This window comes from Camelus ferus, chromosome 16 (genome assembly GCF_009834535.1).
Source record: "Camelus ferus isolate YT-003-E chromosome 16, BCGSAC_Cfer_1.0, whole genome shotgun sequence".
NCBI lineage: Eukaryota > Metazoa > Chordata > Mammalia > Artiodactyla > Camelidae > Camelus > Camelus ferus.
The window spans coordinates 46,241,501-46,377,473 of NC_045711.1; the positions used below are offsets into that span (position 1 = coordinate 46,241,501).

The window sequence follows — 135,973 nt, forward strand, 5'->3', positions numbered from 1 at the left end:
AGGAGTTCTCTGACCTTTGACTTTATCAGAAACACTGGCTCCCATTTTACAGGTGGCAAAACCAAAGAAGTGAAGTGACTTGGTCCAAGAGCACACTACAAAATACCAGATGGCAGTCACAAGATCATTCCCTCATTTGTTCAAAGAAGGTCATAACCATGCCTGTTTTACAGGATTGTAGGAAGCTCAGCTGGAATAGAAGGGAAGGCTGTTTGCAAGCCTTAAATGGCCAGACATTGGACCCTGCGGTGGTAGCAGTAACACTGGTGTCTGGTGTGAGGCTGTGAGAAGCTTTCTTTCCTTAGACATTTGCATCTGGTCCCTAAACAGGACTGGGTATAGGCACTGGACACAGAGGATGAACAGACACAATCTTTGCCTTAGAAGAATTGACCCTGGAGGTAGAAGACAGCCAAGTACCCAGATAAACACACCTTAAGATGGCTTTCATGAAGTATACAGCCCTACTGGGGCAGCGCCCCCCTCCTGGTGTATTGGTGTATTGAGTTTGTTTGTTCTATTTTGTTTTAACATTTCTGCCATCATTAGCAACTCCTTTAAGGGAAACGTGCACAGTTCAGAACCTGCCACCCTTCACCCAGCTTGAGTGCCACACCTAAGGGAGAAGTCAAGTGGGTGACTCCCTGGGCCCCTTCTCTTGGGATATCTTGGTCACTTTGTGTGACTTTTCCCAAAGACCTCAGGAACAAGTTTGCTGGCTTCAGCCTGCAGTGGGAACACAGCAAGTGGTCATATTTGGGGTGTTTGGTTTTTTTTTTTTTTTAACCTTGTATTTGAATAATGCTCTAAATGTTTTCAATTCATTTTTCAAATAAATTTACGTTTATTCATGCATGTATATTGTTCAGATACACAGGCATGTGGTACACAATTCAAAAGGTACAAAAGAGAATATAGTAAAAGGTAAGTCTTCCTCCCTCCCCTGCCCCCAAGCCTTGAGTTCTCCTCCCCAGAATAACCACTCTTGTTATTTTCTTATATCCTTCCAGAAATCAAATATTCTCTTTTTAGGAGTATTTTAAAAGCCATGTTTGTCAAGAAAATGCTCTACAGATCACGGGAGTCAGAATCACCAGAGTGTCTGCTCCCCACGTTGCAATCGTTAGAATTGCTTTGAAGAATTTGACAGCTCCTCATCCTGTGGCGGCAAAGATATTTCCATATCTTCCCATGTCTAGATGAGGAGATTGTGGCCAAACCTGGTCAATTTCATGCCAGATCTAGAACCAACGTTTCCAACACCTTCAGCTACACCATTGTTTTACAGACTCGTGCGTGTGTGCGTGCGTGCGTGCGTATGTGTGTATGTGTGATTAGTAGCAAATCCTTTTGCAAAAGGAAAAGGTACCTGGAAAAAGGTATGTACAATAAAGAAAAGCAGAGCCTCTCCTCCTGTTACAGTGTGTGGGGAGAGGCGGGACTCCGAGAGCCTCCTCTGCCTTCCAACAGCCCCGGCAGCACCTCCTTGGGACCCAGGGGTTGAAAGACCACAATCTCATTTTAGGTGACATCCAAGAGGTGACAGGAACTCTGTATTTGGATGGTTAAATCCAAGGTGGGAGAAGGGAAGCAGATGTTCCAGCTCAGCTCTCTCTATGTGAACCCTGGATATACCTTGTACCTGATGAACTCTACTGGGCATCCCTCAAGCCCAGGAAGGGCAGTTGTATGGAGAAGGCTGCTTGGAGCACCCACGTCCCCAAGAAGAGAGGTGGCTTCCTTTGAGCATTGACATCCTGATCAATTCAAGCATATTTATGGAGACGTCCGATGTGCCCAGCGCAATAACCTCCAAGCAGTTTAAAACTAGTCCCTGCCCTCTCATTACTTTCAATATAGCCGGAGAGAGGAGACATAAATAGAAGTGATGACATCAGGCAGGTGTGTGCTGGGTGAGGAGTAAAGGCAGGTGAGCCGGCAGGTACGTTGTCTCTGGATTCGGGGGAGGGAGAGGGGCCTGGGATGGAGAGGCAGGAAGGACAGCAGGGAAGCTGGCCGGCTATCCCTCCCGACACCAGCAGGCAGGGCAGGCAGGGTCGAAGAAGCAGCATATCAGGACCCGAACCCTTAACTTGAGCTGAATTAAGCTAACTGACTTGAGGGACATGGGTTAGAGTTTAGGTTTTCACAGCAAAGGATGCTTCAAATCTGCTTCTCCGTAAATAACAGCTCTATCCTTCCAGTCCCCCCACCCTCTACCGCCACTCCATTCCCTCACACACACTGGCCTCCTGCTCCTTGTCCCCTGTGCTGGAAGGCTCTTCCCCAAACATCAGCACAGCTGGATCCCTCCCTGCGCCCCACATCTTATCAGCCGGGCTTTCTCCAACTGCCCTGGATTAAACACCACCCCTTCCCCACTCTCAATACGCCTCCCTGCTTTATTCTCCAGAGCATATATCTAGCATGTATCGATGTCTGGCATTCTTTATATTTACTTATTTGTTGCCTCTGTATTCGATGTGAGCTCCATGAGGGCAAAAATGGTCTGTGCTCCCTCCCCCCACCCGTACCCGGAACAGCACCAGACGCATAGTAGGTGGGCAGTAAGCATTTGCTGAATGAATGCGTGCACGAGTGACTTCCCCTTAAGGATTCTCCATAAACTCCTCCCTAGGATGGAGAGGGGTGCTCAGGGTGGCTGGAGCTGTGATTTCAGGGGCAGCGGCAGGCACCAGCTCTGTCCTGGGGCAATTTGATGGTGCCACGAGCAGTTTTTGTAACAGTGAATCACATATCTCACTAGAAGGTGCAGGTGCCAAGTTGCAGCAGCTCCTCACGGTGAATGATGAGGACGCTGAGGGAGGAGGAAGACCGGGTCTTGGGAAGGGACTGCCACAGGGCTTGGGAGGAGCAGGGGGAGGGCGTGCCTCCCTGTTCCCTCCCGGTGCTTGGTCACCTCAGACACTGAGCGGGGGACGGAGAGAGAGGAGGCAGTCATGTGTGATGGGAGTGTCCTGAGACTGCTAGCCAGGTGTCCCCTTCTGTCCCCGGACTCAGTGCCCTTAACCTGCCCTCGGCTGCCCAGATGAATCAGCAAGTTCCAGCCCCTGTGGTTTGTTGCCGCACTTCCTCTGGGCGGACTGGAGGATCTTGCATGACATTAAATAACACACCTGGGAGGGAGGCTCAGAAAGCCAGCAGGGGCTTGGGGACAAGGATCATCCATGACCACGCCTGAGTCTCTGTATGAAGACCCCAGCCCAAAAAACCGCTGGTGCTGGCAACTTGGGGGTGGGAAGGGGTCCCCAGCCGCAGCTGAAAATCAGCACCTTGGGTACAAACAACTAAAGAAACACAGTTTTAACGCAGCAAATCCTCACAGAAAATGCATGTGACTGTGCCTGGCTTTCAGCCACCACTTACAGGAAAACTGAATCTCTACTGGTGATAAACCAAGGGGCAATTCCTCATTTTCAAGAAGGATGTTCCTTGGGGATGTTGTGCATAAGTGAGCTCCCCAAGTGAGGTGGAAATCATTGCCTTTATGAATATTCAGCTTCCACGTAAGAATCATTTGAAGGCAGGTGGGGATAGCTCAGTGGTAGAGCGCATGCTTAGCGTGTGCGAGGTCCTGGGTTCAATCCCCGGTACCTCCATTAAAAAAAATTATAAATAAATAAATAAACTTTATCTCCTCCCCCACCAAAAAAAATTATTTGAAATGTGGCACTTTCAACTTATAATCTGCCTCTGAAGACATGAATATTTTTCGATGTATATATTCTCAGATTCTCAGAGGACCCTATGAGACCCCCATTTTACAGATGAGAAAACAGAGGTCTGGAGCATATATGGCGGTTCAGCCAGGTTTGGGGACTTGAAGATCTTTCCAGCTCAGCAAGCTGTTCCCCTGTGATTCCTGCAACACCTCTGGGAGGATGATGCGGATCAGGAGACTGTTCCATACGATAGAAGAGAAAACCAAAACCCAATGGGTAAAGTAAATGCTCCAACCAGATTCCCAACTCTGAGCCCAAGCTTTGGAATCGGACAAGGTTTACCATCCACTAGTTTCACTTAGCACATGCTTGAGCTCTATGGGCCTCAGTTTCCTCATCTATAAAATGGGGGTGATGATACCTACATCACGCAGAGCCATGAGGGTGAACCGAACTGATGCGTGGTTATCGCTGAGAGCAGTGCCTGACACAGAGCTGCTATTATTATGCCTGCCATGCGTGTTATTTTTACAGCGTCTCACACTTCTTATGTGAAATAGCCACAGGGACATGTGGCAGAGTCTCCTCCAGGGGCAAGCAAGATGGCACCACCCCCTCCTTCACCCCTGACTTTCCCTCCCCTCACACCCTCCTCCCTTCCAGAAGGTCACACCGGGTTGATTCTCTCCCAACCCCCAGGAGCCTCCCTGCCTCCGTCTGGCCCCACCTCGCAGCTGCCAGGCTGCCTTGGCCAAGGATGAATGGCCTCGCCTAGGGCCCCGTGGTCACCCCGCCTCTGCCTGCAGCAGGGCCCGGAGCCCGGACGTGCCTGGCAGACTGCCAGTGCTTCCTTGGTAGGATGCCCCACCGTTCCCTCCGGGTCCCTCTATTCTGGGAGCTGTAATTTAGACAGCCTTCCCCGCCCCAATTGCTATCTGTAGCAGCAGTCACCGTTCCCTCGGCCCTGCCCACCCCCACTAGGCTGCCTTTTCATAAACAGCTCCCAGGCTGCCCTGTTATCTTGGGCGCCGTGGCTCTGGGGAGGAGGCCCTGCCACCCTGGAGATACAAATGACCCCTCAATCCTTGGGGGGCAGCCGGCCCAGTGTGGGCAGAGGAGGGATGTAACCCTGACCCACGAGAGACCAATATAGCAGCCCTCAGAACCTGACCCGGGGTGGGTGGGGTGCAGGAAAGAAGAGAGCCTGTCATTATGCCCCCAACGCCCTGGGGACTGGGTCGGCTTGGGCTGTGGTCTCCCCAAAGGCCCTTCCCTGCCTCAGCTTGGCAGGCTTAGCCACAAGGCCATGAAAAGGGGGACGGGGAGGAGGGCAGTCAACAGCAGCAACAAAAGTGATGTTTCCAAAATGCAAATGTGATGGTGTCAATCTCTAGCTCCAAATCTTCAGTGGCTCTCCGTGACCCTTAGGGATGAGGTTCACAAGACCCTTTACCCCCTGCCCTTTCTACCACCTCTCTCACCTCAGGACCTTTGCACAAGCTCTTCCTCTGTCTGGATACAGTTCTCTTCATTTAACAACTACCCATACTGCAGGTCTCGGCTTAGAAATCACTTCTCATGGAGGCTTCCCATGACATCACCACACATACACATTTCCTTTGTCCTCCCCTTGGACTGGAGTGGGGTCCCCCCCGCATTCACCTGAAGCACCGGGCCCTTACCTATGCGCCTGCCGCTCTCCCTTGCTGACTGCATGTGCTCCCAGGGCAGCAACTCTCATGCCAGGATCATTTCCCTCGCACCTAGCCCAGTCCCGGCACACAGCAGGTGTTCAAGAAAAGTTTGTTGAAAGAACACTTGAATGAATAAACAGACAGCTCCTCTGCCCCTCCAGGATGAGTGGTCTCTTGCGGGGTGGGCATGGAGATTTGCTACTTTGGGCCCTTCATTTTTCCAGAAAGCTCCGACTTCAGTGTTCTGTCCCTTTGTCCTCTAAGTAAAATTTCAGGCTTGCTGCACTGCCTGCCCATCTTGATCTGGAAAATATGGTTGCTATGGCCGTGGGCCTGATGGTGGGGAGCCCCAAGGGGCTCTGAGGATGCACACTGCGGGACAAGGCAGGCATCCCTGGGTTGAGGGAGGGAAGGCACCGAAAGAGGGAGTCCCCAGGCCATGGGCCACTTCCAAGCAACAACTCTGTTACTAGGAGCCAAGACGGCTACGCAGGCCAAATGGCAGTTTGGGTTTTTTTGCTTCCTCCAAGGACAGATAGTGCAAAGAGTAACCAACAACTACAGCAATGAGGCTGGAGTTCGATGATTCTACCTGTTATCCCCATAAATTATTGGGGGATCTCTGAAATTTGAGTCTTTCTGCATCCAAATTGCATTTCCTCCATCATTTCTCTCATCCTTCATGAAATGTCACTTAAATATTTTCCAGAGCGCCTGTCTGTTTTGTGCTCGAGGTAGCTCTGATTTATGTTCTCTATGGCTGTGTGACAAAGGACCTGAACATTTTAGCAACTTAAAACTAGCTTTTATCCAGAAATAGAAAGAAAAATGTCATATGATATCACTTATATGTGGAATCTAAAAAAAAAAAAAAAGGGACACAAATGAACTTATCTACAAAACAGAAACAGACTCACAGACATAGAGAACAAACTTATGGTTACCGGTGGTAAAGAAGGTGGGAAGAGATGAATAGGAAATTCAAAAATTGCACCTCTTGGTGAGTGATGGAAATGTTAGCTAACTTGATTGTGGTAGTGGTTTCATTGGTGTATATATACATCTATCAAAATTCATTAAATCATACATTTGAAATATAAATGGTTTACTGTACAGGAACCATATTACAATAAAGGTGTTAAAAAAAAACCCTTAGCATTTATCTCACATAGTTTCTGTGAGTCAGGAGTCCTCACAAAGTTGCAGTCATCTCAAAGCCTGACCAGGCGCTGAGGGTCTGTGTCCAAACTGACTCCTGTGGTTGCTGACAGGCCTCAGGTCTACACTGGCTGCTGGCCTGAGGCGTCAGTTCCTGGCCCTGTGGGCCTCCCTGTAGGCCTGTCCATCACCTGGCAAATTGCTGCCCTCCAGAGCAAGGGTTTCAAAAAGAGGAAGAGCAGGAGAGTCAGCGAGTGCCCAGGAGGGAAGCTGCAGTCTTTTAACCTGCAATGGAAGAGATGTCCCTTTGCTTCTGCCCAAGACCACTGGTCACTCAGGCCAACCCTGGCCGTGGCCACCAAGAGGCAAGCACCACTGAGGCCATCTTGGAGGCTGGCTATCAATCTCCAACATATACCTGGCACAGAGAAGATGCTCAAGAAATGGTTGTAGAATGAAAGAATGAAGGTAGGAATGGTTTCAACAGAAATCAATTTTTGTGGGGAATTAATAGTCCTGATCGTTGTAGGAAAATGGGGCGCGAGAGGATGGTCGTGTTCCAGGTCTCAGGTGAGTCCCTGGGATGTGCCCTGTCAAGTGAGGGTCCTTGGCTTAGAGCAGGAAAACATTCAAGAGTGAACCAGAGTAAAGTGAAAGTAGCTTTATTTGGGGAGATACACACTCCGCAGACAGAGTGTGGACCATCTCAAAAGGCAAGAGGCCTGGGGGGGGTGGGTGGTGGGTAGTCCTTATGGGCTCAGTAATTTCATATGCTAACAAGAGGGAGGATTATCCCAACTATTTTGGAGGTGGGGCGGGGATTTCCTGGAATTGGGTCCCGTCCACTTTTTGGCCTTTTACGCCAGCCTGGGAACTGTCATGGAGCCTGTGGGTATGTCATTTGGCATGCTTGCATATTACAGTGGGCCTATAATGAGGCTCAAGGTCTACTGGAAGCCAAATCTTCTGCCATCTTGGGCCGAGTTGGTTCTACCCAGTTTATATCCCATCTTCATTTGCTGTGTCTTTCTTTTAATGGTTGTGACCTGCTCCCTTCTCTCCTGTCTCAGGACCACTGCCCCATCCCTGAAAGAGCTGAACCACATTCAGCTTCCCTCAACCTCCTCTGTCCCTACAAGGCCCTCTTATAATTCAACTCCACCTCTTCCCAGCCGTGTGACCTCGGGCAAACTCCTAAACCCACAGACCTGTCATGGGTATTAAAACAGATAAGGGCGCACGCATCACAGTATTTGTCCCACACAGCTCTCAGTCAATGTAGCCATCATGGGCAGGATTGTGTGTTACTAATACCAGAAGGAAAAATGAAAGTGTCTCCCTGGAGTCAGGAGCAGTCTTAGAGCTGGGTGTGGCATGTGTGTATGTGTGGTTCTGTATGTTTACTCCTCCAAGAGAAGTGGCTGAGAGGAGCTGTCCAGGGTCTCAGTGCCTGGGATGGGACATGTGGTCCAGATACCAGATTTATCACTTGGGCCAGAGATGTGCTGTGACCTTAGTCACTCAAACAAGCAGGACTGACAGATGAACACGTGGGCTGCTGTCCATTTACACTGAGTAGCATGTGTTACACCAGTGGTTCTAAATATTTTCTCAGGGAGGGAAGAGGAGGGCAAGTGGGTCATGAAACTGTTTGAAAGTTTACACAAAAAATAAACATTTGTACCTAAACACAAATATATATATATATATATATAAAATAAACTCAAGCCATTCACCGATGGACCACAGATTCAGAATTCTAGTACTGGATGTAGTCTTCCTGAAAGCAAGATGACCTTGTGTCTCCTGAGCAAAGGAATGAATATGTGAATGAATTAAAAAAAATAACCAAAAAACTCAACTGTGAAAAAGGCCAGAATCTTGGCATTTTTTGCTGGTTAGCAGCACATTGTCTCCCCTGGCGTCATTGTCTCAGGAAGACTGGCTGGCTGTAGAAGACCTGCCTTATCCTTACTGTGTGACCTTGGACTTGTCACCTAACCTCTCTCAGCTTCATTTTCCACATCAGGAAAATAATGTGAATTACAGAGGGTGTTTTGTATGCTCCACAGCCTACTAACAACACAAGGAATTCTTATTTGTAGTTGGACTCTTATTCTGGTGGGTACATCTAGATTTAGGCAAAAGGAACCCAAGGGGAAAAAAATATGTTTCTACCAACCTGCCCGCAAGGCCTCCAGCTCCCATCAGCACAGACCTGCCTTGGGAATGGGGAGATTCCTGGGTGGGGCAGTTTGCTCAGAGGAAGGTGTAAAAACATGCTGAGCTTCCAGCTCTGTCCTCTGTTAGCATATCCACAAATCAGATGGCCAGATGGCCGGGTTGCAACACAGTTGAGGCTGGGACAGCTTGCTTTGGTCTCATTCCAGGCCTAAGGGCACACCCTACACCAGTAGATTAGATGAGACTCCTGAAGTCATTCCAGCAACAAATATTTATTGAGAAACTTCTTCAGATCCAGGCCTGTGCTAGGTGCTGGGGATACCAGGGGAGCAAGCCTACTCTGGTCCTTATTCTCTTGGAGCTGACAGTCTGATGGGAAGCAGATATTCATCAATCATCTGCGAGAAGGACAGGGTGCTCCAGAGATGTGTAATGGGAGGTCTCAATGTCAGGTGGGAGGGGGTGTTGTGGGTATAAAAAATTTCCTTTCAGAAGTGACATATGAGCTGAGCCCTGAACTCCTTTTAGATAAGAGCTGAGCCCTGAACTCAGAGACAGGCCCTGGATGAGTTGGGAAGAAGCTACAGCAAGTGCAAAGGGCCTGTGGTGGCACATTGGAAAGTCTGAAATAAAGCCAGTGTGGTTTGAGCACATGTGTGAGGGGGGGAGGAATGCAAGAAGTAACCATGGACACGAGGCAGGCAGAGACTAAATCGCCCCGTTCTCTTTCATGTGACATTGGCAAAGACTTGAAGGGACTGGAGTGGCAGATTTCAAGACTCTGAAAGCTGTTTCACAGAAGGAGGGTGCCTTAGAAGCCGAATGAGAGGAAATACCCCAGCAAGTGAGATGTGAGTCAGACAGCAAGGCCGTGCTGGCCCAGAGGGAACCCTGGGGGATGACTTTCTCTACTTCCCGTGTTGTAGGTGTCGGCCAGGTGGCAGAAGTGGTGTTTGCTCATTCACTTCCCTATCCTGTTCCCTCTGTCACATTACTCCCCATTCTTGCTGCTAAATGGACAGCTCAGTCAGGGTGAGTCTGTTACATGAAGATGGGGCTGGGACAGGGGAAGGCAGGGAGGGAAATGTTACCCAAAAACCAGGGTTCTCCTCTTGGTGGGTGTCGAGCTAAAAGACAAAACCAAGCCAAAGAGCAGGAGAAGGAAGAATTTATTATTTGCAGCAAGTAAGAACACCAGGGATTTCCCCCAAAGCAGTGTCTCTCTGACCAGCAAAACTGGGGAAGTCTTAAGCTAAAGGTGTATGCATATTCATGAAGGGGCCTGAGCAGAGGAGAATTCAGCACAGAATGGAGCAAAGATTGACAGAGTCTAAGCTTTAGTGGACTGAAATCAGGAGGTTCAGAAAAGGTTTTCAACATCATCATCCCTCAGGTTCCACCAGTCTGAGGTCTCAGCGTGTAGCTTCCATCCTCCACCTGGGTGGGGGCCTTAGTTCCTGCAGAAGAACTCAAAGATTTGTATCAGATTGTTAGGTACTTCCCTTGAGGAAGAGCTAGTTCTGTTTCACTGCTGAACAATTGTTTCTTGACTGCTTTTCCTTTGTTCCTGCCCTTAAAATCATTCATTACTGAAAACTGTTCAAGGGCAAGCCTTGTGGCCAGGCTTAGATCCCAAAATGGCTTAGGCCAAAAATGATGAGAAAGCCATGCCTGGTTCTCTTTCTTCAGGGACCGTCTACCTATTTGCTTACAGAAAGCGGCAAGGGTGAGGAGGGTGTTTTGGTGTGTCTGGGCTGCTCAGGGAAGGGGGGAAAGAGAGGGGGAAAGCCAGCAGCAGCCAAGACCAGGAGTAGGGTCAGGGAAGGAGAGTGGCCAGGACAGGGCATCTCTGGGGCCCCACCCCTGGATTCTGAGTCTCTTCTCTTTCCTGGAGGCACCTCTGGTCCCAGCTGCCTTACCTGCTGAAGGACGGGACGGGATGGCCCTGGCAGTCACAGGTAGGGTACATCTGGTTGTTCTCTGACATCCTTTTGGGAAGACCTGTTTCCTTGTCTGGGGTTTCTTTCTAAATTATAACTCCTTGAGGGTAGGGTCTACATCTTGTTCAATGTCATATATCCCATTGTCTAATGCAGTTAGTATTTGTTGAATGAATGAAAGCACAGACCCATGAATACTGAATTGTAGTAATGATCTGAAGAGCAGAGACCGTCCATAGCTACGGATGGATGGGACCCAGCTCTGAAGATCTGAGCCTTGATCTACATTACTGCCAGAATTCTTCTAAGGACCGGGGTTTGTGGGTAGGGCAGCCTATTTGCAGCCTCTTCGGATCAAAGGGCAACTCAAAATGCAGAAACTTTTTAAATTAAAAAAAAATTTGTTTTATTTTTGGGGGAGTAATCATTTAATGTATTTATTTATTTTAATGGCGGTACAGGGGATTCAACTCAGGACCTCACACCTGCTAAACATGTGTTCTACCACTGAGCTGTACCCTCCTCCCGCCAAGCTTCAGAAACTTTTAAGACAGGTCATGTGATGTTCTGGTTAAGAATGGAGCTCTAGTGGGGAGGGTATAGCTCAAGTGGTAGAGTGTAAGCTTAGCCTGCTCCAGGTTCTGGGTTCAATCCCCAGTACCTCCATTTAAAAAACAATTAAATAAATAAAACTAATTACCTCCCTTGCCAAAAAAAAAAAAAAAAAAAAAAAAAAGAATGGAGCTCCGTAGCTGACTGCCTAGGTTCAAGTCCTACTTTTGCCACTTCCTAGCTGTGTGACATACCACTCTGTGCCTCATTTTTCTCATCTGTAAAATGGGGGAACAAATGGATCATAGGCTTGATGTGGGAATGAAGAAAGCTGACAACACTGCTTGGCACACAGTAAGTGCTCCATCAATGTTAGTGATTGTTGTCCAGGATGGAGATGAGAGACATGGAAAGGGATTTATTCTTTCCCCCAGGACAACACCTTAGACCCAAAGCGCCTACCACGGATCTGGCAGAGCTGCCTGAATAGGGTCACCCCTGGTGGCCTCTTCTGCTCAGTCCACCTGCATCAGTCGCCAGATCACCAAGGGCCCTCTGCCTTCTGCAGACGGAGAAGTGCCGACTGTACAACTGGGCTGACCGCCACTTGCTCCACGGCGTCATTGGGCAAGGCGCTTTCCTAATGTCCGCAAGCTTCTGCTTTCTTATTCGTTTTTTTTCCCTTTAATGGATGCACTGGAGATTGAACCTTGTGCATGCCAAGCACTCGCTCTACCACTGAGCTGTACCCTCCACCCTTGCTTTCATATGTGTAAAAATGGAAATACTAAAACCATCTGCCAGGGTTGCTGTGGGGATTAGGTGCCCTGCACCCAGAAGGGCCGGAATGCAATTGCCTCTCCAGTTATCTGCCCCTCCCTCTGGCCCAGGCCCCTCCCAGGCTCTACCACTGAGACCTGGGGCAGGAGTTACATCCTCTCTGTGAAGATCAGCTGGAGAGTTCCATCCCTGGCAGCCTGCATCAGGCTTCACCAGGGACTCCTGTCCCTGTCACCTCAGATGACTCCTGTCCCTGCAAGCTCTCTACCAGATGGACTGACCTGAGTCCTAAGGCGAACCCCATAGGAGCGGAGTAAGTCCTGCGGTCCGAGGATACCGGGTGGAGGCCTCAAACTGCTAGGGATGGGGATGGGGCAATGTGGGACGTGGGATTCCCATTCCATTTCTGTCCTTATCTTTAGACACAAGCTCATCATCCTACTTGCTTACTCACAGGCACAAAAAGGGGGAAAGTTGAAAGGGAGATAGGTTGGTATCCTGAAAATTTTAGTGCAGGGAGAACCAGGAGTTTCCACATTTATTCCACGAAGGTGCTTTGCATGGAATCCCCGTGAGCTGTGGGGTTCTCAGCACTGGAAGGCAGAGTCTGCAGGAGGAACTCACTGGTCGGGTGGGGGGAGGCTACAGAAAGTTCTCTGTCCATCCCACCCCGAGCCCCAGCAGTGAATCTGGAAACAAGGTTAAAAGGGCTGCTAACCACATCAAAGGGATTTAAATCTGGTGCCTCCTGAGAGCTTGTGACCCTGGACAAATCATTTGATCTCAATTTCCCTGTTGTAAAATGGTAATAATACCACACTGACCAGTTGGTGTGAAAATTTAATGAGGGAACATAAATGGAGCACTACTGTTGAGTGAGGTGAACACAGCAGGGAACTTGTTTTATCCAACAACCAACATCTAAGGCCAACTGTGTGCCAGGGTCTATAGGCTAGGGACAAGGGGGACACTGATAAAGAAGACAAGCATGATCTCCGCCCTCACATTGCCCACAGAAGTGGGATGGCAGACACTGAATGAAAGGGATGGTGTGGGGTGATGATTAAGGCAAACAGCTTGGAAGCCCAGCTCTACCATTCACCGGTGGGGTGACTCTGCACTAGCTCAGCTCTTTGCTTTGATTTCCCAAAAGTAAACTAAGCCACGCACCCACTTCACAGAGTGGTGAGGATTACGCGAATTGACACATGGAAAAATGTTACCTGGCAACTGGGTTTTCCTCTTGGTGAGTGTCAAACGGCACAACCAAGCCCAAAGAGTGGGAGAAGAAAGGATTTGTTACTCGTAGCAGCAAAGGAGAACACCAGGCATCTTTCCCAAAGCAGTGTAGTGTCTCTCCCATCAGCAAATCTGGGGAAGTTTTAAGGTAAGGGTGCATGCATTCTCTTGAAAAGGCTTGGGCTGGTGTATGCATATTCATAAAGGGGCTTGAGCAGAGGAGGATTCAACATAGAATTGGCGCAAAGGTCCACAGAGTTCAAGCTTTAGTCCATTGAAGTCAGAAAAGATCATCCTCATCATCATTCCATCCTCCACCTGGGTGGGGGGACTTAATTCCTGCAGAACTCAGATTCGAGACAGATTGCTATGTATATCCCTTGAGGAGGAACTAGGGCTCTGTTATATCGCTGAACTATTTTTTCTTGACTGCTTTTCCTTGGTTCCTGCATTCCCTCGCTTTCCTTGAGATCATTAATTATAACTGAGACCTGTTCAGGGACAGCATTGTGGCACGGCTTAGACCACAAAATGGTTTAGGCCAAAAATGGCCTCTCTTATGTCAAGAAAGTCATTCCTGATTCTCTTTCTCTGGGGACCCCCCTATCCTATCTGCTTACATTTACAGCCCCTACAGCTGTAAGCACACAGGTGATCAGTATAGTAAAAGGAGCGGCAGGATGTGTAACAGGGCAAGAGATGATGTTCAGGCTGAGCCTGCCCAGCAGTTGGGGTGGACATAGTCCCAAGGAGGAAAGGGCCTGGTGCAGGAGAGCAGAAAGAAAGAGTGAGGAGTGAAGAGAGGGGTGTGACTGAAGCAGAACCAGCAAACCAGTTTAAGAAGTTAGGGCATAGGGAGTTACTGGCAAGGATTTTTAAGGATCAGGTTTGCAACTTTAAAACATTCATTCCCCTTTGTATCTATGGAAACATGGCACACGTTTGTCCATTCATTAATATACCCCTTGCCCCTGGCACAGAGATTAGGGTACTCCCTGGCAGACCCTCGCTCCCTCTCTGTTTTCCAGCCCCACTGGCTTCCAGATCTCTTAGGGCCTTTGCGTTTGGTGGCTCTCTTCCAGGAGTGAAGCCAGGGGAGATTAGGGAGCACTGAAGTTAGACCCAGGCCTGGGGGTACCCACCTCCTCCCCATCCACACAGCCCCTCTGTGACCCCAGAGTCAAGTGTGCCTCTTTTGATTTCGGCAAATAATTTCTCCTGCTGTAAACACTCAACTGTAAATGCGGCGATATAGTACAGTGCCTGGTTGGTAGTATGTTCTCAGTCAATACAAGTTTCTTTCCTCTTAAAACAATCTTCTTACCATCGGGGTGGGAGGACATTAAGAGTGGGGTGGGTGTGGCTAGGAACGATTCAGGGAGGAGAAAGTAGGCTTTTAATTTTCTTGCAAAGGGACAAAGAGTTTGGTCCCCAACTCAGTGTTTACGGGGTAGGCGCGTGAGAGGGTGCCTTTCCCGGCAATCCCCTGTACTCTGTAACCCGGGTAAGGGTTCCAAGTAGATGGACGCAATGACTCCGCCTGGAGGGCAGAGGGCACCTAGCTACGCGCACGTGGGAGAGGAACTGCTTTTCTTGGGCTGGATCGACTGATGCCTACCTCCGGGCTTAGGAACGCAGAACGGAATGAGGTGGGGAAGTGGGGGATACATTTCTGCAAATCTCAGGGATCAGAGCTCCCGAGGCTGCGGTGGAGAAAGTCCACAGCCCGGGCACCTCTAGGTGTATGGGCGGGACTTACGTAGAGTCCCGCAGCCGCGCTCATGAGGGTCCCCCCCACCTAAGCGCATCTGAAGGGATGCACTCCGTCTCCACCCTTCTAACCTTTCCTCCTGTGCCGATTCCCACCTTCGCTGGCTTTCGGGGATCCTCCGGGGCAGCCGAGAGGCGTGGCCCGCCGGCGGCCCGCCCCTTTGATGTCCTCCGGCACCGCTGTGATTGGACAGCCGCTTATGACGTGCGGGGACTGCGGTGGGCCCGGGTGCTGCGGCAGCCGCAGCGCCGGCCGCGGCTCCGGCTCTGGCTCCCGGGTATTTAAAGGGGACGCAGCGGCGGCCTGGGGGGGATGGGGGGCAGGTGGAGAGGACGGCCCAGACGCACATCATCCAGGGCCCCTTGGGACTGGAGTGACTCGTGAGCAGGAGCCCAGAAAGCCGGGGGTGGATAAGACATCGCGTCCCCTCCAATCCTCGTAAGCACCCCTTGCTCCATCCCGCTTCCAAATACTCAGCCAGCCCCTTTCCCCACTCTTTACACATCAAACTCTGCCGGGACAGACCTTTGCCGCCGCCGTTCCCCACGTGAGTCCTGGGATCCCCGAGGTAGGGGAGGTCTGGGGTCCTAGTGTGGGGTGGGGGCTGCATGGAGTCTGAGAGCACTCCTTCATGCGTCTATCAGTGTGGGAGTCCCTGTAGCGGAGTAATTTGTCCCCCTTTTACGCCAGGAATCGGGTGTCCGGGTATCGCTCCGTCCCGGACTTGGTCAAGGCGAAGGAATCTGGGCTCACTTGCTCCCTGCCACCCACGAGTCCCCCCTGGCTCCCGAGCTGCGCGCCCCACCTTCCCTCCGCCCCGCACTGGAGCGAAGCACCCGCCAGCTGGGGGTGTGCCAGAGTGCCTGCTTTCCAGCCACCTCTAAAAATATCTCTCCCCCCCACTCCACCAGCAGCTGCCACCTCTTTGCCCATTGAGGATCCCCTCGCAGTTTGTCCACCCAGGCAGGACAAGCCCAGAGGTGGCTCCCGGTCCCAGCTTCCTCACTGGCACCAGGGCTTCACTGGCACCAGGGCTTCAGTCAGGGCCCAAGGGATTCCCCAGGGCAATAGGGTAAGTTCTGGCTGCAGTTTTCCCAAGAGGCAGCAGAGACCCCTGTGCTCCTGATTCTGATGCTGTGTGACCTCCCAGGATATTAGTTTGACCTCTCTGAGCCTCTGTATTACCTATTTACTGCTGGTGGTGGTGAGGAAGGAAGAGATCATGGTAAAGTTGGGAGTGCTGTCTGGAGAGGGAGAGAATTTCAGTCTAGTGGTGGAATCTGATTTCTAGTGATTGATACAAAGAAACCTGGTCTTGGGCAGAGGACTTGTTACTGTAGGTCTTTGCTCCCCTGCCCCTCATCCCTAACTCGCACATTTTCTGGGGAAAACTGTCCTCAAACTGTCCTGTGGACTCCACCCATCAAGAGGGGAATTTCAAACTTAGGGCCTATGCAAAAGACAGGACTGTTTCCCTTCCCTATCCCCAGGGGCCCTCCCACTCCATCCCCATAGATGTAATACAACAGCATTGTGTAAAAGGTGCCGGGTGTGGGGCTGGGAGAGGCAGTCACTGCTTAGGTGGCACTGAAATCTGGGCCCCCTGCCCACACGATGAAACCCTTCTCTCCTCTCTGCTCTAGCCTGGGAGAAGCTCAGAGGTCTTGTCCCCTTTTCCTCTGAGGGACTCTTTCTGGTGTCCACAAAAGGATTTGATCACTCAGGACAAAGCTGCCAGAGGTGAGTAATGTCACAGAAGCCAGACTCCAGTGGAACCTAGGGTCTCTCTGACTACTGTGGGGTAGTGTCAAAGTCTGGCTTTCTCAGTTTCGAAGAGAAACCCAGAATGCCTGGTTTTCTGCTCTGGGGATTAAAAGAAACAAGGACAACTCACCAAACAATAAATGTTTAACTGATTTCCCTAAATACTGTTAGTAGATGCAAAAAATAAAAAAATCACTGTGTTTTGCTATGAGAAGTTTCATGATTAAAAACCAGTAGACTATTCTACCAAATTTTTAAAAAGAAAAGAGAAAGAACCAAGGGTGAAGCAGTGAAAGTTGACCTCTGGATGGTTCCTGGAGACCCTCTTTTATCTTTGTATCTGCCCTGCACGTGTCTATCCATATTTGCTTTTACAAGGGGAGTGGCATCCCCTGACCTTTTCTCTTTGGACTCACCTGGCCCTGAGGGGACAGTGTGGTAACAGCCAGGATTATGGAAGGCTGAAACTCCTTCCAGATGGGGCCTGGGGACAGCCCTCCCACCTCTCTTCTCCCAAATATGCCCTTCCTTCACCTCATTCACTTCCTTCCTCTTCCCTCCCATCTTCTTGACCTGTGTCTCCCCTCCCTCCCTCCATCTTTTTGCCCACTGCCCCATTCAGCTTTGACCACTGCTCTCAATTCCTAGATTACAAGTTCTTAAGAAAAAGGCTGAGACCCACATCCCATCTCTAGTGAAAGGGTTTAATGCATGTGTGGTTAGGGAGTGGGGAGGGATGGGGTACCTCAAAACAGAGGGTGGCAGAGCCCCTCCCTCTGACTGCTGCCCTGCTCCTGGGATGTCCTAGTCTCTGGTTGAGGGCAACAGCTTCTTGCTGTCCTGGGATGGTATAGGGAAAGTGTCACCTTGGTAAAGTCAGAAGGGTACCCAGTGTCACCCACTGTCACCACCAGGGGGCAGCAGACAGACAGACCTTTGCTCCTTTCCCTGTCTCGGTCTCCAGGCTCTCAAGTAACTTTCCAGGTCTGTCCCAGATGCAACTAGTTGCTCATTTAACCCCACGGTGGAGGGGAGGCACTGGGAGTTGTCGGTCTGTAGCTGCACTGGTGAAGCCACCACAAAGCCAAACCCTGTCCCCAAAGCCACACAGCAAAGTCCCACAGAAATGTCAACCTGTTCCTGACTGACTGCCAGCCTCTGAAAGCACCAGGGAGGCTGTCCCAGACCAGCTGTGGTGCCCACGGGTCCCTGCTGCCCACTTGCTTTGGACTCTGGCAGAAACCCCAGTGCCGTACGCCTTGTCATCTGCCCCTTCCCTTTTGAGGGCAGAGGGCAAGCAAGGCTGTGGCCAGGTGTTCACACCAGGCTCTGCCCCATGGAAACAGCATGGCCTTGGGCAAGTTATTTAAGCTCTGAGCTCTTCTCATCTGCTGGATTCATGAGACTGTTATGAACTGTGAGAGAATGAATGAGTGAAGGTGATTTGTAAACTATGATGTACCATTCACAAGAAAGGGGCAATGACCATACTGGAGTAAAAAGTATTGGTCTCAGACTCAGAGATCTGGTTTTGAGATCTGTCTCTGCCACATACAGTGGGTGACCTTTGGGCAAGTTGGTTAACCTTTCTGGGTCTCCAATAATATCATCTGTAACCTCTAGCATCATGGGGGATTGCTTTTATTTTTTATTCCCTTTGTTTTTATTTATTTATTTTTATGAGTTTTTTTTGGGGGGTGGGTGGGCGATTAGGTTTATTGATTGACTGATTGATGGAGGTACTGAGGATTGAACCCAGGACCTTGTGCATGCTAAGCACATGCTCTACCACTGAGCTACACCCCCGCCTCCCATGGGGGATTTTTAAGAGGATGCTTAACAAGGGCTTTGTGATCCCTAAGTGCTACGCCTATTTGAGGCACTGTTTTTACTGAGTCCTGGGAGAGGATCTTGGATAGGACCAAATGGGCATTAGTGGTGGAAACAATCAGCTGACTGGGCACCCTCAAATGGACCTTTTGTGGTTGTCAGGAGCTCTGGAGGACGGCTGAAGGCCAACAGTCCCTACAGGTGGTGCCCAGGGTGATGTACTGACAATGAACGGGTGTTTTCCAGTTGCTGGCCTCCGATGCCTGTCTAGGGTAAGTGGGTCCCTCCAGGGGTCTCTTAGGATGAGGCCTCAACCCCCATGTTCCCATCATGGGGTGGGAGGAGCCCTATCCGGCCCCTTTTAGGCCTGCCTCACCTCTCCTGGGCCTCCACTAATCCCTGGAAGCTTCCATCCCAGGGGTAGGGCCCTGCTGCTTTATATCCTCAACTCCAGGGATCCTGGGCCACTGAGACTCCCAGATAGATGTTGGTAAGACCAGAGGGTGACTCTAGGGATGATGCTGAAGGGACAGTTCTATTAGAGAGACAGACAGCCAGGTTCAAATCTCAGCTTTGAAATTAGGAAAGGAGCTCAGACTTGTTTCACAGGGTGTGCCAGGCCATAAACATCACAGGAGAGGGGGTTAGGAAGAAACTAGAAAGAGGAGTGGTTCCAGCACAACTAATTGGGGTGGGAGGCTGGGAGGGAGAAAGGCGGTGCAGTGGCTACTCTGCAGCTATACATAATCCGCTCACCGCCGCTCTGTCACATAAAGCTGCTGGCAAGCAAAGGTGGCAGGGACAGGCTGCAGAGGGCCTCTGCTCTTCTCATTTGCTTGCCTTTGTGCTGCACACTTCTCCTGTTGTCCCCCATCCTCTTCCTTGTCAACAGGACTAGCCCGGGGTCTCCACTTCCTGGGGCTCCCCACCCCCACTCCCCACCCTACTCTTCCTGTCCCATCCAGCTCCATGCTCCCTCCCCCAGCGTGACTTCCTCCTAGTTCCCTTCCTCTCCACTCCTGCCTCCGTACCCCCAGCCATGTCCCCACTACCTGCTCCCTCCTCTGCCTTTTCAGCCACTGCTGCTCTCTTTCCCTTACCTGTCTCCCAGGTATGTCGCGGCCTGGCTCGGGAGGCTCCTCCTTCCCCAAGCCCCACCGCTTCTGCTGCTGCCCACTTGCTTCGGACTCTGGCAGAAACCCCACCCGCTGACAAGTTCCTCCCAGGGAATTGGCAAGTGATTAGTGATGAGTTGTTAGCACAGGGCCCTAAAACTCCCTGCAGAAGCTGTGTCCCCTGCCTAGGGCCATCTGGCTGGAAGCAGCTCCCAGAGAGCCTGCCCGGGTCTTGTGTGGTCATTCCGCCTACCTGGTTCTTCCAGGAGCTAAAATCCAGTTCTCTGATCAGCGCAGAAGCCCAGGCACTTAACTCTCTAGACCTGGCCCTTAGCTTCTATCCAGGCCTGAGGACCTGGCACTGATTGTCCACATGCCTGGGATGGTGCCAACAAGTCCTCCTGGGAGCCTGGCTCCTATATTGCCCACCATGGTCCCACAAACTCTCGGCTCTGCATGGCCGAGAAAGGGGAATGAGGAGGCTGCTCCAGTTGGGTAAATGGGTGGTTTCCCTTGACTGTTAGGGAAGAAGGGAGTAGAGAGTCCCCTCCGTTTATCCATAAGAACAAGTGGAGTCACTGGAAGAGCCCGGAATGGTCTAGGGACCCCCAAAGGAGTTACCCCTTGGAAGCTGTTCTTCCCTCTCTCAAGTTGTTAAGCCCCCATGGCCCCCGATGAGAGTAGCAGAAATAACTGGGCTCAGGAGGGGGAAGGTCCCCTGAGGGTAAATCCCAGGGCAGTTAACCAAGAGGTGCCAAGCGGGTGGGCAGGGAAGGCTGGGAGTGGGGACGGCGACGTTGCTTACCCAGCTTAACCAGCTTCGGGTCCTCCTCAGGTCTTGGATGTGCCAGCGCCTCTGGCTGTGGCCCGCTAACCAGCCTCTCCCGGGCCGGCTCCCGCCGCGCCCCCTCTCGCTTGCTCCCTCCTCCTCCTCCTGCTCCTCTCTCCCCCGCTCCCAGGACAGCGGGATGGCCGCGCAGAGCGCGCCGCGCTTCCTGCTGACCTTCGACTTTGACGAGACCATCGTGGACGAGAACAGCGACGACTCGATCGTGCGCGCTGCGCCAGGCCAGCGGCTGCCGGAGAGCCTGCGAGCCACCTACCGCGAGGGCTTCTACAACGAGTACATGCAGCGCGTCTTCCAGTACCTGGGCGAGCAGGGCGTGCGGCCGCGGGACCTGCGCGCCATCTACGAGGCCATCCCCCTGTCGCCGGGCATGGGCGAGCTGCTGCAGTTTGTGGCCAAGCAGGGCGCCTGCTTCGAGGTTATTCTTATCTCAGACGCCAACACCTTCGGCGTGGAGAGCGCGCTGCGCGCCGCCGGCCACCACGGCCTGTTTCGCCGCATCTTCAGCAACCCGTCGGGGCCCGATGCGCGGGGGCTGCTGACGCTGCGGCCCTTCCACACGCACAGCTGTGCGCGCTGCCCCGCCAACATGTGCAAGCACAAGGTGCTCAGCGACTACCTGCGCGAGCGGGCCCGCGACGGCGTGCACTTCGAGCGCCTGTTCTATGTGGGCGACGGCGCCAACGACTTCTGCCCCACGGGGCTGCTGGCGGGCGGAGATGTGGCCTTCCCGCGCCGCGGCTACCCCATGCACCGCCTTATCCAGGAGGCGCAGAAGGCCGAGCCCAGCTCCTTCCGCGCCGCCGTGGTGCCCTGGGAAACGGCCATTGACGTGCGCCTCCATCTGCAACAGGTGCTGAAGACGTGCTGAGGACGCGGCCTGCAGGGGCTCCCGGGCGGGGAAGGGGGGCGAGGGGGCTGGGGATCCGGAAAGACAAACCTAGTTTTATTATTCCCTTTCCCTTTCGCTTTGGTATGTCCCTCCGGGAATTTCCGGAATTCCGGGCTCGTCCCTTTGGGGGCTGGGGGAGGGAGTCCAGAGCCGTCCCCATCTATGCAGTTAACCCAGCTCAGCTTCCTCCCCTACTTCCACTGCAATAACGTTCTGGAGTCTGGCGCCACTGGGGTGGTGAGCATACCTGGGCAGGCAGCAGTGTTTCCAAAACCCCTGTCCTCCGAAATGGGAGGAAGGGGGTCCGCTGGCAGATGAGAGAAGGAACATCTCCCACTGCCTTAACTGCTGCCTTAGGTTGCATGACCTCCCTCCCCCAGTTTTCTGTCAAGCGGATCCAGGTCCCAAAATTCCCGCAGTTGCACCGGACTTCCGCGGAGAGAGACGGCTTTCTCAGACAACGATCCCAGGCCTAGATCTTGCTTCACCTACCACGACCCCACACTACACACCTTTTCTTCTTGCCTCCCTTCTCCTGACCATCCCGCCAGCATCCCCACAGGAAAAAAAGCCAGAGGGAACAGTCGCCTCCTCGTGGTGGGACGAGGTAGCACACTGTCCTGCTCGGGTCCAGCCAGCCAGGGACCTCGCAGCTCGCGCAACAGTGTCTCCTCGCACCCCAGCCTCGTCTATGCAGCAAGAGACCAGGGACTTAACCAAAGTCGCCCCGTCGGCTGGGCCCTCTGAGCCCCTCTCCTCCCGTATGGAACAGAAAGCCATGATGTTTTAAAGCAGAGCCAGCGAAACCCAAGCCCCTCCTCCCTCTCTGGTATTTCAGAGCTATAAAGGAGGTGAAGGGGAAGAGGTGCCTGAGATATCTCGCGCCGCAGTCTGAGGGATGAAAGATGAGAGTGAAGTGCTCTCTGCTCTCAGAGCCCCATGTAAGTGAGTGAGTTAGAGTCTCCACTCTTGGAGTAGTGCCCAGCTTGGAGAACCAAGACAACACAACACAAGCAACAGGCAAAAGAACAGTGCAGCCCATGGTCGTAGGGCAGGGGTCTAGGGTAGAGGGCTCAAAAAGCACCGAGGAGAAGGGAGAGATACGGCCGCGGGGGCCAAGCAGAGGGGACTCAATAATTAGCGGGAGCCTTAGCCAAGCTAAGGGTGTCTTTCATTCCCTCTGACTCCCAGCCCTGCCGGGCAATCATAAGGTCAGAGTTTTATTCAAAGTTGGCACTTGCAGCTGGAAACCCTATCCTGCATGGTGCAGGGCTCCTCTGGATAAGATCACCAAGCTTCTTGGCTTCTGGTTCTTTCCTGTCTGCAGCAGGCCCTGGGTATCTCCTCTCTCCTCAGGACCCCTTCCCACTGCAATGGAGGGGGCAGGGGCAGACACAGCTCATAGCCTAGGAGGTGCTCAGGCCTACTCCAGCCTTGGCCGTGGAGCTGGCTTTGGTGTGGGGCTCAGGAGGCTCAAGGGAGTGCCTGGGTCAGCATCCCAGAGCACTCAGGCCGTCAGCAGCTGGGTGCCACATAGTTCCCAGGGAAGAATCCAGACCCCTCTGAGCTGACGCCCTCACACCAGCCATCAGAGTAGCGGCGGGTGATGCAGATAATGGTGCCTTCAGAGAAAGAGAGTTGGTTGTCCTTCTGGCGGGTGTATGGGTATAGTGTCACCACTGCAGGGCGGGAGGAGAGGGTGCCATGAGATGTGCTGCCTGCCCCATCATGGTGATGCAGGGGCCCACACTAGGGAGTAACTAGGAGGGTGGGGCAGGAGATACCTTCTCCAAAGTCCCCGGGACTCCTCCCCATCTGAGGTGTTCAGTATCAGGCCAGCTGCTTCTCTTTGTTGGGGGAAATAATAAGTTCACTTTTGCAGATGGAGGGGAAGCTGTTTCTGGGCTAGCGGACTGGGGTGGGGGCGGCGGGACACTGACCCCAGGATCGGGTGCCCTTCAGCCCCAGGAGTCAAGTACCTTTCTCCAAGTATGTATCAGGGACCCAGCTTGGCTCCTCGGGCCCAAAGCCTGGTGGGGGCGGAGGTGGCAGACCCAAGTCATCTACATCCAGGGGCGGCGGAGGGGGCAGATCCAGGGGCAGAGGCAGTTCCGGGTCTGGGAGGGGAAGCAGAAGGGCTGCAAGCATGACACAGGCAACCCCCTCCACTCACCCCAAGAACCTTCACTGTTCAAAGGCAGGGCCCCAGGATCTACCCATTCTACATAACCTGCCTCCTGCCCTCATTCATCCTGGTCCTCCCACAATGCCTCTAGCAAGTAGTAGGTGCTCAGTAAATACTGAGCAACATAAACAGTGTAGGGTGGTCATACAGCTTGGTGAGCCTTGGGCAAGTCACTTAATTTAACCTCTCAGCCTCAGCTTCTTCTGTTAAATGGGAGCGTGAAATTCCTCTTAGGGTTAAGTTTAAGTGAGAAAATGGATGCTAAACTTCACCCCGGCGCCTGCTGTAAAGCAGGCGCTAAATTATGTTCGTTCGCTTCCTCCACGGCTTTCTCATGACTTCTACCTGGGACAAAGCATTCACTGAGGTAGGCTCGACTGGACCCAGGTGAGGTGGGGAGGAGTTTCAAGAGGGGAGAAAACGACCCCAAAGTTGAGCTAGGAGGAGAGGGAGGGGCTGCTTACCTGGCGGAGGCAGGGACAGTTCCTCCAGCGGAGGGGGCGGCAGGAAGACCTCGGCGGCAGCAGGTGGAGGCGGTGGAGGTGGGGGTACTGCCTGCCCCTTGGTCGTGGAGACCCCACTGACACCTTCGGCGCTGCTGCAGACCAGAGAAAAGGGGGCTCGGCTAGGTTGGGGGTCACCTTCCCTGGCTCAGCGCCCCAACTGGCTCCGCCCGTTCAATCCCAAGCCCCGCCCCTGTGATCTTGAGTCCTCTCTACCTCCGTAGTCACGGTGAAAACCGGCAGGAGGCCCCTCTACAACCCTACCCACCCCCCCACCGCCCCCCAGCTTGGACCTGGGGGCTCACCCAGCCGAGGCCAGGGAGGAGATAGAGGACGCGGCGGAGAGTTTGTCGTCGGGCACCACCGGGAGCTCTGGGATCCGGGGTGCTCTCCTGGGGGTGGAGAGGAGGGATGTAGTCAAGGGGGAAGGAAGGCTTCCGGCGAGCTGGGGCTGGCGCCGAGGGGAGGTGGCAGCTGGCGGAGGAGGAAGTTTGGCGCTCGGCTTGAAGCGAGGATGGGGGCGTAGAGTTTTGGGATGGAGCGGGGCAGATTACGATAGCGGTGAGACCTCACCCCAGGGTGGCCGAGGAAGGTGTGGCAGGCGCCTTGATGCTCTTTCGAGACAGGGTCCCGGTCCGCGACAGCTGGGTGCTCAGATCCTGCCAGAGAAACAGGGGGTGGGGCTGACATCCATGGGGCCCCCGGTAGCCCCCCTCATCCCGGAGAGCAAGTGGGGGCAGGGCGAACTAGAACTCGAAGGGAGAGGGCGGACGGGCACAGCAAGTTCTCACTTCCACTTCCCAGGCCCCCTCTCCCACCCCACCCCCTCTTGCTTTCCTGCGCCCTGGGCCTCAAGTCTGCCCCAGGCCCAGACAGACACGGTCTGATGGCCACTTCCTCTGCTTTGGCTCAGCGACTGAGCCTCACCTCCTGCCAAAGCACACTCAGCTCCCAGCTCGGTGGTCCCTAACTGAGAAACCTCAACCCCAGCGCAGGACTGAGGAGGTAGAGGTGGACTTAGAAACGTCCCACCTGTCATCTTCACAGGCCTGTGGAACTAGTTTTGGGGGAGCTGCGGCCAGAGAGAAGCAGAACACGTAGCGTGTGCAAGGACCATGTGCAAACCCCCGCGAGCGAGAGAGCACCTCTGTTACCGACAGGGTTTCCCCAGGAGTGGGTGGCGGGGAGTGATGTCCTCTGCTGTACTTCACTAGGGACAGGACAGAAGGGACATGAGCTGAAGCATAAAGAATATAATTTGGACAATAGGAAGAACTCACTGATGAGGAGGGCTGGTGACTGAAGGAGGGAGTGCACTTCCTCTCTCTGGGGGGGATGGTACATTAGGATATGAAAGGGTCATTTAGATACAGGGGAGCTTCTAATCTAATCTGGAACGATGGGGTGTGGGGACCAGGGATGGACAAAATGGGATTAGGGGTATGTGCACTGTCTCTTCTCTCAGAAGGCTGTGAAGGAAATGCCAGTCATCCACCATGTCTCCCTTTGAGTGGCTGCATCCTCACCCCTTCCCACCCAACAGCAGCTCTGGGGTGACTGTTCAGTGCAGTGACCTCAAACCTCCAGACAGAGGAAGTTGCTGTTCTCATGCAGCTGCGGAGCCATTCTCATGCACACCCTGACACCCTCCCTCCCCTTCTCCCCCTCACGCCCTCACAGCTGGCACCCACAGTGGGGAGGGGTGGGTGTGCCCACATGTCACTCTCAGCAGATCATGTGAGTACAGAGTAAAGATCGGTTATGAAGCGGGGTGGGTCATGAAGAATTTTTAAGGAAGAGCGGGGTCAGGGAGGGGAGGCCCCTTCCTGGAAGGAGGCCTTGGGGAAGAGGGGAGCCTCTTAGGGTGATGGCTTCAGGGAGTGAGGAAGGAAAGGGGCTGCAGGTTGGGATAAGAACATGGCTGTGGACGAGAATTGGGTGCCTAGAGAAAAGGGAGCCACAAGGCAGAAGCTGGGGGCTGTGGAGAAAGAGGAGGGGCCGCTGTCTTTACCTTGATCCCATGGCCGATGTCATCCAGGCAGCCAAAGTTGAGGGGTCTCCGGTAGTAGGGTGTGAGCGGAGGGAGGCTGGTGGGGGCGATGATTTTCTGGCTGGGGGGCAGCCGCTTGACAGTGGCTAAGGTGCCAATCTCCCTTCGGGCCACCTTCTCCATATGCATGTTCACCATCTGCATGACAGGGTTAGAGGTGACAGTGGGGCAGCCTCTGCACAGCGCAGCCCCTTAAGACCTTGGGGTGAGGAGAGGGACTGGGGGAGGCAGTGAAGTCCAGAGAAGGAGTGAGGGGAGTTTTGTCCCCAAGGCCACACAGGGAGAAGAGGTTGCCAGGGGAGGATGGAGCCACTTTGGAGCAACTTCCTGGTGGAAGAGAACAGGGGTTATTATTAGCTGAGCAGGAACCAGAGGAAAAGAGAAAACTCAGCATCCCTGGGGATGCTGGGAGGAGACTGGGCTGGCTCAAGAGCAGAGGGGAATAACGTAGAGGTGGCTGAGAATTGTGGCTGGATCGGCTCTCCCTTTGGGGGCACAATATATAGGGCACAATATATGAGTGAATTAACTTCCTCTTGGAATGTACTGTGCAGAAACTTACAAGCGCTGAGAGCGTGGGAACTCCAGTCTGCTGGGGTGAAAGGAAAAGACACACCCACAGTGAACATGTGGGTGATGCACAAGCCAGGCCGACGCGTAACTGAATCTGTGCGTGTGGTTTGTGGGGTAATTCCTTGGCCAAGGATCCAGGAAGGAAGGAGGAGGGTGTGTACACTAGATGGGTGGGGGGCGCTGTGCTGTAGTGGCAATGCTCCCAGGGCTGAGGATGACCTTGCCGAGCAAGCACTCTGGGTCTGGGATACTTACTAGGTCACTGCCTGTGTTTACATGGGAACAGGGTCCCTTTGCCTCCTTGCTGTCCTATGTAGCCGCTGTGATGAGCAGAGCCTACTGTGTTGGGTAGAATTCAGAGAAAGAAGAGTTCTGCCCTCCGAGGGTTCCTCGTCCGATGGGGCAGCCAGGCCCACCACGGAGACATAACCACAGAGACAAGGAGGCTCCAAAAGCTTGGGGAGTGCCAACTTTCTGTGATAGAGCTTGAGCATACTGACAGGGAGGAAGGTGGGAAAGGACTTTTGCTGGAGAAGATGTCCTGGGTGGGGCTGAATGCGAATTGGGGGCTGATGGAAGCAGCCTTCCCACAGCTCTTACCTGGCCCAGCGTGCTCACCCGTGCTTCCACCTGCCGCAGGGCGGCCGCCTGAAGGTCCAACATGCGCAGAGTGTGTCCAGCCAGGTTGCCCACCTGGTAGGCCACGCTGGCTAGGGCCTGGGTGGTGAAGGCCATGGTCTCCTCCAGTGCCTTCCGCTTGTCTGTGGCCTGAAATACACGGAGCCCAGGCCTGAGGCCAGCATGTCCCACTGTCTGGATGGGATGGGCTAGGGTATGGAGAAGTTGGGGACCAAATTAGCAGAAAGCAGCAACCCTTAGATGTTTGAGGTGGTTTCTGTAAGGATGAGGTTGTAGAAAGAGGGACCCAGGGGGCATCAGGAAAGTGAATCTGCAGCCCTGGGGACTGGGTGCAAGGGGAGGAAAAGATACACGTCTCAAATAGTCAAGCTGACAATTTAGCTCTACCATGGTCCTGAGGAGTTTCTGCTGGGGTAAAAAGTGACCAGTAGAAAGGAATGAGGAAGTCAGTGCTGGCTGGAGAAAATATTCTCAGACTTGAAAATCAAACATCCCAGACCTTCTAAGCAGAATCTCCCGGGAGCGAGGCCAAAGAATCTGTGCCTCTAAAAGCTCCCCAGGTGACTCCTGTGCTCCTTGCTTAGCTCCAGGCTACAAGTCGGTGTTTGGGAACCAACAATCTGGTCCATTTTATAGATAAGAAACTGAGGCCCAGGAGGAGTGACTTCATTCATTCCTTCCCTCCAATAGCTTCCCAACACACTAAGAATAAACTAAACTTCCAACCATGGCCTATCTAGAGCCCCACGAGGCTGGCTCCAGCTTTCCTCACCACCTTCCTCCCCTCCCACTCTCCCTCTCACTCGCGCCCCTCAAGCCACATTGGCCATTGTGTCTCTATTCCTGATCAAGCTAAGATTGTTTCTACCTCAGGGCCTTTGCACTTGCTGTACTTCTTTCTAGACTCCTTAAATCTCAGCTCTTCTCAACCGTTGCTCACCACCCTAAGATTTCCCCCAGTCTACTGTATTGACCCACTATCAGATTTACTCTGTTCTTTTTTCTTCATAGCACTTAACACTATCAGAAATTGTTTATCTATGTACTTTATTACCTATTTCCCCACCCACACACACGCACTCACGCGGACATGAAAATGTAAATGCTGTGAGGGCAATGAGCTTGTCTGTTATCCTGTATCCTAGCCTGGGGTAGTGCCCAACACACAGGCAGTACTTAATAAATATGCCTTCATGAGTTAATTAGCGGATTGAATGCAAGCAAACCCAAACACTTGCTGGGTATCTTCCTACCGCATGCCAGGCACTGTGCCAGGCACTGGTCAGGGCCACACTTCCAGTCAGTGGTAGCGGGGTGGGCAGGGAGTGGCTGAAGACAGAGAGGCTTTTTTTTTTTTTTTTTTTTCAGTCCCAAATCAGACCTTGGGGGCTGGCACAAAACTTCTCCGGTCATTTGGTTCCCCAGGCTGCTTCCTCCTCTCAGGGTGGGACATGGAGTTGCTGTGCTCTGGTCTGTGCTTTCTCCAGGGGAAGGAGGCCAATCCACAGGGCAAGGCTGGGGAGAGGCCAGTGGACTGACTGACAAGGCTGCACACTGGGGTCTCCTTACTAAGGACCCTGAGGGGATCCTCAGGGCCTGTAGCCTGAGCCAGGCTGGAGCCAATGGGCAGATGGAGAACCTCGTGGCAGCCCCTCCAGTACTTCTCCCCTGGGGTACTCCTCCCAGCCTTTCTGTTCCAACAGTTGGAAAGAGCTGCTCATTTACATCCAATTTACATCAGCATATGTAACCAAGTGCCTTGAAAAGTTAAAGAAACCAACCCAGGAGGTTAAAACCAGAAAGGATAGCAGGTCTTATACTAGTTTAAGACCTTCCTTTCATAGGTGAGGCCCAGAAGGGAGCAGCGACTACTCTTTTGGTCTCCACCCAGATTTCTGAACTGGCCTCTTCTGTACTGTCCCCTCCCTGGACTGGCATGTGGAATTCATCATTGGGTTTTTCCTGTCAGTCCAAACAGGAAAAATGTCTGCTTGGGCCCAGCTCTGGGAGGCCAGAGCCTGGATGCCTGCTGACCCCTGGCTTTGGTCTTGACCTGAAGTCAGGTCTGGCGGGACAACGGTCAGGCATCCATCTTCATGGCTGACTGCTTATTCATCATGCAAATTACCCTGTCTGTAAACTCGATGGACCCTGACCGAGAACACTGCCGTTGACCCCAGCCTGCCCTCCCCCATTCCCCATAGGTTTCCTGACACCTGGTTGAGGGGGGGAGGGAGGTCGTGGGAACTAGGCCTTGTTTAATGCCAGTTCTGAGAAGTCATCCAAACCCTTCCTAGGCATTTGCTCCCCAGACAAAGATCCTCAGAGAAGCCAGGAAAGGTAACTGGTTGTGTGGTCTGGTAGTTGGTGTGCTCCATGAAGGAAGCAGACGTCTGGGGATTTCGACTTGGATCAGGGCTTCAGATGCTCTGGGTGTTTTTGCAAGGGCTGCTAGAACTGACTTTTAATATCTATATGTGTCTTTCAACCTTCTGATGAATGATGATGATGATGGTGGTGGTGGTAACAGCTGCCGTTTGTCCTGCCCTAAGGCACAGGCACCAGGCTAAATGTTTTAATACATCATTACCTTTAACCCCTGTGACCACTGTAAAGGAAGGGATAAAAATCAGAGGGACAACTTGCCACAGGTCCAGGAGTTGTCAATCGGACTCAGGTCTTTGTCACCCCCCAAATCCTGTGTGCACACTGCGTGTGTGTAAATGAGAACCCATCAGGAAGTGCTTCGAGATATGCAGAAGTTACTGAAGGCATGGGAAGGGTGACCTCCATCCTAGCCCATGAGAGCGTGCCTTTCAGCGCTTGGAGAATGGAGCTGGTTTACCAGCTCATCTGCAAATATCTCGCATTAATCACTCAGCATCTACACCCCGAGTAGCATTTTCAACTAGAGGTGTCGGGGTGAGCTCTGGAGTCAGAGTTAACTTTCATGCCCCACTAACTTGGAGACTTCAGGAAAGTGAGTTAACCTTTCTGAACTCAGCCTCCTGGTTGTGAAGAGGGAGTGGTTCTCACCTCACAGACCGGGCTGAGGACTGAAGGAGGCAGTGAGGGCAAGTAAAGGTGCAGAGCATCTGGCTTTTTTTTTTTTTTTTTTACTTAAAAAAATGTTTAATACAGTTTTTAAAGTTTACTTTCCATTTACAGGGTGCAGAGCGTCTTAACTGTTGTTACCATTGACTCTCTTTAATCTGCCATTTTCCCATAAGCCCTTGCTCCTTTTATTTATTTATTTATTTTTCAACACTCCTGCTGAGCTGGGAGGTCCCAGTGCAAATAAACTCTCTTAAAATCATGCAGCATGTCAGGGAGGGGAAGGCAGAGAGGAGAGGGCTTTGCTTCAGAAGTCAGGAGGCCTGGGCTGATGTCACCTCTACCGTAGCTGACCTGTGTGACCTTGACAAGTTGACAAGTCACTTTGCCTCCCTGAATTGCTGTTTTTTCATCTATAAAATAGGAATAATGATACTCTTCTCACAAGGTGGTTATGAGGGTTCATGAAGTAACAGAGGTGCTCGATTATTGTCAAGTTTCCTTTGCCCCTTTTCCATTCATCCAGGCATCTACTTGTGGCCCTGGGACACCCCCACAATTTAGAGAACTGTTCTAAAATGCCACCATGCTTGTCTTTTGCTGGTAGCCTGCTCCCAGCAGTCATATTGTCCATGCCTCTGCCTCTGTCTCTGCCTCTGAGTCAGACCCCGTCTCATTAACCCAGCCTAGTCTGATATCTCCCTGCTCTCCTCAGATACCAGGGAAAGAACTTTCCCTGTGCATCTGAAGTTCACGGCAATGTTTGGGAAGTTCCTCTGAAGTCTCACCTAGTGCCAGCCTGAACGTGGAATGATGGTACCAACCTGTGTATGAGGATAAGTCTTTGGGCCTCTGGACTGAACAAGAGAAGGGAGACGAACCAAGGGTGAGGCCTGTAGCAGGATGCCTGCCTGGGCATCTCTGAGGCTCTGGGAGAGAGACGGGGTACCTTGGGGGCTTGGGGAGCCTTAAAGTTTGGGGGACCTGGATGAAGCCAACCTGGGGTGGGAGGATATCTCAACCAAGGCCCAGACCAAGCACCTGTCAGGATGGGCTCCGGGCCCCTGGAGCGGCCGGGGTGCTGGGGACGCGCCCGCTGCGCCTACCTGCACGTAGTTGTCCTCGCAGTAGTCGGCCACTCGCAGCAGGGCGCTGTGGTTGCCCCGCAGAGCCTCCCGGCCCGTGGGGATCTCAAACTCCTGCAGCTGCTGCAGCTCCGCCATCGCCCCCCGGCCTCTGACTGGGTCCCCGGGGAGCCTGCTGGTTTGGCGCCTCACCCTGCCCTTGATTGGTCGCTCCGCTTCCCTCCCTCTCACTGCTTTTGGTTTCCTCTGCGTGAGAGTCCCAAGCCCGCTTGCGAGGGGCAGGCATGCTCTATCCGGGACAAGAGGAAGTTAGCCCCCACTCTCTGGGCCTGTGCCTGTCTGCCCCCTGCCCAGACGAAGGGGGAAGCCAGGGGCCCCTTTTGGGGGCCCAGCCCCCCAATCCCTCCCAGCAGAGGAAGCCAAGGTCGGGGCGGCTGTGATGGCTCCCTGGGCCTGGAGAGGAAACCGCGGTGGGGGCTGGGATGGGAGACTGAGGAGGAAGGGGGCTGGCCTGCTCTGGGGGGTGGAGATGGATTTTCCACTCATGGAAGGGGAGGAAAGGGCAGAGGGTGGGGGCTTCCTTGGGAAGCTTGGGGATGAGTCACCAAGAGACAGGGGACTGGAGGGTGGAGAGGATATGGAGACCGGTCATGTCAGGAGGCTGGAGGGTGGCAGTGCAGCAACAATGGCAAACAGCTGATGTGGCAGCGAGGGGAATCAGGCTGGACATCGGGACGATACAACCAGAGGTCCCCTGAGAAGTGTTATCAATTCTCTGAAGGGTTACCTGTGATGAAGATCTGGCACACACGCTCTGTGCCTGCTGGAGGCAGGACAGGATGAAATTGACCAAGTGTAGCGTGAGGGACTCAGATTAGACAACAGGAAGGACGTGGCTTTCAGAAGCAACGGGTTTAAATTCCAGATTAACTGGTCGGTCTTAGGAGGCAGTGGTGGACAGAGCGCTGAGTCAGCCTCGGGAGGTATGTTCTCCATTTCCTACATTCACGGGGGAATTGGACTCGATGACCTCCAGGGTCCTGTCCTGATCTTAAATTCTTAGAGCTCACAGTGAGTGGGACTTGGATCCTGGAGAAGCACTTAGGATGGGCTCTGGGCTTCCCCCCCCTCCCACTGGGGTGTCTGTCATTGTAGAGGAAGAAAAAAAGGAGGCTCCCTTGCTGACCACAAGTGGTCCCTTAATATCTGCTCCTCGAGGGCGTCCCTTGTCATTGGACAGGCGTCAGTCTGAGCAGGAGCTCAGTGACTGGTAAATGGCATAGCCTTTGGGTGGACCTGGGAGGAGAACGAGAGAGAGATCAGGATATGGGCTCAGGGATGGCTGAGAGAGACCCACAAGCAGGGCTTAGAGGAAGTAATGGAAGCAAAAGAGCCTGGACACAGGTGTTAGAGATGGCCCTGGCCCCATGTGCTGGCTGGCAGAGCAGCCCAAGTGAGTCCATTTTTATTGAATAAGTGAGTGAGGATTGAGCTGGGAGAACCTGCTGAGGGGTTCCAATGGGGGTCACAAAGGCTTCTCAGGTGAGGGAAATGCGGAGCTGGTCTAGGACTTGCCTCATGGGGAAGAAGAGCCTCAGAGCAGACTCAGGGGTAGAGGAGGAGAGGGCCTGGCTGAGAAGATGGAAGAGGGAGGGGAGCACATAGGTCTGGAGGGTGAGAACTGGGGAAATGGGCTCTAGGCCAGAGAGGTCACTGAGGAAGTGGGGCTGGGACCAGGGGCAGGGTGCCTGCAGTGGCTGGCAATCTTGGAGGCTCAGGCCACTGGATGAGCTTAGAACCTTGAGCCTATGATCAGCTTAAGCATCAGAGATTTGGGCTTCCAGACCATCTGCTTTATCCAAAGATTTTCAGCTCATGAGGAGCTAGGAGGCTCAAACTCCATCTTGTCTGCATCGGGGACAAGTGACTTGAAGTGCACGCTCTTCCTTGGCAGGTGAGAGGGGCTGAAGTTGCACTGGGCTGGGATCTAGTATTAGCATTATTGAGGTTAGGCACCAGGGAGGCCTTCCTGATAACCCTGTAGTGATGGTGATGATGATGATGATAAATGTATTAAGTGCTCATTATGTGCCAGGCAGTGTATGAAAATACTTTATATGTATTATTTTCTTAGTCCTCACTTAATCACATAAGGTAGGGACCATTATTAAACCCATTTTGCAGATGGGGAAACTAAGGCTTAAGTAGGATGAGCGGCTTGCCTAAGGAAACAGCAGAGTGGGGATCAGAGTTGGAGTCTGGCAGACTCTTCTCTTAACCACTAGGGTATTCTCTACCCTGACAGGACCTGGAGTTTCCTGAAAACTTGTATCTGTATCATTAGATGGAATAATAACTTTGCTTCCCAAATCTTCCTCCCGTCTCTCCCTTCTCCAGGCTCTGATTCCTGTTTCCTCCATAGACAGGTCCTTATCCAAGGGCAAAGATTGTGCCTCCCCCATCAGACTGGGAATGTCCTCTCCTCCTGAGCCTAGATTCATGATGGGGAGTGGGTGGGGAGGATGCAGTGAATATATGGTGAGCGATGAGGGGCCTGAACTGAGGGGCACAGCAGGGAAGGGGGTAGAAGTTGAGGTGTGGAGAGGGCAGAGGAGGGAGCCGGAGGAGCCCAGGGGATTTGCCATCCTGGCTATGGAATCCTTTCCAGGACCAGGTCTCTCCAGGGCAGGATGGCCCAGGAGCTCAGTGAGAAGGAGATCTTGAAGATGGAGGTGGAGCAGCTGAAGAAGGAAGTGAAGAACCCTCGAGCTCTGGTGAGCCTCCTCTTCCCTTCCCTGCTCCCTCTTCTGCATCCCTTCCTGGTCCTCATGGAGCCGGGATGCGAAGGAGGAAGTGATGGACCGCAGGGTGGTGGGACTTCTCCAGGGCAGTAGAAAGAGCAGGAGGTGCCTCTGGAACAAGCTGAGTGTGGAAGGAGGCTGAGCTGACCCTACGGAGGTGTGAAGGAGAGAGCCTCGGAGCCGGGAGGGCTCAATGTGTCCAGCCCTGTCTCTTGGCTGGGCCTGGCCAAACAGGTCAGAGTTAGGCTTTGTGGTTCTGGTCAAGGAACTCACATCAGTCTCACATTGCCCGTCCCTTTCATCTTTCTCCCACCATCCTCCAACCCCACCCAGCCCAGAAGTTGGTTTTCTTAGGACTGACCCAATCACGAACCCTGAGCAACAGACAAGGGCTAGAACCATATCTGCTTTCTTGCAGATTTCCAAAACGGGAAAGGAAATCAAGGATTACGTGGAGGCGGAAGCAGGAAACGACCCTCTTCTCAAAGGCATCCCTGAGGACAAGAATCCCTTCAAGGAGAAAGGCGGTTGTATGATTAGCTGATGACGCTGACGCCTCTCATCCCGAATGCTTGCCCCTCTCAGCCCCGTTCCTCACCCAGGCCCCAGGACCCTGGGATGCCCAGGGAACCAGTGGATGTTCACCTTCTTAGTCCCAGAATGAGTAAAGATGCCTGGCTGCAGACATTGTGAATCCATTCCCTGGTCCCGCTTTGAACTCTTTCCTCCCATTACCTCCGCCACCCACTGGGTCACAGCTGACCCCACTTGGAAACACTCCAGGAGAGCTTCTCTGGTTCAGTGTTGGCATCGTGTAGGGTCTGAAAAGACTGCAATTCCCTGAGAACCTAGAGGCCAGTCCTTTGGAAAGAGTTGCTCCTCCCTAGAACCCCTCCCTCTCCTCCCTCCACTCTCTTCCCAGGAATTAGCATTCCCATTCTGAGTAGTTGGGTTGAGGACTGGAGTTGGGGAGTCCTCTTTCCCCACCTCATGTGAGAGTCCTCCTGGTCATTTAGATCACCCCAGATGGCCTGATGACAAAAAGAATTTGTAAAGTCATGATGTCATGATTTCTTTAATATTACTGAGTGTCTGTTGCATGCTGGGCTGGGATAGAAGAGTGAGCAGAACTCACGTGGCTCCTATTTTCATGGAATTTGGCAGAGAAACATGAGGCAGAGTTTGCAATTAAATCAGGAAGTGCCACTGTGGGGAAAGGGACATCCAGGGTGGTGGAGGAACACATGGCAGCCAGACATTCACTGCAATGAACAAGGTCAAAGTGAACTATTGCAGGCCACTGCTGGGGGCAGAGCAGGGAGCAGGGACAGACCCCGTAAAACCTGGGACTGGAGAGGAAGGTGGGGTCAAGTCTTAAAGGACCTTGCTATGAGCTCAGGTAAGAACTTCCTCTTTCACCCTCATTACACTAGGAAGCCTGTGAAGGTATTTTAGCAGCAGAAGGTCAGGCTTTGATGAACACAAGGGAGGCTGGATCCTGCTAAGGGAACAATGATGGAAAAGACTAACTCTTGGGAATTTTTAGCAAGATTACTGTCTAAAGGAGCCACAAATGGACCTGCTGATAGAGAGGCGGGGTTGGAGATGATCAGAAGGGTCTTGTTGGCAATATCAAACAACCTGATCTGCTGGGAATGAGCTGGTAATGTTTGCGTTTGAATTGGTTTTTGACAAGAATGAAAGGGGAAAGTGTGGAGGCAGAGAGACAGTGAAGGAGGTGATTGTGAGATCCAAGGAGAGGGAGATTAGGGCAGTGGCTGTAAGTCTACAGGGGGAGGTGGGGTGAAGAGTTCTTTGGGAAATCAAGTTTTCAGATCTTGACATCTCATTGAGTGATGGGGAGGGTCAGGGAGTGTTCGAGGATGGAGGCCAAGTTTCTGGCTTGGTTCGGGGAAGAGAGAGGATTGAAAGCAAGTATCTGAAAACAAACCTAATAACCAAATACACTGATCTGACCCGGAGCTGCAAACTCAGCCCCTCTCCAGTGGGTCCCAGTCCCAGGGCATGGCCTGGGCCACTGGTCAGAACCCAGGATCTCCCAGAGACTGTCCACTCCTTTCCCAATTCCACTGTAACCCCACTTCACCATTCTGCAGTGTCAAATAAACTCAGCCACCCCAATACATTCCGCTCAAGAGAAGGGAAAGAAGAGGAATGAGGAGAAAACATTTAAATATGATACTTCTGATTATTTTAAATGGGGAGGTGTAAATACTCCATATGTTTCCAGCAGTAAGAAAGGAAAAACAGATGGGCGGGGGCGGGCTATAGTCATATGGGTGTAGGTCATGGGCTGTGGCTTCCCTCTTGGTTGGCATTCTTGGTCCAGGGGGCTGAGTCCAACCTGTATCCCTGATGACTCTGAACGCTTATTAGGTCTCCAGGTAGAGCAGTAAGTAGTTTCTTCTGTTTACCTTTGCTACCAGAAACACGGGGTTCGCCTCTTAGTGGGTCTCAAGCCAAAAGACACAACCAAGTCAAAGAGCCAGAGAAGAAAGGACTTATTACTTGGCAGCAAGAAAGGAGAAAACTGGGGATCTTTCCCAAAGCAGTGTCTCTCCAAACACCAAAACTGGGGAAGTTTTAAGCTAAGGGCACACGCATATTCATGAAAGGGCTTAGGCTGTATTTATATATATATTCATGAAGGGGTTGAGCAGAAGAGAATTCGGCATAGAATTGAGGTTGACACAGTCCAAGCTTTAGTTGATTAAAGTCACGAGAGTCAGAAAAGATCCACACCATCATCCCTTAGATTCCAGTTGATCCTGTGGTTGAGTTAGTGCTTCAGGCTAATCTTTACCACTGAAAAGAACTGGGAGTGTTCACAGCTGAGTTACTTCTCTTGCTGATAACAGTCCTTTGCTTTTGCATTCTTTTGTTCCCTTAAGATCATTAATTACCGAAACCTACAAAGACGCACTGTGGCCAGGCTTAGATCACAAAATGGCTTAGGCAAAAAGTGGCTTCCTTATGTCAAGAAAGCCATGACTGTTTTTTTCCTCCAGGGACCCCCCCTACCTTATCTGCTTACACCTTTACTCAGGGCATGGTGCCCAGGGGTTCTCTTGGCTCCACCCATACCTTCCTGGAACCCCCAAGATACGGTAACACTCATAGGATCCTGAGCCTCAGGGTCAGTGATCGGCCCAACACTCCGGCCCCCTTTTCTGTCTGTTTTCCTAGTTCCAAAAGGAGGCCTCCAACCGCTGAGGGCAATCTCAGCTTCCACTTCCAGAAATTAGCATTTTGGGCACCGGCGATAGCATTTCTTCCCTCACATTAGCAAGTTCAAAGGATGAGAATGATTTTTTGTTTGTTTGTGTAATATTTTTCCTTTTTTTTTTTTTAAAGTTCTTCTGTTTCCTTTTTTCTTAGTTTTTTTTTTTTTTTTTTTTTTTTTTGGTGGGGGCTGGTAATTAGTTTATTTCTATATATTTAGAGGAGGTACTGGGGATTGAACCCAGGACCTCGTGCATGTTAAGCATGTGCTCTGCCACTTTAGCTATACACTCCTCCGAGAATTATACATATTTTAAAATTTTTTATTGACATGTAGTTGATTAACAATGTTAGTTTTGGGTGTACAGCAAAGTGATTCAGCTATACATATACACACATATATAGATATATTTTACTTTCAGATTCTTTTCTATGTTATTACAAGAAATGGAATATAGTTCTCGATGCTATGCAGTAAGTCCTTGTTGAGGACGAAAATGCTATTGTGAGAGTGGGTCACTGAAGTCATCTGAGCCACCCACCTTCACCTCTCCCCTAGACCCCTGAACCTTTTAACCACAAAAGGAGAGCACCAGATGTTGTTACTGGTTCGGCTCAGAGCACGTCCAGCAGCCTCTTGACGGCATTTCATCTTTGCACCATGGTATCTCCTCGCTGACACCAGGCCAGTCCTCACTCTGTAAGGCCACCAGCTCCCAGATGATGGGCACTGGACGAGATCGGCAAACCCCTAGGGACATTAGCCCTTTCTTTACTGGGATGGAGGAAAAGCCCTTGGAAAGGGCCAAGAAGGGAGGGTGAGAGGTGTGAGGACGCCAAGCAGAGACAGGATCGTTGAAATTCTGATGATCCTGACTGGGGAAATGATGCCAAAGCAGGAAAAGGGAGGGAGAGAGGGAAGAATGCTCTGAACACCTGATTTCCTAGTCCACTAACATCCAGCTGAATAATTCCTAAGTTTCAAATTCTAGATCACCTTCCTAACACGCTACACGTTCACCAGAGCCCGCCAGGATGGAATCCCCAGGCCTCAGAAAGAGAGGGGAAGAGGGGGCACCGCTGATTGGCTAATTTGAGGCTCAGCTCCTAGGACTGGCAGCAGCCTGAAATCCTTCCTAGTGGATCCGGCGACACCCCCACCCCCGCCCCCCGCCCCCGCTTTCCAGACTGACGTCACCCCTGCAGCCCATAGGGAGTGGGATAGAGAACTGCTCTTATCTGCTTGACATTTTGGTGCCTCAGGCAGAGGACAATTACCCAATCCTGACCTCATGGCCTCTAGGAAAGTTAGTCATAGTCCCCTCCCTCCTGCCACCATTTCCCTACCTGAGTCTGAGGCCTGGGGACAGACCAACTTTGTGGGTATATTTTATGTGGGGGTATTTGTGGCTGTCACGCAGGGCATCCTGCTTAGAAGGGCCCTGTGCTTGGTTTAACATTCTGCTGTCACCATCCTGACATTCATAATTTGTGAATTAGGGCCCCATATTTTCTTTTCGCACTGGGCCCACAGGTTATGTTTCCTGTGTAGGGAGACAGACAGAGGCCCTGGCCTGTTGGAGAAGGCAGGATGCTTCACCAGGAGCAGAGTTAAAAGTGGGGTTAAAAATAGCACAGAAACTAATTTAGTATTAATTTTAATATTAAAATTAACAAAAGAAAAGCAACAAATAGCATACAAGGGAACTCCCATAAGGTTATCAGCTGATTTTTCAGCAGAAAGTCTACAGGCCAGAAGGCAGTGGCACGATATATTTAAAGTAATGAAAGGGGGAAACTTACAACCAAGAATACTCTATCCAGCAAGGGTCTCGTTCAGACTTGATGGAGAAATCAAAAGCTTCACAGATTAAAAAAAGCTAAAAGATTTCAGTACAACGAAACCAGCTTTAAAACTAGATGTTGAAGAACCTTCTCTAGTCATCAAACCATAAGAAAAGAGAACAAAAAGAAGAAAGAGAAAAAAAGAAGAGACCTACAAAAGATTGCTTTGGCTGTTCAGGGTCTTATGTGGTTCCTTGTAAATTTTGGAATTGTTTCTTCTAGTTCTGTGAGGAGTGTTAGGAGTATTTTGATGGGGGTCCCTCTGGGTAGAGTGGCCATCTTGATAGTGTTGATTCTTCCAATCCAAGAGCACAAGAAATCTTTCCATTTCGGTTTTCAGACTATAGGTAATCTCCTTGGTTAGGTTTATTTCTAGGTATTTTTTTTTTTTTTGGATGTAATGGAAATGTCTCTGCCAATTACAAAATTCTGGCTTTTGAAGTGAACAAAATAGCACAGAAATGATTATACTCCTTGTCCTCCACCATCTCTGAGAGTTAGAAACTGGGGTAGGGGGGTAACTGCAGTAGTTTCTCAACATCCCCTTGGCGCCTCTGACTTTTCTATCCTCTACCAGAACACGGAAATGGGTAAAGTGAGTGACTCATCATCTGCAGCAGCAGAGCTGAGGAAACCAACTAGAGGGGCCAGGAGAGGAGGCAGAGGAGTCATAGACTCCCCCTTCCCCCAACCTCCCCTCCCCTCCCCCTCCCCTCCCCTCCCCCTCCCCTCCCCCTCCCCTCCCCCTCCCCTCCCCTCCCCCCTCCCCTCCCCCTCCCCTCCCCCTCCCCTCCCCTCCCCTCCCCTCTAATCAGATTTGAATTCCTAGAGTCTGCCTTCTAGTCCCTCACACATTTATCTGTTTTTTTGTGAGTTTTTTTTGTTTTGTTTTAATGGAGGTACTGGGGATTGAACCTAGGACCTTGTGCTAAGCATGTGCTCTACCACTGAACTATTCCCGCTCCTCCCCCTGCCGCCTCACCCTTCCCCTTCCACATTCATCTGTTTATCCCTTTGCTCCAACAGCCTCCCACTGAACCCTCCCTCACCTGCAGCCCCCACCCCTGACGGCTGCAGTGTTTCTGTGTGGCTCCCTTGCTTACCTCCTCCTGTAAGACCAAGTCAAGACTTGTGGACTTAGCACCAGCGCCCTTCTCATGCCATCCGGGCCCTATTTACTTCTGAGGCCCCAGCTCTCCCCACTGGTCACCCCATCCTCCCTCAGGGCTCCATCAGTGGAGTTCTGTTTAATTCCTCCATCAGCTCATGCTGATGAAGACACCTTATCATTCTGCCCCTTTCGAATCTAGCTACTTCATGGAGAGTCACAGCTAGGTTTAAGCATCCCTTCTGCGAAAGCTTTCCCAGATTCTCTCCTTTAAGATGAATGAATAGGGTATTTAAAATGAGGTGGTTCAGGATTCAGCAGGTGTAAAAGGGCATCCAATGAAATCTCACCCTCCTTTTCTCCTGGTTTCCTCCCTGGAGAAACCAATGTTACTAGCTTCTCATGTAAGCTTCAGAGTTTTTTGTTTTGTTTTGTTTTGTTTGTTTGGTGGGGTTCAGTAATTAAGTTTTATTTACTTATTATTTTATTTAATAAAGGTACTGGGAATTGAGCCCAGGACTTCATGCATGCTAAGTACACTCTCTACCACTGAGCTGTGCCCCCTCCCCCAGAGATGTTTTATGCATAAACAAGCCAACACACATAAACATTCTTCCCCTTTCTACACAAATGGTAGCACCTTCGTGCTATTCTGGGCTTCGGTCTGGTATTTTTTTACCCTTATCTAGTTGGATTTCACTTAGCTTTGTGTCCACATGTGCTCCTGAGCTGATTACTTTTCTTTTTACGTTCTACTTGTCTTCCATTTATTAGTCGAGTTTCAGGCTCCTTGAGGGCAGGGGTCCAGTCTTTGCTTTTTGTTTTTCCAGCACCTAGAGCTTGGTACATGCTCAACAAATGGGTGTTGAGTGACTGTGTGATTCTAATTTACAGGCTCACTCTCCACCAGGCATTGCGGTAAGTGTTGAATACACACTATGTCGTGTGCACATGAATAAACAAAGAAGAGAATGAATGGACAACTCTGGGAATCTAGCATAAGGGAGAGGCCCAGCTAGCCACAGACCTGGCTTCCCTGGAGGTCCCAGTGCTCTGCCCTCTGCTGGTCACTCTGGTCAGAGACAGCATCCCACTGGCACCACCTTCCCAAAGATGCTGTCCTTGGGGTCCTTCACAGGAATAAAATGATAGGGAGGGGTTCCTCAGACTATTGGCAAGGAGGAGAGAGAGGTTCTCCCCTGAGCTCCTGGGGATGGAAAGGGAAGAATATGTGGAGGTGGGGGGAGTCTCAGAGAAGCTGAGCTAAGAAGGGAAGGATGGTGGTGAGCTCCTAAGGGTTTTACAAACTGGGTTCAGAACATTTGTGAGTTATGAAATCAATTTAGTAGTGACCAGCTTTTTAAAAAAAATTTTTAATGGGTGGTGGGGGTAAAAATAAATTAAAATAAATAAAAACCATGGACAATATCAGAGTTCACTTTTACATGGAGTAAAGGTGAGTATTGTTTTCTTAAACTTTTTTTTCAGTTCTGTGTATGTGTGAACTGGTTTGTGATAAAAAACAAACAAAACAATGAAAACCACTAGAGAAATGATGGGAAAGGTCCTGATGAGTTAGTCCTGAGTGGGCACGAGGATTCACAGCAGACTCAAACCTCAGAGTGGAAGGCAAGGCAGCCTCTGTGGAGCCCAACCTCTATCTTGGTGCAGAAATCTTCCCACATCCCAAGTGACAAAGACCTCTGAGCCTCCTGACTCCACACTTTCAGGCACCAGAAGCTCATAATTTCTCAAGCCTGTCACATTGATGGACAAGCTCAGCTTGGTGGAAGGTCTTTCTATTTGCCCCTCTAAATTCTCATTCTCTGCCTCTGCTGCAACCAAGACTAGGAAAAACTAGGCAGATAAATTGACAGCTAACATGTGCCCTCTAAGCTTGGTTTTCCTTCTCATATAAGCATTTGTTTTTTTCTAAAGAATCTGAGTTTCCATAGTCTTTATTATTCTGGTTATCTTTCTAGCAGTTACCACTATCAAGCCTATATGGATAGGAGTCAGAGAAAAGGACTATATGCTTACTGTTGTACTAATTCTCACAACACTGCTATGCAAAAGGCATCATTGCTGTCATTTTACAGATGAGGCCCAGAATTTTTTTCCAGCTTTATTGAGATACAATTGACATTTAATATTGTATAAGTTTTAGATGTTCAACATAATAATTTGATATACGTGTATATGGCTAAATGATTCCCGCAATAAGTTTAGTTAACAGATCCACCACCTCACATAGTTACAATTTTAAAACATTTAAATTGCTTACCCAAATGCACCCAACCAATTAGGGGCAGGGTGAAGTTGATTAGTATCTTCGTGTGATGCCAAAAGTTGAATCCCATCCTCCGAATGTGGTTCGCATGGCTCAGAGTAGAGAGAGGATCTTCATCCTGACTCCCTCTCTGTGGACAAACTTTTGAACTCAGATTCCTCATCTATGACCAGGGCAGAGACATGTCTCTAGAGAGGTACTTTTTGCCTTAAAAACATTTTTTTTAAATCTTTTATTTTTCTTTCTTTCTTATTATTTTTAATGGAGGTACTGGGGATTAAACCCAGGATCTTATGCATGCAAGGCATGCGCTCTACCACTGAGCTATACACCGACCCCCCCCCAGGCTTTTTAAATTGAGAAATATAACACACATTCTGAACAGTGCATGCAACATAATGTACATTTTAACAAAATTTTGTAAAGTGAACAATCTATGTAACCTCCACCCAGAACAAGAAATAGAATAGTCCCTCTTTCCAATCATGGCCCTCTCTGCTTCCCAAGGTATTCCGTAGCCTCACTTGTGAATTATTTCTTTGCTTTGCTTGATAATTTTACCATCTAAGTTTGCAGCTCTAGACGGTATACAGTAGTTCATTTCGCCTGTTTAGAAACTTTATATAAATGAAACCATATATTATTTATCTTTTTGTGTCTACCTTCTTCTGCTGAATAGTTTTTTTTTAAGATGCATCCATTTTGTTGCATGTAGTTGGTCATTTGTTTTATTGCTGTGTCATATTCCATTGCGTGGCCTTACTGCAAATTGTTTATCCATTCTATCCATAGATGGACATTTGTGTTCCTTCCTGGTTTTGCCTACTATGTTGCCAAAACCACTCTTATACATGTCACTTCATGCACAAATGCCCACATTTCTGTGGTTACATATACAAGAGTGAAATTACTAGATCAGAGGGCAAGATATCGTCAACGTTGGTCATAAACGTCAGACTGCTTTCCACCAATTTATGCTCCTTTGAGAATTCACACTATTCCAGATTCTTGATAACATTCAGCATTGTCACTCTGGTGAGTGTGTGATGAGATCTCATTGAGCTTTTAATTTGCATCTTCCTGATGACTAATGATGCTTTGCATCTTTTCATGTGTATTGGTTATTTTGGGTTTCCTTTTTTGTATGCAGTGTCAGTTCAAGTCTTTTGCTATTTTCTGTTAGGTTCTTTGTGTTTCTTCTTATTGATTTTTAAGAGTTTTTAATATAATTTAGATACAAGTTGTCCGTCATGCATCACAAATCTCTTTTCCTATTCTATGGCTTATTTTTTCCTTGTTGGGGTCTTTTGATAAGAAGAACGTAGACTATCATATTAATATGGTGACATATATCAAACTTTTAAAGCCTATGTGTCTTTAAAAAAGAAGCTTTTGAATCTTGCTTAAAAAGACGTTCCCTACCTTGAGGTCATGAAGTTTTTTCCTATGTTGTCTTCCAAAGCTTTGTTGCTTTTCCTTTTACATTAAGGTCTATAATTCACATGGAATGTATTCCTGTTTAATGTAAATCAGGAAGAATTTGATTTCGTATTTTTTTATATGGACACTCAGTTGTCCCAGAATAATTTATTGAAAAATGGACCCTTTTCCCTACTGCTCTGTTGTGCTTATTTGTCATAAATCATGCATTTGAGTAGGTGTGGGGCTGTATCTGGGCTCTGTACTCTGTTCCACTGGTATGCACACTATCCTAATTCCTATGGTTTAGAGTTGATAATAAGCTTTAATATCTGACAGTGCAAGTCCTCCCACGTCTTATGCATAGGTGTGTTTGAAGCTGGGATCGCGCATACACACAAATCCATTCAAACGTTTAAGGAGTGTGTAGGGCGCTGTGGGGAGGAGTGCTCCGAAGAGAGACGGAGAGAGCAGTACGAGGATCCTGTTTCCATGGCATCCACCCAAGGCGCGGGGCCGCATAACCACAGTGCCAGTCACCCTGAGGGAGATCACAAATGCGTCAGTGGGCTCCCTTGTCACTTATCCCAGAGGGACAGACAGCTCTCAAAACCCAGACACCAATCCGAAGAAGACAACACTCCGTGCACGTCTCTCCCCCGCTATCCCAGAGGTACACCGTTTCCTGCAAATCCCGTGCGCTGGGTCCCGACCCTGGACAAATTCGCCAACAGAGATTCGCTCAACCCTGTGCGTAAACCCCTTAGAGATTCCTGTCGTCTGTTCGGGGGAAATGGCGCATCGATAGGGAGAAAAACCGCCGGCAGAGATACCCTGACCGGCTGAAAACAGACTGAAGAACGGATTCCCTAACTAAGGGTTTTGTTTGTTTTCCAACGAAAGACACGGGCAACCGCACAGGCTACTACCTGAGTACCGGACCGCTAGACAGACACGTCAGTATCTGGCCGACTCCCGGGAGCGCTGACCCGCAAACACACGCGGCGGGTTATTACTTCCCGCGTCCCTCGGCTCTATCGGGCCATTTGGTTCCCGGATTCCAGAGCAGAAATGTTTGGCACTCTGCACATTAGCAAACTGTTAGAAGGATTCCTGGCAGATTTCGGGGAGGGGAAGTCTCCTAGACCCGAAGACTGCCATTGTTCCCCTCGCGCAGCAAGATCCTCGAGCTCCCTTGGGGGTCCCCTCCAGGGTGAAAACTTCCAACTCTCAGACACACATGGCTGTCTCGACTCTCGCGCACGCGCACTGCGACCCGCAGGTCGGCCGCGAACTGAAAGCATCTTGAAAGAAGGGGAGGGACCCTAAACCGCGGTCCGGTAGGTCACCGGGGCAACTGATCAACCCGAGGTAGCCGCTGCCGCCAGGGACAACCCCAAAACAGGGATTGTAGAACCAAAAGGTTGGGAGAGGTCCCACCGAGATTTGAACTCGGATCGCTGGATTCAAAGTCCAGAGTGCTAACCATTACACCATGGGACCGGCTGGCTGCTCTATGCGGCCAGGAGCCTTCTCAAGCCACATAGCGGAAGCGCCGCGCTGCCTTTCGAAGACGGTGGTGGATGCCGGATCTATTGGGCCCGGACCCTGGGCTCTCGGCCGCGGGCTGCCCGGGCGAGCGGGAGCGGAGCAGAGAGAGCTTCTGCGTCCCCGGAGTTCCAGACGATCCTGGCCCCGGGGTATCATCTTCGCTGCCTCTTTTCCTACTCTCCTCACCGTGTCTGGGAGAAGCCCGGAGGGCTGCCGGCAGGCACGGTGGGTCTCAGCGGGGCGCGGCCAGAGATACTGGGCGGGAGAAGTCCGGCTCCGATCCCCCAGCCCTCGAGCAGGAGGCTGGGCGCTTCGTACTTGCTTATTTATTTATCTACACAGTGTCTTCCAGAAAGGTGGTTCTGGCCGAGCGGAGAGGGAAGTAAACCTGTGAGTGGAAAGACAGTGGTTCAAGGCTCAGGGACCCCAGGTGCGAATCCCCTCTGGGGCATGCGCCCCACCCGATTCTGGTGTTCCACGTGGTTTAAGCCATCCGCGCGAAACGTTTCGCTTCCATTTCTGTGTTCTACTTCGAAATCTACCTGGTGGATGATTGCTTTTTAACCATCTAGGTTAGAATCAGATCAGCGAAAGGGACAGTCCCTTACAATCCCTTTAGGACTTTCTCATAAGATTTAGTGAGCGTGTAAATGTCTAATGTTTATTCTGGTCGGTCCGGCGACAGATAAAATTTTATGTGCCGTTTGCTCAGGAATTTCATTCTTGGAACTTTATCCAAAAGGGACAACTAGGACGAGTGCCAAGGTTCAAGAATGTTCTCAGCTGTGTGGTTTATAAGAATAAAGAATAGAAATTAATGTCCATCAGTGAAAATCGATTAAATAAGTATTGACAATATCTATATAATAAATACTGTGCAGGAATTTAGGGGATAAATTGTTGTATTGACATGAGAAGATACACTGGCCTAAACAAAATAAACCAAAACCGAAACAAAAACCTATTTACCAATTGGTAGGTATAATAAAATCTCACTTATATACAAACAGAAAAGTTGAATACACATGTAATAGATATTTACCATTTATTTACCCTGGGCCATCTGATTGACTCCTTTTCTTGAAGGATTCAACATTGTATAGGTCTGGGTGACAGCAGAGCTATGCTCCAAGACAGACAACTGGCAGCCAGTGTGAACGTGGATGTCCTTAGCTTGGCTAATTGGACTTAGAATCTAGAAGCAGGAACATTTTGTTTGTTTGTTTGTTTGTTTGTTTGCTTGTTTCTTCTTCTTTTTTTTAGTTTGCATTTTCCTCTAGTGAGGCTGAGCTTTTCTTTTTTTAAATATATTTTTATTGAAGTATAGTCAATTTACAATATTGTGTCAGCTTCTGGTGTACAGCGCAATACTTCAGTAGTATAGGAACATACGTATACTCATTTCCCCCCATAAACGTATAGATCCACAGACACTGTTAAAAGAACACAGATTTGAACACAATTAATAAGCTTGTGGGCTTATTAGAGAATACATGTTATTTTAAAGTCACTTGGACTAGGTACCAGGTCCTAATAGGAAGTTCAATAAATAAGAATTAGCATCAGGCTGAAACTATCTTCTCTGTCTATAATATAATACAAATAGAAATCAAAGGAGACTAACAACAGAAAGTATTATATGCTTTTTTGCTAAGTGCTTACACACATATACATATTTATTGAAGTATAGTCAGTTTACAATGTTGTGTGGATTTCTGGTGTACAGCACAATGCTTCAGTCATATAGGGACATACATGTATTTGTTTTCATATTCTTTTTAACCATAAGTTACTACAAGATATTGAATATAGTTCCCTGTGCTGTACAGTATAAACTTGTTGTGTATCTATTTTATATATAGTAGTTAGTATCTGCAAATCTCAAATTCCCAGTTTATCCCTTCCCACCCTCTACTTCCCCGGTAACCATAAGTTTGTTTTCTGTCTGTGAGACTGTCTCTGTTTTGTAAATAAGTTCATTTGTCTTTTTTTTTTAGATTCCACATATAAGTGATACCATACGGTATTTTTCTGGCTTACTTCACTTAGAATGACATTCTCCAGGGATATCCATGTTTCTGCAAATGGCATTATTTTATTATTTTTTATGGCTGAGTAATATTCCATTGTATAAATATACCACATCTTCTTTATCCAGTCATCTGTCAATGGACATTTAGGTTGTTTCCATGTCTTGGTTATTGTAAATAGTGCTGCTATGAACATTGGGGTGCATGTATTTTTTGAATTAAGGTTCCCTCTGGATATATGCCCAGGAGTGGGATTGCTGGGTCATAAGGTAAGTCTATTTTTAGTCTTTTGAGGAATCTCCATACTGTTTTCCATAAAGGCTGCACCAGACTACATTACCATCTATAGTGTAGAAGGGTTCCCTTTTCTCCAAACCCTCTCCAGCATTTATTATTTGTGGACTTTTGAATGATGGCCTTTCTGACTGGTGTAAGGTGATACCTCATTGTAGTTTTGATTTACATTTCTCTGATAATTAACAATACTGAGCATTTTTCCTTGTGCCTATTGGCCATTTGTATGTCTTCCTTGGAGAATTGCTTGTTTAGGTCTTCTGCCCATTTTTGGATTGGGTTGTTTGTTTTTTCTTATTAAGTTGTATGAGCTGTTTATATATTCTGGAAATTAAGTCCTAGTCAGTCTTATCTTTTGCAAATATTTTCTCCCATTCCATAGGTTGTCTTTTTGTTTTGCTTATGGTTTTCTTTGCTGTGCAAAAGCTTATAAGTTTAATTAGGTCTCATTTGTTTATTTTTGCATTTATTTCTATTGCTTGGGTAGATTGCCCAAGGAGAACATTACTGATATTTATGTCTGGTAATGTTTTGCCTATGTGTTCTTCTAAGAGGTTTACTGTGTCTTGTCTTGTGTTTAAGTCTTTAATCCATTTTGAGTTTATTTTTGTGTATGGTGTGAAGGAGTATTCTACCTTCATTGATTTACATGCAGCTGTCCGGTCTTCCCAACACCAGTTGCTGAAGAGACTGTCTTTACTCCATTGTATGTTCTTGCCTCCTTTGTCAAAGATTAATTGACCAAAAGTTTGTGGTTATTTATTTCTGGTCTCTCTATTCTGTTCCATTGATCCATATGTCTGTTTTTGTACCCTTCCCATGCTGTTTTGATTACTGTAGCTCTGTAGTATTGTTTGAAGTCTGGGAGGGTTATTCCTCCAGCTTCATCCTTTTCCTTCAGTAATGATGTGGCAATTCTAGGTCTTTTGTGATCCCATATAAATTTTAGGATTATTTGTTCTAATTCTGTGGAAAATGTCCTGGTAATTTGATAGGGATGACATTAAATCTGGAGATTGCTTTGAGTCATATGGCCATTTTAACAATATTAATTCTTCCAATCCAAGAACATGGGATATCCTTCCATTTCTTTAAGTCATCTTTAATTTCCTTAGTCAATGTTTTGTAGTTCTCTGCATATAAGTCTTTCCCTTCCTTGGTCAGATTTATTCCTAAGTATTTTACTTTTTTGGATGCAATTTTAAAAGGGATAGTTTCTTTACTTTCTTTTCCTGTTGATTTATTGTTAGTGTAAACTGCCACTGATTTCTGTATGTTAATCTTGTACCCTGCTACCTTGCCGAATTCTTTTATTAGCTCTAGTAGTTTTTGTGTGGAGTCTTTAGCATTTTCCATATAGAGTATCATGTCATCCACGTATAATGGCAATTTTACCTCTTCTCTTCCAATTTGGATTCCTTTTATTTATTTTTCTTGTCTAATTGCTATGGCTAGGACTTCCAATACTATATTGAGTGGAAATGGTTACAGTAGGCATCCTTGTCTGGCATGCCCCAGATTTTAGGGGGAAGGCTTTCAGCTTTTCACCATTGAGTATTATGCTGGCTGTAGGTTTGTCATAAATAGCTGTTATTATGTTGAGGTATGTTCCCTCTATACCCACTTTGGTAAGAGTTTTTATCCTAAATGGATATTGAACTTAATCAAATGCTTTTTCTGCATCTATTGAGATGATCATGTGATTTTTGGTCTTTCTCTTGTTGATGTGGTGTATCACCTTGATTGATTATGTTGAACCATCCTTGTTTCCCTGGGATGAATTCAACTTGATCACAGTGTATGATCTTTTTTATGTGTTGTTGGATTCTGTTTGCTAATATTTTGTTGAGATTTTTGCATCTGTGTTTATCAATGATATTGGCCTATAGCTTTCTTTTTTGGCAGTGTCTTTGGCTTTGGTATCAGAGTGATGGTGGCTTCATAGAATGAGTTTGGGAGTGTTCCCTCCTCTTCAATCTTCTGGAAGAATTTGAGAAGGATTGGTATGAGCTCTTCTTTGTATGTTTGATAGAACTCACAGTGAAGCATCTGATCCTGGACTTTTGTTTGCAGGGAGGTTTTTTATTGCTGATTCTATTGCACTTCTAGTGATTGGCCTGTTCAAATGATCCATTTCGTGATTCAGTTTTGGTGGACTTTATGTTTCTAGAAACTTGTCCATTTCTTCTCAATTGTCCAATTTATTGCCATATAGTTGTTCATAGTATTCTCTTATGATTTTTTTTGTATTTATTTGGTGTTGGTGGTAATCTCTCTATTTTCATTTCTTATGTTGTTTATATGTGTGCTGTCTCTTTTCCTCTCGGGTAAGCCTGGCCAGAGTTTTGTCAATTTTGTTTACTTTTTTAAAAAAACAGCTCTTGGTTTGATTGATTTTTTCTATTATTTTTTAAAATCTCTATTTTATTTCTTTCCTCCCTGATCTTTATTATTTCTTTCCTTCTGCTGACTTTAGGTTTTGTTTATTCTTCTTTTTCTAATTCTTTCAGGTGGTAGGTTAGGTTGTTTATTTGAGATTGTTTTTCTTTTTTGAGGAAGGCTCGTCTCACTATGAAATTCCCTCTTTGGACTGAAGCGGGAACATTTTAGAACTCAGTCTGCTGCTGGTGGTGGCTGTGACATCCGAAGTCTCAGAGAGCAGTGATGGCAGCCATGCCATGTCCATAGGCAGCAGAAGTGACATCCTAACCAGACTATCCAGGATCCTGACTTTGGCTGGGTTCCTGGTTGCCTAGTTTCCTTTCATTCTTGCTGGTCTTTCTGAGTTTGCTTTCCCTCTGGTGCTGTGAGCCATATGCCACCCTTCCAATAAGTCCCTTTCTTACATAAGGTACCCAGAGTCCATTTCTGTTGCATATAATCAAGAACCTGCTTAGCTGAAACCCAAAAAGTTCTGTTGATGACAGTTACCTCCCAGGAGTAAACTTAGGAAGGCGTGTTTTTGTATTGCTTGGAAAAATCGTTTACAACTCTTGTATATTGTCAAAAGAAACACTAACAATTTTCCATTTTGAGGAATGAACCAAACTCCCCTTCACCTTCTGTGGTGAGATAAGTGTGTCCCTTAAGGCTGGAGTGACTTAATATCAAATTGACACAGCATCGAATGACTTTAACATCTCTGGACCTCAGCTTTCCCATTTCCTTCTTACAAGACTCTGTATCAGCTAGAGTGTATTGAAATTAATTTTACAAAAGCTACTGTAGAAATCCTAAAGGGTGATGATTATATCCTTTGAACGTGTGTGAGACATAGCTCCCCTGTGCAGTGTGAGGGAGAAGGCATGACTACCTTCCTACCCCCATTCTCCCTACTCCCACTCCCTAGTTCTTCCTTTGCAGGTCCCTCCACCTTCCTTCTCGGCTTGAAAATAATCTCACCAGCCCAAATGAAATCCCCCATGCGTGCATTCCTCAAGGATCGTAAAAGGATCATCTCCCTTACAGCTTTCGTCATTACTCACTGGAATCATAAGAAATTGAATTCTGGGGCTCAGTCTCCCATCTTCCCTCCCTTTCTGCCTTGGTTGGGCTGTGAATTCCTTGGGGGTCAGGGCCTGGGACTTGCTTATCTTTGAATGGTGCCTTTCCAAGCATGTTCACTGAACCCCCCAAGAGGACACAGGAGAACTTAGGAGGAAGAAACAATATTCCAGTTTTGTGTTGAGACCCTTTAATGTCACATCCATTTTTTTTTTTAATGGAGGTACTGGGAATTGAACCCAGGACCTCATGCATGCTAAGCATGTGCTTTACGACTGAGCTATACCTTTCCCCCCACCTTTTCTTTGTTTTTTCTTCTTCTTTTTTTTTTTTTTATTTCTTAAAATGATAACAGAGATGATGGAGACAATATGTAATCTCCTTGCCCCAGCATAACTAGTTTCTTTTAAAATAAATCCACCGCTCATGATATCCCAAAGACGGCATCCTATGATGTCTTTGAGAACAGACTCTCCAGCCTCTGCAAGGTGGATCCTGAGGCATGCGGGGTGTCCAGGTCTCTGCCGGAGGTGGGGTTAGTGTGGCTTCAGCTGTGCGACCCGTGACTGAGGGCTGAATTAGGACAGGGGGTACCCCAGAAAGTACAATGAGGCCAGGGGTTAAGAAAAGAGAGTTGAAATCTGGGATTAGGGACTTTAAAGATACTCTCCCAAGTTCCTTGTGAGCCTGTAAATGAATAGACAGTGGAGTAGGGACAATAATGCTTTCAGTAGTCAACATGGAAACTAGTCATATTCACTCTCAGGGCTATGTCAGTGAGTTTCTTGGATCCATGCTGGGCTGCTCACACTTGGCCGGGACACAATCAGCCTTGCTCTGTGTCCTCATCACCCAGGATAGGTGATATCTGCCACAAATCCCTACTTTGCCCTGGGAGCCCTGGTTATGTCAGACAAGCCACCAGTGCCTACTGGTGCAGGGTGACAAGTGATACCCTGAGTCTCCAGCTCGCCCCACCCGACTCCTATGCCCAGCCCCCTGCTCTGGGCCTGGCATTCCCCAGGCTCTAAAGGGAAAATCTGGCCACTTACTTTTTTTGAACAAAGCAACATCCACATTTTATCCTTTTCTTGAATGTTTTCACTTTCTCTTTTTAAGAAAATAAGGGTATCTTTTTATCTTTTCAGAAAATAAGGGTAAAATATTTATGGAAAATGTAGAAAATACAGTAACGTAGAAGGGAGATTTTAAAGTAACTGCAATTCCAACAAACACTTTTAACACTGCATGTATTTCAGCTCCTTTTTTACAATGCGTTTTTACATAGTCAGTCTCACTATATATATGATTTTATGTTCTGCTTTTGCAGTTAACATAATAAAAATGTTAAAAATATTTAAATGGATAATACATGAGCATAATACAAAATTCAAAAGGTATAAAAGGAAAACAAAGATAAAAAACTTTCTGACTATAATTTTTTTCTGTTCTCAGAGGCAACTTCTGATACTGACCTCCTAGAGATAGTTCATCCTTATATAGATGTACGTACATATGCAGAATCCTTTTTTATTAAAAAAAATCAAAACGTTGTCCTGCAGCTGATTTTATTTACTTAGCACCATATATAGATTATGGTTCCATAACAGTACATATAAAACATACCTCATTGTTTTTCAAAGGCATTTCATTGAGATATTATTATTTATTGAGATATTAAGATGCACACATCTTAGCTGAAGAAATCAATTATTTTTTACAAATGTATACAGCTGTGTGATTACCACCTAGATTAAGATATAAGGCATTTCCATCACCCCAGAAAGTTCCCTGGTGCCTTTTTCCAGTCTTTACCTAAATCACTACTCTGGTTTCTATCACCGTAAGTTAGTTCTGCTTATTATTAAAGTATAGCGTTTTGCAATATCTTTTGTGTCTGGCTTTTGCTAAACATAATGTTTTTGAGATTCATCTGTGTCACTTTATGTACGCTTTTCATTGCTGAGAAGTACTCCATTGTATGAACATACCACAATTTGTTGGTCCATTGTCCAGTTGATGGGTTGTTTCCAGTTTGGGCTTAATATAAGTAAAGCTACTATGACCATTCCTGCACAAATCTTTTTTAGTCTGAGGTCTACACTTAGGAAGGGAATTGCTGGGTCATAGGATAAGTGTACATTTAAGTTTGTTAAGAACTGCCAAACACCTTTCCAAAGTGGTTGTACAATTTTACAGTCCCACCAGCAACGTACGAGAGCGTTCCAGTTGCTTCACATCTTAGCTAATAGGTGCTATTGTTAGTCATTTAAGTGCAACCATTCTGGGAGGTACATAATGATCTCTCCTTGTGCTTTTAAAAAAAAAATTCTTAATGTTATATTATTTTGAAAATATTCCCCTCATAGTTTAACATAATTTATTGGAATTTTATCAAATGAAAATGACATCCTAGGGGAAGGGTATAGCTCAAGTGGTAGAGCGCATGCACAGCATACACAAGGTCCTGGGTTCAATCCCCAGTACCTCCTCTAAAAGTAAATAAGTAAACCTAACTATCTCCATCACCAAAAAAAGAGAATGACATCCTATACTTATTTTAATCCTATGCTTATTTTAATCACTAGACACTAATATCAAGCAAGTTCTAAGTCTTATGTGGTATTCTATGGCAAAAGGAGAAAGAGATTCTCTTTTAATGGCATATGATCGTGGCTATCGCATCATCACTGTTTTGGGGACAGGCATAATTTTAAATATTTTGTCCTATCATCACTACAAATGAACATTTTCTCATTAGACTGATAGTTCAACACAGGCTGAGACAACATGATAAAATGTTTAATCTAAAGAAGCCAAATAACCCTAACTCTGATGTTCTCATTGGAATATCACCAGAGAGCTCAAACTTATTCTCCCCCCCCCCGCCTCTCCTGTGCTTTTAATTTGCATTTCCCTGATGGTTAATGCTGTTGAACGTATCTTTTACGTGCTCACTAGCCATTTGATATCTTCTTTTCTAAGTGCTTCAAGCATTTTGCCCATTTAAAAACAAACTGTCAATCTTACTGATTTATAAGAATGGTGTATATATTAATATATATGGATTCTTTGTCAAATATTTGTACTGGAGGTATTTTCTTTCAGTCTGTGGCTTGTGTTTTCACTTTCCTAATAGTAGTGTCTTTTGATTAGCAGAGAGTTTTAATTTTAATCACGTCAAATATATCCGTTTCTTTTCCTTTTAGGATTAGTGCCTCTGTGTCTTTGCATGCAGGGATCTGGGATATTTCCAAGCACGTGGGATAGGAGAGGAGTTTGTGCAGTTATACAGATTACTCAATTACATAATTTAAAAACGTGGTAAAATTTAAAGATGGATGAGGGAATGTAGGTTTTATTTGGGAGACACGTCTGAAGTCAGATCAAGGAGGCTGATGGGAAGAAAGTTGGCTGGAGCATCCAGGCAAAGGACTGAATAAAGGAGCCAAATATAGACACGAATCTTCTGTGCAGGTCATTAGATGTAGGTTTGGGTGGAAAAAATGGGGTAGAGAGCAGTGGCTTCCTGGGAAGCTGGTGATCCTGAAATTGTTGCTGGTGTGGGCCTATCAAGACTAGAAGATCAAGAATGGGAAATGGTAGCAAAACCTCAGGATCTCGGCATGTGTTAGTGACTTCATACAGTCACCGTGAAAAGTTTTAGGCTGAGGCAGCCTGTTTTAAAGCAGGTGTACTATAGTTTTGCTCAGACTGGCTTGCAATCTAAGTTTACTGGAAGTCCTGTAATTTGAAGCCTTGCGGGACTTGAAAAACTGAATTGTCTACCCCACGAGAAAGCACCAACCGGAACAGAAGACTTAGAAGGAGCCCAATCTGAGCAAAAGACCAGCCTACTGCACTGCAATGCTTTAAACATTTTTCTGCCCATGAAGAGGAAAAACCTGGAGGGGAAGAGCAGATTAAAGGTGGACTCCCTGTACCTAGATGACTGTTTTGAATAGCATCAAGGCAGAGGCCACTTAACTGAGTGCCGGCGGGGAGGCCAGGTGCAGAGACCTGTGGTTCCAGAATGGATTTCTCAGTCTATGTCTAGACAAGATGTCCAGAGTTGTCTGAAAGGACAGAAAACCTGTACATTTCAAGGAGTTGCCAATAAGATCTCACTGGAAATTCAGTTTCCTTAAAAATCTGACTGATGACAGCAAGTGAGTTTTATCTCCTAAGGCCATTCCAGGCTTGCGAACACCACTAACAGGAAGTTGGCAGTCATAGATGCATAGGCCTCAGAAAGGTCACTCTGCCTAATGCCCACGCAGTTAAGGATTGAGAAGTTAAGGGCCAAGGGGGCTCCTCTTGAAGAGAACCTGAATGGTTCTGGATGGTGCCAGATGTTCTAAGCAAGCCCCCATCTCTGCCAGGGCTTAGAATCCTGTCGGTCATGGGACACCTGTGGCCTGTCCCGCCTCTGGGCTTCAAGCTATATATGAAACAGTTTAAGACAGTTTGGGTCAAGTTTCTGGTACTTTTAGGCAAATGCACTCTAACTGATACACTTTTTTTGTAGTGGCTTCATATATAAATTGTTGGTCTATCAAAAATCAAAAATAGTTGGGGAGGGACCTTCCTAAGAGTGGGAGAGAATGTCCAGAAGGAAGCGGACCCCAGTCCCATTTTCACTTCAGCTACATGAAATGGACACACCTCTGCATGCAAGAAAAAGGCCACTAGCCCAGCAGCCAGTGAGATTCTTCCTTTCTGAAAGTCATGGCAATTTTCTTTTCCTGAGCCTGGTCATGGGGCGTAAGGAGAGGAAAAACTTGAGAATGGACTTGAGCGCCCCCTGGAGGCCCACACAATTATTTGCACCAAGTTGTCCCAGAATTTGTAGTTAGCAGGGTGTGAGTATCAGAGGGCTGCCACTGTCCTAGAGGGATAACTTCGCCTTTGGTTTGGTCCAGGCTTTTTAGATGTGTCTGAAATTCAAGGCTGGCAGGAGGCCTGTGTGGCAGTTATTGTCTATGACCTAATTTTTGCTTCTAAACCACCCAAAGAGAAAACCTTTCATTTATGCCTTTCTGTTTTGAAAACACACAGACATACAGAATAGTTGTATTATTTAGGGCACTTTGCTTGTAAGTCACAGGAACCAACTCAAATTAGGTTAAGTGAAAAAGGAGAATGATAAGGGTATAGTGTTTCACAAAACCCTAGGGCAGGACTGTAGCCAGACCTCAGGAAAGAACCAGAAGGCTGTCAGGAGTCTCTCATTTCAGCTCCTCTTTGTGCTTACATCGAATCCTTGTCTTGCTGCAGACCGGCGGAAAGGGGCTGCTCCACTGCTCCTGAGCATGAGGTCTGAGGTCCAGACACCCACAGAGCCCCGCTTGATGATCGAAGGCCCAGTTCCAATTCCAAGAGAGACAGTCCACTTGGCTATTGGTTCAGGAGCCTGCTTCTCTTGGTCCAATATATTTTGACCAGGGCGTGGGGTCCTCCACTCTCTGGGTGGTGGATCTATTTCTGGAGAAGAATTCCTGGAAAATTGGCTCACGTTTTAGGCAGACATCCTACAAGAGCTCCATTTTAACTACTCCTCCCTGCTGGAGGAAAAGGTTCCAGATTGTGGGACAGAGAAGGGGATGTTCCTGGAACCTACCGATGATAACTACAGCACATCAGGACTCCCTGCTGGGGGGTCGTTGGAGAATGCTGACTAGCATGAAAGCATACATATCTCCCTGTAGCGGGAATGTCAGCAACAGGGGAGCGGGGTATAGCTCAGTGTAGAGTGTCTGCCTAGCATGCACGAGGTCCTATGTTCAATCCATTGGGTACTTCCATTAAATAAAAAAATAAATAAACCTAATCACCCCCCACAATAAAAGTGAAAAAACCAAATAAGTTTTTAAAAAAAATTTTTTTAAAGAATGTGAGTAATTCATTGGGAGACAGGCATTTCTTTTTTGGAACAAATTAAATATTTTTCTAAACATTTAAATATTTTATTTGTATTTTAACTATTTTTATATATTTAAATATTTAAAAGCTATAATAACTGAAGCCAGCAAACTATTAAAATAAATATTCTATTCTCTTACTTTGACAAATATATCTTTATAAAAGCAAAATTAAAAAATGTTGTAAAGCTATGTTGTATGCTATGTAAAGCAAACTAAAAAATGTTTTGTACTTAATTTAAACAAGTCTTTGAAAATTTAAGTCATCAAATATTTTTATAAAAAATAAAATTATTACCATTTTAGCATTCAATAGCCACTTTATACCCAATGTAAAGAATTGATATCGCACTTCAAGCATGATAAATCCAGAACTACGTGTGTGAAAAATTAAAGAGCGATAAAAATTGTTTATTATTTTTAAATATGCAATTCTTGTGAACACCACATTAATTTTCTAGTACTTTTAGAACCATGAATTGAAAGGCAAGAAAATAGACACTGGGTAATAGGCAAGACTCTGTTGCTATTTATGTTATCTGAGAGGAAGAATTTGACCAAGTTTAAAATGTGTCTTTTTCTTTTCCCTAAGCATTTTGCAGCTCAAATCTTACTGGCATCCCAAAACACTGTCCACAAAGGTTCAGTGCATTTATATGCAATTGTCTTTCGAGAACGTAAGGCAAGAGGTATGGAGAAGCATTTCCCTAGGGTCTGAGCAGCGTTTCGTCCCCAAAGTGGGTATTTAGGGAAACAGGTTATATCCTAGTGCTGAGTGACAGAGATGCCCAAATGTTCATCAGTAAATACTTGTGTTTATTTTTTCCCTCCAGTTTTATTGAGATATAATTGACCTGCAGCACTGTAGAAGTTTAAGATGGAGACCAGAATGATTTGACTTATATACATCATAAAATGATTATCATAGTAAGTTCTGTGAACATCTATCATCTCATATAGACACAAAATTAAAGAAATAGACAAAAACTATTTCCTTGTGATGAGAACTCTTAGGATTTACTCCCGTAACCACTTTCATATATAACACATAGCAGTGTTAATTACATTTATCATGTTGTACATTACATCCCCAGTACTTATTTATCTGATAACTAGAAGTTTGTAACTATTTACCACTGTCATCCAATTTCCCTTTCCCCTACCCACCACCTCTGGTAATCACAAATCTGATCTCTTCTGTGATTTGTTTATTTTTGAAGTATATACATATGTCTGTGATATGCAGAGTTCTCTAAAGCACAGGACCCAGGTAGGGGCTCTTTGCCTGCATCTACTGAATGGAGCAATCCAACATCATCCTCCTATATAGCTGTGGTTATTGTACATAAAATGCATGAACTATTGCATGAAATGATTTTGCATATCAGTTAAAGATGTAAAAGCTTTTGCAATAGAATCTTTATGACATACACAATGGAATGAGGCATGTGCTCAGTTCTGGTTTGGGAGAATAGAAAATGATTGTCAGTCTCTAGCCAAATCTGAAAAATGCTGAATTAACCCAATTTCTTTACAGCAAGACTTCTCAGAGCCTTTAATATACTAATGTGAATTGCGACTTTCCAAGAGGAAGATACAGCATGCAGTATTTTTCCAAATTCTCTGACCACCTAAACATATGTCACGAAGTCTCCTTAATATGTCACAGACACATTTTCAGAGACCCAGAACTACCCTGGGCCATCTTCAGTAGGAAGGAGTAGAAACCAAAAGGCAGAGCTAGTGCCACAGCTGAGGAATCTGCCAACTCCCAAGATAACGGAGAGCGCCACTCTGCAGATGACATGGCTCTTGAGTGGTCAGCAACTGGTTTCAAGGCCCTGGAACTTAGTGGCTTTGCCACTGCACTTACCCTGTTTATTGTAGCACCTCAGCACATTGTCCAAGTTCAATCCTGGGCACTCTGGAATGTGTCTTTGTGATAGGGAGTCTGATGCCAGGGAAACCTTTGTTCTGACAGACAGTGGACCACCTCAGTGGTCTCCTCCCTCCAACTGCCTGCAGCCCAGCCATCTGCCAGGCTCCGGTGAGCTGACTCCACAGAGCCTTCCTCAGCTGCTCAGGCCCTTGTGACTTATTCCCTCCTCCAAGCCTCTGACCTGGGCCGCCCAATTCTACTAGTGGACCTACCTGAACCAGGCTGCCACTTCCTCGAGGCAAGGACCTTGGGATATTCACATTATTTGAGCTCACAAGGTAGGACTAAATAAAAATTCGTGAATGACAGTGATGTTGGAGATGATCTGTGATACCATTTCCACCAAATAACCCACAAGGACTCAGCAGCCATCTTTTTAACCAAGGATACCAACCCATCATATACTTTCCTATGACATGAAATGAGATGATGTGACATACTGTATTTACAGATGCTTCATAAATGGCGAAGCATCATACAAAAGCAGGCAATAATTGGTAATAATCCAGTCTCCATTGCCCTGATCAGTGATTGGTCCGTTTCTAATGACCTTAGCTTTTGATTGGTATTTCCAGTAATTGAGCCAGACCCACCTCCCCGACCCACTAGCTGAGTATTGCAATGTTCATCTTATCTGGAGTTTAAATTTGGATAGCCTAACCACCGATTCCTCTCTTTTAGATACCCACAACCAGTCACCCTAGTGCTTTTCTGATGACCAGACACCTTTATGTAGAGCAGTGCAGATGGTTCTTGAAGTAGTGGAGAGCCAGCTTGAACTGGACCTGGCCTTTGGTGTTGGCCCGGTATGTGCTGTAGGTCTTCTCCAGGGTTGCCAGCTCTGGGTCCACCACTGAAGAACGGGACTGGTGACCTATAATCACGTTTGAGCATGACCCCACAAGCAGGCTCCCGAGCCCATCAATGAAGAACTCTGCCAGGAGAGAGAGTGCGGGAAGGAAATGTGAGCTTCCACCAGAGACCCAGGGTCCTACTGCAGGTCTGGGAGAAGGGTTAAAGGGAGGCGACACCGATTATACCCCTGGGGATATGGGGAGGTTCAGCCCCATGAGAAGCCACCTGCCCAGGCTAATGAGTTGGAAGGACATACAGAGAGATGGGCAGAGAGACACAGATGGGCTTCTAACTGGACGGAACCGTGGATTCCAGGACTGAAGGGAAGGAGAGGGGAAAGAGGGGCAGCTCTGCGGCTATAGCTAAACAGGAAAAGATGTCTGGAAAAGGAGGAGCAGTGACAAGGTGTGAAAAGAGGGAGGGGACAGCTATAGGGAGAGGAAGGGGAAGGGTGTCTCAGAGAAGCAGGAACAGCCTCTGGGAGACAAGGAGTCAGAGAGGGTGAAGAGCTCGCGAGCTCCCTGGTTCGCGGAGAAAGGACAAGTTCCCGAGAGCAGCGGCACACGGCTTTCCCTCGGAAAGAACAGACCCCTGAGGTCAGTCCACAGCCCACGTGCCCGTCCTCACTCATCCAGCCGCCCCACCTGAGTGAGCCACCCGCTGCAGGCGGGGGTCGAAGCCGACCCTTTGGAGTCGCTCTGTGTGGGCCAGGAAGAAGTTGACGACGCCACTGGTCACCACGCAGCTGGGGAAGCCGTCCAGGGGCCGGAAGAATCCTGACCTCCGGTGGAGACAGTCCCCATTCTCACCGCGCTCCAGCAACAGCTTAAACTGGAACACGTTTCCAAGCACGCTGCCGCCTACCTGGCCGGTGGGCAGAGAAATCTATGTTAGAGAAAGAAGACTCAACATCCACAGAGCCTCTGCCAGGAAGCCTTACCGGACTGAACCTCAGCTACAACAAGAATCATGCCCTTTCTCTATCTACCCGTCATATTACACTTATACCCAGCCCAGACTGCAAACAACTTCTCTGCTCCGCGGACCCTACAGCAAGCTCACTCCTTTCAGAAGGCAATTCATTCCCTTCCGTCAGGAGGAGGGGTATTTGGATGCAGGTGAGAGGCAGCCTGCGCGTGCAGTGGTCCCTATGTGGACTCCCTGTAGCGAGCCATTTGTCTCATGCTGTCTTCCTCCACCCTCTGCTCCTGGCTCACTTCGATGCACTGCCCGTCCGCACACTCAGGGGAGATGTGTGCATCTGTGTGTTCAAGCCCTGGCAGAACAGGCCGAACAAGTACCTCTATTCCTGAACCGTCATAATCATCTAGCCTGGCACAGCAGAGTCTGATCATTGTCCCCCATCACCTGTTCTTTCCTTCCTCCTCTTAGTAAATGAACCCTCTGAATTTTAAGGGGACTAAATTAAGGTATAGCCAACTAAAGATGAAATTTCCCCACTTCTCTCACAAGGTTTGACCATGTGTCTAAGTCTTGGTTGAAAGGATGTAATTTAGGATAGAAGTCTGCAGCTTCTAAAAGGATTACATTCTTAAAAGAAAACTGCTTGTCCTCCACTCTCTTCCATCCATACAGCTGAGGACCACAAAGCTGCATGAACAGCAGGGAAGGAATCTGGTCCAGGACGACCCTGCAAGCAGAGTCTAGTGCCAGCCTGGATTCTTACACAGGCGGGAAGTACACCTTCTATGTTGTTTATGCTATACTGATTGAGTAGCTAAGAGACATCTTAGTTAATCCAGATGCTTTGGGAACTGTCCACCTGGAGTGAGAGGACTGGTCACGATGCTACTTTTTATCCATTTTCTTTTTTTTATTATTAACCATTTTATTGAGATATCTTCGACATATTAAAATTATATATATATTTTAATTTATACAGCCTGATGTTTTGATATCAGTATACACTGTGAAAAGATCACCTCACCCAAGCTTATTAACAAATCCATCCCCTCTGTGTAGTATAGCTATCTTCAGAAATTTCGAGAACACAATGCAGTATTATTAACTCTTGTCACCGTTTTCTTCCCTTTTCTATATGTAGATTGACTTTTGATGTTTTGCTATTTTTTTTAATGTTATTAAGGCCATGTGTGCTTTTACACCTTTGCACCACTGACATTTTTTTAATGGTGTGTGGCAGAACCAGAGCACCACTCGCTTTTGTCCCATCCCAGTCCAGGGAGGAAGTTAGAACTGACGCATAAACACACCATTTTAAAGACAAGAATGTTGGTGAGTTTTGTGGGGGTGGGGTGTGTGTGATTTGCTTAAAGAAAAGTAAGAATGGAGGCAGAAGGAGAATCACACGTTTGGAGGGGTGGGTATAGCTCAGTGGTAGAGTGTGTGCTTAGCATGCATGAGGTCCCTGGTTCAGTCTCCAGTATCTCCCTTAAATAAATGAACAAGCCTAACTACCCTCTCCAGCAAAAAATAAATAAATAAACTGCCACTTAAAAAAAAAAAGGAATTGCATGTTTGATATCTGATTCCTGTGTGATGGGCTCAACCCTGGGGCTGCACTGCCTCATCTCCTGCATCAGCCTCCCCACTCACCTCCTCATCTCTGTCCTCGCACACTTTCCTCTCTTCTCCTCCCCTTCCCTCTCTTACTCATCAGATTGCAGTAGGGTAGACCTGGCAACTCTCCCTTACCACGTCCAGTTCTGTTTTCTCCAGGACATCCACCAGCACCTCAATCTTGGTCTTGTTGTTGAAGATAAAGTCATCGTCCACCCAGAGAACGTATTTGGTGGTGACCTGAGATATGGCCAGGTTCCTACCAGCAAACCAACCCTGTGAGTGGAATGAGGTTAGATCCGTGGTTGCCGGCCCTGCCACAGATTAGCATCACCTGGGAGCTTTCTCAGTTCCCAAAAGCCAGGCTGCACCCCAAACAGTGGCTGAGGACCTCTGGGTTAAAGGGAGTTCATGTCTCAGAGACACTGGAAGGAGGACAGTGACTGTCTGGATCAAAGATTGAGACAAAGAAAGGCTAGAAAGCCCTTCCTTGGCCTCTGGCCAAAATAGCCTGATGGAAGTCCTTGTGCACGTGACAGTCTTTGTGGTTTTCCTTCCATTTCCCCTCCTGTTGCCTGGAAGATGTGGGGGGATGGGACACTCTGGAATGTATAATATCCATTTCCTTCTGTGTGGGCTTTAAGGAAGGTGTGTGGGGAAGAGAGAGACACACGCCAGCAAGTGTGGAATCATAGGGATGAGAGGTTCCTCTGCTACTGGATCTGCACATCAGGAAACCTGAGAATGTCAGACACCTCAAGTCACTTAGGAAGACCTCAGTCAATTTCTACATCAAGTGTGAGGAAAGGTGGGTTACCTACCCCGTTAACACGGGAAAAGGGAGAGTGACCCGATTTCTCTGTGAATTGGGAGTGAGCAAGGGGACTCAGAGGAGGGTCCTACCCCTAACCACGCCCAGATCCTGCTGCCTTGGGAAGGCCACTGAAGCAGCCCCATCCAGGATAGAATGGGACTCTGGGGCCCTCTTGTCCCAGGACCCAGGTGTCTCCCCATCTGGGAGGGATGTACCTTTCCAAAGGGCATGGTGTAATACTCCACGTGGTTGTCATTAATTTTCAGGGGCTCCTTGCTGTCATCAGCCACGATCACGGTCAAGTCTGGGTAATACTGGCGAATGCTCTGGATCATGGTCTTGAGCTTGTGGGGACGGAGGAAAGTTTTGGTGGCAACAGTCACCAGGTCTCTGAGCTTCCTCTCTGGGCAAGAAAGGGTGGAGGTTAGAGCTCTGTCTTTGGGAAGCCTCACTATCTTGAGTTGCATCGTTCTGGGGGTTTCTTTTTATGCCACGACCTCTCAAGTGTTTGTGGACCTCATCCCTCTTGTACACAGTTGGTGTTTGTTAGTTGGATTAGAAAATAAATATGTTTAAAACATACCCAATTTGTTTAAATGTTATGTCTTCTATTCTAGAGCCTCTTTCCTGGTTCTGTTGGCTCCACACTGCTGTTTCTTACTGTCTACCTGGATGCTTTATTTTATGCTTGCCTGTCTGCACTTGGTTTGCACCCTGCCTTCATGTTGGTACTAGGCTTTGAGATGCACAGAGCTTTGCCCCTCAAGGGGTTTAATATGGAGGGTCACGGAGCCCAGGAAGAGGAGACAAGTTCTAAAGGACTCAACATGCCTTATCATCAGCCACACTCCTACAGAGGGAGGCTGCCTGGTCTTTATCCTTGGGGAGATGCCAGTGGAAACAGGTCCACCTGGAGATCAGAAGGGCTAGACCAGATTGTGGGTCTTAAGGTGTGTGATTTACAGAAAAGGTTGGAGAAAGGACAGCTTTTCTATGGAAAAGACCCTAGGCTGAAACAATTGTAGCAGCTGGTGTGTTTGGGGGTTCGAGCCAGGGAATGGTGCCACAGCAGCTGATGGGGCACATGGGACGTGGGGTGGGGTGGGGTCAGCTGGGGTTAGTGCACACTGAAGCCACAACTCCACCTATTGTTTGTGGGTGAGTGCTCCGGAACCCCATGGCAGAGCCACTCTCTTAGAAAGACAGAAATCAGAAGTCATTCCAGAACCTCTTTTTTTTTTTTTTTTTTAAATAGAGGTACTGGGGATTGAACCCAGGACCTTGAGCATGCTAAGCACACACTCTACCTCTGAGGTATGCCCTCCCCTCCCTGAATCTCTTTTTTAATAAATGTTGCACCATTACCCAGCGCCTCCTAGGTCTGAGAGCGAGGGGAGAGATATTAGTAGAAATGAGACAGGAAGACAAGAGTACAGCTATTTTGGAAAAGGACCTGGGGAAGGCCTTGGCAAAACAGGCCTTTCAAGCTAAAGTAGAAAGACCCTGGGGGCCTGAGTCCCAGAGATAAAAAGCCAGGCTCACAAGAATGAAAGATTAACTTCACCTCTCACACGAATGAGTATACCTAGTTGTCACAAGACAAGAAGCTCAACTATCAATTTTACCTGTTCCTGTGCTTTCTCGCAGAGAATTCTCATGCCTTTCTTTCCCTCCACAGAAGCACTGCCTATTCCTGAGAGCCAACAATGGAGCCACCTGCAGCTGATCAAAGAAGTTTGAGGATTTCTGGAAATTATCAGTGATCATGAGACAAACCCTCCTTTTTGTTACAAAAGCAATTCGCCCTTTCTACTCTGGGAGCTGGCCCTTTTTTCCTGCCTTCTCCCTTGTGCACAAGCCATCTATTTGAATAAAAAGTTTTGCTTGCCTAAGAGTCTCATGGAAGTGGAATTCAGTTCTGTGGTACTGGCTGTCCAAGAATCTGGAAAGGGCCTGGTAACAGAATCAAGTAAATCATGTTCAAGAGCATGTCCAGTGAATCCTCTCTTCCCCTTTCTCTTCTTAGGCCACATGACAAGTTTGGTTCTTTTGTTATAGTAAAGAGGGGTGGGGGGTGGGTATAGCTAGGTGGCAGTTCGCATGCTTAGCAGGCAGGAGGTCCTGGGTTCAAAACCCAGTACCTCGATTAAAAAAATTTTAAAAGAACAATAAAAATTATATATAAAAAAAGAGAATCAGAGGTACGAATCATCATAGGAGATGGTCAAGGTAGGGGACTCCCAGCCTACTTAGCATTGTGCTTTGAGATTCCTTATTGTTCCAAACACATAGCAATGATAAAGAAAAATGCAAAGATATAGCAATGTTCAAAAATAGACAACATTTCTTCCAAGGAACAGATATCAAAAGCAGTGAGCAGAACCGGAGCTGGGCCTGCTGCAGTCTGGGGTCAGAACAGCAGAGGAGGCTGGGAGGCTGAGCCTGAGGGTTAATGGGATAAAAGTGTCTCATAGGGTGTGTGGGTCCACAGCCAGGCTTGTTGCTAGAAGCCATGGACTGGGTCAGTTGCACTCCCTCTGTTTCTCACCACATACTACCTGCTGGGCAAGGAACCGAAAACAGCTATCACTCCTGCACACACCTCTGGATGCAGAGATGATACCACTTCACAGCCAAGTTCTGTGCCAAGACACCCTCAGGCCCAGAAACTGGCTCTTCAGTGATGCCAATATCATTATAGGACAGGGACCCCAAGACTCCAGTATAAAATGATGGACTAGGAATCTGGGGCTACTGAGAGTAGAAGCAACTGTAAAGCTGTGAGGTGGGAAGGAGTCAGGAGAGAGACAGAAAGGGGAAGAAAGAGGGAGGGAGGGAGGGAAAAACAAAAATAAACTAGCAAATGAAAGCGCCCCCTACTCAAGATGAGCTCACAAGCAAAAATTCCAAGACACTCCAACAAAACTAGTATGAAGGACAATAGCCAGCAAATCTACCCTGTGCAGATGAGTCCACTCTAGGTAGACAAAATAACAGAGAAGTCTGAAAAGGACATTAAATGAGAATGTTCAAAATCTCTCAAGTGATAAACGACAGAATCACACATGTGAAAAAGAAAATATGAAACAAAAACAGGCATAAATGAAATGAGAGTATTTGGATATGAAACCAACTTAAAATTGTTGAAGATAAAGGTAAAGTAAACCAAAAGGGAGACATGACTTGAGATGTTTTTTAAATGTTTTAACAAGCATAAGATAGAACTATGAACAACTTTATGATAAAAAAATAGGTAATTTACATCAAATTTACGAGAATTCTATAGAAATATTTTGACTTTGAATATAAAATTGATTCAATGGACATACAGATCAATAACCACTAAAGACATGGAATTGATATTTTAAAATTTCTCCCCTTTATCTCACTCCTTCCCATTCACATTCCCACCCCAACCACCTCCCCAGTAACTTAGACCAAAAAAAAAAAAAAAAAAAAAAAAAAAGACACAAGGACCAGATAAATTTTAATGAAACTTCAAGAAACATATTATCCCTATTTTATTTCAATTCACTTCAGAAAATAGTGAAAAAAGAGGAAAGCTACCCAATTCATCTTATGAGACTTGTATAATACTGAAAACAAAACTGGGCAAGGACATTACAGGAAAAAGATAGTGTCAGCTTTGAATACAGATGCAAGACTCCTAAATAAGACAGCAACAAATTTAATTCAGCATTTAATTACATAATGCATTGCAATCAAGATGGGTTTGTTCCAGAAATGCAAGAACAACTTCAACGGCAGAAAATCAATCAATGTAAACCACTCCATGAACCCAATTAAAGGAGAAAAATTATTCCAGTAGGTGCAGACAAATTACCTGATAAAATTCAATATTCATTCATAATAAAAATTCTCAGCAAGGGAACAGAAAATAGAAATTAGAAACGGAAAACTTTTTAGCAACAGAAATGGAAGGAAAGAAGGAAACTTTCTCACCCTGATACACCTATACATTCCTACACAGCAAACATAAATGGTGTAACATTAGAATATTCTTCTTAAAGTTAGGAAGAGTCAGAAGTGCCGGCTCCCACTGCTACTATCTAACACTGTATCAGAGACTTTAGCAAAACGCAATAAGACAAGAAAAAGAAACAAATTCTAAGAATTGGAAAGGAAGAGACAAAAATCATTATTTGTTCAAAAGACTCTATACATTAAAAAGAAATCACTAGAATAAGTGCAGAAAGGATGCTGTTTGTAAGCTCGACATTCAAAAGTCACTACTGTCCTACATACTAACAACAACCAATTAAACTGTAGAAGAAAAAGATCCAATTTATAAAGACAATGAGAAGTACAAGGTACCTAAGACTAAATCCAAAAAAATGTGCAATTCCTTTACAAATAAAATTAAAAAATAAATTATTGGAGAACCTATGAGGAGACCATGGCATGGAGACTATAACATGGAGACATATACTGGATTCATGGCTGGGAATATTCAACTTCATAAAGTTGTCAGTTCATTTCTAATTAATCTACAAATCATATGAAATGCTCATCAATCATGAGCTGACGTTTAAATTTTCTAAGGAAACAGAAAAGACCAAGAAGTGCTAAGAAAATTTTGCTAAATGAAAATTTTGCTAATCATCCTGAAGTATGGAATTTCTCCCCATTGGCTATAGAACCTGTTATAAATTGTATTGAAATGTTGTGGACCAAGCCCAAGATAACAGATCAAGGCAACCATAAAAAGCCTGAGTTCAGAACCCCCGCATGCATGAAACAGGGTGTGTGAGGGGCTGGCAGTACCAGTCAGAGAGGTTGGACCACTTGGTATGTGCTTGTGGGATAGGATGCTCTCTGTATACAAAAAATTAGGTCCCCATCACATGTCACACAGAAGCATAACTTCTAGGTGGCTTAAATACCTAAATATGAGAACCAAGCATGTACAGCTTTTGAAAAAAAAATACAAGAGAATATCTTTATGGCTCCAACGTAAGGAAAATTTTCTTGAACAAGGAACAAAAAGCAAAAGCTAGAAAAACAACAATGAATCAATTCTGTTAAAGGATAAAGCCTTTAAAAATTGTTTTTGTATCTATTCTTTTTCAGATTCTTTTCCATTATAGGTTATTACAAGATAGTGACTCTAGTTCCCAAAGGATAAAGTTTGGTAACAACAAAAGATCCCAGAAACAAATCAAAAGACAAGCCATGGACTGACAAAAGGTCAGAAACTAGAACTTCATGCTGTAGTGTGATAACTTTTCATGAAAAGTTCAAAGGTTTGTTAAACCACACTGTGTGCACGCAGTGTAGGAACCGAAATCTACACTGTAAATGTATGAAAATAGGGAAAAGAAAGATCGTGGCTTCTGGAAGAAGAGAGGAGAATTAGATCGTGGAGATTTCCACTGTATCTATAACACTGTATCTTCAGAACAAATCTGAGGCCGAAAGGAGGTTTTTGTGAATTTCTTGTACTTATCTTTCATTTTTGAGATAGTTATGATGTTAAGCAAATACTTTAAATATCCTCCTCAAATATCCTTCTCCATAGATATTTAATGCTGTTACTTTTAAATGACAATTTATATTTTGAATAGAATCTATTTGAATAGATTACATTTTTAATGTATATTAAATCTGATATTCCACAGAATGTCAACTGGTTCAAAATTCTAATATATTGAAAGTAATGCCATGAAAATCTCCCCATCCTTGTCCCCAGCTACTTGGTTCTTCCCTAGGGGGTTACCAATGTTACCAAATTCTTGTTTATTTTTCCATAATCAAGCAATTATGTACATACGCTTTTCTTCCCCCACTCTTTCTTTTTACAGAAACTATAGCTTACTCTTCACTCTTTTCTGTACCTTGCTTACATCCTGGAAAGCATTCTGTATCAGGATAAAAAAATCTTCCTCCTCCTCTCTCCTTCTGAATGCCACTGTGATTATACGGATTTAACCAGTGCCTCCCACTTTTAAGGTTTTTGTCATTGCAAACAATTCTGCAATAAATATCCTCAAACAAAAGTCATTTCACACAGATATAAGCATCTGAAGGATAATTTCTAGAAGTGGGATTGCTGGCCCAAAGGGCACACATATTTAAAATGTTGACAGATATTGCTAACTTGCTCCAGAAAGGTGATGCCAATTTACATTCCCATCGGCAGTTTGTAAGAATGTTGCCCGACTCCTTGTCCAATGCTTTTTGATTTGAATGTAGTTTTCATTTGTACTTTTCTTAGTGTGAAATTGAGCATACATTTTACTGGCTAAAAGCACTGTTGAATTTAACTTTTTGTGAATTGGCTTATTCTTTTCTTATTGACGTTCTTATTGACTCACACGTGCTCCTAAGTTAGACCTTTGGCTTTAACGTATGTTGAAGACATTTTTTCCCCATTTTGTCTTTTGTCATTTTACTTTGCATATGGCAGGTTTCTGTCATAAAAACATTAAATCTTGTTATGTATTTTATGTCTTTAGTCTTTTTCTTGTAGCCTCTGGGTTGTGTGTCATATTTAGAAAAGTCTCATACTGTAAAGTTATTTTTAAACTCCATATGTTCTTCTAGTGCTTAAAAAATTAGATATTTGCTCTATTTGGAATTTATCTTGGTATGAGCTGTGAGATAGATTCAACTTGTTATCTGCCACGCAGCTACACAGTTATCCTATGTGATTTCTTGAATAATCCACCATTTCCCCCTTTAATTTGAAAAGCTACCTTTATCACATGGTAAAATTCTAATATGTATATTTCTAGACTTCTAATTTTAGTCCATTGATATAGCTATTCATGTACCAGTACCACTGTTTTCATAATTATTACTTACTAAAATGTTATAATCCATTAGGGTTTTTTTCCCCAAAATAAGCACAGCCATACAATGAATTAAACATGACTAAGCAGTATTAGGAGAGTATATTCTAGCATTTTTTCCCTCAAAACAAAGCTTGGTAACAGGAATCCTATCAGAGCTTTCTTTTCATCGATTCCTGTCCCCCATCTCAAAGAGGATCCCCTCTGAATCTCACCAATCGCCCACAGGACCCATCCTGGAGCCCCAGGGACAAGGGCCTTACCTGGTCCAGGGTCATATAACTTTGGTATGACAGGATGGCGGATGGTCACCGGAAACTTGGCCACTGAGGACTGGGACTCCAGACTCACTAGAGGGAGAAACAAGGAAAGGGTGGGCATACTGCGTCTGGGTCACTCTCCACGCTGCCCTGGAAGTCGACATGATGGGGGAATGAAGGATTGGTGGGACGAGACTAAGGACCACATAGAGTCCTAACCTGCTGTGTGTCCCTGGGGCAACCTGCTGATTGCCTCAGAAACTCACATCTCTTCCCCATGAGAATCTTGGGGGTGAAGTGGGCTTGCAACAGAGGGGTGGATTAAGTTTGACTTTGCCATTTATTAACTGAAATACCTTGGGTAGATCATTCTGTCTCCTTCTCTGTCTATAAAACCAGGATAATACTACCTGCCCTATTTTACCTCATGGGGTCATTTTGTGATAAGAGATGTTTGCAAATCTGAAGGTGGAGAGAATTCTCTCTCTAGTTTGTGTTCCTAGGTAATCTGTCCCACATGTCATCTTTTCTGCTTTATCTCCTGGAAATGCATCCTGTGTAGCTGATCAAAATGGAAAAGGGTGACTTTAATTCATCTAGAAAGGAACTGGGGCTGCCCTGAGGGTGGCAGGAATTGTTCACCCAGGCATTCTGGGGGTGGGAGTGGGGACTGGGATGGGAGGAGGAAGACAAAGCCACTGGCCTTGGGACTGACAGTTCCCCTACATCCTTCTTCCCTGTTAGTGTCCAGGACAAGATACTGATGCACAGACTGTGCCCTCCCTCCGCTTCCACAGCTGAAGTCTTCAGCTTTGATTGGCAGAGAGTTGGGGAAGAGAACTCGATGGTTTCTAGGTGCACAGCATGAATGATCTGTCCTCATAGAGAGACAAGCAGGCACTTCACCCCTGGAGTCTCTATGGGGTCATGGGGATAATATTGGGAAGTTAGGTGTTTAGGGTTAGAAACAGGAGCCCAGGAGGGATCGTAAATGCAGGCAGGCTTCCTGGAAGATGAAGACTTTGATAGCCCGGTGTTGTTTTTCTGGGTCCCTAAGCATTTTACCAACCAAGGACAGGCTCTCACCCACATCCACCCTGTGGTGCTGGTACTCCGTGCTGGTGTATGTCATATGCTGGAGGATGAAATTCAAGAGCTTCCGGTTACTGGTTGAAATGGTCAGCTGCTTCTGACCTCTGCCCTGCACCACACTGTCTGGGATGTCAGCGAGGGTGTTCAGTGTCCCCAGAGAAGCTGTCAGGGTGACCTAGGGCGGATGCAATAGAAAGACTAAATGCAAAGAAAGGCACATACCCAGGATGACCAGCAGTGGGCAGAGCGCATAAGGATGAGAGAAGACCCATGGGTGACCCTGAAAGCTAGGGTCTGGCTCTGCCAGTGTTGCTGCCCTAGCCCCACAAAGGAGAATCAAGCCCTCAGATTTGGTCTGTTCAAGGGCCATTTCTTGAAATATTCTTAACTCTTGGCTTGCAGGATAGCATTCTTAAAGATTCCTTCTTACCCCTGCTGGCTGCTCCTTCTGACTTCCATCTGCCAACTCCACCTCCTCTTCTATCTAACCTCCAAAGAGAGCTTTTCAGGGTGTGGTTCTGCATCCTTTTCCCTTACTCTACACCTTTTCATTAGAGGAGGCAGCTCTAAATACCATTCATAAGCTGGTGGTTTTAAAATGAAACTCTCCAGAGGGATAGATTAGGAGTTTGGGATTAACAGATACACATTACTAAATATAAAATAGATAAACAAGGACCTACTGTACAGCACAGGGAACTATATTCAATTTCTTGTAATGAGCTGTAATGGAAAAGAATCTGAAAAAAATATATATGCATGTATGTATATGTATAACTGAAATGCTTTGCTGTACACCTGAAACTAACATTGGAAATCGACTACATGTCAATAAAAAATAAGAAATATAAATAAGTAAATAGATAGATAGATAGATAGATAGATAGATAGATAGATAGATAGATAGATAAAATCTAACTCTCCAGCTCCTATCTTTCTGAGATCCAGCTGCCTGGCTGGCTGCTCTGCTAGGAAGTTTCACAAGCAACTCAAATTGCTATCTTCAAAAGTGAATTATTGATTTTTTTTCTCTATAAATCTGTTTTCCACCCCATGCCTGGCTCTTCCTGCCTTGGGAATGGCGCCCTCACCCACTTAGCCGTTCAAGTCCCCAGCGGAAGTCATTCCTGCTCTGCTCTTCCCCCGACACCCACAGCCAATCCACAACGAGTCCTGGCGGCTCCACCTTCCACAGGGAGCTAGAATCATCTGCTTCTCTCCCGCCCCCTGGCCTCTCCCTAATGCCACTCTCTTCCCTTGCTTTCTTGTCTTCTGCAACAGCCAGTTATCTTTAGGAAACGTAAACTGGATCATGTCATTCCAATTAGTCAGTTGACAGATAGTTTTTGAGATCTAAATTACAAGCACTGGGAACAGAGCAGTGAATAAGACAGACTCCCTGCCTTCAGGAAGCTTATATTGTAGTGAGGAAGCTCAGTGCTAAGCAGATCATGATACATCTAAAGTAATTCAGGTACCATAGGGCCGTGAAGAAGGTAACACAGAATAGAAAGAAAGTGACAGAGGCTGGGGGCCATGGTTCAGGGGACAGAGGCAGCCTCTGGAGGACAGAGCAGCTTTGCAGGTTTGCTCACTCACCACCCACTCCAACGGCAGCTGGCACGCAGAAGTGGGAAAACCAAAATGACAGTTCCCAGACTCCTTTTTAGTTGGGGTTCTGGATGTGATTTAAACCCCGCCCACCAGATACACTTGCATGAGACACTGATTTGGAGCTATGTTAGGCGGGGACAGAAGAGCAGGGCACAGAGTATCTGCCTTGCTGGTGCTGACCTGATGGAGCCATCGCAGCCTGGCTGGGCAGTAGCGTCCTCTTGCAGCAGAAGTGGCAGGACCCATGGTGCCCCAGATCTTTGAAAGTCCTACCTGGAACTCTAGCCATGCCGTGGCTGGAAAAATCATGCCTTCTATAGGCACCCTTCCCCCCTCCCCGCCTTGGACTCATGTCTAATATTTAATCAGGATAGGGGTTAGTCAAAATCTGAGGCCAGCCACCACTGATCGGGGGAAGAGAGCATGGACAGCGAGCCCAGGACAAGATGCAAAAGGGTCTGGGAAGGGAACTCTTGCCTCATAGGTGGGAGCATCTGGTCCTTCAAACTGGAGACCTGGAAAAAGGACAAAAACACCATGTGAGAGGATGTCCAGGGCTCCCTGATGCCCACACCTTCATGGTAGACTCCTACACAACCCTCCAGAGTCCCTTCAAGTGTCACCTCCTATCCAGGGTGTTTGCTGACCACTCCTCTCTGCCCAGGGCTCTGTTAGATGGTATCCCATGGTCCTTCTCAAACTCCAGTGGTTCTAAGGCCTCTGATGCCCGCCCTCAGTTTTGTATAGGTGCTGTAAATCAATACAGTCCCTTCCAGGTAGCTCTGTTACTGAAGGGAAGGAAGCAATAGATAAATAATGGATCAGCCTTATATGAGTTTCCTAGAATAGGAAAATTCTACTCAAATTCATAGAGACAGAAAGTAGAATGGTGGTTGCCAGGGGCTGGGTGGGAAAGAGAATTCATGTTAAATGGGTACAGAGTTTCAGTTGGGAGGATGAAAAAGTTCTAGGACGGATGCTGGTGATGGTTGCAGAACAATGTGAACGTACGTAATGCACCAAACTATATACACTTAAAAATGGTGAAAATGGTAAAATTATGTTATGTATATTTGATCACATTAAAAAGAGAATTATCCAAAATGGCAAATCATTTTCTAAATGACTGTTCAAAAACACTAGCAAGTCATCCCAAATGTTCTTACTTTAGAATCTATCTCTGTTGTTATGACTAATTCAAGTTCTAATTCATACAGATCTTCCCATATGGCCTTAGAGAACTTACTACACTCCTCTGTGAAAAGAATATTTACCTCACAGGGATGTGATGCTGACCTAGAGGAGTGTGTAAAATTCCCTCGTGGAGGTGAATTTTAACTGACATAAATACTCTTTTCAATAATGCACTCCCTGGAGTTGGACTCATGCTTTACCTGCTCCCATGATGCTGGAAGACACCAAAAAGCCAATTAGGTCCTAAGATTCCTTGAGGCAGACAGATTTCTGTCCTCTTCTATGTTATCTTGGATGCCCAGGGAGGTCACAGCTACTAAGGATGATTCCCAGTGGTGGAAACAGTGAAACTAACATTGAAATCACATCAAGCTTCATGCATTGTGCTGGGTACACAGCAGGTACTGAGTGAATGACTGTTCCCTTCTCCTCCCACCTTTTGCTTAAGAGGGAATAGGAAGGTTGCCTGGGTGCTCTCCAGATGCAAATGTGCCTACCTGGGATGGGAACCGTGTGCAGGGGCATCACTTCCACCCCATGGACCGGGTACCCAAAGGGGAGGTTGGGCTGAGCCAGCAGGGGTGGTGGGCGAGGAAGCCCTTCTCTGCAGGGAAACAAAACCATTAGCAGCTGCCTTGACGCTTGTCCCTGGTTAGTTCTTAAAGTGATGTCTGTGCACAGAGCTTTGTGCTGCCAATGGGGAGAAATCAAAAGGAGGTTGACCTAATCTGACCTCCATTTTCTCCCCGTCCTTTATTCTAGCCCCTCCATCCAATCAAGGCAGATTATAGCAAAACACATTAAAAATTAAAATCACAACTGGCAAAAAAGAAGAAACAAAATAATCAGATTGTGTGGGCCAAACCAGCTGCAGCAGCTAAACGCCAAAGTGACATCTGAACTTCCCGGTAGCCAGGGTATAAAGTGATTGATTATCAGCACGCTGGTCTTATTATCACAGGGACAAAGCAGACCCACTCTTGAAGGCAGGTAAAACTTTTCCTGGCACTGGACTTAAAAAAAAAAAGTAGGAGCGGATGTTGCCTCAGTATTTTTAGAGCAAACACAAGAGATGATTTTCAGACGGTTTTGTCGTTGAAACCACCTTCAGTCACAGGCATAACACAATCCCCTGAGACTGATTCTTTGAGGGACTAAGATAACGTGGTTGACACGAAGGCTTCAGGGACCCAGCTTAACCAAGGAAATCATTTTGATTACTTGGGAGAAAGATTAAACTACCGAAGTATTTATGTGAACATGAAAACGACAAAATTTAAAAATGGAAAGGGACATAGACAATTAACAGAAGAGGAAACACAAATGGCTAATAAATATATGAAACATGCTCAGCTTCAATATTAAGCAGGGAAATGTAACTTTAAAAAACAATGAAAAAAAACCTGATAACTTCCCCTTAAAGTTTTAAAATTTGATGACAGCGAGTGCTGATTAGGTAGGGGTAATACGTGAGGTACTATACTTACCCACTCTTCATGAAAGCCTGAATTAACACAGGCTCTCTTGAGGGCAATGTGGCAATATTTATTAAAAGCAGAAATAAACATATCCTGACAGCAATTCAGGTGCTAGGCAAGGGGAGAAACACTTGGCGTGTGTCAACAGTAAGCCATGTGTAAGGAGGTTTGTTTCAGTGTTGTTTGAAATGAACATCCTTACACATATCTAATGAAATAAGGAAAGAATGTAAGTAATAATGTAATATTATTATGATAAATTATGTGAATGTAATAATGAAAAAGTTACAAAGATCTGAGTATCTTTCAATAAGGGAATGGCTTTAAAAAATTCAGTGTATTCATATTCATAGCTGTATAGCAATTAAAAGGAATGAACTAGATGTATAGATCACTCTTAAAAACCTATCACTGAGGCTTCTGATGCCACCTATGTGCTCGTTCGGTGCAGACCTGGTACCTCTTTTGCGAAGCGGCAGCTGAGGAGACTCCAACGCTTGCATGACTTGCGTGATGGACAAAAAGCCCAAGGAAGGAGTCAATTCTGAGAACAGTGATCATGTGGATGTGAAGCGGGTGGGTGGAATGGTTCTGCCATGCAATTTAAGATGAAGAGGTGCACACCACTTAGCAAACAGGTGGAAGTCTATGTGAACAGGGGCATTTGTCTATGAGGCAGGGCCAATTCAGATTTGACGGGCAGCCAATCAGGGAGACAGACACACCTGCACAGGTGGAAATGGAGGATGGAGATACCACTCATGTGTCCCAGTGGCAGACAGGAAGTGTCCACTAGAAAATGAAACCTGCTACTTTGTTCCTCCAGACCAAGGAGACATTCTCAGTCAGAAAACCGCAATTTGGTTCTAACCACATCCTGACTAACTACAGTATAATTTTCTTAATTCTTTCATTTCCCCCTTCCCCTTTGTTATGCATAAAGTGACTGATATATGTGCACACGCACAGAGCATTTTCTAAACTAAACGGTCAATAGTATGTTTCGCTCGACATCAAATGGAGATGGGATGGGGAAAATGCCGATTCTGTGAAAATGCCCCCTTCTCTGTTCACTCACCTCTTGTTCTTATATTCATTAAGTAATTTTACTTCCACTGTTCAACAACAACAAAAAAAGAACAAGATAAAAAACCGTGCATACTTTGTTCTACTGGAGAACTTTAATGTTGTCCATTTATCACTATAAAACCAAGGACATTTTTGTAACTTTTTTGTACATAGCTGTTACAATGTAGGGTGATCTGTATTTAGGTAGGGATAAATTACTCGAAAAGAAGTCAATCTGGGATAGTTTTTCCTTCAAGTTAAGCGTCTTGTTTTTTTTTTTTTTTTAACATTATGTTGTTTAAATAAACTTTGTTTAAAATGAAAAACAAAGCCCATATCTTTGAATGAAAAAAGCAAATTTCAGAATGATTTGTTCTTTTGGTACCAACTACATTAAAAATATACACACAAAACCCCAGCAGTATATGTTTATATGAATATATACACACACATAAACGTATGAGTGATTATGTGTGTTCACCTGAGTGTGTAACAGTATAAAGAACAGTATAGAATAAAATCTCCCTGCTACTTAGTACCCCTCATCATCTCCTGCAGAAGAATCACTGCTTGCTGTTACCAAGAAGTTGGAGAGTTGTCTTATTCCCCTAGGTGAGCTGGGACAGGAAAACACTGGGGAACCACTGACCTCAGCCAAATCTGTACTTACTGAGCTGAGAGAAGTGGGTTTCTAGCCTGAAGATGCCAAATGAAACTCAGAGGAAAAGAGCATGTGAAACAGTGAATGAGGAAACAATCCCTGATGACTGGTGTGCTTTCCAAAGAGCAGGGCTAGGAAGATCCGGGGTAGGGTCATGCTTAGGCCCGGGGAGGGTTGGTGTCCAGACTTCTGGCCTGAGGGCCGGCCAGTCCCTCTCAGCTGATACCTCTGGGATGTGGTACCCAACCTGTGATAGTCTGGCTTACACCTACCTGTACTGCCAGGTTAAAAACCCAGGTCTAAGTCCTGTCCATCCCACAAGTTCAGACCTGCCCCATCCCAGCAAGAAGCCACTCGACTGTCAACAGTGTGCAAAGGAACAGAGTGAGCTGGCAGATGGAGTGTGTGCATCTGAGTGTAGTTTATCCAGAATGTAATTACAACAGAGCTGGGTGGGGGGGTTCCTTAGACTGGAGGGGGAAATGTGAACATCTGGAGCCCCTGACGGACTGGGTGAGGAGAAGGATCGTCCTTCCTGAGAGCATGGGGAGCTGAGTAGCAAAAAACTTTCCCCAGAGCTGGGCCTCTTGGATACCCCTAAATTGGTAGCTAGCACGTCAGCCATTGAATGTGGGTGTCTCAGTGACTCGCCCAGCCCACTGTCCACTGGACAGTTTGGACACTTTGTGTGAAAGGGGCTTGCAAGGCAAAATCTTGCTCACTCGCTTGCCCCCCCCCCAATAAGGGACACACAGCCACTGGTATTCATGTGTAATAGTGGGTGCAGGAGCTATCTTGTACTAAATTGTTGGATCTATAGGAAATTTGCAAGCCACCTATTACCTATAGCCATTAACAAAAATTAAATCATATACACTTAAAATTAAATATAATGAGAACAAAGGTAGTAAACACTCAAAACTCACCACTTCCTAATTATTTTACTACCTCTTCCTATGATCTCCGCTTCTGAGGTAATTTTCATCTATTGCATCTGTATGGTGGAGATACTACGTAACTGGAATTCAGTTGTCACTATGTCAGTAGGCTGAAATCAGCCACAGTGTGATTATTAAAAAAAGTCATAGAAATTGGCAAACACTCCAAGCCATTATCAAAAGCCCATTGTTTTGTTTTGTTTTAACTGAAGTATAGTCAGTTACATTGCATCAATTTCTGGTGTACAGCATAATGTCACAGTCACGCATATATATACATATATTCATTTTCATATACTTTTTCATTAAAGGTTATTACAAGATGTTGAATATAGTTCTTTGTGCTATACAGAAGAAATTTGTTTTTTATTTTATTTATTTATTTATTTCATTGAGTTATAGTCAGCTTACAATGTTGTGTCAGTTTCTGGTGTACAGCACAATTTTTCAGTCACAATGAACACACGTATACTCATTTTCATATTCTTTTTCATCATGAGCTACTACAAGATCTTGACTATATTTCCCTGTGCTATACAGTATAAACTTGTTTATCTTTTCTATATGTACCTTTCAGTATCTACAAATCTCGGACTCCCAATCTGTCCCTTCCCACCCGGCTCCCTCCTGGCAACCAAAAGTTTGTATTCTATGTCTGTGAGTCTGTTTCTGTTTTATATTTAAGTCCGTTTTGTCTTCTTTTTCTTTTTTAGATTCCACATATGAGCGATATCATATGGTATTTTTCTTTCTCTTTCTGGCTTACCTCACTTAGAATGACATTTTCCAGGTCCATCCATGTTGCTGCAAATGGCATTACATTGTCATTTTTAAGGCTGAATAGTATTCCATTGTATAAATATACCACATCTTCTTTATCCAGTCACCTGTCGATGGACATTTAGGTTTTTTCCATGTCTTGGCTATTGTAAATAGTGCTGCTATGAACATTGGGGTGCAGGTGTCTTTTTGAATTAGGGTTCCTTCTGGATATATGCCCAGGAGTGGAATTGCTGGGTCACATGGTAAGTCTATTTTTAGTTTTTTCAGGAATCTCCATACTGTTTCCCACCACGGCTGCACCAAACTACATTCACACCAACAGTGTAGGAGGGTTCCCTTTTCTCCACATCCTCTCCAGCATTTATTGTTTGTGGACTTTTGAATGATGGCCATTCTGACTGTTGTGAGGTGATACCTCACTATAGTTTTGATTTGCATTTCTCTGATAATTAGTGATATTGGGCATTTTTTCATGTGCCTATTGGTCATTCATATGTCTTCATTGGAGAATTGCTTGTTTAGGTTTTCTGCCTAGTTTTGGATTGGGTTGTTTGGGTTTTTTCTTATTATGTTGTATGAGCTGTTTATCTATCCTGGAGATCAAGCCTTTGTCAGTTTCATCTTTTGCAAATATTTTCTCCCATTCTGTAGGTTGTTGTTTTGTTTCGCTTATGGTTTCCTTTGCTGTGCAAAAGCTTGTAAGTTTAATTAGGTCCCATTTGTTTATTTTTGCTTTTATTTCTATTTCTTGGGTAGACTGCCCCAGGAGAATATTCCTGAGATGTATGTGATATAATGTTTTGCCCTATGTTTTCTTCTAGGAGGTTCACTGTGTCTTGTCTTATGTTTAAGTCTTTAAGCCATTTTGAGTTTATTTTTCTGTACGGTGTGAGGGAGTATTCTAACTTCATTGATTTACATGCTACTGTCCAGTTTTCCCAGCACCATTTACTGAAGAGACTGTCTTTATTTCATTGTATGTTCTTGCCTCCTTTGTCAAAGAGTAATTGACCAAAAGTTTGTGGTTTCATTTCTGGGCTCTCTATTCTGTTCCATTGATCCATATGTCTGTTTTTGAACAATACCATGCTGTTTTGATTACTGTAACTCTGTAGTATCGTCTGAAGTCTGGGAGGGTTATTCCTCCAGCCTCATCCTTTTTCTTCAGTAATGCTTTGGCAATTCTGGGTATTTTGTGATTCCATATAAGTTTTATTATGATTTGCTCTAGTTCTGTGAAATATGTCCTGGGTAATTTGATAGGGATTGTATTAAATCTGTAGATTGCCTTGGGTAGTATGACCATTTTAACAATATTGATTCTTCCAGTTCAGAAGCATGGGATATCTTTCAATTTTTTAAAATCATCTTTAATTTCCTTAATCAATGTTTTGTAGTTCTCTGTGTATAAGTCTTTGACCTCCTTGGTTAGATTTATTCCTAGGTATTTTATCACTTTGGGTGCTAATTTAAAAGGGATTGTTTCTTTACTTTCTTTTCCTGTTGATTCATCATTAGTGTAAAGAAATGCAACTGATTTTTTTACATTAATCTTGTATCCTGCTACCTTGCTGAATTATTTTATTAGTTCTAGTAGTTTTTGTGTGGCTTTCAGGGTTTCTTATATAGTATCATGTCATCTGCATATAGTGACAATTTTACCTCTTCTTTTCCAATTTAGATCCCTTTTATTTCTTTTTCTTGCCTGATTGCTGTGGCTAAGACTTCCAAGACTATGTTGAATAGGAGTGATGAGAGTGGGCAACCTTGTCTTGTCCCAGATTTTAGTGGGAAGGTTTTCAGTTTTTCGCCATTGAGTACTATGCTGGCTGTAGGTTTGTCATAAATAACTTTTATTATGTTCAGATATGTTCCCTCTACACCCATTTTGGTGAGAGTTTTTTTTTTTTTATCATAAATGGGTGTTGAATTTTATCAAATGCTTTTTCTGCATCTATTGAGATGATCATGTGGTTTTTGCCCTTTCTGTTGTTGATGTGATGTATTACATTGATTGATTGGCATATGTTGAACCATTGTTGTGTCCCTGGGATGAACCCCACTTGATCATGATGTATGATCTTTTTTATGTGCTGTTGGATTCGGTTTGCTAATATTTTGTTGTGGATTTTGCACCTATGTTCATCAGTAATATAGGTCTTTAATTTTCTTTTTTGGTAGTGTCTTTGTCTGGTTTTGGTATCAGGGTGATGGAGGCTTCAAAGAATGAGTTTGGGAGTACTCCCTCCTTTTCAATCTTCTGGAAGAGTTTGAGAAGGATCAGTATGAGTTTTTCTTTGTATCTTTGGTAGAATTCCCCAGTGAAGCCATCCCGTCCTGGACTTTTATTTGTAGGGATTTTTTTTATTGCTAATTCAATTTCATTTCTAGTGATTGATTTGCTCAAGTGGTCAGTTTCTTCTTGATTCAGTCTTGGTGGATTGTATGTTTCCAGAAGCATGTCCATTTCTTCTAGGTTATCCATTTTGTTTCCATATAGTTGTTCATAGTATTCTCATATGATATTTTGTATTTCTGTGGTATTGATTGTAATTTCTCCATTTTCCTTTCTTATTTTGTTTATTTGCACTCTCTCTTTTCTCGTCTTCATGAGCTTGGCCAGAGGTTTGTCAATTTTGTTTACTCTTTCAAAAAACCAGCTCTTGGTTTGATTGATTTTTTTCTGTTGTTTTTTTAATCTCTATTTTATTTATTTCCTCCCTCATCTTTATTATTTCCTTCCCTCTGCTGACTTTTAGTTTTTTGTTGTTCTTCTTCTTTTCAAATTCTTTTAGCTGGGATGTTAGATTGTTTATGTGAGATTGTTCTTTTTTGAGGAAGGCCTGTATCACTATTAACTTCCCTCTTATCACTGCCTTTGCTGCATCCCACAGATTCTGTGTAGTTGTGTTTTCATTGTTATTTGTCTCAAAGTATTTTTTAACTTCTTCTTTGATTTCATTATTGACCCATTGGTTTTTTGAGTGGCATGTTGTTTAATCTCCATGCAGTAATTTTTTTCTCCTTTGTTTTTCTGTAGTTGATTTCTAATTTCATGGCATTGTAGAAAAGATGCTTGAAATAATTCTCTCCTCTTAAAATTGTTGAGGCTTCTTTTTTGCCCGAATACATGGATCTATCCTAGAAAATGTTCCATGTGCACTTGAAAATAATGGATATTCTATTTTGGGGAGGATGTAAAGTTCTGAAAATATCAACCAAGTGTAGTTGTTCTATTGTATCATTTAATTTCTCTGTTGCCTTGTTTATTTTCTGTCTGGAAGATCTGTCCAATAATGTTAATGGGGTGTTAAAATCTCCTACAATGATTGTATTCCCATCAATTTCTCCGTTTATATCTGTTAGTATTTGCTTTATGTATTTAGGTGCTCCTATATTGGCTGCATATATGTTAATGAGTGTAATATCCTCATCTTGTATTACTCCTTTAATCATTACAAAATGTCCTTCTTTATCTTTCTTTATGAGCTTTGTTTTAAAGTCTATTTTGTCTGAAATTAGTATTGCTACACCTGCTTTCTTGTCATTTCCACTTGTGTGGAATATCTTTTACCATCCTGTCACTCTCAATCTATGTATGTCCTTCTCCCTAGAGTGGGTCTCTTATATGCAGCATAGAGTAGGTTCTTGTTTTATTATCCAGTCTGCTGCTCTATGTCTTTTGATTGGAGAATTTAGTCTATTGACATTTAGTTTTGCAGTTGATTTAGTATTTTCTCTTTGTTCCTTCCTTTTTCTTTTTGTGGTTTGATAATTTTCCTTTTTATTATCTTGGGGGTTTTTTGGTTTTTTTTTTTTTTTTTTAGTTTTTGTGACTCTGTAGTAAGTTTTTGGCTTGTGGTTATGCTGATTTGTACATATATTAATCCATTACTATAACTGTTTGTTTTAAACAGATAGTAATATAATCTCAAACCCATCCTACCAAGCACAAAAAATTTTTGAAAGAAAAAACTCTATATTTTCTTGCTCCCCTCTCCCACCCTTAATGATTTAGATATCCTCTTTTACAATTTCATGTTTATTCTGTTGTAATTCATGGTATTTATTGCCTTTCCAATTATGGCTTTCTCCTTTCTGTAGCATCCTGCTTCTTTTCTATTTAGAGTAGACCTTTCAATATTTCTTTCAGCATAGGTTTAGTGTTGCTAAATTCTTTTAGTTTTTGCTTGTCTGTGAAGTTCTTTATCTCTCCTTCTATTCTAAAGGATAGCCTTCCTGGATAAATTATCCTAGGTTGCATCTTTTTTTTTCATTCAGGACTTTGAATATATCTTGCCACTCCCTCAGAAGAAATTTGTTTTTTAAAAGCCCATTGTTAAGCATTTACCACCACTGTTCAACACTTCTCCCCTCAACATATATAAATCCACAGGTAATAGGGAGGGGATAGCTCAGTGGTAGAGGGCCTGTCTAGCATGTGTGAGGTCCTGGGTTCAATCCCCAGTGCCTCCACCAAAATAAATGAATAAGCTTAATTACCTACCCCCCCAAAATAAATAAATAAAATAAATACAGACACACTCATACTCACAAACATCCACTCCTCTTTTAAAAACACAAACATAATACACTGTACAAACTTTCTGCACCTTGCTTTTTTTGACTCAATAAATAATAGAGCTCTTTCCCCATCAGTGTGTCTAGAGCTACTTCATTCTTTTTAGTGCCTGAAGTGTCCTCCAAATTGCTTCTCTTCCCTCAGGAAGTGAGCCACATCCAGAGCTCTGCTCAGAGTCACACATCACCCCATGCCTCTTATTCATTCATTTCTTGACTGCCCAGCTCTGTGCTAAACTGAGGATGAAGAGATCAATTAAGTTCCTTTCCTGGAAGGGAAGGCGGAGAACCCATAGCCAGATCCCAACAACTAGAACACAAGGTCATCTGTTCAGGAACAGAGGTGAGATCAGCTCTGAATGACACCTTTTTTTTTTTTTTAATTACTGAAGTATAGTCAGTTTACAATGTTGTGTCAATTTCTGGAGTACAGCATAATAGTTTAGTCACAAATGTACATACATATATTCGTTTTCATATTCTTTTTCATTATAGATTACTACAAGATATTGAGTATAGTTCCCTGTGCTCTGCAGTATAAACTTGTTTATCACCACCTTCTTCTTAAATGTTCCTTTTTCAGTTCTCAGAGCTGGAAGCTGCTTTCCTTCCCAGGGCCTGCCACATCACTGCCTCTGACTGCCATATTACGGCATTGACCTTGAAACTGAACTCTTGAGGTCCACACAATTTTATGAAAACACTCCAGAGGCCAGACTGCCCATGTTCACTCAACACTGGGTCCCACAATCAGATGCTGGAGGGACATGGATGAGGGGCGTGGACAATTGACCCAAGGACTGGACCCCCTCGATTACACCGTAAGCTCCCTGAGAGAGGGTCTCAATCAAAGTCATCTTTGTACCTAACTCAGTGCCTTGCTCAAAGCAGATGTTTGGTGTTTCATCATCTTAACTGAGAAAGATTTGAGCTAAGAGTCTCCTCCTCCAGCTACTTACTTCCTTACTGACCTGAGACCCAGTTCACATCAGTTATTAGTACTGGGCTCTGTTTTTGCGATATCCATATTGCTGGGTCTAATCCCAAGAGACCTGGGCATTTCCACGGGTGAAGGAGGGGCAGGTGAGAACACAGCCAGTTCCTCTGCCTTCCTTGTTTGGAGTCAGTTCCTTCTTGTAATTCCCTCTGCCCAGCTCCCTCCACACCAGTTCCCCCTCCCAACTTAGCCCTCCCTGCCCCCAACTCACCCACCCGCATCTCTTCAAAGCTCCTTCCCTCCTCCCCCTCCTCCACCAGGCACCTCTTTCCATGGATGTACCTGAGGCGGTTCCTGCTGGGACTTCCTCTCTGCCATCCTACGACACCAGGATGGAGGCAGAGTCATATTTCCACATAAACGTGCCCCTGTGTTTCCCCTCACATCGTCCACTTATTTCACAGATGCCTGTTGATTCCTACTCTGTGCCAAGTGCCTCAAATCCCCAACCTTACAGACAGTAGCAAAGGGAGATGGGCAGACAAACAGCAGAGACCATCCTGGCAGGAAGCAGGCAGAGGGTGTTACAGGGGCACAGGGCCAGGGCGCAGGTTCTGCTTGGTGTAGGAGCTTATCATATCATATGTTTGCTTATATACCTTTCCTGTCTATCTCCCCTAATTGCCTACAACCTCACTGAGGCTGTAAAGCCCTTTCGTGGATCAACACATTAATTGTCATAACCACCCTGGTCCTATTATTATCCCCATTATACTGAGGTGGTTAGGCAGCTTGCCCGAGATCGCCCAGCTGAGACGTGGAGGATGCCACCCATCTGTTACGCTTGGCAGCACTGTTACCTACTGAGCCCTGCACGCCTCGCACAGCCACGTGGGGCAAGGACCACCTGCATATTACACTGGCTTCCTGACCTTCAACACTCCCTCCTGCTGGGGTTCCCTCTCCTGGGGGGGTCTTCCATTTGGATGGAGTCTGGGGGAGTGGCTGATTCCCACAGTCAAACCTGGAGGGGTCTGACTCTCGTTCCCTTCCTTGATTCACGACTTAGGCTCAGTCAACTGAATAGTTAGGCAGTGACCTGGGGACGGTTCATCAAAGAGGCGCAGACAGCAGAAGGAAGGTTTCCCTTCACCTGGCTATGCAGCAGGGCTCCCTGCCTCCCCGATACCTTCCCTCCAGTTTAACGTCCACAGAAAAGCCAGAGGAATATTTTATATTATATGAAATCTAAGATATTATGCAAAAGTATCTCAGAAAATAACTTGCCATCTTAAAAATCTGTTCCATTCTTTGCAATATCCAGAAAGCAAAATGCACACACCTCCTGCCAGATTAGCATGGCCAAAACCACTGGTCACCACCCTGTCCCCTCAACGTGCCAGGCTCCCATAGCCTTGGCTGGCTTTCTTGTCAGGCAGCCACCAGGAAAGGCCCACCCTGGCGCCGGGCCCTGTGTTAACTCTTCTGCTGTGATGCCCTTTTACGGGGGATTATGATAGACTCCTGCTTGAGACACAAATCAGAGTTCAAGGTCACCTTCTTTCATGGTCCCATTAAATTTGATGCCATCGGTTATCTTTCTACCACAATATTTTAATTTACCTCTCTGCATAGCACTCATAGCCATCTACTATTTAGGTGATTTATGTAGTTCTTAATGTATTATGCCTTGCCTATGAAGAACTGTAAGTATGATCATAATAAACCTCAACAATAACAGCAGGTAATATTTTTTGCCACGCTCCCGTATGTCAGGCCCTTTATGAGTTACTAGCTCTTTGTATATTAACACAACGCTCCTTACAACGAGCCTGTGAAGGAGGTATCTCTATGACGGTTTTCCATATGAAAATACTGAAGTACCATGAGGTTAAGTAACTTGCCATCCAGCCTGTTCCAGAGTTCAAGCCCTTAATCACAATGCTATGATTTATTATAGCATGCTTTTCACTGTGACTCATAAATGATTGCTGGGGGAGAAAAAGAGGGGAGAAGTTCTGCCCAACCATTCTGTGCTCCCTTGGTCCTTGATTTCCCAGCCTGGTCACCCTAGCCCTATAGATGTGGGGAGGTCCCAACATCCTTCCCACAAATTCCCTCTTGTATTGTTTATTAGGGGGAGGTAATTAGGCTTATTCTTGATTTCCGCTTGGAGGAGACACTGGAGATTGAACCCAGGACCTCATGTGTGCTCAGCGAGTGCTCTACCACTGAGCTATAACCTCCCCCTCTTCCCAAAATTTCCCTCTTGATATAACCAGCTAGAATCAATTTCTGCTCTCTTCAACCAACAATCCTGATCAACATACCCCAAAGGCTTAACTCTGGGCTTTGCCCAGAACAGAGGGACAGTACGTCTTCAACATGTAAATTAATGAGAGAGTTCAAAGCTACATGCTTTGACTAGCAGGGGGCATCACCAACAACACACTGATGTCTCAAACTTCATTCCCTTGCTCTTTCTTTCTGAGGAAATGCTTTCGATATGCCAAGTTTTAGAAATCTGAACACAACATTGTAAAATGACTATAACTCAATAAAAAAAAATGTTTAAAAATTAAATAAATTAATTAAAAAAAAAAAAAGAAATCTGCAGGTAGGGACTATTTCCTCAGTTGTCTTTACCTGGTATATTCCTAAGAGTTCCTTCCAGGGAGCCCTGCAAGAGAGGAAGAACCCTCACCAGCTGCATTACCTCCTCTGAAAGTGTTCAAACTCCGCCTGTCTCCTCATTTTCACGGCAGGGAGGTCCTTCTGGCTGTAAGCATCCTCAAAGACATAGTGTTCCTGCTGTCTGGAGGCTTCACAGTGGCACTGGTTTTTCGGGAACAGCCTAAAACAAGATGAGGACTATGAACACGGACTGAGGGGGCTGGTGGGTGGGGGGAGCCTGAAGCCTAATCCAGTGTGTCATTCCCCCATCTGGGTTGGGCTGAGACCCTGAAATCCCAGCAGGGCTGCCCCCGAAGCCAGAGGGAGAGGGAGGAAGGGAAAAGGGCAAGAAGGCTCCCCACTCTTGAATCATCCCCTGCACCAAGCTTCTTTAATAAACTTGAATCACAAATGTCAGTGGCATCTCACTCTCACTCACCACAAGAGGCCAGAGGGACAGGAAGGCAATATCTTTCCTGTAGTTTTTTTTTGTTTGGGGGTAGGGGGAGGAGGTAATTAGGTTTGTCTATTTTTTAAAAAGTCTTTAATGGAGGTGCTGGGAGTTGAACCCAGGACCTCAGGCATGGTAAGTACTCACTCTACCGCTGAGCTATGCCCTCCCCGCTTTCCCGTAGCTTTGGTTAAACAGGCCCTCCACAGGTGCAGGGACCCTGCTGGGTGCTGTATGGAACAGCAGCATTTGCACTCTGCAGACTGAGCCCTTTTCTGGACCCACAGCTTGGAATCGCTTTCGCAATCAGCACAGGTGCAGGGAGGTCGGGAACTGACTGTAAAGTCCGTACACCTGGACATTGTAAACCATGGGAGGAGCAAGGGAGGTGTCAGACCAAGGTGCAATAACTTGCTGTCTCACCAGATTCCATTGTAGGTGAAGAGGCTCTTGACACGTTCCTCGGGTAGAAGCTTCGGCATCTGGACAGCCGGAGCAGGGTGAGGGAGCTCGGGTTTGAGGTTACTGATCTCTGGATAAAGGTTCGTACTTTTGAGTACGAACACCACCATGCCCAGGGCCAAGAGTAAGACCGACATCTTGAGCAACCACAGGCATCTAGGGCTGTTGGGACACAAAAAAGCAAATTCCACTGACATCTCTTTGTTGATTACGTAAAAAAAAAAAAAAGACTTGATCATGTAATATACACAGGAAGAGTAACTTGAGGAAAAATGTAAGTAAAACCTGTATCTTATACAACTTATGGAAATTGATTTCTGATAAACAGAGGAGTAAAGAATTAAGTTGCAACAAAGAGACTCAGAAAAATCACAAGTAAAAGAATGGGCCAAAACACCTCAAGGTGGGGCGGGGGGAGAGTAAGTCTTGCAATATTAATGTCAGCATTGTTGAATTCAAGGCAAAAAAAAAAATGATTAAATGGGACCAAAAAGATCACTTACAAGGATCAGATGCATGATCCACAAAACAGATGTAGTGGTCATGAACTTTATCCACTAAATAGCATTAAGGTACACAAAGCAAGGAATGGCAGGACAAGGAATGAGAAGGAGTTTAACATTCTCACATCTAACATTCTAACGTCTCAGTCCTTCACAGGTCAAGTCTCAAAAATATATAAAGCAGTATGTTTGCAACTAAATTACAGAACTCCTATTCTGTTAAAGAGCTTTTAGAATAGTCACAAAAATTGACCACATATTTGAACACAAAGGAAACTATAACAGAGTGGAAATCGTTCAGATCATACACTCTGACAGTGCAATCAAAATGTAACCTCATAATAAGCCCCCTCTCCCAACAACGTGGAAAACTTTTTTTTTAACTTTCCAAAGCAACTCTTTGAATCAAGGACAACATCAGAACAAGAACATAAAAATAATGAAGACACTGTAGCCCCAAATTGTGAAACACACTACAGCTCTACTGAGTGGAAAATTTGAAGCTTTAAATATAAATTTCTGATCATAAGATATAAGGTGAATTAAGCCATAAAATAAAAGGTTTGAAAGCAGACAGCAAAAGGAACCTAAGAAAAACAGAAACACAAGAACTTAATGCAGGGGAGGGTATAGCTCAAGCAGTAGAGCACCTGCTTAGCATGCTCGAGGTCCTGGGTTCAATCCCCAGCATCTCCATTATAAGTAAATAAATAAACCTAATTACCTCCCTCCCCACCCCCCCCCAAAAAGAACTTAATAAAAATAGAAAGTGGTGAATGAGGGAAAAACCTAAAACGGAACAATTGTGAAATCTAAGCACTACTTGAGTAGATAACTTTTGAGATATCTGACCAGTTCATCCCCTCCTGCCTCTAAGACTTGTCTTCTGACCCACAGAGGTGACATCTACCTGTCTAGCTGCATCACATGATGCTCCTCTGGGCATGGCTGATTGGACCATGATTGGCCCAGCTCAGTAGAGGTGTCTGCCCTTGGTCCAACCAGACACCTCGTCTGAGCTGGGCCAATCAACCAGAACTTCTTCCCCAGGAATCAAGGAGCAGAGATATTGATCAGCTTATTCTGGTCCCCTGAACTAAGAAGAGAAGGGAGGAAAGAAGGGGGAGAAGACAGAAGAAGGTGAGAGAGACAAAGAAAATCCTAGATCTTGAACACCTAGATGAAAGGGATGACTTTCTAGAAAAACACAAGGGACCCAAACAGACTTGTAAAAGTGAAAAAAAAATTAAGGACGTTGTCAAGGCCTATGTATGCAACAAAGTCCCAAATCTATGTTGCACAAGTAAACAATTTCAGCCTGGTTTATAAAAACAGCTAAACACTGATGCAAATATAAGAACTGTAATGCAGATAAATATAGAACTGAGGAATAAAGATGTAAATATGCTAAACAAATATTAACAAATAGAATACAGTGGTATTCTAAATGAATGACTGACCCTTAACAAATGGAGTTCTTCCTAAAAGTGCTAGGACGACTCAATATTATTGTGCAGCTGAACCATACTGACTCCATTTTTTTCAGCTCATCTTAGGCCCACAGTCCTACCTGCTCCCTTTTCTGTGCAACGGAGCTTCAGCCTACTCACGAAGAATGTGACCAAACCACATAGGTTACCTATCAACTCTCACCCTGCCTTCACCTCATGTGAAAACTGGAAGAATGTCTTTCACTGACACAGATGGTTAATGGTCATGAGACCCCCCAAGGGGAGGGCAAAAAACCTGGTTCCTATAGGTATGGACATGCTTCAGTTTCTATTTTGTAGCTTTGGCCCCTTTAAACCGCCCCAGCCAACCTCTTTCAGCGCCACCGGGTACAGCTGCAATCGCCTCTTGATCACTGTCTGCCGGACCCTGCCAGTATGTAAGTTACCCACGATAAACTTCGTAATTGCACTTCATGGAGTTGCCCACTCCGTTTTTCAGCCTCAAGTTTCCTTCTCTGTTGGGAGGACATTATTCAGTGTCTCCACCTCCCAACAATTATGCAATTTATTAATAAATTTCACCAAGTGAAAATTCAGGTCAGGAGAAAACCCAATATGATTATATTGACAGATGATTTTAAAAGCATTTAATAAAATTCTTAATTTGTTAAACAGCCTTCATTTAAGAAAGATCCCCTTGAGTTGGGGGAGGGATAGATTAGGAGTTCGGGATTGACAGATACACATTACTGTATATAAAATAGATAAGCAACAAGGACCTGCTGTATAGCACAGGGAACTATGTTCAATTTCTTGTAATGAGCTGCAATGGAAAAGAAACTGAAATATATATGTATATGTATGTATATGTATAACTGAATCACTTTGCTCTATACCTGAAACTAACATTGTTAATTGACTACACTTCAATAAAAAATAAGAATTAAAAAAAAGGAAGGACCCCTTGAACAATGTGGGTTTGAACTGCTTGGGTCCATTTAGATGTGAATATTTTTTCAATAAATTATTGGAAAAAAAATTTTTTAAAAGAAAGAACCTAGAAGAAATGACATCACACTAACGATTATGAGCACACCTAACAGCTAGAGCTTGGTTTCCAAACAATATTCCCCTCTAAAGAAAATCCAAGCCCGTTGGAGAAATGGCTGGTTCTGGGTTTGGGGTAAGGAAAATTCAAAGTGACTCTGGAATATCCTGTAATGCCAGAGAGGAAGGAAGCTATCTAAGAAGACCACACTTATGTCCAAAGAAAGAAGAGCTAGTTTAAAGGGTCTTCCACCACCCATATTTGGGACAATTGAAGCTTCAGTAAGAACAGTGGTGGGGGGAGGGTACAGCTCAGTGGCAGAGTGCTTGCTTAGCATGCATGAGGTCCTGGGTTCAATCCCCAGCACCTCCATTAAAAATAAATACATAAATAAATTTTTTAAAGAAAAGAACAATGGCTATATTTAACCAAAACACACTGAATAAAACAGGATCCATGAATCTAATGATATTCCAAGGGAAAAACTGTAAGTGGTGAGCAGAGTACTTTAAAAAAAAAACAAAACTATTTAACTATAGAAAAATTTCAAGCACACGTACAAAAAATAAAGGAAACATTAAAATGAACTTTATTGTACCCATTCCCCACCCTCTACTCCTGGACAAAATGCATTTATCTGTTTCTTCACCTATTTCTCTCACTTCCCAAATCACTTTGAAGAATCATTTTGACATCATACCATTTCATCAGTACATAGTCTCTCTGAAGGGTAATGTGGTAGTTCTGTTTTTACTCAATTTAACTGAGCTGGAACCACATTTCCTGGGATTCCCTTCCCTGTGTAATGCCAGGTTAGGGATGTCCACAAGAGAAACCTGCAGGAGATCTGGAGGCAGAAGTAAAACAGCAGCCATCGTGCTCTGAAGGTCATTAGAGGCAGTGCGGGACTGCAGAGATATTGGTTCCATCTACTTGGTCCTCTTTCCACGGACCCTATGTCCAGTCCTCCTTCCCGACTACTGGCCCTGCTGACCAGTCACCCCAGGTTCCCTACCAGAACTTGCTCTGAGAACTCACAGTCGTGGTAACCAGGGGGAACTAGCAACATTTCTTATACTGCACCAACTCTCTTGGTGGTTGTACTCTAGAAAATGGATGCTTCTGGATTTTTGCAAGTTCCAGCTCATTCACTCATGACAAGGCTGGTTGCTGACTTTTCCGTGATTTTTTTTTTTTGACCTTTACTTCCCCAGTGCGTCCGGCAATTATGTTAATTCCTATAATAAGTTTCCTTTTCTGTAATATTTATAGTAGTTCTGCTTCCTTGACCGAGGCTCGAGGGATTCAGATGAAGGTTGTTACACACACACACATGCACATGCACAAGCACAATAGCATTATCAGCTAGAAATTTAACAATCATTCTTTAATATTATCAAATGTCCACAGTGTTTAAATTCCTCTGTGTCTTTTTTTTTTTTTAAGGATCAAAGCAGAATCCAAATAAGGTCCACACATTGGTTCATAAGTCACCTAAGTTCCTTTTAATATGTAGATTCCCCTGTATCTCTATTTTTCCTTGCAACTTATTTGTTGAAGGAACCGTGTTGTTGATCTTATACTATCTGGATTTTTCACATCTAGATTATACCAATTTCAGGGGTCATGTTCCTTTATCCCCTGTATTTTCTCTAAATTTGTAGTTAGATCAAGAGGCTCAGTCAGATTCAGTTCTGATTTTCACAGAAGACTCCTTCATAGGTGAGGGTGTGTGCCCCTCCATCAGGGAGACAGGGCACAGAACAGCTCATCGTGTCTCTTTTATCAATTATTAGCAGCCATTTGGTGATTGCACAACTCACTGGTTCTCAACATTTTTGGTCTCAGGACCCTATTATAGTCTTAAAAGTGATTGAGGACCCCAAAGAGCTTTGTTTTGGTTAGTTAAACCTATCCATTTTGGAAATTAAGTTTGAGGAAGTTTAAAAGTACTTATTAATTTGGGGGAAGGGTATAGCTCAAGTGGCCCAGTGCATGCTTAGCACACACAAGGTCTTGGGTTCAATCCCCAGTACCATCTCTAAAAATAAATAAGTAAATAAACCTAATTACCTCCTCCCAAAATGTAATTTAAAAAAAATTTTAAGTACTTATTAATTTAGAAATAAGATAACAAATCCATTATATGTTAACACAAATAATGTATTTTTATGAAAACTACCTACATTTTTCAAAATAAAAAAATAGTGAGAAAAGTGGAATCATTTTACATTTTTCAAAATAAAAAAATAGTGAGAAAAGTGGAATCATTTTACATTTTTTTACCCATCTCTTTAATGTTTAGTTTAATAGCTAAAACGCAGTCTCATACTTATTGCTGCATTCAGTATCTTATGATATGTTGTTTGGTTGCAGTATATGAAGAAAATATGGCCCCACACAGATATGTAACTTGAAAAGAGAAAAATATTTTAATTGCCTGTTCAGATAAATTGTCCATATTCATCTTTGATATGACACCCAAAATCAAGAAGTGGTAGTTTCTTAAAAGGTTGTAGTAGCAATGTGGAATCTGAAATTATATCAATGAATTTTTTTGTATTCTGTTAATTAAAATCCACTGGTATTATAATGGAAAAGAATCTGGAAAAGACTATGTATGTATGTATATGTATAACTGAATCACTTTGCTGTATACCTGAAACTAACACAATATTGTAAATCAATTATACTTCAGTTTTTAAAAAAAAAAAGTCCACCAGTTTATCTTACAGTTTGAATGGATCTCTTACCTATGCATGATTTTAGAACACCATGCATCTGTCATACGGAAAATATTGGTCCACTGAATTACGCTAATCTCCCAAATGTTGATGCATTTTATCATGCAATATCGAGAATTCACTTTCATTAATATCAACACCAGTCTCACCAGAAAAGTCTCTAAATACTAAGAGACTTTCAAATTGATTGCAGTGGAAAGAAGGTTTACAAAGTTCTAATTTTTTTTTTTTTTTTGAAAGCTTGAATTTCATGATTGGCAACAAATAGGGCCACTTGTTTCCTTCAAGTGGACAGGACCACTTGGTCATCTACCAAATACACAACTCTGAATAACCACAGCTTATTCGTCATCCTTCCCAGTAAAAAAGATTTCTGTTACCTGTCCAGCTCGCCACTCCAATGGCACAAATGCTTTTTCTTGAGACAACAACCGTCACACTTCAGGCAGGAGTGTTTTATGCGTACATCTCTTAAAAATACTTAAAATTGGTATTCTCTAAAAATGAATAGATTTTACTGTCTCATCAAGGATATTCTGAAGTAAACTGGCTTTTTTTTTTTTTTTTCTGAGTGTGGCGGTGAAATGTACAACCACCAGCAGCTCAAGGTAAGGTACCAGCAGTTTGGCCCATCATTGCCTTTGTGTCATCAGTGTACATGTCAGCTCAGTGGAAAAGGCAAATAGCATCTTAATAACATTATGAAAAAGTTTTGACTTTGCAGACTCCCTGAGAGGTTCACTAGGCCCCTCAGGAGTCCGTGGCCCACAATTTGAGAACTCCTGCCCCAGCCCATTCTTCCACAGGACTGTCAGTGTTTTTTCTTCTCTATTTTCAGAAGCTCTTGGTATATAGAGATATTCACCTTTTGTCTATGATATAAGTAGCAAAGATTATTCTTTCCAAGTTTGTCACTTGTCTTTTTCCTTTTCTAAAAAAAATTATTAATTATTGTGGTAATAAACATAAAATGTACCGCCTTAACCATTTCTAAGTGTACATACAATTCAGTAACATTAAGTACATGATTCACATTGTTGTACAATGGATCTCCAGAACTTTTCTCTTTTTCCTTTGTTTACATTTTTGTATGCTAATGTTTGAAATAAATTTTTTTTCCAGAATTGAAATTTTAATCTTTTAGCTAATGAAGAAAAAAAAAAAAAAACTCCTCTTTATAAAAGAATGAAAACTAATATATGTAGGAGGAAGGATAGAATCAGAAAAAATGACCACTCTGCTACTACCAATGGAGTAAATGATTCTGGCCAGGATCGCATGCTAAAACCATCAGATGAAAGGTTGCTGGAGGGCAGAATATTAAATGGGGCCAAAATAGAAATCACTTACTATTTACAAAGAGAAAAAAAAATGCGCCTTTACAATGGAATGATCAGGTGGACACTACCTTAACCAAGTGTTCAAACTTAGCATCACTAATAGTGAGACAGCCTGAAAAAAATGTGCCCCTGATACGATGTGATATGAAGCACACAAATCACTTATGGGGGATTAATGCCAAAAATGTTTAACCAAAATGTGATCAAGACTTGAGACCTCGCTGCCAGTGTATAGGAGATAACAGGATAAAGAAGCAAACTGAGAAACACCATCAAGTCCAATCAGACATATCAGATGCAGGACATTCTGCAAGACAACTGGCCCGGACTCTTCAAAAAGACAATGTTATGAAAAGGAAAAAAAAAAATGGAGGGACGGGATTGCTTTTCATAGTTTAAGGAGCCTAAAGTGATCAAACAACCAAATGCAATGTGTGAACTTTGATCGGATCATTGTTCCAAAAACAGTTATAAAAGGCATTTTGGAGGCAACTGTGAATATTTGAACATGGGCTGAATGTCAGATTATATTAGGGAATTGTTCACTTTTTTAGATGAGACAATTATAGTGTGATTATTTGGGAGAACTGCTGCTATTCTTAGAAGTATGCTCAAGGAGTTAGGGGGGAAGATGCCTGGAATTTTCTTTTAAATGGTTCAGCCATTTGTTTCTGTTTTCTTTCTTTGTTTTTTTAATGGAGGTAGTGGGGATGGAACCCAGGACCTTGTGCATGCTAAGCTTGCTCTCCACCACCTGAGCTAGCTATACTCCCCCTCCCAATGGTTCAGCCATTTGAAAGAGAAGGCGAGAGATAAAGCAAATGCAGTAAAATTGAAACTGCTGGACCTAGATGGAGGGCTTATGATAATTCATGGTAACATTCTTTTCAAGCTTTTTTTAGTTTGACAATTTTAAAAATAAAACTTCGGGATTTATAAATGACTGAATAAAAATTCCTCAGGTAAAATAAGAACAGGTGGATACTTTCATAACATGGCAAACAATTTACAGTCTAAACCCAAAGCCCAGCATCATGTTTAATGGTAAACACTGGAAAAGTCCATTACGGCCGGGAACAAGGTAAGAATGGCCACGGCTGTTATTTAACATTGCCGTGAAAGTATTAATCAATGCAGTAAAATGAGCTTATGGACTAAAAAAGATATATAACCAAAAGGGGAATAAAAAGTACAATTATTTACAAGATGTTATAACTGCATATTTGGAAACATTAAAATGTATTAAATGAGAAACTATTAGAAACAGTGAGATTTTTAGTAGGGCAGCTAGTTACAAAGTATATACTAATATATATTATAATACTAATTATAATAGTTATTATCTAATGACCACTTACTCTGTTCTAATCCTCTGCCAAGAGTTGTGCATATATCATCTCATTTAATTTCCACAACGACAGAATAGAGAGTTTCCATTACTCCATCCAATCAACCAATGAGTCAGCTGAAGCTTAAAGGGCAAAAGTAACCCACGCGGTTGGCTGGTGACAGATGCAGGATGCATAACCAGACCACACTTTTAAATGCTACACTGCACAGCTTTCTATAAGCCAACAACCATGAATCAAAACAGAAGAGTAGAGATGTGATTCAAACCGACAACACCGGACAGACTCCCAAGGCAGGCAGAAGCTGGAGAAGAGACAAGTTAGACCGTAGATTCCTGAGGGTCCCAGTGGCCCTTTCATGGAATCAGTAAGGTCAAAACTATTTTCATAAAACATGGAAACAGCCTAAATGTCCATCAACAGGTGACTGGATAAAGAAGATGTGGTATATTTATACAATGGAATACTACTCAGCCATAAAAACCGACAACATAATGCCATTTGCAGCAACATGGATGCTCCTGGAGAATGTCATTCTAAGTGAAGTAAGCCAGAAAGAGAAAGAAAAATACCATATGAGATCGCTCATATGTGGAATCTAAAAAACAAAAACAAAAACAAACAAACAAAAACAAAGCGTAAATACAGGACAGAAATAGACTCACAGACAGAGAATACAGACTTGTGGTTACTGGGGGGTGGAGGGTGGGAAGGGATAGCCTGGGATTTCAAAATTGTAGAATAGATAAACAAGATTACACTGTATAGCACAGGGAAATATACACAAAATGTTATGATAACTCACAGAGAAAAAAATGTGCCAATGAGTGTGTATATGTCCATGAATGACTGAAAAATTGTGCTGAACACTGGCATTTGACACATTGTAAAATGATTATAAATCAATAAGAAATGTTTAAAAAAACTATTTTCATAATATTATTAAGATGCTATTTGTCTCTTTCACTATGCTGACATTTACACAAAAGTTTTCCTTTTGCTGAAAAAATTAATCTTGTGATTTCTGTGTGCTTTATTACTAATCCCTTTGTAAACCATGATACTTTGACAGCACAGAAACACCTACAAAGGGAAAGATTTAAATATTTAAAGTTGCATCAGAACCTTAAAAAAATGTCTGCATGGTGGGGGAAAAAACCACTGAAATCAAGATGGTAATATTTTCAATTAAAAAATATACTTTTAAAAAAGACAATAATACTGAACTACTGAAATGGTACCTAACAAACAGGAGAGCAAAAGTATAATCTTAATTCACTTATGAGAATAACACCAAGGCATCAATTAATAAATGGGCACAGAATATGAAGAAATGACTGACTCAAGAATAAATGCATTTAGCAGGTGAACACCCAGGAAACTATTTGCTCTTACTTGTAAGTAAAAAATAACTTTGAAGATTACAACAAATAACATAGAAATACAGAATATCGTACAAGAATATTATGAAAAACTATACAGAAGCAAAATGGATAACCTAGAGGAGATGGACAAGTTTCTGGAAACATACAGTCCACCAAGACTGAATCAAGAAGAAACTGACCACTTGAACAAATCGATCACTAGAGATGAAATTGAATTAGCAACAAAAAACCTCCCTACAAATAAAAGTCCAGGACTGGATGACTTCACCAGGGAATTCTACCAAACATACGAAGAAGAACTCATACCAGTCCTTCTCAAACTCTTCCAGAAGATTGAAAAGGAGGGAATATCCTGGGAAACAAGCTGCTGGAATATAAGCCCCTGGAAAACAAGCAACTAGGAAACAAGCCGCACCTGAATTTCCATGAGCTTAAAATATTATATTCACACTTGCTTGCTTAAAAATGAACATGCTTGCTTTGCTTTCATGTTTTACACAGTCGATGACCTATAACATGTATGATGCTCAAGAAATTGTGTGAGGGGCAATCCTGAGATTGACCGTGAGGGCGCAACAGATGGCAGATATTTCCTTAGGGTAAAACAATGGACGGTCATGGGAAGCCAGATCATCCATTAACAGAACTTTGTTCTTGCATGAAAGCATGCTGTTGAACCCAGGGGAAGTATCTGCTATCTTGAGATGTCCCAGAGGCAATCACAGGATAGACTCAGAAATTTTGCATACCCTGAGGAGGGTGATTGTTCCTAGAAGGGATGGGCCTGAAATTAATCAGTTAACCAGCAAGCAGAACTTGGTGCTTATCACATGGAATATCTAAAGCCCCACTTCTTTGATCGCATTTTTTTCTAAGCTGTATACTCCTAATAAATATGATGTTGACCAGGCTTTCAGCACTTTAGATCCACGAGATCTTGAGTCCCCTGGTCCTGTCTTTGCTCTTTACTTTGTCTCTTTGTTTCTTAAGTCTTGTGTCGCCCATCCTCAGATACGGTCCTGAGCTGCGCTGGACGCAGCAGGAATACTCCCAAACTCATTCTATGATGCCACCATCACCCTGATACCAAAACCAGGCAAAGACAACACCAAAAAAGAGAATTACAGACCAATATCACTGATGAACATAGATGTAAAAATCCTTACCAAAATATTAGCAAATAAAATCCAACAGCACATAAAAAAGATTATACATCATGATCAAGTGGGGTTCATCCCAGTGACACAAGGGTGGTTCAACATATGCAAATCAATCAATGTAATACATCACATCAACAAGAGAAAAGACAGAAACCACATGATCATCTCAATAGATGCAGAAAAAGCATTTGATAAAATTCAACACCCATTTATGATAAAAACTCTCACCAAAGTGGGTATAGAGAGATCATATCTCAGCATAATAAAAGCTATATATGACAAACCTACAGCCAGCATAGTACTCAACAGTGAAAAACTCAAAAGCTTCCCACTAAAATCTGGGACAAGACAAGGATGCCCACTATCACCACTCTTATTCAACACAGTCTTGGAAGACTTGGAAGTCCTAGCCACAGCAATAAGGCAAGAGAAAGAAATAAAAGGGATCTAAATTGGAAAAGAAGAGGTAAAATTGTCACTATATGCAGATGACATGATACTATATATAGAAAACCCTAAAAGGTCCACACAAAAGCTACTAGAGCTGATTGAAGAATTCAGCAAGGTAGCAGGATACAAGATTAATGTAAAAAAATCAGTTGCATTTCTTTACACTAACAATGTATCAACAGAAAGAGAAAGTAAAGAATCAATCCCCTTTAAAATAGCACCAAAGTAATAAAATACCTAGGAATAAATCTACCAAGGAGGTGAAAGACTTACACATGGAAAACTATAAAATACTGATTAAAGAAATTAAAGAAGACTTTAAAAAATTGAAAGATATCCCATGCTTCTGGACTGGAAGAATCAATATTGTTAAAATGGTCATACTGCCCAAGGCAATCTACAGATTTAATGCAATCCCTATCAAATTACCCAGGACATATTTCACAGAACTAGAACATATCATGATAAAATTTATATGGAACCACAAATGACACAGAATTGCCAAAACATTACTGAAGAAAAATAAAGAGGCTGGAGGAATAACTCTCCCAGACTTCAGACAATCCTATAGAGCTACAGTAATCAAGACAGCATGGTATTGGTACCAAAACAGACATATAGACCAATGGAACAGAATAGAGAGCCCAGAAATGAATCCACAAACTTTTGGTCAACTAATCTTCGACAAAGGAGGCAAGAACATACAATGGAATAAAGACAGTCTCTTCAGCAAATGGTGTTGGGAAAACTGATCAGCAGCATGTATGTCAGTGAAGCTAGAACACTCCCTTACACCATACACAAAAATAAACTCAAAATGGATCAAAGACTTAAACGTAAGACAAGATACAATAAACCTCCTAGAAGAAAATATAGGCAAAACATTATCTGACATACATCTCAAAAATGTTCTCCTAGAAATAGAAATAAAAGCAAGAATAAACAAATGGGACCTAATGAAACTTACAAGCGTCTGCACAGCAAAGGAAACCATAAGTAAAACAAAATGACAACCTACTGAATGGGAGAAAATTTTTGCAAATGAAACTGACAAAGGCTTGATCTCCAGAATATATAAGCAGCTCATATGACTTAATAAGAAAAAAACAAACAACCCAATCCAAAAATGGGCAGAAGACCTAAACAAGCAATTCTCCAAGGAAGAAATACAAATAATCAATAGGCACATGAAAAAATGCTCCATATCACTAATTATCAGAGAAATGCAAATCAAAACTATAAGGAGGTATCACCTCACACCAGTCAGAATGGCCATTATTCAAAAGTCCAAAAATGACAAATTCTGGAGAGGCTGTGGAGAAAAGGGAACCCTCCTACACTGCAGGTGGGAATGCAGTTTGGTGCAGCCATTGTGGAAAACAGTATGGAGACTCCTGAAAAAACTAAAAATAGACTTACCATATGACCCAGCAATCCTGTTCCTGGGCATATATCCAGAAGGAACCCTATTTCAAAAAGACACCTGCACCCCAATGTTTATAGCAGCACTATTTACAATAGCCAAAACATGGAAACAGTCTAAATGTCCATCAACAGATGACTGGATAAAGAAGATGTGGTATATTTATACAACAGAATACTATTCAGCCATAAAAAATGACAACATAATGCCATTTGCAGCAACATGGATGTTCCTGGACAATGTCATTCTAAGTGAAGTAAGCCAGAAAGAGAAAGAAAAACACCATATGGGATCACTCATATGTGGAATCTAAAAAAAAAAGAACATAAATACAAAACAGAAACAGACTCATAGACATAGAATACAAACTTGTAGTTGCCAAGGGGGAGGGGGGTGGGAAGGGACAGACTGGGATTTCAAAATGTAGAATAGATAAACAAGATTATACTGTGTAGCACAGGGAAATATATACAAGATCTTGTGGTAGCTCACAGCAAAAAAAAAAAGTGACAATGAATGTATGTATGTTCACGTATAACTGAAAAATTGTGCTCTACACTGGAACTTGACACAACATTGTAAAATGACTATAACTCAATAAAGAAATGTTAAAAAAAAGAAACACAGGGCTTCAGATACTGGAGTTATTACACATACTGTAAAATAAATAGACTTACTATAAAAGAAATATGGGTTAATGATTAAGAATTTTAACACAGAATTGAAGACTGTAAAAAGAAAGAGACAGAAAGTTTAGAAATAAAAAAATAAAATAACAGTATTGAAAACTCAGTGGATGAATTTAACAAGAGTGGAAGACAGGTCAGAAGATAACTGTCAAAATGAATGCGGGAGGAACAAAAGATCTTAAATTACTGAAAAGAATTAAGGACAAAGAGGGTACAGTGGGTACTGAAGTACTGGAGGACAGAGAGAGAACGGGGCAGAGTAACATTTGAAGAAAAAAAAAAGGTTGAAAACTAATGAAAGCGCTTTCAAGAAGCTCTATAAGCCACAGGAAGAAAATTTTAAAATAAATACACATCAAAGAACATTAGAGTGAAAATTAAAATACAAGGAGACAATCTTAAAAGCAGCCAGCAAAGAAAAGATTACCCTTAAAAGAGATCACTAGTTCACTTTCCAACAGAGGCACTGAAATGAAGGTGCAAAAAAGGTGTTTTCAGACAAGCAACTTTTGAGGGAATTTGTCACCAGCATACTTGCCCTGAAGTAACTACTAATGGTAAATAATTCCAGGTCTTAAGGAAAGAACGAAGAGAAATAAAAATAACAAATAAGTGGGTAAATGTTCTAAGGTCTTTGCATTGTCTAGGAAGGAGATTAGAAATATTAAGCAATGTTAGACTTCGATAGGTCAAAGATAGGTTATAATCTGTGGTAAAAATAGTGAATAACTTTCAAGCTCATAGGCAGGAAAATGGGATAATAATCATTTTAAAAAAATCCCCAGTACCTCTGTTTAAATAAATAAATAAACCTAATTATCTCCCCCCCAATTTTTTTTAAATAATAAAAGTTAAAAAATCAATACCAAAAAGTGCAAGAAAGGAGGAAAAGAAGAACATAGATCAGGTGGAACAAATAGAAAGCACTCATTGAGATGTTAGATTTAAACCAACTATGTCAATAATTACATAAATGTAAATCGATTAAATGCTCCAATTAAAACATAGACTGGATGGAAAAAACAAGCCCAAATATATGCAGTTCGCAACAGACACACCTAAAACACAATGATACAGAAACACTGAGAGTAAAAAGAAAGATAAATACACCAAATGTAACCAATATAAAGTTGCTATCTCTAAGTTAATATCAAATAAAGTAAGACAAAAAAGCCAAAACCACAGTTAAAAAGGAATACTTCGAGTTATAAAATATTCAGTTCACAGGAAGGAACAACAATTCCTTATTCTATTAACATAGCTTCAAAACACAGAAATCAAGATACTGAAAGAATTACAAGAAGAAATAAACATATCCACAATCATGGTGAGATATTCTAACATTCTACCCTCCTTAACCGACAGAGCAAGTAAACCAAAAATTAGCAAGGCTTTGGATGAGTTGAAGCAAATAATCAGCAAGCTTGATATAAATGGACAAATACAGAACAGTGCATGTAATGCCTGCTGAATATACACTTCTTTCAAACATACACAGAAGATCTGTTTTTGGAAATTCAGAAAGGCACTTCTAAATAACCAGGGGTCAAAGAAGAAATCACAATGAGAATTCGACAACAGTTTGGATTAAATGCTAAAGAAAGTACCACATGTCAATGGCTGGGAAGCAACTAAAAAGCAACACTCAGAAATTTCTGGCTTTGAAAACCTCTACTAGAAAAGAAGAAAATCTGAAAAAGCCAAACATCTACCTCAGAAAGATTGGCAAGTTAGGCTCAAATAAAGTAGAAAGAAGGAAATAATAAATAAGAGAGCAAAAAAATATTGAAATAGGAAACAGACACTCTAAAGGATCATCGAAAACAAAATTTGTTTTATCTTCTTAAAAAAACTAAAATATGTAAACTCATTAGAGGGAATCGAAAAAAACAAAAGGAGGCATAAATCACCAAAGTCAGGAATGTTGCAGGCATCACTTGAACCTTAAGGCTATTAAAGAAGTAATAAGAAAATATACGTGAATAATTTTGTGCCACTAAAGTTGAAAATTTAGAGGAAATAAGCAAGTTCTTAGAATGCAACATACAGAAACTGACACAATGAAAAACAGAAAATTCTAAACCATTCTATAATGCCAATTTTTCATTTTCACTTTACTCCCTATTGGGCCAAAGAATAGGAAAAGACCCCAACTTATCTTGTGAAACAGCATAAATATTTCCCCCTAACCTGACAATGATATAAGAAAGAAAGAAAAATCACAGCTAGTCTCACTCATGAAAATAAATGCCAGAAAAGTGCAGCCTCCAGGGTGGTGGGCAGTCCCCAGGGTGGCCCTGGAAGATCTCTGCTTCCAAGTAGTCACACCTCTGTGTAGCCCCTTCCATCCTGGCCTGTGTGACCAACAGCACAGAGCAGAAACCCCTTCCCGCATCGGTCTGTGTGGCCAATACGCAAACAGCATTGGTCACTTCTGAGATTGCTAGCAAATACACTGTGGCTATCTTCTTGGTGACACCTTCTCTCTCAGATGACTTGCTCTGGGAAAGCCCACTGCCATGTTGTGAGTGGCGAAGCCATGGAGAGCCGTGTGGGGAGGAACTAAAGCCAACAGGCACATCAGTGAGCTAGGTCAGCCCCAGTCAAGCCTTCCACTCATCACAGTTACTTTTCATTAAATACGTTAATGTTGGGTGGGGTGATGATGCTTATTTTTAACAACTTTATAAATATATATTTTTAGATTTTCTCAGCATTAATTTCTAATATGGTAATAGGAATAGATACAACTCACATAAACAAAAGCTCTTTGGGGTCCTCAATAATTTCTAAGAGTGTAAAGGGTCCTGAAACCAAAAAGATCAAGAATATGTTGGTCTAAGTTCTAAGCAGTTGCTGTGGTTGTTAAACTTCCATAATAGAGATGAGCTCTGACCAGGATACACAATACAACACAGGGAATAGAGCCAGCATTTTATGACTATAAATGAAATACAACCTCTAAAACTTGTGAATCACTATGTTGTACACCTGAAACTTATCTAGTATTGTACATCAACTCTACCTCAACTTAAAAACAATTTTTAATAATAAAATTTTAAAATAATTATATAGATGAGCTTCAAATTAGCACATTTCATTACTCATCCTTTAATAAAAAATCACATTCTAAGTGCAAGTTAATCTGAAAAACTCATGGGCACAGCTGGTTCCCAGCAAATACCTGGCTTAGGACATAGGTTCCTTTCAAGAGTAAGCTTGCAGCTGGAGGTAAGTTTATAACATCCAGAATTGCTCAAGCTGGCTTAGGGAGCAGTTTGTGTCTCAAACCCCGTGGGTTACCTAGTCCTCCACTTAAACAATAGATATGAAATAAACACTAACAGCACAGTGATTTTAAAGATGAAGAAACCAAGTTTCAGTTACTTCAGTTCTGTCGTTAGTGGGACGATTTTTGAGCTTTTCATAGGTATTTTAAATTTAAAACAACAGAACAGTGCAAACTGCCAAGTATATTTTGTTTGGTCAGTGTTGAATTTACCACTTATGGATTAATTCATACATAAAATGTTTTATGCACGTTGAATATCTTTTTAAATTATAGTTTATTTTTAATTGTCTTCAAATGAAAGAAAACAAGAAAATAACTTATTACTGACTATTCCATATAATTACTGAAAATAATTGTCCTATTGAAGGGGGGAAACACTAAAAAATGATCAGCTGATGATGTCAAATACACTAGAGGCATAACTTCTCCACGAGGTCAGGACAGCTGTATTCTCAGTACCTAGTAAGATGCCTCGCACACAGTAGGATTATCTAACTTTTGTGGAATGAATATTATTGATAAAATGTCCCACACAATCAAAAAAGCATTGGCTTTATCCTCAGTTGGAGCTGGATTCCAACCTGCTCCTTCCAACGTAGCCCTTGGGCAACCTCCATTCTCCTTTTCCGCAACTCTAAGGTGGACATAATTCTTCAAAGAATTGTATGCTGTGAACAGTCAACAATCTAGAACTAGGCCTATACATAATAAGTGCTCCATAGTGGATGAAATGAAATGAATTTACCAACTAGCATTTACTGAGTTTAGTTCATGGGACTATAATGATCATTTCCTGGGTGTGTGAGAGTAAACTAGCCTTATCTTAGAAGGACAAAAGTCAGAAAGACCTATTTCAAAATCAGACACTTTTTTTATTAAAAAAAGAAAGAAAGAAAGAAAGAAAAGTAAAAGGGCAAACTAAAGTTTAAAAGACGTTTCATCGGAGGAAGAAAAGTTAGTTCCCCAAGATCACAGAGGCCAGCAGCCTTAAGATCTTAAGAGATACAAACATAGCAACAACATCGATTAAAACCCAGACCTTTTGTTCACAATCCCGGCTGGCTATACGTGAAGGGAAAGTCAGGTTTGACGAAGACTTGCCGGGTTTTAATTCGTTGGCACCAGTTCTGAGCCTGGTGCCAGGACTCCTCGTCACTCATTAAGGAATGTGGGGTGAGGGAATGTTAGGGAAGGTGCTGGAATGGAAGCCTTAGCCAGGGACTTTCGGTGGACGCAAGGGCTTCCTCGCTCCCCTAGCTCCGCCGCAACCTCTCCGTGCCATGCGTTTTTATGCTCAGAAACCATCATCTCACCAACATGTTTTCGCATTGTCGGAAGAGGTCTTCTTGCTAGTGTTAAATGATAGTTCTAGTTTTGAAAAATACAAAGAAAGCAAACTTTGGGTATAAAAAGGCACAAAATGTATTTCTGATCCTTCTTCCTGGTTTATAAAAATTAAATGAGCCCTCCAAGTCTACTTTCCCCCCGGTTAATTATTATGCTACTCCGAGGCTCTTCAGCGCCCACAGCCACTTAACGGACGCTCACTCTGCCTCGCGGCTGTGGTCTGGACCTGGAAACCTGCTCTCCAAAATCCCTGACGTCAAAGTTCCGGCTGTTTCCTGAAAGCTGTGCAAGGGACAGAGTGGTGACTTCCCGACTACCCAGAGCCCGCGGCCCCGCGGGGGTTGGGGGGACCCACTTCACTGGGGACCTACATCCGCAGTCCTGGTCACAGCCTGCGGGTGCCAGGCCGCCCTGCCACGCTCGGCACCACCGCGCTCACACTCCAGGCACGAGAGGCAACCTGCACTTCGAAACTGGAAAACCAGTGTTCGCTGGAGCGCAGCGCTCGGGAACGAGCTGGGGCTCTCAATAGTGTCCCCAGGCGCCGTCTCCTTCCCTCTCCCCACCTACGTAGGGGACCGGTTGGACTTAATTTAGAGGTCGGCGGGCGCCCGCCGCTCCCGCACCCGGCCGCTCCCCGATCGCACGCCTGGCGGGCCAAGTTTCACCTCCCACTTTTCTCTGCTCACGGGACACTTACCCGCAAGATGTCATCCCGAACCCCGCCGCTTTGGACGTTCCGGGCTGGTGGAGACGGGCGCAGCCACCCTGCCGACTGCCCAGCTCTGTCACTAACCTAGGCAAATTCTCCAGGATGGAGGAAGCCTCGAGAGCTTGGGTCGGTCCCCGCCCACGTCACCACCTACCCCCGTCCACCTTCTTGCTTTAGTAGGTGTGCCCCATTCGGCGCCAATCGGTCCCAGCATCTTTGTCGTCGTTTGGGGATGACCGAACCTCCCGGCCGAACGGACCTGCAACTGGCCCACGGCCCTAGAGAAGCCGAGAAGGTGACAGTGATGACCACAGCCCCTGCTTATGATACTAGGTACCAGCTTGGGGCTCAGTTTCATTTACGTTGTGCCACTTATTCGTCACAAGAGCCCTAAGAGGTGAGTACTGGGCCCCACTTTTAGGACTGGGAAGCTGAGGCAAATGACATGATCTGCTAGTAAGCGGAAGATCTGGAATCTGAACCGCGTCTGGGTGACGCGGAAGCCCCCGGCGAAGGGAGCATTTTCTGTTCCTCGGGCGTGGAGCCCCCAAGCCGGCCAGACTCCACTGCGTCGGTGGTCCGATGGACAGAAGGGGCTTCTCTGCGGAGGACCGCGTGGACTTGCCGTATCACACGACCGCATCCGCGCTCCCCTTCTCCAGCCCCGGGCGTCAGCCACCCCCCGGCTGCTGAAGCCCGTCCTGGCTCCGCGCTTTAAACGCGGTGCGCCCAGCTCGAGGGCGGCAATCCTGCGCCTGCACTTCTCTCCAGATCTCCCAGCTGCCATGTGGGACCTCTTCTCCTTCTCTTCGGTGGGTAAACGGAGTTTCCCTCTCCACTTTACAGAACAGCAAAATCCCCGCCCCCACCTCTAGCCTCCCTACCACCGCAGCCTCTCGCTTTCTGTTGAAACCGTATCCACCTGTCCACGAGCCTCACCCACTTCCCAACACCTCACTCTTGGGTTCTCCAAGTTCCGTCTTTGCCCCGCCTCCACCCCGTTCTTCACCCCACACCCCACTGGAACTGTTTGGCAAAAGACGCGGGGAGGAAAACTGGAGTGGGTTGAATCCCTCTAAGAGGTCTCTACAGCCACTGAATGACTCTGTGTCTGAACGAGTCTGGTGAGTTTCAGATGAAATGAGCCTTTGCAGGAACCTTTTCATAAGCCAGGTGTGGTGCTGAGCAGCTTCCTGTGGTTCATCGCAAAGTATGATTGTATTGCTTTTACTATGACCCAGCTTAAGTCACAAACATAACATTGTTTTAAACTAGACAAAACATGGCATTCAGAAAGCTTGCAAAATGACCTATGTTTCTATGTGTACAGCACGCACTAAATTACACCTTTCGGTGTTCCAAAAAGGATTTAAGACAGACATATAAAAATAGAATGTAGTGTAAATAAAAGGAAAATGACAATCAATCAAACCAAATAAGGCTGGAAAGAGAGTAGAAAAAATGCCAGAGGGGTCAACAGTTTTGGTGCAGGTGAGTCCCAAATTCAGCTCTGAGCTTCTCAGCCACCAGAACAGAGAAAACCTGCTGGAGGGAGTTCTGAAGTAGCTGTTACAGATAACCAGTTTCTAGGAACAGCTCCAAAAGGGATGTTATGCTTTCCTAGACAAGACTAATCAGCAAAGCGTTGTACTCCTTGCCATGTACATGTAGTAAAAAGACCACATTGCTTACCAATTACCTCCTCAATTCAGCAAAGCTGTGAGCCACTTCACAGATGTGACCACCCAGCCTATGAAAGATTTCATGACTTGTTCAAAGTTCCGCAGCCAGCCATGAGCTAGGACTTGCACCCAGGAGTTGTGCCTCAAGGCCAATGCTGACTCCACTGTACCGCCACCTCCTCCCACCCAGGTCTGTCTAAATGGGGAACTCTTCTTGTGACTTGGAAATGGGACAGGGTTAATTCAGACATAACTCCTGCCTCACAGAAGTGTTGTGACCCTGTGATTTCGGTTCCAAAGTAAATTCTCTGTGATTGGAAGAAAGGGAAAGTTAGCTAAGTGAGGCTGGTTAGCCAGGAGCTTGCACACCAGTTCTCCACAGCAAAGCCTGGCTCTGGTCCCTGGGTGTTGAGACCTAGAGCCAAGCAGAGTTCGCTGCTTCCCTGAGAGGTAGAAAAGAAATGGCCCCTCCAGCCTACCTGGAGCCCTGACAGGTGGCCACGTCCGTGCACATCTTACTCCAGGTGCTGTCTGGGCCAGCCGGAGGGTCGCCTCTCCTACGATGAAGTACTTCAGGCTTTTTCACTGCGGTTGCTTACTATTTTACCCCCGTGACAAGACCGCCACTTCTCCATGGCTGTGGGCTGATTTCTGGCTATCGCTTTGACAAATCGGTAAGTTCTTCAGTGATTTGAACTTCCTCTGTTCTTGGTTATTCCAGCCACTCCCAGTGCCCAGGGCACCCACCTCTGTCACTAGTGTCACTGGGCCAAAGACTGAAATCTTTATCTTTGACAGTCAGGCTCTTGTCTACCTGTCCTTTGTGAGAGAAGGTTCCAGTGGCCCACAAGGAATTCAGATGTGTGCAGAAGATTCTGGTGCCATATCTAAACCTTCTGATGTTCTGGGAAGACTGATTAAGCCAGCTTTGTGTCCTGGTCCAGTGCTCTCAGCCAAAAGGACGGGTCCTCAGGGAAGAAGTCGAATGATTTCCTTTTTTTCCAATTGAAATATAGTTGATGTACAATATTATGTTAGTTTCAGGTGTACTGCTTATTCATTTTATAACTGGAGGTTTCCCCTACACCTCCTTCACCTCCCAAACCCTTTCCTCTGGCAACCACCCATTTGTTCTCTGTGTCTGAGTCTGTTTTTGTTTTGTTTTGTTTTTTAGATTCCACAAATAAGTGGGCTCATATGATATTTGTCTTTGTCTGTCTGACTTATTTCACTGAAGCATAATATCCTCTAGATCCATCCATGTTGTTGCAGATGGCGAGATTTTTTCTGGCTGGGTAATATTCCATTGTGTATATATACCACATCTTTATCCATTTGTCTATGGATGGACACCTAGGAAAGTCAAGTGATTTCTGACACCCTGCCAAGGTGCTCGTGCCTGTTAGCCCCATCTTAGTTCCAGAGGGGTGGGACCATGTCCTATTTATTTTTCTACTCCAGAGCTTGGCCCACCTGTACAGAGTAGACACTATTTATTGACTGACCAAGTGGATGATTGCCTTGAGTAGTGGAATTGTTTTCTCACCCAGATAGTCACTAGCCCTTTCTCCTCCCCAAATCCATTCCTTGCTGATGCTCAAAAAAAATGTATGTTGAAAGAAAAATGGAGTTGGAAGCCAGCTATTCAGAGGACTGAAGGAGCAGGGACAAAACACCCTGGTGTTGGTTTGCAAACTGGCCCCTGTACAAAGAGGACTGAAGAAAGAGGTAGCCTGTTCCAGATTGGCAGGTGGCTGTTTTAATAAGCAAGGGAACTTAAGAGGCTTGTCTTGATTGCCTGGATCCAGCTTGGGGGTCAACCAGCAGTCGTGTCCTCTTGATTACCTCACCTGGCTTGTCATAACCTCAAGGGAAAAGGAAGTGGTATCATTTGCTTGAAAATAAGAATTAAGCTATAGATGGTGGAGGGTTAGGCCCACAAGGAGGGAAGGTCCTAAACAGACTGTGCTAGGACCTCGGTGAGCCTCAAATGTCATTCAAGCTTCCACATGCTATTCCTTCTCCCCCAAAGACTCCTCCAAACCTCCATGCTTGTTGTGTCTGGCTTTTAATTTTCAGTCTCTAGCTCAATGTCACTTCCTCAAAGAGGCCTTTTCCAGATGGGACTAAGTCAAGTTCCTCTTTTGGTGTCCTTATAGCACCCAGTACTTTGCGTTCACCATCACGTTTGGAGTTTGTAATTTATATTAATATGCGCATGCATGTGTGTGTGCATGTGTGTGTGTGTGTGTGTGTGTGCATGTGTGTGTTTGCTGCCTGTTTCCCACGTTCCCTGAAACAAGGAGCAGTACCCCTTCTGTTTCACTCTCCAGTGTATCCCTAGCATACAGCATAGGGGCTGGCTCATAGTTAATATTCAAAACCTATCTGATGGAGAAAGGAATAAATGAATTTTGTTCTACCCACTTGATGCTCAGAACCATCTTGCACCTTCAGTGTTGCATTTGTCTCATTTTCACATGAGGAAAGTGAAACTCAGAGACGTGTGGGAGGACGCCAAGGGGTTGGAGCCAGGTCTGCTGGATCTAAAGCCCTGCCCCTCCCCTGCTGCTTGCCTATAGGGGAGGGGCCAGGTTAGTGAGGATGGGAGAGACGCAGAAGAGACAGAAAGTGAGGAAGGACCAAGTCTGGAACAGTGAGGCAAGGACGGAAGTAGATGGTACTGCCCTGCTGGCTTCAGCTTGCCCCTGGGGTCAAGGAGTGTGTCACTGATGAAGACCAAGGCAAACGGGGACACAGACTTGAAAGGCTGCAGATTCCTTCTCGGTTGTCTTCTGAACTGTCTGGCTGCCTTCAAGAGGCAGTAGAGTGTACTGATTGAAAGGTCAACTCCAGAGCTGGGCTCTGCTCCTGCCCGCTCCCTGCTGTGTGCCCTGGTACCAGTTATTTAACATCTCTGTGCCTCCATGTAGCCTCAGTTGTAAAAATGTAGATAATAATAGCACCCACCTCATGAGATTTCTTTAAGAATTAAGCACATGTAAAGTGCTTCAAACAGTGCCTGGGAAGTGACACGCCATAGTAAGTGTTGGCAAACACGACTTGAAGGGCAGCTTTTGTGCTCTGAAGTCTCTTTGTAATTACCACAAATTAAATTACTTCACAATTTCAATTAGAGTTTAAATTAATATTAAATTTAAGGAAGTCGCGAGAGCAAACTCCCTATTCAATGACAAGATCTTATTATTTGTGGTGAAATTAATTAAAAAAATTTTTTTTCAGGCCTTCGTTTTGGGGTGGGGGCAGCAATTAGATTTATTGATTTATTTAACGGAGGTACTGGGGATTGAACCTAGGACCTTATGCATGCTAAACATGCACTCTACCACTGAGCTATACGCCCCCAGCCCTGCCCTGCAAATAAATTCTTAGTTCCAACACATCACTCCCCGTACTAGAGTTCTGCGTCACTTGACTTGCTTGCCATGGCCCTTGCTTTGGCCAAGGGGATGTTGGCAGAGGCTGAAATATGTTTGCGTGGATTGGCTTTTTCTCCTGAGCTCCAGTGATCTGCCGTTAGAAGAACACGGGCCAGGTAACTATTGCCCCTTCAGTCTTGACTCCAGAAGAAAACCCAGAAAGGGGATCCAAACGGGTCCCATGGCCCGGAGCCAAGCCTAGCTGACCAGCAGACAATAGACCACAATCACCTAGCCAAGCCCAGCTTAGGTCTAATGAACCACAGTTGATCTTTGGACCCACAAGCTTGAGAATAACTGCTTGTAAGCATTGCTAGGATGATTTTTTTTTATACAGCATTATTGTGACAAAAGTCAGCTAAGATGTATTTCTTTTTTTTTTTAAACATTTTTTATTGATTTATAATCATTTTACAATGTTGTGTCAAATTCCAGTGTTCAGCATAATTTTTCAGTCATTCATGGGCATATACACACTCATTGTCACATTTTTTTCTCTGTGAGTTATCATAACATTTTGTGTATATTTCCCTGTGCTATACAGTGTAATCTTGTTTATCTATTCTACAATTTTGAAATCCCAGTCTATCCCTTCCCACCCTCCACCCTCCTGGTAACCACAAGTCTGTATTCTCTGTCTATGAGTCTATTTCTGTCCTGTATTTACGCTTTGTTTTTGTTTGTTTTTGTTTTTGTTTTTTTAGATTCCACATAGGAGCGATCTCATATGGTATTTTTCTTTCTCTTTCTGGCTTACTTCACTTAGAATGACATTCTCCAGGAGCATCCATGTTGCTGCAAATGGCATTATGTTGTCGGTTTTTATGGCTGAGTAGTATTCCATTGTATAAATATACCACCTCTTCTTTATCCAGTCACCTGTTGATGGACATTTAGGCTGTTTCCATGTTTTGGCTATTGTAAATAGTGCTGCTATGAACATTGGGGTTCAGGTGTCATCCTGATGTAGGGTTCCTTCTGGATACAAGCCCAGGAGTGGGATTCCTGGGTCATATGGTAAGTCTATTCCTAGTCTTTTGAGGAATCTCCACACTGTTTTCCATAGTGGCTGCACCAAACTGCATTCCCACCAGCAGTGTAGGAGTGTTCCCCTTTCTCCACAGCCTCTCCAGCATTTGTCATTTGTGGATTTTTGAATGATGGCCATTCTGACTGGTGTGAGGTGATACCTCATTGTAGTTTTGATTTGCATTTCTCTGATAATTAGTGATATTGAGCATTTCTTCATGTGCCTTTTGATCATTTGTATGTCTTCCTTGGAGAATTGCTTGTTTAGGTCTTCTGCCCATTTTTGGATTGGGTTGTTTATTTTTTTCTTATTGAGTCATATGAGCTGCTTATATATTCTGGAGATCAAGCCTTTGTTGGTTTCATTTGCAAAAATTTTCTCCCATTCCGTAGGTTGTCTTTTTGTTTTACTTCTGGTTTCCTTTGCTGTGCAGACGCTTGTAAGTTTCATTAGGTCCCATTTGTTTATTCTTGCTTTTATTTCTTCTAGGAGAAAATTTTTGAAATGTATGTCAGATAATGTTTTGCCTATGTTTTCCTCTAGGAGGTTTATTGTATCTTGTCTTATGTTTAAGTCTTTGATCCATTTTGAGTTGATTTTTGTATATGGTGTAAGGGAGTGTTCTAGCTTCATTGCTTTACATGCTGCTGTCCAGTTTTCCCAACACCATTTGCTGAAGAGATTGTCTTTATTCCATTGTATATTCTTGTCTCCTTTGTTGAAGATTAGTTGACCAAAAGTTTGTGGGTTCATTTCTGGGCTCTCTATTCTGTTCCATTGGTCTATATGTCTGTTTTTGTACCAGTACCATGCTGTCTTGATGACTGTAGCTCTATAGCATTGTCTGAAGTCTGGGAGAGTTATTCCTCCAGCCTCTTTCTTTCTCTTCAGTAATGCTTTGGCAATTCTAGGTCTTTGATGGTTCCATATAAATTTTATTATGATTTGTTCTAGTTCTGTGAAATATGTCCTGGGTAATTTGATAGGGATTGCATTAAATCTGTAGATCGCCTTGGGCAGTGTGACCATTTTAACAATATTGATTCTTCCAATCCAAGAGCATGGAATATCTCTCCGTTTTTTAAAGTCTTCTTTAATTTCCTTCATCAATGGTTTATAGTTTTCTGTGTATAATTCTTTCACCTCCTTTGTTAGATTTATTCCCAGATATTTTATTACTTTGGGTGCTATTTTAAAGGGGATTGTTTCTTTACTTTCTTTTTCTGTTGATTCATCGTTAGTGTAAAGAAATGCAACTGATTTTTGAACGTTAATTTTGCAACCTGCTACCTTGCTGAATTCTTCAATCAGCTCTAGTAGCTTTTGTGTGGACCTTTTAGGGTTTTCTATATATAGTAACATGTCGTCAGCATATAGTGACACTTTTACCTCTTCTTTTCCAATTTGGATCCCTTTTATTTCTTTCTCTTGCCTGATTGCTGTGGCTAGGACTTCCAAGACTATGTTGAATAGGAGTGGTGATAGTGGGCATCTTTGTCTTGTCCCAGATTTTAGTGGGAAGCTTTTGAGTTTTTCACCGTTGAGTACTATGCTAGCTGTAGGTTTGTCATATATAGCTTTTATTATGTTGAGATACGTTCCCTCTATGCCCACTTTGGCGAGAGTTTTTATCATAAACGGGTGTTGAATTTTATCAAATGCTTTTTCTGCATCGATTGAGATGATCATGTGGTTTTTGTCCTTTCTCTTATTGATGTGATGTATTACATTGATTGATTTGCATACGTTGAACCACCCTTGTGTCCCTGGGATGAACCCCACTTGGTCAAGCTAAGATGTATTTCTATCAATAAATTCAGTAAATTTTAATCCTAAGTTTTAAGGGAAACTTTGATTAATATTTAAACTTATTTAAACAATCATATACATCAGTCAATGTCAACTTCACAGATGAAAACATGTGGCTCACTCCAAAGGGCTTTACTAGAAGAGTTCAAATAAGGAACTATTTACAGAAGCGTGGGTAGGGTTAAGGAAACCAAGATGGGCTGGTGGAATTCTTGGGCGATTAGCAGCAGCAAGAAGTTGTTACCACCTTAGGCTGAGGGGCAAGGGGTGGGAAGTGGGATATCCTCATGACCTCCCACTCCAAAGACACCTAGTTGCATTGTCCACCTGTAATCTGACTCCCCTGGGAACACCACCTGGTCGCACCTGTCCTGTAGTTAATTCAGAGGCTCCATGGAGACCCAAATAGCCATGTAATGAGTGGGTAGAGCTTGTTTGCGGTTTATTGTGAGCACTTTACAAAGGTGCTTCATTCAACCAGATGGCACTGCGTAAGCCTCAGAGTTCCTGTCATATCACAGGGTTGAGTTGGGTGCCTGGTGGCAGTCCCAGGCCTGGGAGCAGGAGAAGCATCAAGCAGAGGTGGTGAGCTGGAGTGGAGCTTTGCCTTGGTCTGTCACCTGGTGTATTAGCTACACTTCTTGTCTTTGAATCACCTGCAAAAGTCATAAATATGCAAATTAATATTTATTCTTTCTTATCCTAATTCTGGGTATTGATGGAAGAAGATGGAGACTTTCAGAGTCTCTCTGGATTATAGGGACAGGGTGGGGCAGCAGGAGAGAGTAGAAACTGACCCAGAGAGGTGATGGGACCTTCTCAAGGACGGACAGAGCAGGGCACAGCCGGAGCTTCAGTCAGAATTGGATCTCTTGCATCTTGGCTTGGGTTCTGTCACCTCCACTCTGCTGATGTTGATAGCCCCAACCGGCCACAGTGGAGTCTCATAAATGCCTCTTTATCCTTTATTCCATGGCTGGTGTGTCACCTATAGATGTGAATCTGAGACTCGACAAACTCCAAGGTCATATCCAGTTTAAGACTCTGGTTTTTTTTCAGCTTCAATTAACCTCTGGCTAAAATGGCTTAAGCCACAAGGCCATTGGTCACCGCTCTGCCAGAAACCAGGAGATCCTGCTCCTCAGAAGTTTTGATGACTCCCCAGGGTCACTGAGGACCCAAGCTCACGCTTCTGCACTGTCCTTGGGTGTGTTCTCTTTGTGGTGGAAAGACTAAGGCCGCTCCTCTGGTTGGGAGAGTGGAGCAGGTGCTCCTCCGCTTATGTGACTCTCTTACCTGAGGCCCCACACCAGCCTCAGGCCAAGCCATATAGAAAAGTCTGGTGCAGACAGAGAAGCACTGTTGGAATCATGGATGTTTCCAATCCCTTTCCTAAGAGTGGATATTCCAAGCTAGCATTCTGTGTTAGATTTCTGCAGAGAAACAGAACCCAAAGACCACTAGGATATCCACATGTCTATATCTGTCTATAAATAGATAGATAGATTTATTATACAGAATTGGCTTATGTGATCATGGAGGCTGAGAAGTCCCAAAATCCGCAATCAACAAGCTGGAGACCCAGGAGAGCAGTTTGAGTCCATGTCTGAAGACCCTAGAAGAATGATGTCCCAGCGTGGGGACAGTCAGAGAGAGGAAATTCTCTCTCACTTAGCCTTTTTGTTTTAGTCTGGCCTTCAACAGATCAGATGAGGCCCACCAACATTGGGGAGGGCAATCTGTTTTTCTCAGCCTGCTGATTCAGATTTTAATCTTACACAGAAATAACCACACAGACACACATAGAATAAATGTTTAATCAAATATCTGGGCACCCAATGGCCCTGTCAAACTGACACAAAAAAATCAACCAGCACAGCAGGGAGGGTATAGCTCAGTAGAAGAGCCCGTGCTTAGCACACACAAGGTCCTGGGTTCAATCCCCAGTACCTCCATTTTAAAAATAATAAGTTAACTAAAAATAAATAAGTGTAATTACCTCCCCCCACACAAAAAAATCAACCAGCACAAATTCCAAATAATTCCAGACATTCTGACCCAAAGTTAGAACTGATGGTGCTTGCTTTCAAGGGAAAAATGTGAAGGGAATCTAGTAATGACTGAGCCTGTTCTGGTGAAATTTATGGGAATAAATGTCCAGAGGGGACCCAGATCCAAACCACTGATACTCTGTGGCAGGAATAGGAACCCAGAGCATAACTATACTAGCTGCAAAAAAGATGAGGGGTTGGTGTCTCCTCTGAGTTTTATGAGTCAAGAGTGGGACCTGATGGGGTCTCCTCTCCTGCCTATCGTAAGTCTCGCCTATTCTTTGGGTCCCTCCATGCCGCCTTCTCTGGGCTTTACTCTGTCAGTCACCCCCTCTATCTCCTATATCTCCAATGTCTCCCTCTTTACTGGACCCTTACAGGCAATATTTAAACATGTTCATGCCTCTTTCTTTAAAAAAGAAAAACCCTGGGGGAGGGTATATCTCAGTGGTAGAGCACATACTTAACATGTATGAGGTCCTGGGTTCAGTCCCCAGTACCTCCATTAAAAACAAACAAACAAACAAACAAAAAACCTCCTCAGTATTTTCTCCAGCTACTAGTCTTCCTCCCTTTACAGCCAGATTTCTCTGAAGAGCTGTCTGTCCGCATTGCCACCATCCCTCCACCAGCTGCACTCCTCCATCTCCGCATTATGGGTTCCATTCCCGGTATCATAAAAATTGCTTTTGCCAAGATCACCAGTGACTTTCATGTTGGTAAGTCTACTGTACACTTTTCAGCCTTCATCTTTCTCAGTCTCTCAATAGTGTCCTCACAATCCTAAGTCTAGAGAATCGGGTTATATACACCTCCTTTTGTTCACATGGTGATGAACATACTATATAGTAGATTGCTTTGTTGTATCCTTCCTTGTATCCATGCCTTTTGTGATGTGACTTTGCATTTCCTCTGTGTTGCTATCACTGCCATGGGGAAAAGCACCCTGGTTCCAGAAGAATGAGAAATACATGAGCAAAGCTTCTCCAGCTGACCCACTGACCTGTGAGCATGAGTGTGATGATTAATACATACTGTTGTGTGCCACTGAGTTTGGGGGCTGTTTGTTACACAGCACTGTTGTAGCAACAGCAGCCTGATAACACTGTGCCTTCCCCAAAAGGCAGTCATGGGCCTCAAAATTGGTCAGTCTAAAAATTATAGCTGTACGGCATTGGCTATCTTGAGATTCATCTTCCATTTCTCCTCTTCCTCTATCTTAATAGTAGAAGAAAAATGGAAGTTTCTAGGGAGAAGAAATGTCAGCTTTTGGAATTTTGTGAGGATCCCACATTGCTACATCAGACTTGGGGATCTGGAATCTGTGGATTTGAACTTCGTAGGAGGTGTCTTCAAATATTATCAAAGTTTTTTGGTCCAGGAACCACCACCTAGAACTTAAAGCAACCAAATTTTGTTTCAATTTTGTACCAGTGAGTATCTACTTTTTTTCTTGGTTGGTATTTATGATTGTAGATTTCAGGTGTTCAATATTTATGGCCATAAATATTAACGCTGTTTCCTATACTTAAAACAGCAGGACTCTTATTATTCAATTCTGAAACTTCTTCCAACAATTGCTACTATTTTCTAAGTTATGTATCACTCTGGCACTGGCCCCAAAGTTCCATCATCAGCAGTTGTTTTAGCTGTATTTCATGGCTAAGTCATCGAAAAAAATTTGTTATCTAAATTATCCATCTTTGTAATGCCAAGCTAGTGTAGTATCTTATGATCTTTCTCTAATCTGTGTGGCACATCTGTGAAAAAAAATATGAGGGAGAATTGAGCTGGCTCCCTAAATAAGTACCCTTTCTATGTATGAACTTGAGTTGTCTGGCTATAAAGGGAAGTACCTCGGCTAGATGAGATTAAATATCACCCTGTGTCAGAGACCATGGGTTCTCATCAATGTCAGTGTTTTCCTCTTCTTCCTGACAGCTCAATAATATACCCCAGCCTCAGCTGTAGTAAGAAGCCACACAAATTTTATGATGGGGTTACCCTCATGCCCTCTTCCATTTGGGTATTCTCCTTCTAGAACAAATACCGGGAGCATGGTGCTAGGTGAGCCAGTCACAGTTACCCCCAAAGCTTCACAGGGAGTTTCTGTCCATGCCTGGAACCATTCATCCATTTCCCAGTGTACTCCTACAGGCTCCCAACTTCTCCAGAATGCTGTGCAGAGGAGCAGCATGACCTCCATGCCAAAGGAAACCTGATGGCATTGTCCACCTGTAATCTGACTCTCCTGAGAATACTATCTGGTTGTATCCATCCTATAGTTAATTTGGAGCCTTCACTGAGCCCCAAATAGCCAGGTGATGAGTGGGTAGAGCTTGTTTTCAGTTTATTGTGAGCACTTTATAAAGGTGCTTCATTCAACCAGATGGCACTGCGTAAGCCTCAGAGTTCCTGTAATATCACAGGGATAGGTTGGGTACCTGGTGGCAATTCTGTGAGGTCCCAAGTCTCTAGCAGCAGAAATACCAAACAGAGATAGTGAGCTGGAGTGGAGCTTTGCCGTTGTCTTCCGATTTCAGCATAGAAATCAAGGAGCTTCTGACCACCTTCCTTTATCTGTAACATTACCAAATCAGGGTTCAGCTGTCCCACTATTCAGTGTTTTATATACATTAGCTTAGCTTATACACATATCCTCAAGACCTTAAGCTCCTGGCATTCAGGCACTTATAAGAAAGCTGCTGGAGTCCAGCCAAGCTGTCCACATACCAAGCAGCAGGAAGGAGATATACTGAGTATCTGTTGGGAATTGATATCTTCTGCAAGAAACAGAGACTCCTGAAAGTGTGGCTTAAACAAATGAAAAGTCTTATTTATCTTGTATAACAAGAAGCCCAGAAAATAATTCAGAACTGAGATGGCAGCTTTAACCACCAGTGGCCCCAGTTCCCCCAGCATCCCACTCTGCTGTTTCTAGGGTGAGGCTTCATCTTCTTGCTCACACAATAGCTGCTAAGGTTGGAGCCATCAACTCCACATTCTTGGGATTTGGAGAGAAACGACAAGTACACAAAGCTGAGACTGCCCATTGTTTGCCCCTTCTTAATAAGCCAGTGAATTCCACTGACATCCCATTGACCAGAATTGTGCCACAGAATCACTCCTAGCTTTAAGATAGACAGTTCAGCTGAACTTATTAACATCCCGAATAAAACTGAGATTCTGCTATGAAGAAAGGGCGAATGGATATTGGCAAGCACCCCACAGTCCCTGTCACACTCAGAGAAGACTGCCACCCGGACTTGGATATGCACCCAACACCCAAGAAGAGGGACGTGCATTAATTCCCCTAATGGAAGATACCTACTTATAGCCCAAGGCAGGGCTTGAATTTGAACCCTTTAGTGAACCTCACCCTTTTTCTATGAAACCAATTATGTAAATTTTTTTGCTTAACAGCTGTCACAGACTGGGTTTGTACTGCCTACCTGTGGAAGCTCCCAGCTGACTAATGTAAAAAGTGATTCAAAACAGGTGGGTTGGGTATGACTCCAAAAGAGGCAGCTGTAGAAAGGTAGCATAATATGACCTTTTCATAACCCAGGATAGTAATGGGGCTCCTACAAGAAGGAATGCCCAAAGAGACACTCGCCCAAAGATAAACTTATCCATTGTAAAGTGTATAAAGAAACCCAACACAATAAGAAATAGTTAGAAAATGCAGCAAATAGTGAACTAGAAATAATAAGATAATTTGGAATAGACTTTACAATGAGTGTGTCTGCATTTTTCAAAGAGAATAAAGAAGAAATTGAATCCTTAAAACAAAGCCAAAATATTATGGGAAAAAACAACATGCAGATTTCAAAAAGATTCAAATAGAAAGTCTATAAATGGGATAAAGCAGTAAAATGAAAATTAGTGGACAGTTTATAAACTATTTGGACTTAGGTGAAAAGAGATTCCATGAACTGAAAGATAGATCTGAAGAAATTCCCCAGAATGCTACAGAGCGAGTTAAAGAACTTGGAAAAAAAGAAAAAAAAAAAAGAAAAATAGATTAAGAAACATGAAGGTTAAATGAGAAAGTCCAGAAGAAATCTAATGGGCTTTCTATTAGAAAAGAATGGCAATCATGGAGAGTCACAATATTCAAAGAGTTAATGGCTAAGAATTAAAGAAATGAGTAGGCATCCACAGTTTGAAAAGCACACACCAACTTCTGAGCAGGATAAATAAAAACAAATCAACAGATTGTGACAAAACTGCAGAAGAACAAGGATTAAAATGGAAAGCTTAAAGCTATCAGAAAAAGAGGCAAATACTAATAGATTTCTAACAAGGAGAGGATACCCAAACTGGCAGCAGCCTGTTTATTAGCAACAATAGACGTCAGAAGACATTGCAATTATATCTTGGAGACCAAGTAGTGCTGTGGGAAAAAACTGTCAATTTAGACTCTTATAGCCAACTTCAAGGGTGAGGCAAAACAGACATTTTCAGACTTACAAAGTATAAACGGGGTTTTTCAACCCCTGGGTTCCCTCTAAAATATCTATTAAAGGATGTGCTTGAGTGAAGGAGATAACCCAGAAGAAAATTAGTGGGATGCAATGAGAAATAGTAAGATTAGAAATCAATAAAAACAAACTGTGTCTAAATAGTCATTGATTATAAATAATGACAATATGTATGTGCCTAAAAACTTAAACCTGAAATATGCAAATATTTGTAAATTTAAGTATTAGAAAACAAGAGCATAAAAAATGGAGAGGGAAAGCTTGGAATTTGGTTTAAAAATAAAGATGCTAAGATTCTTATCTTGCTCAGAAGGAGGAGAAATATTCTGATCAACATTAGATACTTGTGGAAAAAATAAAGATAAGCACATATGTTAAGAAGGTAATAATTTAAAATACCCACATAAAAGCATATCTCCCAAACAAATAAAGAAGGGAGGAGAGGGAAAAGGAAAATTACTTACTCCAACAAAAGCAGGAAAGCAGAAGGAAGGAGGGGAGGTAAAAACATGAGCATCAGAAAATTCTAAATACGATGTTGGATATATACATCCAATCATATTAAAATCATGACAAATATGACTAAAGTCATGTATAAAAGACAGCCTATCAGCTTGGATTATTAAAATGAGCTGTATGATCCTTGTAAGGCACACCCAAAAACAAAACAAAAAGGACACAGGAAGTTTAAACATGAAAGGGTGGAAGAATGTTTACTAGGCAAATAGCTAACTAAAACACAGCTGGTAGAACAACACTAAAATCAGACAAAATAAAGTTTTAGACAACGAGTATTAACAGGGATAAAGAGTAATATTTTGTAACAATAAAAGGAACACTCTTACAAGAATAGATAGCAATCAGGAATTCCTCCATCTCCTTATAATAGAAACTTAAAAAACGTGTGGGGAGGGTATAGCTTAAATGGTAGAGCACATGCTTAGCATACACAAGGTCCTGGGTTCGATCCCCAGTACCTCCCTCCTCTAAAAAATAATAAACCTAGTTACCTCCCTCTGCCAAAATAAAAAAAAAAATAATACAAAAATAGATAAAAATTACATATATAATTATAAGAAGAAATTAACAAGTGTCCAGTTATAATTGGAGATTTTAACATAAACAGCTCAAGTAGACAAAATTAAATTCTAGTGAGGATTTACTAGAGTTGAACAACCCAGTTCACAGCTTCAATTAAATGTGTGTGTGTGTGTGTGTGTGTACATACACGGACATATATACACACACAGACATATATGTACCCCAAAGGTAGAGAATATGCATTCTTTTTAAGCATACATACAAACATTTACAAAATGGACCATTTACTATGCCCCCCCTAAAATCTCTAGAAAATCAGTGTCTTAAGACCACATTCTTTTAACCTCAGTGCAGAATTACACACACACCCACACCCACACCAGAAGTGCCTATTTATTTGAAAACTGAGACACATACTTCTAAATAACACATGACTTAGAGAGGAAATCTCAATGAAAATTGCTAAATATTTAGAAATGAACCATGACGTGGTTCTGGTTTTTACCAATACGCCGAACAAGCACTAGAGGGAAAACACCATGAAATGAAAAGATTGTGAAGAAACCCAGGGGTGAAGAGGTGGGTAGAGGGAATAGGGTAGTAGCTTTGGCTCGAGGCCAGCTGACTGTGGATCTATAAACTCAAGGAGGACCTATTGGAGTTAAGCCATGACTGCATTTCAATGAGAACATTTTCCTTGTGATACCAAGTCCAAACTCGTTCTGCTCATTGCACAACAGGCCTGTAAATTGAGAGAGGAAGTGTTGGGGCAAGGAATAACGACTTTATTTGGAAAGTCAGCAGACTGAGAAGATGAGGGACTAATGTCCTAGAGAACCGTCTTCTCCAAGTCAGACTTTAGGCTCCTTTAATACTAAAAAGGGGAGGCGTGTGGTTGCCAACCTCTTGGTGTTGGAATCCTTTGTTCTTGCAGCTGTCCACGTGGGTCAGGTCATGTTGTCCCTGTCAACCTCCAACAAGACAAATGTTATTTTCTATTTTGCAACTGTTAATATTTATATAAATGGGGAAGTGTTAATACCCTTAAAGGTCAGAGCCCTGAGAATGGGCTCTCCTGTACCTCTCAGGCTACAGGCAACATTCCTTTACAAACGGTGCAGAACCAGCATGACTCAGCACAGGCAACAGAGCACAGGGTTAGAGCCAAAGGAATAGACCTCATATGGGGTCAGGTTTGTTCTTCCTAGCTACACTTGTGCACTAGGACACCCACATCCACAAACCCAAGGTCATGGGAGATGGGAAGCAAAAATTATTCAAGCAAATTATTACATATAATAGTAAGGGGGGTTCTTCATCTTTCACTCCGTGGTTCCCTGATCTACACTTCCAGGCTAAGGGGAGAAAGATGGCGTGTACTGGCCGTACTTTTAAGGTGTTATGCCCTTTAGACCCAGGTGAAAAAGGCCCCTGACTTGCACCCTTCCCTGCACTTCAGAGATCCTGCTCTGTTTCTCCTATGGGGGCCTCCAAATGGGATGAGGTGTCTGGGCCAAAGGGATGTACCAGCCTGGAGCCCACACACACCCAGGCCACCCTCTGGGTGCCCAGGACCGTGCAATTCCCTACCCTTTTCCCTAGACCTGTGCCACTGCCAGCAGCATACACATTGTTTGCTCTTTGCAGGGCATGTGGGCGGAGCTTGAGCTGCGAAGGTTTGGGTGTTCATACAAATTTATGGAAGGACAAAGACAATGGTTGGACAGAGAAGGGGCTAGACTGGGGCTGCTGCAGGGGGTTGGCTTGCCTTGCACACCAGAGATCTGAACAAATTCAAATTTGAGTTTCCACTGTTAATTTGTACCTCTTAATCCCCTTCACCAATTTCGTACCCTCCCCATCCCTCTACTCTGTGGTAAGCACTAGTTTGTTTTCTGTATGTGAGTCTGTTTCTGTTATATTTGTTTGTTTTGTTTTCTAGATTCCACATATAAGTGAAAACATACAGTATTTGTCTTTTCCTGTCTGACTTATTTCACTTAGCATAATACTCTCAAGATCCATCCATATTGTTGCAAATGGCAAGATTTCATTCTTTTGATGGCTGAGTAATATTCCACTGTATACAGACACCATATCTTCTTTATCCATTCATCTGTCGATGGGAACTTAGGTTACTTCCATACCTTGGCTATTGTAAATAATGCTGCAGTTAACACAGGGATGAATATATCTTTTCAAATTAATGTTTTCATCTCTTTGGGTAAATACTCAGGAGTGGCACTGCTGAATCATATGATAGTCTTATCTTTAGTTTTTTGAAGAATCTCCATACTGTTTTCCACAGTGGCCGTACCAATCTACATTCGTACTAGGGTTGTAATATACAGCTCAGGGAATATAGTCCGTTTTTTATAATAACTTTGTATGGTCTATTATCTACAAAAATACTGAATCACTATGTTGTACACCTAAAACTAATGTAATATTGTAAGTCAACTATACTTCAGTAAAAACGGTAATAATAAGTGCTGAATTGATACACTAAAAACAATTGAGTTTCCAATTCAATATGAAGGTGTATTTGCTAAGGCAAGAAGGCAGAACATATATTTGACTGTTAGCCTCATTTATAACTAAAACTATTTAGACATATGCTGTGTCTGCCTCTACTTGTATTCCTGCCTTAGCCTCACCAATGTTAGGGATGGGCCCGTGTACTGTACACTATAGCACGGAACCCCAAAGGCACTGGAGTTGTCTCCCAGCCAGTGTGTAACTCAATCTACGGTAGACCTTTCTGCTATCAAGCCACTGCCTCTGTGATAGGGCCACTTGTTCAGACCAGGAATTCTGTGAGCATCAGCCCATTATCATACTTGCTTTGCCATAAAATGTGTCTCCTGGTTGGCATTCTGCATTTTGTGGGGGACATCACAGTGATGGATGAAGCTTTCTGCACAGGGGCTGCTGGCAGAAGCACTGATGGTAGGGCAGGCAGCTCTGTACCCAGATGTGTCTTATCCCCATGTGGACAAAGCACTGCCCTTCCATGGTGGGGAAGGGTCCAGTGAAGTCCCCTTGCCTCCAGGCAGCCAGCTGGTTCCTAGGAGATTTGGGGAACTCAGTACTAGTCTCTGCTGTTGGCAGGTTGGGCACCCAGCTGTGGAAGGAGCCAAATCAACCTTGCGAAGGGAAAGACTTATCTCCATTGCAGCCTCTTTGGACCTGGGCCCACTGAGCAAGCAGTAGTGTGGCTGCGAAGGGCCCATGCCTGGTATAAACATTGACCCCAGTTAGGACAAATCACAACCTCCAGCAGAGCAGAAAGGGTCTGATGTAATCAACTTGCCTCTAAGTGGCACATTGGTCTCCTCAAGAGATGGTAGCATTTTGACGGCTTAGCCACTGATTCTGCTGCTGACAGGTCAGACACTCAGGGGTCGCATCAGAAGGTAGATCAGCCTTGGTGACAGAAACCCATGCACAGGCCCATGCCCAGATGCCACTGTGGCTACTCTGCTGATGTGGACCCATTGGCAAGCTCTGGGGTGGGAAGAGGGGGGAAGGACAGAGGACGGCTGACATCTACTGAGTGAATTAGTGTACCCACCTGGTTGATGAATGCCTCTGAGGTGGATACCCTTTCATGGTTATTGATGGAGAATATAAATACACGCACACTGATGCCCACTGCAATAGGTCCATCCACACACAACTTCTCTAGACTTTCTCTAGTCTTTCAGTCTTGCTCCTCCCAGGCCTCAGACCATCCAGCCAAGCTAGTCTTTATTATCCAGAAGTTCATGTATATCTTGACCTCTGACTACTTTCCCATCCATACTGTGATACCGTCATTAAGATACAGGCTGTATCAATTAGCTTTCTTTACATGACAAACTACTCCAAAATTGAATGGCTTAAAATGATAAGCATTCATTATTTCCCATGAATCTCTAGATTGACTGGGCAGCTCCTCTGGTCTGGACTGGCTCAGCTGGAGCTGGGGCTGAATGGCCTAACACAGCCTCAATGCATGTCTGACAGTTGGCAGGCTGAGTGGTCTAAGGAAACCTCAGAGCTGGAACTGCTGATCTCTGCTCCACCTGGCCTCTGAGTTTCCAGCAGGCTTCTTCACATGAGGCAGAAGGGTTGCTGTGTTCAGCAAGAGGGAAAATCCTTCTCAAGCCTCTGCTTTCATCACTTTTGTTAATGTACCTTGGCACAGAGCAAGCCACCTGGCCCAACCCAGATTAAAAAGGTGAAAAACAGAATCTCTTGATGGACGGATTGTCAGTCACAGTGAAAGAGGCATACATACAGCTAGCGGAGGAATTTGTGGCCATTATTGCAATCTACATGGATTTAGGACAAAGAAAAAATCAAAGGTTTGGTAATCACACCCTTTGAAAAAAATCTCTGAAAGGATTAAGGCAGCGCTTATAAATCCATTCAACTAGACAAAAGTGTTCTTAGAATGATTAACTGTGTAAATCCACAGATATGCCAGTTCTTAAATATCTGGTATTAAGTCTAGAGACAAAAGCATAAAAGAATTGTAAGCATGTAATAACCGAAAACTTCCCCAACTTGAGAAAGGAAACAGTCACCCAAGTCCAGGAAGTGTAGAGTTCCACACAGAATCAACCCAAACAGGAACACACTAAGGCACATGGTAATCAAATTGACAAAAATTAAGGATAAGGAGAAAATATTAAAATTAGCAACAGAAAAGCAACAAATAACATACAAGGGAACTCCCATAAGGTTATCAGCTGATTTTTCAGCAGAAACTCTACAGGCCAGAAGGGAGTGGCACGATATATTTAAAGTGATGAAAGGGAAAAACTTATAACCAAGAATACTCTATCCAGCAAGGCTTTTATTCAGATTTGATGGAGAAATCAAAAGCTTCATAGACAAACAAAAGCTAAAAGACAAACATTCAGCCCCACCAAACCAGCTTTACAACAAATGTTAAAGGAACTTCTCTAGTCATCAAACCATAAGAAAAGAGAACAAAAAGAAGAAAGAGAAAAAAAAGACCTACAAAAGACTGCTCTGGCAATTCGGGGTCTTTTGTGGTTCCATATCAATTTTAGAATTGTTTGTCTAGTTCTGTGAAAAGCATCGTGAGTGTTTTGACAGGGGTTGCACTGGATCTGTAGATTGCCTTGGGTAGTATGGCCATTTTGATAATGTTGATTTTTCCAATCCAAGAGCACAAGACATCTTTCCATTTCTTTGTAACATCTTCAATTTCCTCCATCAATGTTTTATAGTTTTCAGAGTATAGGTAACCTTCTTGGTATTTCTTGGTATTTTGTTTGTTTTTGATGCAGTGGAAATATCTATGCGAGTTATAAAATTCTGGCTTTTGAAGTGAAAAAAAAAAGTGAATGAAGAGCCACCAAAAAAAAAAAAAAATTGTGAGCATGGCTTTTGGGCCATGAAGTTGTCTGAAATCAAATATATATGAAATACTCACTTTAAACAGTTTTGCTGGCAAATTACTCCCAACTTGGACTGAAAGAGAAAGGAGATACAAAAGGACTTTGATGTCCCCAACTTTCTACTGTGAAAGGAAAATCGCAATGGAGTCTGTATTGCTAAGAGAACTCTCTAAAATGGAGCCAGGAGGCCACTAAGAAAGTGTGACTTAGGCACATCTCAGCCTGCATGGAATCTGACCTTTGACCTGAAGTCATGAAGAACATCTGTCAGAAACTCAAGATACTATCGGATCCTTACCCTGAAATAACTTATGATAATCCATCTACTTATCAGATACCTACCCTAAAACAACCTGTGATTCCTCAAGGACAAATATTTTTCGATTTGCATCAGTCACTCAATCATAGTTCTCACCAGGCAACTTTTAACAACCTAGTGGTTTTTGTCTTCATAAGCCCCGGACTCTCTCTTCCTTGGAATACTCTTTCGGGGTTACCTGAATCTGTATCTCCCAAACTGCAATTCTTGGGACCCCAAATAAACTCTTTTCTTATTTGCAGCTTCCTGCAATTTTTTAGTTGACACTGAAGATAGGAAAAAAGATACAAAAAACTTCTTTGGTGACACAAAAGGCATATTTTCAATGGTTTCTTCCAAAGTGACCAAAAAGGAGGATGAGAAAGGAAGGACCTTGTGAATATTGAGGTAGATCTAACAAGAAGGATGCCCAGGTGGTAAACACTCCACTGAGAATGTCCTGGTGCCAAATGCAATGGTCCCTTCTCTACACTCATGCTATTTGTCTTCTTAGAAGGTTTTAACACAGTTGACTGCTCTCTCTTTCTAGGAATCCATTCTTCTTTTGGCTTCTACCCCACCAATCCTTCAGGTTTTCCTCCTACATCCTGGCAGCTACTTTCCAGTCTCCTTTACTGGCTCTTCTATCTGCTCAAACTCAAAATGTCAAAGTGCCCTGGAGTCATTCCTGAGACTCCTTTCTCTGTACAGTAGGAAATTTCATCCATACCATAGCATTAACTACCATCTCCATGCCAATGACTGTCAAATCTGCATCTTCACCATTTCTATAACTCCAGACTTGCTACAATACTGCAATCCAGTTCTGACACTAACCACCCAGAGTTAGCACGGATGCCACAGGTTTAAGGACACAACCCTCTAAACTACCCTCACTTCACACACCAAGTTCAGGAATGTTCAGACCACCCGCATATCTGACCAACTGGCTACAAATTTAGGGGTCACCACGCTGCCTCAAATTCAATAATTTGCTGGAATGACTCACAGAGCTCAGGAAACTCTATACTTATTATTACAGTTTTATTATAAAGGATATAAATCAGGATCATCCAAATGAAGAGACACATAGGGGAAGATATGGGAATGAAATAGGGTGAGCTATTCTCACTCAGAGGCTGAGCTAGCTTGCCCTGCATTCCCCTGCTTCTGGAACACTGTGGTTGCATGTATTAGTCAGCTGGTGCCACCATAACAAAATTCCACAAACTGGGTGGCTTAACCAAAAGAAAATTCTTTTCTCATCGTTCTGGAGGCTGGAAGCCTGAGATCAGCATGGTCAGGCTCTGGTGAGAGCTCTCTTCCTGCCCTGACAACAGCCACCTTCTCACTGTGTACTCACGTGGTGAAAAGAGCGCAGAAATTCCCTGGTGTATCATCTTATAAGGGCACTAATTCATTCTTCAGCGCCTCATCGTCATGAACTCATCTAAACCTAATTACCTCCCAAAGGTCCCATCTCCTAGTACCATTACACTGGGGGTTAGGGCTTCAGCATATGAATTTGGGGAGGACACAATGTGTCAATAGCATTGCAGTTTTCTGTTATCTTGTTTTTCTGCAAGACCTAGATATCTTACATATATCTTGGTGGTTTGTGATGCCCCCTAAACCATGTTCTAAGTGACTGAGAAAGGACCTGGATGCCTTGGACGCCTATTTGCTTGGGTTTTCTTTCTTCTACTGTATTGTATCCTTTGTCATTATTACAGATTAGATAAGTATACTTTGCTAAGTCTCATGTGTCCCATCAATCATCTGATCCTTTGTAATTGCTGAGCCACCTGCTTGGCTTCTATGGCTTCTGTGAACTCCTTCCCGAAGGTCAGATGCGTCTAAGGGGACAGAGTGAGCGCGAGACGAGGTGGTGTGACTGTTGAGACTGTGCTGCCGTGAGGCCCCACAGCCACCAGAGGGGGTGGCCAGCAATGGCTCCAGCAGCTGGAGGCATCGTGAGGCCAGACCACCCTTCCACCTCCACCTCTGCGTCCAAACTGAGTCCACAGCCTGGAATCTTCAGCCACCTCACGGGCTCCTGTACGTCTTTCTGTCCCTCTCAGGTAGGAAACAGCCCACGGGCACCAGAAGGTATCTACTCCAACTGACCACCTCCCTAGGGAGGAGACCTGTGGGTGCCAGGACCCCACCACTGACTAGCGCTCTTCCGAGGTCCTGTGATGGCCTGTCTGAAGCCCCCAGAGAGGTCAGATGGAAAACTGAGCCCCTGAGAGTGAGGGATGCAGCTGGTTCTCAGGGGTTCAAGAGCGTTATGCCCTCTGCTTGTGAATCAACCAGTTCACTTCTTTCTCACAGCACCTCCACCACAAAACAGGGAGAGGACGAGAGAGAAGATTTCCAAACCATGATCTTGCAAATTATGGTATTCCCTATGTGTGAGTGCTTCTGGTAAAGAGTTTAAAAGAAGAAGTCAGGGTGAAGGTTTAAAATTCTGATTATGCATGCACCTTCCTTTATGACATAAATAAGAGACCTGGCTGAAATAAATGTCCCTAATGCTAATGCAAACAATGAGAAAAGATCTCAGGGTTTCTTATGCCTAGTCTAGAGCAATTTACCAACTAACTTCATTTTTTTTTTATTAAAAAAGAAGAAGAAAAGAGGTAAACAGCATTTGTTTTTCTATTAAATTCTACTTGTTTCATTTCTTCCTTACTCCCCTAATGTCTGCTTTTTCTAATATAAGCAGTTCAGAACTTCTACTTAAGACAACATTTTGGTCTCTCTTTCTTCCAGAATCTTTAACACTTTCAGTCCCCAAAATATGCCTGTTTTGTTCTGTCTGCTGTTTCTACTCTTGTTCAAAGTTTGACCCAATCCTAAGAAATGAAAAGTGAAATACAGAATTGGAAAATAAAATTTCTCTCTAGAAGGGCCAACTAAAGGCAGCAAATTTTTCATAAAATCTAATTTTATTTTCTTGCTTCTTAGATACGGTTTCTTGTGGTCAGCCCAAATTTCCCTATCCAGAATGAAAAGAGCTTGGCAGACAATCTGAGCTGTTCTGAGAACAACTTGGGATCCCAGACAGACCGTGTCCTAGAAATAAGGAATCTAGGAACAAAGTCAAAACCGAAGTAGACTCAGGGTAACAAAGCCTAAAACCAAGCGTCAACAAGACAGGGTTACCTATTAGTAATTTAACTGCTTGCCAGAACCAAATGTTCTTTGTGGGAAGATAAAATAATCCAGAACCTCTACAATATTTTATCACAATGTCCAACACACAATAAAAAAAAATCACTGGACATGAGAAGAAGGAAAAAAGTAACTAATAACCTGCAGCTAAAACAGCCAATAAAAGCAAATTCTTCAATTTCTTTGTAGCTACCTTAGACAGTTCCTCACTCCATGGTACTCTATACTTCTCTTTTTACACTTTGAGTTACCTCCTTAACAACTTCATACCTAGTTAACAAGTTTTTTCATTATTGAGGTATAATTGACAATTAGTTTCAATGTGCAACATAACGATTTCAGTATTTGTATGTACTGCAAAATGATCACCACAAGAAGTCTAGTTAACATCTGTCACCATACAGTAACAAACATTTTTTTTCTTGTGATGAGAACCTTTAGGATTTACTGTCTTAGCAACCTTCAAATATGCAATACAATATTATTAACTGTAGTCACTATGCTGTACATTACATCCCCACGACATTTATTTTATAACTGGAAGTTTGTACATTTTGACTCCCTTCACCCATTTTGACTACTCTCCCCCCAGCTCCGGCAACCACCAGTCTGTTCTCTGTATCTATGAATTTGGTTTTTTGGTTCTTGGTTTTGGGGTTTTTTAAAGATTCTACATATAGGTGAGATCATACAGAATTTGTCTTTCTCTGTCTTATTTCACTTGGTGCAGTGACCTCAAGGTCCCATCCATGTTGTCACAAACAGCAAGATTTCGTTCTCTTTTTTTTTTTTTATACCTCAATAATATTACATTGTATGTGGATACACACAAAAAAGAAACAAAGAATTAAGCTATAAAAAAAGAGATAAAGAAAATGTGAGATTTATCTATCTATCTGTCTGTCGTCTGTCTATATCTGTCTCACGTTTTCTTTATCCATTTGTCCATCAGTGGGCACTTAGGTTCTTGGCTATGGCAATAAAGCTGCAATGAACATAGGGGTGCCTGTTAACAATCTTTAATGACGATTTTTTGTATTAACCTTCTATCTTTTCAAATAACTCATATGGTTTCTGTCTCCTCACTGGACCAGCAGCAAAAAGAATAACAACAGCAATGAGTTGAAACACATCAATTACGTTAAAATTCATGAATTTATAATACGTTAAAAAAAAATGAAAGTAGGCAGTGATCGTAAGCAGCTGCTAAAGGCATTAGGTGAAAAGCTGCCTATTTTTTCACTCTTACGTGTGCATAATAGCAATATAATTATAAAAGCAAGGTTTAAGTAAGTTTTAAAGGCTCTTTCAAGAAAATAAAATGTCTAAGTGAAAGGAAGCAGCGACAAGATGCTCAGCATCATCAGCCGTCAGAGAAATGCAAACCCAAACCACAGTGACCCACTTCACACCCACTTGGACGGCGACAACCAAAAAGACATGCAAAAATAACAAGTACTAATGAGGAGGTAAAAAAACTAGAACCCTCATACTTTGCTGGTGGGAAAATAGAATAGTGCAGCTGCTTTAGAAAACAGTTGGGCACTTCCTCAAAAAATCAAACATAGAGTTACCATATGACCCAGCAATTCCATTCATAGGTATACAACCAAGGGAAAAATATATATATAGCCACACAAAAACTTGCACAGGAATGTTTATAGCAGCATTATTCATCATAGCCAAAAAGTGGAAATGACCCAAACATCCATCAGCTTATGAATAAACAAAATATGGTGTATCCATACAGTGCAATATTCTTTGATAATAAAAGGAAATGAAATACTAATTAATACACGAATGAACCTTGAAAACGTTAAGTCAAAGAAGCCAGTCATAAAGCCCACATATTGTATGATTCCACTTATATGAAATGTCCAAAATAGTCAAATCTATACAGACAGGAATTAGTGGTTGCCAGGGGCTGGAAGAAGTGATCTCTAATGGTTTCTCTGTTCTAAAATTAAATTATGGTAAAATAGATGCTCAACTCTATGAATATACAAACACCACAGAAGTATACGCTTCAAATGGGTGAATTTTATATTAGAAAATTATATGGAGATATGGAAAAAAACAAACAGACAAAAAGAAGTAAGGATGGCACTTATCTTTTGAGGTGATATAAGGACTAATGCTGCATCTTACAATGGATGTCATTGTGGCATTGATTAAATATGGTTTAATTTTCTTAATTAAATATAGTTTATTTTCTTAATTATCAAAACAATCCTGGAACTTAAGTATTAATAGCCCTATCTTGTAGATGAGTGAGCATGCCTTTTCCTGGATTTGAGGTTAGATCTGCATGGCTCCCATGCTCTGCCTGGAGAGAGTTTGAGTGATTGCAAACCCAAGGTTAGTGCATGGTAGGAAGGAATCTGTGGTCTGAAGGAGTCAAGGCCATGGCTGAGCCTACAGGGTAAGTTGAGCTGCTTTTGGTCCCAGGAGTCCAGGTGGAAGAGAATTAAGCAGGTGCTGATTTCTTCTAGGCTGGTCAAGAAGATAGTTCCTGGCTATAGGACATGAGAAAAATGGGGCTGGCGGCAGAGACAATTATCCTAAGTTCAGTGGTTTCCTCAGGCCCCTGCCCCGGTGCCAACTCCTCTACCGAGTAAACAGTATGAGGTCTGTCCCCAGCACTCAGAGTCAGGGCATCTTAGTTCTTCCCCCGGGTGGGGTGGTGGGGTCGCACACCAGCTCTGACTCTCCCTGGGAACTATTCACTCTTTTGTCACTGCAGCCAGAAGGCATCTTCCCTCGTCCTGGTGCTGGGGCTTGTCCCCCTCGGCAGGGCTGGTTCTGTCCCAGGAGAAGCTTGCAGATGCCCTCACAGGGGCACGGGGCCTGGAAGACAACTGTCTGGATAACTTCTGGACCCTCCTTCCAAATGCTGCCTTGAGACTGGGTTAGAATTTTGGCTTCAAACAATTAGCAAACCAGCCACAAAAGCCATCTGGACCAGGAGGAGAGAAGGAAGATGAGTCTGCATCTGAATGTATGGTTTCACCTCCAGATGTTGTCCAGAAAACAAAGACCCTCTGAGCAAGACTTTATTCCTGGAGAGTGAAAATTTTACGTAAACCCATCTCAAGTCCCCTCTCTTCCCTGCCTTCTTCTGATTGAGTTTCCAGCCTCAACTAGTTTTCTTATCTGCCTTGTCCCCCACCTCCAACTCCCCCCAGGTTTTCTGTGTCACCTTGTTTTCCCTTCCTGAGGCTCAGTTTGCCCTCAGTGACATTGGTAGGTTCATCTCTGCCCTGGGAACTGTCACTGCTGGGAATGTGGCCCCTTCCTCCTTCTTCCCAGCCTCCTGCAGGAGCGTCCGCTCAAAACTTCCTGCCCCATCTCCCCGATCCTTGCTGAACTGTCAGGACTATGCCCTGGGCTCTCCTCTGCCTGCATTCTCCCTTCAAGGTGGGGCAGAGGTAGGGCTCTCCGCTGCAGCCAGGAAAGGAAAGACAGAGTCAGCAGATTGGAATAAATAATGCAGCACCTGGAATCACATACTTGCATGGGTACCAGGTGGACAGGTGGGTGGTAGAATCTCTGCACCTAGAGCAGCAAGACCCAGTGGGTGGGGTTAGAAATACTAAGAAAGCCTGCCCAGCCCCACAGATCTGCCCCAGTGCGTGCATCACTCTGCCTTGTCACCTTTCCTGACCGAGCCCCACAGGCCAGCCTCCCAAGGTCTAAGATTCTCTCCTACTGACCCAGGTTCTTCCCTTCCTGCTGCAGCCAAGAGATTGTGTGACCCGTCTCTGCAGCGGTCATTTCACCCCTTGTCCAGTCCTCCCCATGTCTTGCCTGCACCGCAGGCTTCACCCCTAGGCTGTTACTTTCTTATACACCTTGTTTCTATCCTAGACCATATCCCACCCGCTGTGTGAGCTATGCCAGGACCAGCTTAGGAGTTGTCACTGGTATTCCTGATCATTATCATCAACATCCATAATT

The 135,973-nt window shown here is 44.4% G+C and overlaps 4 protein-coding genes, 3 long non-coding RNA genes, 1 other non-coding gene and 1 pseudogene across 16 annotated transcripts; 5 read left to right on the forward strand and 4 right to left on the reverse strand.

The window, feature by feature from the left end:
• Nucleotides 1-9,877: 9,877 nt before the first annotated feature.
• Nucleotides 9,878-15,232, reverse strand: LOC116656839. The gene is made up of 2 exons (XR_004311831.1): nucleotides 13,215-15,232; nucleotides 9,878-10,176 (listed from the first exon to the last, which is right to left on the reverse strand). It is a non-coding gene; the product is annotated as an uncharacterized LOC116656839 (long non-coding RNA).
• On the forward strand, nucleotides 14,668-29,795 carry LOC116656840. The gene is made up of 3 exons (XR_004311832.1): nucleotides 14,668-14,747; nucleotides 14,869-14,879; nucleotides 29,786-29,795. It is a non-coding gene; the product is annotated as an uncharacterized LOC116656840 (long non-coding RNA).
• Nucleotides 15,269-22,311, forward strand: PHOSPHO1 (phosphoethanolamine/phosphocholine phosphatase 1). 6 transcript variants are annotated; one of them, XM_032457808.1, is made up of 5 exons: nucleotides 15,269-15,548; nucleotides 16,645-16,741; nucleotides 18,758-18,867; nucleotides 19,707-19,828; nucleotides 20,546-22,311. In XM_032457808.1, exons 3-5 carry the CDS (start codon nucleotides 18,823-18,825, stop codon nucleotides 21,426-21,428), a joined length of 1,050 nt encoding a protein of 349 aa, XP_032313699.1. In that variant the 5' UTR covers nucleotides 15,269-15,548; nucleotides 16,645-16,741; nucleotides 18,758-18,822; the 3' UTR covers nucleotides 21,429-22,311. The 6 variants fall into 6 exon arrangements, with proteins under 6 accessions (XP_032313699.1, XP_032313700.1, XP_032313703.1 ...); XM_032457809.1 differs by having other exon boundaries at nucleotides 15,269-15,439; XM_032457810.1 differs by lacking the exon at nucleotides 15,269-15,548 and adding an exon at nucleotides 16,058-16,073.
• On the reverse strand, nucleotides 22,609-31,986 carry ABI3 (ABI family member 3). Its single transcript, XM_032457813.1, has 8 exons — nucleotides 31,560-31,986; nucleotides 27,361-27,528; nucleotides 26,149-26,325; nucleotides 24,711-24,796; nucleotides 24,443-24,529; nucleotides 24,099-24,232; nucleotides 23,429-23,566; nucleotides 22,609-23,128 (listed from the first exon to the last, which is right to left on the reverse strand). Exons 1-8 carry the CDS (start codon nucleotides 31,674-31,676, stop codon nucleotides 22,965-22,967), a joined length of 1,071 nt encoding a protein of 356 aa, XP_032313704.1. The 5' UTR covers nucleotides 31,677-31,986; the 3' UTR covers nucleotides 22,609-22,964.
• A 135-nt stretch (nucleotides 31,987-32,121) lies between these two features.
• On the forward strand, nucleotides 32,122-35,037 carry GNGT2 (G protein subunit gamma transducin 2). 3 transcript variants are annotated; one of them, XM_032457814.1, is made up of 4 exons: nucleotides 32,123-32,521; nucleotides 33,403-33,492; nucleotides 34,207-34,312; nucleotides 34,758-35,037. In XM_032457814.1, exons 3-4 carry the CDS (start codon nucleotides 34,229-34,231, stop codon nucleotides 34,881-34,883), a joined length of 210 nt encoding a protein of 69 aa, XP_032313705.1. In that variant the 5' UTR covers nucleotides 32,123-32,521; nucleotides 33,403-33,492; nucleotides 34,207-34,228; the 3' UTR covers nucleotides 34,884-35,037. The 3 variants fall into 3 exon arrangements, with proteins under 3 accessions (XP_014422610.1, XP_032313705.1, XP_032313706.1); XM_014567124.2 differs by having other exon boundaries at nucleotides 32,122-33,492; XM_032457815.1 differs by lacking the exon at nucleotides 33,403-33,492.
• Nucleotides 35,038-45,675: 10,638 nt separating this feature from the next.
• TRNAQ-UUG lies at nucleotides 45,676-45,747 on the reverse strand. Its single transcript has one exon. It is a non-coding gene; the product is annotated as a tRNA-Gln (tRNA).
• A 12,180-nt stretch (nucleotides 45,748-57,927) lies between these two features.
• Nucleotides 57,928-107,737, reverse strand: B4GALNT2 (beta-1,4-N-acetyl-galactosaminyltransferase 2). Its single transcript, XM_006194054.3, has 11 exons — nucleotides 107,579-107,737; nucleotides 88,659-88,859; nucleotides 87,828-87,965; nucleotides 75,163-75,269; nucleotides 73,949-73,986; nucleotides 71,852-72,032; nucleotides 70,769-70,855; nucleotides 63,909-64,096; nucleotides 63,015-63,155; nucleotides 60,983-61,202; nucleotides 57,928-60,417 (listed from the first exon to the last, which is right to left on the reverse strand). Exons 1-11 carry the CDS (start codon nucleotides 107,590-107,592, stop codon nucleotides 60,212-60,214), a joined length of 1,521 nt encoding a protein of 506 aa, XP_006194116.2. The 5' UTR covers nucleotides 107,593-107,737; the 3' UTR covers nucleotides 57,928-60,211.
• On the forward strand, nucleotides 76,266-77,008 carry LOC116656841 (annotated as a pseudogene).
• A 122-nt stretch (nucleotides 107,738-107,859) lies between the features above and the next one.
• On the forward strand, nucleotides 107,860-121,634 carry LOC116656842. Of its 2 annotated transcripts, none has more exons than XR_004311834.1 (4): nucleotides 107,860-107,987; nucleotides 109,797-109,946; nucleotides 118,183-118,321; nucleotides 118,829-121,634. It is a non-coding gene; the product is annotated as an uncharacterized LOC116656842 (long non-coding RNA). The 2 variants fall into 2 exon arrangements; XR_004311833.1 differs by having other exon boundaries at nucleotides 107,880-108,402.
• Nucleotides 121,635-135,973: the final 14,339 nt, after the last annotated feature.

Excerpts from the sequence above, each read along its gene's own strand:
- ABI3 (XM_032457813.1), bottom strand. The coding sequence starts at position 31,676 with ATGGCGGAGCTGCAGCAGCTGCAGGAGTTTGAGATCCCCACGGGCCGG. Across the intron at positions 27,529-31,559 it reads GCGAGGACAACTACGTGCAG|GCCACAGACAAGCGGAAGGC; the intron begins GTAGGCGCAGCG and ends CGTGTATTTCAG. Across the intron at positions 24,233-24,442 it reads TCCTCCCTGGCCTCGGCTGG|CAGCGCCGAAGGTGTCAGTG; the intron begins GTGAGCCCCCAG and ends TCTGGTCTGCAG.
- B4GALNT2 (XM_006194054.3), bottom strand. Across the intron at positions 70,856-71,851 it reads GCACCACAGGGTGGATGTGG|TGAGTCTGGAGTCCCAGTCC; the intron begins GTGAGAGCCTGT and ends TTCTCCCTCTAG. Across the intron at positions 60,418-60,982 it reads GCAGCGGGTGGCTCACTCAG|AGTTCTTCATTGATGGGCTC; the intron begins GTGGGGCGGCTG and ends CTCTCCTGGCAG.
- PHOSPHO1 (XM_032457807.1), top strand. The coding sequence starts at position 19,635 with ATGTCCCCACTACCTGCTCCCTCCTCTGCCTTTTCAGCCACTGCTGCT. Across the intron at positions 19,829-20,545 it reads AAGTTCCTCCCAGGGAATTG|GTCTTGGATGTGCCAGCGCC; the intron begins GCAAGTGATTAG and ends GGTCCTCCTCAG.
- GNGT2 (XM_014567124.2), top strand. The coding sequence starts at position 33,347 with ATGATCAGCTTAAGCATCAGAGATTTGGGCTTCCAGACCATCTGCTTT. Across the intron at positions 33,493-34,206 it reads TGCACGCTCTTCCTTGGCAG|GACCAGGTCTCTCCAGGGCA; the intron begins GTGAGAGGGGCT and ends AATCCTTTCCAG. Across the intron at positions 34,313-34,757 it reads TGAAGAACCCTCGAGCTCTG|ATTTCCAAAACGGGAAAGGA; the intron begins GTGAGCCTCCTC and ends GCTTTCTTGCAG.